General features: G+C 36.8%; 17 protein-coding genes and 1 pseudogene across 25 annotated transcripts; 9 read left to right on the top strand and 9 right to left on the bottom strand.

Moving 5' to 3' along the window:
• Window positions 1-8,837: 8,837 nt before the first annotated feature.
• LOC147296734 (ABC transporter A family member 2-like) lies at window positions 8,838-14,868 on the top strand. Its single transcript, XM_086238194.1, has 16 exons — window positions 8,838-9,482; window positions 10,210-10,441; window positions 10,539-10,708; window positions 10,846-11,031; window positions 11,153-11,248; window positions 11,329-11,529; window positions 11,632-11,791; window positions 11,880-12,106; window positions 12,584-12,701; window positions 12,777-12,853; window positions 13,032-13,121; window positions 13,252-13,395; window positions 13,470-13,775; window positions 13,855-13,935; window positions 14,196-14,372; window positions 14,501-14,868. Exons 1-16 carry the CDS (start codon window positions 9,114-9,116, stop codon window positions 14,765-14,767), a joined length of 2,901 nt encoding a protein of 966 aa, XP_086094320.1. The 5' UTR covers window positions 8,838-9,113; the 3' UTR covers window positions 14,768-14,868.
• Window positions 14,869-16,215: 1,347 nt separating this feature from the next.
• LOC147296733 (tRNA-splicing endonuclease subunit Sen2-1-like) lies at window positions 16,216-17,812 on the top strand. Its single transcript, XM_086251270.1, has 3 exons — window positions 16,216-16,369; window positions 16,636-17,388; window positions 17,714-17,812. The coding sequence occupies exon 2, from the start codon at window positions 16,642-16,644 to the stop codon at window positions 17,374-17,376; it is 735 nt and encodes a 244-aa protein (XP_086107396.1). The 5' UTR covers window positions 16,216-16,369; window positions 16,636-16,641; the 3' UTR covers window positions 17,377-17,388; window positions 17,714-17,812.
• Window positions 17,813-17,825: 13 nt separating this feature from the next.
• LOC147296732 (tetraspanin-3-like) lies at window positions 17,826-21,843 on the bottom strand. The gene is made up of 2 exons (XM_086251258.1): window positions 21,163-21,843; window positions 17,826-18,408 (listed from the first exon to the last, which is right to left on the bottom strand). Exons 1-2 carry the CDS (start codon window positions 21,673-21,675, stop codon window positions 18,064-18,066), a joined length of 858 nt encoding a protein of 285 aa, XP_086107384.1. The 5' UTR covers window positions 21,676-21,843; the 3' UTR covers window positions 17,826-18,063.
• Window positions 21,844-27,275: 5,432 nt separating this feature from the next.
• Window positions 27,276-32,999, top strand: RIP5 (ROP interactive partner 5). Of its 4 annotated transcripts, XM_086252354.1 has the most exons (5): window positions 27,276-27,475; window positions 28,801-28,903; window positions 30,104-30,275; window positions 30,919-32,614; window positions 32,723-32,999. In XM_086252354.1, the coding sequence occupies exons 2-4, from the start codon at window positions 28,884-28,886 to the stop codon at window positions 32,596-32,598; spliced, it is 1,872 nt and encodes a 623-aa protein (XP_086108480.1). In that variant the 5' UTR covers window positions 27,276-27,475; window positions 28,801-28,883; the 3' UTR covers window positions 32,599-32,614; window positions 32,723-32,999. The 4 variants fall into 4 exon arrangements, with proteins under 4 accessions (XP_086108480.1, XP_086108465.1, XP_086108456.1 ...); XM_086252339.1 differs by having other exon boundaries at window positions 27,276-27,470; window positions 30,919-32,999; XM_086252330.1 differs by having other exon boundaries at window positions 30,919-32,999.
• Window positions 33,000-33,896: 897 nt separating this feature from the next.
• LOC147296730 (small ribosomal subunit protein uS12) lies at window positions 33,897-35,765 on the top strand. The gene is made up of 4 exons (XM_086250474.1): window positions 33,897-33,994; window positions 34,960-35,115; window positions 35,222-35,348; window positions 35,437-35,765. Exons 1-4 carry the CDS (start codon window positions 33,990-33,992, stop codon window positions 35,575-35,577), a joined length of 429 nt encoding a protein of 142 aa, XP_086106600.1. The 5' UTR covers window positions 33,897-33,989; the 3' UTR covers window positions 35,578-35,765.
• Window positions 35,766-38,091: 2,326 nt separating this feature from the next.
• LOC147296729 (dof zinc finger protein DOF5.3-like) lies at window positions 38,092-40,360 on the bottom strand. The gene is made up of 2 exons (XM_086240291.1): window positions 40,016-40,360; window positions 38,092-39,216 (listed from the first exon to the last, which is right to left on the bottom strand). Exons 1-2 carry the CDS (start codon window positions 40,040-40,042, stop codon window positions 38,299-38,301), a joined length of 945 nt encoding a protein of 314 aa, XP_086096417.1. The 5' UTR covers window positions 40,043-40,360; the 3' UTR covers window positions 38,092-38,298.
• A 6,797-nt stretch (window positions 40,361-47,157) lies between these two features.
• ADT2 (arogenate dehydratase 2) lies at window positions 47,158-52,113 on the top strand. Of its 3 annotated transcripts, none has more exons than XM_086238566.1 (12): window positions 47,158-47,602; window positions 47,700-47,767; window positions 48,074-48,166; window positions 48,966-49,166; window positions 49,246-49,326; window positions 49,697-49,792; window positions 49,870-49,947; window positions 50,093-50,182; window positions 50,264-50,331; window positions 50,496-50,577; window positions 50,658-50,733; window positions 51,656-52,113. In XM_086238566.1, exons 1-11 carry the CDS (start codon window positions 47,311-47,313, stop codon window positions 50,715-50,717), a joined length of 1,209 nt encoding a protein of 402 aa, XP_086094692.1. In that variant the 5' UTR covers window positions 47,158-47,310; the 3' UTR covers window positions 50,718-50,733; window positions 51,656-52,113. The 3 variants fall into 3 exon arrangements, 2 of the variants coding, with proteins under 2 accessions (XP_086094692.1, XP_086094683.1); XM_086238557.1 differs by having other exon boundaries at window positions 51,607-52,113; XR_015121467.1 differs by lacking the exon at window positions 51,656-52,113 and having other exon boundaries at window positions 50,264-50,340; window positions 50,658-50,711.
• Window positions 52,114-52,976: 863 nt separating this feature from the next.
• LOC147296727 (Cysteine proteinases superfamily protein) lies at window positions 52,977-55,313 on the bottom strand. 2 transcript variants are annotated; one of them, XM_086228373.1, is made up of 2 exons: window positions 55,245-55,313; window positions 52,977-54,046 (listed from the first exon to the last, which is right to left on the bottom strand). In XM_086228373.1, the coding sequence occupies exon 2, from the start codon at window positions 54,008-54,010 to the stop codon at window positions 53,330-53,332; it is 681 nt and encodes a 226-aa protein (XP_086084499.1). In that variant the 5' UTR covers window positions 54,011-54,046; window positions 55,245-55,313; the 3' UTR covers window positions 52,977-53,329. The 2 variants fall into 2 exon arrangements, with proteins under 2 accessions (XP_086084499.1, XP_086084503.1); XM_086228377.1 differs by having other exon boundaries at window positions 52,977-54,033; window positions 55,245-55,303.
• A 3,655-nt stretch (window positions 55,314-58,968) lies between these two features.
• On the top strand, window positions 58,969-67,641 carry VHA-A1 (vacuolar proton ATPase A1). The gene is made up of 18 exons (XM_086252057.1): window positions 58,969-59,403; window positions 60,346-60,390; window positions 60,559-60,681; window positions 60,812-60,919; window positions 61,273-61,386; window positions 61,480-61,653; window positions 61,752-61,889; window positions 62,210-62,317; window positions 62,466-62,573; window positions 62,711-62,859; window positions 63,548-63,701; window positions 64,528-64,688; window positions 65,002-65,208; window positions 65,310-65,493; window positions 65,587-65,670; window positions 65,929-66,125; window positions 66,245-66,304; window positions 66,913-67,641. Exons 1-18 carry the CDS (start codon window positions 59,260-59,262, stop codon window positions 67,115-67,117), a joined length of 2,463 nt encoding a protein of 820 aa, XP_086108183.1. The 5' UTR covers window positions 58,969-59,259; the 3' UTR covers window positions 67,118-67,641.
• Window positions 67,642-68,485: 844 nt separating this feature from the next.
• Window positions 68,486-74,475, top strand: LOC147296725 (uncharacterized). Its single transcript, XM_086229052.1, has 11 exons — window positions 68,486-68,723; window positions 68,950-69,081; window positions 69,188-69,426; window positions 69,532-69,617; window positions 69,711-69,874; window positions 70,104-70,210; window positions 70,340-70,675; window positions 70,801-73,172; window positions 73,341-73,452; window positions 73,741-73,821; window positions 74,343-74,475. The coding sequence occupies exons 1-11, from the start codon at window positions 68,555-68,557 to the stop codon at window positions 74,418-74,420; spliced, it is 3,876 nt and encodes a 1,291-aa protein (XP_086085178.1). The 5' UTR covers window positions 68,486-68,554; the 3' UTR covers window positions 74,421-74,475.
• A 5,734-nt stretch (window positions 74,476-80,209) lies between these two features.
• On the bottom strand, window positions 80,210-83,452 carry LOC147296724 (mitogen-activated protein kinase 13-like; annotated as a pseudogene). Its single transcript, XR_015123390.1, has 6 exons — window positions 83,058-83,452; window positions 82,411-82,535; window positions 82,024-82,161; window positions 81,095-81,426; window positions 80,772-80,955; window positions 80,210-80,673 (listed from the first exon to the last, which is right to left on the bottom strand). The product of XR_015123390.1 is annotated as a mitogen-activated protein kinase 13-like (transcript).
• Window positions 83,453-83,840: 388 nt separating this feature from the next.
• On the top strand, window positions 83,841-86,247 carry LOC147296723 (Transducin/WD40 repeat-like superfamily protein). Its single transcript, XM_086229606.1, is given in 7 exon segments — window positions 83,841-83,939; window positions 84,228-84,479; window positions 84,638-84,781; window positions 84,865-85,533; window positions 85,716-85,756; window positions 86,117-86,165; window positions 86,167-86,247. Coding segments are annotated over 7 exon segments (1,335 nt in total).
• Window positions 86,248-87,832: 1,585 nt separating this feature from the next.
• Window positions 87,833-88,852, top strand: LOC147296722 (uncharacterized). Its single transcript, XM_086229603.1, has 2 exons — window positions 87,833-88,479; window positions 88,600-88,852. Exons 1-2 carry the CDS (start codon window positions 87,833-87,835, stop codon window positions 88,850-88,852), a joined length of 900 nt encoding a protein of 299 aa, XP_086085729.1.
• Window positions 88,853-93,655: 4,803 nt separating this feature from the next.
• On the bottom strand, window positions 93,656-96,663 carry LOC147296721 (protein NRT1/ PTR FAMILY 2.6-like). Its single transcript, XM_086229584.1, has 4 exons — window positions 96,059-96,663; window positions 95,369-95,586; window positions 94,605-95,158; window positions 93,656-94,478 (listed from the first exon to the last, which is right to left on the bottom strand). Exons 1-4 carry the CDS (start codon window positions 96,168-96,170, stop codon window positions 93,656-93,658), a joined length of 1,707 nt encoding a protein of 568 aa, XP_086085710.1. The 5' UTR covers window positions 96,171-96,663.
• Window positions 96,664-97,986: 1,323 nt separating this feature from the next.
• LOC147296720 (protein NRT1/ PTR FAMILY 2.6-like) lies at window positions 97,987-101,350 on the bottom strand. The gene is made up of 4 exons (XM_086254714.1): window positions 101,192-101,350; window positions 100,556-100,773; window positions 99,424-99,971; window positions 97,987-99,069 (listed from the first exon to the last, which is right to left on the bottom strand). Exons 1-4 carry the CDS (start codon window positions 101,289-101,291, stop codon window positions 98,229-98,231), a joined length of 1,707 nt encoding a protein of 568 aa, XP_086110840.1. The 5' UTR covers window positions 101,292-101,350; the 3' UTR covers window positions 97,987-98,228.
• Window positions 101,351-106,510: 5,160 nt separating this feature from the next.
• NAXT1 (nitrate excretion transporter1) lies at window positions 106,511-110,984 on the bottom strand. The gene is given in 6 exon segments (XM_086247791.1): window positions 106,511-107,339; window positions 107,753-107,792; window positions 109,018-109,300; window positions 109,303-109,555; window positions 110,103-110,320; window positions 110,470-110,984. Coding segments are annotated over 6 exon segments (1,662 nt in total). The 5' UTR covers window positions 110,561-110,984; the 3' UTR covers window positions 106,511-106,562.
• Window positions 110,985-112,059: 1,075 nt separating this feature from the next.
• On the bottom strand, window positions 112,060-114,674 carry MPK3 (mitogen-activated protein kinase 3). Its single transcript, XM_086251024.1, has 6 exons — window positions 114,387-114,674; window positions 114,169-114,298; window positions 113,739-113,876; window positions 113,288-113,620; window positions 112,819-113,002; window positions 112,060-112,634 (listed from the first exon to the last, which is right to left on the bottom strand). Exons 1-6 carry the CDS (start codon window positions 114,542-114,544, stop codon window positions 112,465-112,467), a joined length of 1,113 nt encoding a protein of 370 aa, XP_086107150.1. The 5' UTR covers window positions 114,545-114,674; the 3' UTR covers window positions 112,060-112,464.
• A 3,213-nt stretch (window positions 114,675-117,887) lies between these two features.
• On the bottom strand, window positions 117,888-120,314 carry LOC147296717 (L-ascorbate peroxidase, cytosolic). 2 transcript variants are annotated; one of them, XM_086251035.1, is made up of 10 exons: window positions 120,153-120,304; window positions 119,860-119,988; window positions 119,605-119,779; window positions 119,436-119,501; window positions 118,985-119,033; window positions 118,804-118,886; window positions 118,589-118,668; window positions 118,373-118,475; window positions 118,219-118,277; window positions 117,888-118,110 (listed from the first exon to the last, which is right to left on the bottom strand). In XM_086251035.1, exons 2-10 carry the CDS (start codon window positions 119,976-119,978, stop codon window positions 118,095-118,097), a joined length of 750 nt encoding a protein of 249 aa, XP_086107161.1. In that variant the 5' UTR covers window positions 119,979-119,988; window positions 120,153-120,304; the 3' UTR covers window positions 117,888-118,094. The 2 variants fall into 2 exon arrangements, with proteins under 2 accessions (XP_086107161.1, XP_086107171.1); XM_086251045.1 differs by lacking the exon at window positions 117,888-118,110 and having other exon boundaries at window positions 118,215-118,277; window positions 120,153-120,314.
• Window positions 120,315-123,250: the final 2,936 nt, after the last annotated feature.

Below are 123,250 nucleotides of genomic sequence, written 5' to 3'. Positions count from 1 at the left end.
GATCGCGAGTTTGATCACCTGTTGGACTTGGACCATTCTGCTTCCTGGTATTGTTATAACATGCAATTACGAACAAAAAAAATGAAGACGACTATGGCACCAGTCATTTCAAATATATATGACATCGTTAATAGATGCATAAATATGATAATGATAGAGAGAGATCGAGCTAGGAAGAGAGAAAGATAAAAACAAATACTAGCTAGCTAGCTAGCCAGGTCTCTTTCAATATTGATTAATTTTCACTATGCTTAGTATACCTTGTTTTCTTTTCTTTTCTTTTTTTGGAGCCAATATATACAAGAGTTTCAACTAAACCAAATTGGTCTCGGAATTCAGAGGGCTTAAACCCGTCCGAAGAGGGCAAAGACTTTCCTATCAAGAAAATGATTTCCTAAATCAATAACATGATTTTCACTTAATTTGACATACGTACAGTAATATTGCAGCAGTTTGGAAACAAAGAAATTGCAATCAACTAGCTAGGTAGTCACAAGTAGTGGTCAATCCAATATATTATAATACATGTACAATAATTGATATCTAAACACTAGCTTACTACTAGTGATTTTATATGTGGTCTTGCATATGCTGCTATATATGTTTCATGTTCCGCGAATTGATCATTTTCTGATCTTGGTATAGGTGTAAAAATCTGGTTCCTTACTGTACCGTGTTTTCAGGTATACATTTACCACTGTATCTAATTATAATACTACTAAAACGGTAAAACCCTTACTTGAAGATCAAGCTTTAATTTTCTTTTTCTTCAAGCTTTTAGTTGGTTAGTTTCCTAATCCTTCTAAAACCCTTTTAAGTCAATTAGTTTAGAGTCTTTAGACAGACAATACTTCTAAAACCCGGTTTTCTAAGTTCTGTGCCACTTTTGGTATCAGAATATATATATTTTGTCGGTTCCATGCCTTAAATTTTACAGTCTCTGAATTTGTAGAGCACTTAGAAGAAGTATAAGAAGAAGACAAGATGTCTCTGTTAAGTATAAAGGACTTTTGAGGGCAAAGAATTTGATCTTGAGTTGTCCCATTTTGATATTTTGGTTGAGGTTTCTAGTGTTGCTTTCAAGAAATTCAAGCAAGAGAAACTGATGAAGCAGACGAGTAACGTCAAGAACCAGATGGGTACATCCAAGAAAGAACCAAATTTGGAGGCAGCCAGAGTTTGAGGCGGCTGAGGCATACCCAGTTGGCCCATTAATGAAGAAAATAGTACCAACTGGTAGTCCTTACTCACCCACTCAAGCCTTGCCTGAAGAATTCCAAAAAAAAAAATAAAATTGACAGCTTGGGTGGGACTAAGGTGGGGTTGGTCATAGAGAAGTAATTGTTCCCAACGTACAGACCTAAGTCAGTCAGGTAACCGGATGTCAATGCCTGTAAACTAAATCCAATCGAATTTCTTGGAAGATGATGAGATAGAGATGCTTGAGAGTGGAGCAACCTTGACTGTTCCATTGATAGGGCCAAGTCTTGAACAAGGACCAATATGCTTGAGGCAGTGGAACATGGACAAGGCTCAGGGCAAGAAGAGCAGTAAAATGTATGTGTTGAGAACTCAATGGGGTGAGGTTGCTCGGAGAAACGGTCTCGTAAATAGTGATGTAATCCAAGTTTGGTCATTCAGGGCTAATAAGGGAAAGCTTCACTTGGCTCTTGTTTTGGTTAAGAGGGGTGAAAATCAGAATAGTGATGGTAGTGGGTGTAAGAGTAGTGTTGTTGATGGTGAAAATGGTGTGGAAGAGAGGAGAGGTAACAATGGCTTTGAGCCAAGTACAACAAGCCAGAGGAGCAGTAGGAGGTAAGAATTGAAGCTGTGGACATATGAACAACTCTTTAATTTGTCAGTGAGACCGGGAAGAAAATTAAGCATTTTGAGGCTCTTAACTTACTTCTTTTGTTGTTGTAGTTTTTGTTTCTAATTCAATGTTATTAAGCGTTCAAGAAGGTTTTATCTTTAATCTAATTGATTAACTTTATGGAGATGGAGTAATTGCTTTATGATGGTAAACTCTGCAACTAGTGCTTTAATTTGGATTAATAGACTTTATGTATATTTCTTTGATCAATTTGGATCATCTTGGTTATCACGGGACATCTTGATTATCATGGATTAGTCTATTCTTATTTTCACATTGGATGTGTCTTATTTTATGTTTTCCCTTCTGGTGTTCTTAACCTCAATAGTAGGAAATCATAATCTGAAGTTTTTACTTTCTGTTAGTGCAGCATTGAAATTTACTTTCTGTGCATGCAATAAAAGTAAACAAAACAAAAATTGCATATACACTTGTGTCCAAGTAATATGTAACAAACAAAACCTGTAAACTGCCCTGTAATGTAACCAACATAATCTTTATTATTTTTTTCACAGGCTTCTGGCAAGGCTGCAAGGTTTACAATTTATGAGTTATAGCATGGTTGATGTAATTTGTACGTGCAGCTACCGATAAGAAGGTAGGAAGAGTGAATCATGGAGAAAGTTGAAGCTGTTCTGTAAGTCTGTAACTTGGAGATCGATTCTGCATAGGCCCTACATTAGTTTAGAATGCATATTTGTTTGGCAATTCATAGTGTTTGACTGTTTGTGTAGTCCGCGAATTAAAGTTGCTATGACCATAAGTATCATATATGAGATTCATGAGAGACGGTCTTGAAGGTTGGTTGTTGTGATGAGCCCATATATGAAGCATGTTATTGAAGCTTTCATTGATGGTGAAAAGCATATCGAATTCTTTTGTAAGATAATATATGCTCGATCAACTTTTTATCTTTTGTAAGAAAGTCTCCTACGTACTTTGAACATATACACTGCATGGATCTATCATGATCAGTATTCATGAAGATGGTGACTGTCACATGAGTAATCCCCGTTCTTGCCTCGGCCTAAGATTTAGGAACTTCACTGCAAAACATTCCTCAAATCTCTTTTTTGTTAAATTTCCGTTTGCTTCGTTTCTTTCTTTTTCCAACAAATTATACAAAGATCGACTTATTGTCACATTGGTTCCTTGGGATTTATTTATTTATAATTTATTTTTGCTAGTGCCTTCGATCAAATTATGAAATTAATTAACATAATCAGAAAATGGGGCACCTAGCACCTCTAATCTTTTGTTTTGTTCAGATAAGAATAAAAAAATGTTTTGTTTTTTAAGGCATGCATGGCAACCAATTGGTCAGAACTTTACAGGCATGTCAACCCGGCCATTTTGTGCAGAACAGCATATTTGGCTGAAGAGTATGACTGAGAGGCGCGCAGCTGGGTCGAGTTCATTCATTTCTGTTTTGTGTTGGGATTATTAGAGGGTTTTGGAGAGGCTTTGTTATTTTTAAGGGGAAGTTATAATCGGCTTAGTTAACGAAATGCTTAAATGGGTTTGGATTGGCACCCTCTATACTGATCATCACTCAATCAACAAACTCTTATCAGTGTTACAAGTATTTTCTGGTGAAATAAAGTGTCACAAATTAAGGTTTAGTAGTACATTGGCACATTCATAATTTTGTTGACAAATCTTTTTTGAGTCACTTCTAGAAACAGAAAAATTGTAGTGAGGCTTGGAAGGCACCACATTTATGGTTTTGTTTTAGTACCCAAAACTAGGGCCGGCATTTTTGACTGAAAAACAAATTCAGACCGACAACTGATCCGATTCGCACCGACTCATTCCGACTATTTACACAAAATTCAGTTTCGGTGCTATAATCGAACTGTCGAAGGTATACGGTATCAGAACAGTTCTTGAAACCCAGCTTTCGGTATTCCGATAAAAACCGACATATATATATATATATATTGGATCCCATCGCAGGGATTAGCCAGACCTCCTTTTTGATTCATTTCATTTCTCTCAGACTCTCAGTCTCTCTCTCTCTGCGATACTAAGTTCCCAACCACCAGTCACCATTTCCTTTGCGATCCCTACCACCACCATCTCAGACTCCGAACTCCACCACCACCACGAACTCACCATCTCACCATCTCTCTGTCTTGCTCTCTCCACACCAAAAATTAAGCCCATAATAAATTGTATCGGTAGGCACACTAACAACTGAGCCCAACCGCGACCGTACCGATACCGAAAGGTCGGTAACCGACCTCCGATGGAACGGCTTCAGCACTGCAACCTCCTATTCAAACCACAGTTAGACGGTCTTCAGTAATGGCAGATCGGTTCAATAACCGTACCGATACCACCCCTATCCAAAATGATATCCTCATTTGGAAAAAAAATTTCTTAAAATTGAAAGTCGGTGAGTAGTCGTGTCGACTATCCACGATTGTATTAGTTCAATTAGTTGAATATTCATATCTCTATTCGATAGAGAACAAATGTACTTTTTGTTCACTAAGTAATTTATCACTATACATACTAATATCTTGTTTATTAAAATAAAAAAGTTCAAAATAAACTCAAACTTAAATGAATAAAAAACATACTCAATTTTACGGATTCACTCATTCACATTGTAATTTGGTTGAACAAATTTACAATTAAAATTTGAACTACTCAATATTTTCCTTGAGAAAAACAAATTACATGAATTTATGAAAGAATCAAATTATGTCGAACCTAGCAATTGACAAAAAATTGAGCTTTCCCTAAAACCTAACTAATTAATGAACAAGAAAACAAATTAAGCAGCAGCTCTAATACTTAATAGTCTACCCACTCATTCCTTCATCCTCCGATGATTCGAAAGGAAGCTCGTTGAGATCGAAGTCTAATACTTCACGAGCTCCATCATCACTTGCTTCTTCGGGCAATGCCGCCATTAATGGCGATGCTACAACTTCACGAGCTTCTGGAGCCTCCACTGCTCCTTTTTTATAGCTGTGAAACCTCTTGTGGCCGCCAAGAGCCTGCCCGCTTGGGAACTTCTTGTGGCAAATATTGCACTCGAACTGTTTGATGCAATGGCCCACTCGAGCTTCTTCTTCATCTGCTCTGTCAACTTGGGTACTACTTCTGTAGCTACCATTATTAATTCCACGGTACAATAATTTACCCTTTGGGCCATGTTTAGTACTGAACCCAGATTCATGATGATTCATGTTCACACTGACAAATTTTTGGGGTTTTCTTTGAAGCTGCAGCTTGTGATGATCATGAGTTTGGTCAAGTACTAAAGCCAAATTGTCTCTCATGGGTTTTGTGGTTCCTATTTTCAAAATCGTTGGCTTCATGGTCTTCCAAGTCTGGTCTGCTTTGCCAGTACTACTTGTACTAATTTCCTCCATGGTTTTATTAGTCCTACCATCAAACAATTTCAGCTTCTTGGATGAAGGGTGGTTGACTTTGTATGCAAGACTAGTAATAGTACTACTGCTAGTCTCTGCAGTTTGGTTATTAGCAATTAGAGCACTCCTCTTCCTGCCTCTCCTGTCAGTACCATTTGCCAACCTTACTAAGAATTTTGCTACCTCAATATCCGACTTTAAGTCGTTGTCGTCGGAACAACAATTGACTTGGACATGATCAGAATTTGTGTTTTGGTTCCGCACAGGAGCTGGAGGAGGAGGAGGCCTAATGCCCCTCCAGTCTCTTTCGCGGTGCATACTCATGTGGCCGTACAAAGATTTCAATGATGGGTAGCTCTTCTTGCAAACATAGCATGAGATTTTTTTATTGCTATTGCTATTCCTGCTGTTCTTGACTTCTTCATAGTGAACTCTCAAGTGACCTCCCAAAGCTTTCGCACTGTGGAATCTCTTACCACATATTCTACATTCTTCTTGGTTTTGATGGTCAAGTCTTTCATATATTTCTTTGTCACCCTTGTCATCATGATCATGAACTACTACTTGTTCCATCTTATCTTACTTGATCTAGATCTTCTTGGAGATCCCTAGCTAGCTTTTTTGTGTGTTGGGGATTAGGGTTTTGGGGAGGCTTGTTATTTATAAAGGAGAGTAAAACTACGTACGTTAAGGAAAGGGTTTGTATTTGAATTGGCACTCTATTCCCGGTCTTAGTGGGAAAGCTCACAAGGGTGGTACAATTTTAATTAGGATATAAGACCCATCAAGGGTTGAGCTAGCACTATATGGTAGACGTGACCCTAGGACTAGGAGTTTGAGGCGCTCCTCTATTAATTAATTAGTCCAATAACAAATTTTTTTTTTCGCTCAAACTAATAAAAGTAGGTAAGTAAAGATATGATGTAGAGTTTTGTGGAGAAAATCTTGGGTGGCAATTAACACTCTTGAGTCTTGCCATGTCATGCTGTTATATTGGCAAAGAGTCAAAGACAACCCAATAATGAAATGACAGGTGCGTATTTATTGTTGGTAAGATTAAAAAAAAAAATAGGACTCATATGCTAGAGGTTGTCAAAGAAAGAGAGAGATTCGAGAGACTTGTTATTTTGATTTCAAGAGAGTGATCCGATGCACACTCCTATTAGCGAAAACTCTCCAATTAAACATATTTTTGGGATCGGCAAAAGAAGTGGCACCGATCACTGGCACTTTTGAAAATAAAGCGTCGAGCAATCAGTATCGGAAATCTTTAAAAAATGCAGTTAACTGCTCTATAAAATAATTTTATAACCTAATAAATTAAAAACAAATACAATTTTTTTTTTTTTAGTATATAGGAAAATAATGGTGGATAATGGTGAAGCAAGAAGCTAGTTAGTTTGCTTCCCCCTCCTTTCTGTGTAAGCCTTTTGGACCTGGTCGATGACTCTTTGGGCATGTTTAGCCCAAGGTATATTCTGATACAGTTTCTGTTGTTTTGGGCCTTTTGATGTTTTGAGTCAATTACACTAAAGTACATACTTGATACTCCATGAAATGAAAGTGTCCAGAAGAAGATATATATCCTTTAGTTATATATATCAGTCATTTCCTGGAAAAGTGGTTGCCTTAATGTGGCTGCAAAAGCCTTCAAAAGCGTGTAGGCAGTAATTAATTAAGAACTTGAAATTCTAATCAAAATGTACAGATCATAAGCATTTCACAAGTTTTCAAAGCTTTCTGACAATAAGAAGGGTGGTGGGTACCTGTCGAACGAAACCACCGGGTTCGGCATTGGTCCGCCGAACCCGCTGCATTTTTATTTTTTATTTTAATTTGTTTGGCTGTCTGCTGGGTGAGAGGAGAGAGGGAAGGAGAGAGAGAGAGAGAGAGAGAGAGAGAGAGAGAGAGAGAGAGCGCTGCGCGCGGTGGCTGGAGGGCTGGGGTGGTTGGGGCTGGGTTGGGCGCGGGGAGAGTGGTGCAGCAGGGTGGTGGGCGCACGGTGGTGGTGCTGCGCGCGGGGAGGGTGGTGCAGCAGGGTGGTGGGCGCAAGGTGGTGGTGCTGCGCGCGGGGAGGGTAGTGCAGCATGGTGGTGGGCGCGGGGAGGGTGGTGCAGCAGGGTGGTGGGCGCACGGTGGTGGTGCTGCGCGCGGGGAGGGTGGTGCAGCATGGTGGAGAGGTGGGGAGGGGGTGTGTACGGGGGGGGGGGGAGATGGGGATGGGGTGTGTGAGTTTTGGGTGTGTGTGTGTGTTTTTTTTTTCTGTTTAGGGAGGGTGTGCAAAAAGAAAAATGGATGGGGGTGTGCGGGTGAGGGAAGGGCCAAATGGTCTTTTCCCTTGAGTTTTTTTTTTTTTTTTCAAGAAAGGGTGTGCAAAGAGAAATTTAGGGTGTGCAAATAGCAGCACTCAATTTATAATGGATTGAAAGGGTGCTTTTGAATGCAATACAGATATACATCAACATTAGCACAACTCAATCAATAAAATAGAAATCAGATCGGACGGAAACCTGGTCAAATATTATTTATTGTAAGAACATAGAATTATGGTAAAATTATCTCCTATAAAATTATAATATACCTAACCTATGTAATATCATATTAGGGTCTTATTTTGACTATTCATGAAACTCTAAAATTCACTAAAATAAGGAATTAATCACTCTAAAGTCTAAACCTAAATCTGAAAATAATCAACAATCAATAATGCGTTTAATGACAATTTCTCACGACGGTTGAATAGAGCTAACTAAAATTTTAATGGTATCCTCTTTCCTTACAGCACAAGTAACCGAACGCATCTTTTAATTTCTCAATTTCCTAGCAAGTAATATTTTCTGCAATTTTGAATGGCTGCCATAATAATTCATATCGGAATCAATGAATCATGAACCTTTATGACTGTATTTTTAGAATGACAATTCTACCCTTCCAAGTTGTAGACTAAATTGACCAGACTACCCTTCGACTGTGGATTTCTTTCCTTTGGCTCCGGCTACTGAAAGTGACGTGGCACCAAACGAAAATTCCTTTTCCTTTTTAGCCAATGGTGGATAAGGCTACTTTCTTTTTTGGCCAATAAGGCTACTTTCTTAAAATAGTTCAAATGGTGTTAAGTGTTAACGTATGTTTTGACTAAACGCACCATTAATTAAGCAAACCATGTGATTTGTCATCGTGATAATAAACAATTGGTAGTAGGTGTTTACTTGCTACATTTGTTCTTTAAAGATGCTTATCAAATGATTGTGTTGTTTCATACTTTCATGTTGTATTTCCTTAATTAAACGAAAAAAAAAAATTTCAATTCAGAATACCTCATTTTTGTAATTCAAAAATACAATCTTTTAATAAGAAAAAAATTATAAAATTAGAGTTGATGTTATATTTGCTTAACAAAATGAAAGAACATTTTCCAATAATATTTATAATTTGTTTTCTCACATAAGCATTTGATTGCACAAGAGGGTAATGACCCCTCATTAACGTAAAAAAACACAATTCAATCTTAAAAACAAAATTTAGAATTAGTCAAAGCAATACAGAATCTCACCAACAACATTTCTATAAAACCTTTTACCAAGCAATTCTCAGAAAATTTCGGAGCAAATCCCTTTGTTCCCTGAGCATTGCCCATTTGCCCCCCTTCTAAGTTCTAAGTTCTAACACAAGCTTTTGGCCAAAAAAAAAAAGTTCTAACACAAGCTATTCCCAGTGGCAACTCCGTAATTTCCTGCCACCTGCCGAAGCTGAACGTACAAAACCGCTCCTTGGTGGGAAACAGTACACTCAGTCCATCTCACCGAGTACAAAACCAACCAAATTCAAATCCAACAAAAAGAACCGGAGAAATCATGAATTTACAGAGCGGTTTTCCACTGCTGTACCAGCAATTCAAGGCGTTGTTCAAGAAGAACCTCTTGCTTTCATGGCGAAACAAGAGGGCCACCTTCCTGCAGCTCTTCTCGTCCTTCTTCTTCATCTTCCTCATCTTCTGCATCCAGAAGGCCATCGAGGCTCGCTTCGCGTCGTCCACGTCCTACAAAAGCGTCACCGATCCTCAACCTCTGGTTTCGCCGCCGATCCCGCCCTGCGAAGACAAGTACTACATCAAAAAGCCCTGCTTTGATTTCGTCTGGAGCGGAAATGGAAGCGCTAGGATTCGGAGCATTGCCGGTGCTATCATGGCTAATAATCCTGGCAGGCCAATTCCGTCGGACAAGGTACGGAGGAACTCGGATTATTGTGTAATTCGTGTTGTTGTGTAATATGTTTGGTTGGCGAGAAAATGGAGAAAGGTGTTTGCGGCTGTTTTGCTTTTGCTTTTGCGCTGTTTTATTTGTTTTACACTTTTGCTTGTGAAAATGATAAAAAGTGTTCATATTTACTAAGTCACGTGACTCACGTCAGTCGTGTGGCGGAACTTATAATTTGGTCTTGTTGAGAATTTAGAAGAAAGGCATATAATTTGTTTGATATATCAGAAAAAAAAATAGAAAATGAGCAGAAAGTAGAAATTTTTGAGATGAGCGAAAAGTAGTATATAGACTATATAGTCTTATTGGTTTTTTTTTTTTTTGTGAAATATGTGTTTATAGTTTATGTAATGAGTGGAACGGTGGAACCTTTGTTTCCTCAGGTTTTATTTGATACCAAGAAAGTACTCAAAATAATATAAAAATATGAGATTAGAAATTTTTGGATTTGGTTGTTAGTTGTTACCAAGCTGAGGGTATAAAAAGGGGAAAAACAAATTTGAAATGTTAAATTTCATTGTCTTATGCTTCTTGGTTTAATTATGTGTTGTTCTTTTTCATTGTCTGTTACCTAAATAAATCCTGTTTGATATGATTCACATGATAGTGTTAATACGTAATTTCCCTTGTAAGATTTGGTGTGAGAAAGTCAGCATATAAAAATTTGGATTTTCATTGCCATATGTTTGTGCAGGTCAAATCATTTAGAACAACAGCCGAAGTGAATGCATGGCTGTATAGCAAGCCTATGTATTGCCCAGGAGCTTTGCATTTTGCGGAAAGAAACGCCACTTTTATTAGCTATGGCATACAGACTAATTCTACTCCTGTTGCAAAACGAGGGCATTTTGAAGATCCCACATTCAAATTTCAAATTCCTCTTCAGATTGCTGCTGAGCGTGAAATTGCTAGGTCTCTGATTGGAGGTATTAGGTTTTGTTTCTTATAGTCCTGAGTTCTTGCAGAAAGTTCTACTTGCATGATAATCACCTTGACCTTAACACTCATATCATCCTTGTTCAGTTCCAAATTTTAGCTGGGTTGTTGCGCTCAAGGAATTTGCGCACCCTGCACTGGAGATTTTCTCTGCTTTGGATACAGTTGGACCAAGCTTTTTTCTTGCAACTGCCATGTTTGGGTTTGTCTTTCAAATGACTTCTTTGATCACAGAGAAAGAACTAAAGCTTCGACAGGTGATGGCTTTACGAAACTTTAAGTTAATATATGATTCTGTCCAGTTAAATGGGCTTAAGTATTGCTAGCAGTGCTGTCCCATAACCATTTTCATAATCAATTAGTTATTTAGTGTTTTATTTGTTTTGCCCAGCAGGCAATGGCAATGATGGGTCTTTATGACACTGCGTACTGGTTCTCATGGCTCACATGGGAGGGAATTATTACACTTATTTCATCACTTTTCATCGTTCTCTTTGGAATGATGTTTCAGTTTGATTTTTTCCTAAACAACAGTTTTCCGGTCTTATTCCTTGTCTTCTTTCTCTTCCAACTCAATATGGTAAGACTGTTTCTTGCAATTACTTGTTTTAATCGATGCTTATTGTTTCTGAATTCTGTTCTTAAGCAAGCCTCTTTGTATCTTAATAACATCTAATCCATCCTCTAACATTTAATGCCAGATTGGTTTCGCCTTTATGCTGTCAGCCTTCATAAGCAAGTCATCTTCATCAACAACTGTGGGTTTCTCCATATTTATTGTTGGTTTTATGACCCAGGCAAGATTCCTCAGTTCAAGATTAATATATTAGTGTTTTTTGGTTCAATGGTAATAACAGAAACCATTTTGTCATTGCAGCTTGTTACAGCATTTGGTTTTCCCTATGCTGATGGCATCTCTAGGACCTATCGAATCCTCTGGTCATTTTTCCCACCTAATCTTCTTGCAAAAGCTCTACAGTTACTCGCTAATGCAACATCTACTGCTCAAGATATTGGGATTAGCTGGAGTAAAATAGCAAAGTGTGCACCGAATGATGATGAATGTGTTATAACAATTGTACGTATACACGTTGGTCCTCGAACTCAAAACATCAACAATAGTTTATAAGTTTGTTTGATTAGTTTGTAATTATTAATATTGGCATTTAAACTTTGATAGAAGGACATTTATATGTGGTTGGTGGCCACATTCTTCCTCTGGTTTGTATTGGCTATTTACTTCGATAACATCATCCCAAACGTATCTGGTGTGAGAAAATCAGTGTTTTACTTTTTAATGCCTGGATACTGGACAGGGAAAGGTGGAAACAAAGTGGAAGGTAAATATCATTGGAATCCAGTTTGTGCTTGAGTTTTCCTTGTTGGATGGTAATTTTGGCTTGATATAGTTTCCCTCTCTTTTCATAGAGGGTGGCATTTGTAGTTGCATAGGTTCAGCTCCACCACAGGAGCGACTTACTCCAGATGATGAAGATGTCCTTGAAGAGGAGAACATTGTAAAACAACAAACTAGGGAAGGCATAGTTGATCAAAACATTGCTGTTCAGGTACGTGGCCTTGTAAAGACATACCCTGGGACCACAAAACTTGGTTGCTGTAGCTGCAAGACGACTTCACCTTACCATGCTCTCAAGGTAAAGAACCATTTATGCCTAAAAGTTTCAGAGAAAGTTGAGAGATTAGAAGGGCTTACCTCTCTGTTATGTAGGACTAATAGTTTCGTGGTTCAAGCATAAGAGCTCTTGTGAGATAATTTAATTATTTTATTTATTCAACGTATCTTCCTTTGTTTCTTACCTAGTTATGTCATGAATTTTATTTGTGAGAATGTTCTAGTGGAGATGGTAGTCTCACTTAGGTTGACTGCTAGACTATGTGATCCTCTGGTAATGTGAAGGGTCATCCATCAGTTTGCTTCTTAGAGGAATGTCCCTCTGAGCTAAATTTATAGATATTTCATGATCAAGTTTACTACCCTGTTTCTAGATTTTTGTCAGTTGTCATTATAACGCTTGTGAATATGATGCCGACACAGTTATCTGTTTCACTGTTTCAGTTTTTTTTTTTAATTAATAATATAGTAACAATTGGTTTATTTTGAATACCTTCAGGATTTATGGGTGAACTTTTCCAAGGATCAGTTATTTTGTTTACTTGGACCCAATGGAGCTGGGAAAACCACAGCAATGAATTGCTTAACTGGCATCACACCAGTGACTGCCGGAGATGGTAATAGTATCATTATTTTTGAGTTATCAGAATGTTACTGGGATGAATTTAAATTGTTAACTGTCTTGCTAACAGCATTGATATACGGATATTCAGTCCGAAGCTCAGTTGGCATGGCAAAAATTCGAAAGATGATAGGAGTTTGTCCACAGGTGACCTGCTCCCCCTTTCTACACACACACACATACGAATATGAGCATGTATGTATATGCGTGTACATGTGGTAGACTCCAAGTTTTCAAGACTATACAAGTTAGATAGTTTTCACTGTGTTATGTTAACTCATAAAAAAATTAGTCTTAACTTGTCTGTATATTGCTCTGTTCATAGTTTGATATTCTTTGGGATGCATTGTCTGGGCAAGACCATCTCCACCTGTTCAGTAGTATTAAGGGCCTACCCCCAGCTTCAATAAAATTGGTATGTGCTACACTAACTTTAATAGGGTATTTCGCATGCTTTCTTCTTTGCAAATGTTTTAACTCTGAGTATCACAATCTTTCATTACTGTTTGGTTCTGTATAAGATGAATGCTCCTTCTCACATGCAGGTTTCCGAGAAGTCATTGGCAGAGGTAAGACTCACTGAGGCAGCCAAAATGAGAGCTGGGAGTTACAGTGGAGGGATGAAACGTCGCCTGAGTTTTGCAATAGCTCTTATTGGTGATCCAAAGTTAGTCATCTTAGATGAACCGGTATGGAAATTAGAATTTTTCCTTTATAAGTTCATCTACTTGCTCTGTTTATGTAATTTAGTTATTATCTGTAGACAACTGGTATGGATCCAATAACAAGAAGGCATGTATGGGACATCATAGAGGATGCAAAAAAAGGGCGTGCAATTGTCCTAACCACTCACTCAATGGAAGAAGCTGACATTTTAAGTGACCGGATAGGAATAATGGCAAAGGGTAGGCTCCGTTGCATTGGAACTTCAATCAGGTTGAAGTCACGGTTTGGGACAGGTTTCATTGCTAATGTGAGCTTCACTGGGAGCACCAATGGACGAAGCCCTCCAAATAGGGATGCAGTTGCTACGCCTCACCATGAGGCTGTTAAGCAGTTCTTTAAAGATGTATGTTACTTTTGATTATAATTTTCAACTGTTTTACGTATGGAAAGGTTAATTTCTAACTTGGGAAAAGTTTTGACAGCATTTGGATGTTTTACCAAAAGAAGAGAACAAAGCCTTTCTGACTTTTGTCATTCCTCATGATAGAGAGGGGCTTTTGACGGTAATCATTTCACTTTCTACCTTGCTTTTGCGTTTCATAGTATTACAATGGTTCTTGTTGGTGATATAGGCCGTTCACAGGCTGTTAGATTGACTAATAATTTGTTAGCTTGATCCTTGTCTGATAGCATGATTCATTGATTCAAGGCTGATTTCTAGAGCATAATACTGTTCTTAACAAATGAAGTCTCCCTTAGGACCCTTACGAAGTTTGTAATGTTCTACTGTCCTTATTCCTTTGGATTTAATAACCTTCCACAGAAATTTTTTGCGGAGCTTCAAGATAGAGAAACTGAATTTGGGATATCAGACATCCAACTTGGTCTTGCAACTCTTGAAGAAGTTTTCTTGAATATCGCAAGGCAGGCAGAGCTAGAAACTGCCACAGCTGAGGGGAGGTTGGTTACTCTCACTTTAACATCCGGAGCCTCAGTCCAGGTAAGCACAATTTCTTCCTCTTTTTCATTTTAATCTGTAGCAAGATACATCGAAACAAATATAAAATCGAAAGTAAATTTATGTTTTCTTGTTTTACTCTTCTCATTTGCGCCGCAATGATTTTGCAGATACCGGTCGGAGCTAGGTTCGTGGGGATTCCAGGAACAGAATCAGCAGAAAATCCAAGAGGGATTATGGTAGAAGTTTACTGGGAGCAAGATGATTCTGGTGCCCTTTGCATATCTGGCCAGTCACCTGAAACTCCGATACCTCCTAATGTTGAACCATTGCCCTCTTCTGGTGCAATTTCACACAGAACTTCGTTAGGCCGGTCAGGACTAGTTCATGGATTTGTGATACAGCCCGACCAAATCAGTAACACTAATTCTCATTGATGCCGTAGGTTATAAGTTACCAGAGGTACATATTTTTTTGTACATTTAATAAGTACCATATTTGTCATGGCCAAAAAAAATAAGTACCATATTTGGAAACATATAGCCATTTGTAGTGTTTTGGATAATTTATTCAGAAATTTGTTGGGATACCCACTTATCTAATTGGGCCTTTCACCACCAACTTGATTATGGGCTGGAATAATGGGCTTATCACTACCTAAACCCTAAACCCTTAAAATCAAATAGTTCAAATTTGAATTTTGAGGCGACAGAGAAAATTATGAATAGAAGTATAGAACAAAAAATTGAGAGGAAGCTACGCACAATCGATACTTTTAGAGTGCTATTATTTGCACACTTTTTTTTTTTTTCTTTTTGTACACCATTTTCTTCTACACATCTCTTTCACTTTTTTAAAATTTAAAATTTCTCTTTAACACACTCCTCTCATTATCAAAATACTCAAAATTAATCATCTCACCAAATTTCTCATTGCACACCTCCCAATCCATCAAACACATCCCAGCCACCCAACATCCTAGCAAACATACCCCACCCCCGACCCCACCTCCCACCCCGCACCACCACCACATCTCTCTCCTCCCTCCCTTTCTCTCTCTAGCTTATCAACCCAGCCACCCCGCCAAGAAAAGTCGCAAACACAAACGAGCTCCGACACCCAACCACAACACCAATGCTGCCACAGTCCCTGTCATAGGCCGTTTGGCAATGGAGAGAGAAAGGGAGGGTCGGCGCGTGGCTTGGTTGGGCAGGGCGCGGGGCGGGGCTGGGCTGGGAGGGCCGGGTTAGGCGAGCGGCAAGGCTTGGCTGGGAGGGCCGAGGTTGTCGTCACCGGAGAGAAAAGTCAGGGCTGGGCTGGGAGGGCCGAGGTTGTTGTCGCCGAGAGAAAAGCCAGAGAGAGGAGGGGAGGGTCGGCGCAGGGCTGGACTGGGAGGGTCAACGTGGGGTTGGACTAGGTTGGGCGCGTGGCTGGGCTGGGAGGGCCAGGGTTGTTGTCGCCGGAGAGAAAATTGGAGATAGAGGAGGACAGAAAAGAGAAGAGAGATGAGTGTGAAATGAGTTGTTTTTTAGGGTCTTTTTATATTGAGGTTTTAGGATAAATTTACTAATTAAGTGATTGGAGGTGTGCAAAAAAAAAAAAAAGCTGTGAGAATAGCAGCTCTCTACTTTTAACTTTCAAGTAAATCTACAGTGAAAATCTTACTTGTTTTTTTGTTGATTTCCATTTGTTGAAGCAAAACCAAAATCAACGATAATTTCAAACTTCGACTTTTTGTTTTTTTAGGTCGTAATCGTTAGTTAATCGTTAATTGAGTGTATTGGGGGGTTTTTACCCTATCAAACTCTCTTCCGGGAAAAATCGATATTTCCCCGAATTTGGGATGAAATGTCCTCCAATTAAACAATTAAAGCTTGATAATTTCGGCAGTTTTCACCGAGAAATTGGCGGACTGGCAAGTTTGGCGTTTTTGTTTCTCCTTGCCGGGAAAACGAAATATCGGCGATTTTGACCGAAATTCGAATTTACAGAGCTTCAACTCAACCCCAACTAAGCCAACCAACAGCAATCCCTAAGAGGTACTCTGGTTCTTTCTCAGTCTCTCAATCTTTGTTTTTTTTTTTCTTTAATACAAAGAATTTGGCAAGTATTTAGCATGAGTTCAATTAAGAATATAGCATCCCAATACTGACAGAAGAAATAGGTTGAATTGGGGTGATAAGTAACATAAGTTGATTCTTGGGTGCATTCAATGTGCTTCAAGTTTTCCTCAAACATATGTACTCGAGGAAAATAAAGAGGGGCGAAGTTGTTTATATCTTCTAGCTGTTTGATCTTACTGTAGAATTAAATGGGGCCTAGATGGAAAGGAAAGGGTGCACAAGCTAAAGCTCTTGCAGATCCCATGTCAAGGATAGTATCGCAGCTTCAGTCTTCTCTAATCCAATCAGATGCTCAAGGATTCTTGTGTGGGTGCAGTGTACTTCTTGCAGCAGAACCAGAACAAGCTCATCTCCTCAGTCGTGCCGGCTTTGGTGAACCCATCATTAACACTGACAAGGATAAGCAGTGGTTTCAGTTGGGTACGGAAGAGGCATTTTTCCTATACTCTTCTCTGAAATGCCTTAAGATAGTGGGTGAAGATAAATCCCCAAAGGGTGATCAAGAGCTTTGGCAGTGCATGAAATCCAAAAAAGCAATGTTTCCTGAATTTTACAAGGCTTATTCTCATCTTCGAATGAAAAATTGGGTTGTGATGCCCGGAACCAAATATGGTGTGGACTTTGTTGCCTACCGCCACCATCCGGCTTTGGTCCATTCTGAATTTGCTGTGCTTGTGTTATCAGAAGGTGATGGTGATGCAAACCGGCGATTGAGAGTGTGGTCTGATATTCATTGCACCACAAGGCTTTGTGGAGGTGTTGTGAAGACATTGCTAGTTCTTAGTATTAGTAAAAATGGTCATGATGCTGCCTCTTCATTATGTTTGGAAAGATACACAGTTGAAGAGTGCACAATTTCAAGATGGAGTCCAGAACAATGCCGTGGGGATGATACAACAGTTGATGTAGAACCAAGTAGTTGAAAATGGAACCAGGTCAGAGATAGTGCAGAATCTTATTTCTCATTTTACAGTTTTCAACTTTTCATATTGCATTTCCTGATTTCCTTACCTTACTGAATTATGGACCTTGTTATGCACATCTTCCTAGGACCAAGTTGATTGTAGCCTTTTTATTTTTATTTTTATTTTTTTGGCCAAGGATTGTAGCCTTTTTATGATCATATTGTGAAGCGAAGAATGTGCAACCATATGCAGATAAAATGTTAAGATAATGATCCTCAGCAAAGTCTAGGTGAAAATTGCTTGAATAAGCATGAAGTACACTGAAAGATAATCAATTTCCATGTGCATGTTGCAGGTCAAATGGTGGTGGTGCTTAATATCCGGGGAAATGGATCTGGAGTTGATTTTCTGCTTTTTCAATGGCAGTCGTGCAATTTACAAACAAACAATACAAAGAGTAACGTGAGTGATGCATAATTACTCTATTTGTCTTCATATTGAATGACAAGTCTCTCAAGTAAATGATTAAGATAGAGAAAATAAAAAGTACTGATAATTCACATATACAGCCAACTTATCAAAAATCAAGCCAAATTCATGATGTTCACTTGTCTAAGACAGATAAGCCCTATGAGTGCAATTCCGAAACCTTTAAAACACATTTTTCACAAACTTTTCAAGGTATCAGATTCTCTACCACTGCAGTTAAAGTTGGAAAGCACTAGGTTGTGACTTTGTCATCCGAGCCTCCCCATAGGGTTCATCATTGTCAATCCGACGATTGTTTCTGAATGCTGCACAGCCAATCACATAGAAGATTACTAGGATGATTAGTACAACAATGTTGACCACAGAGACCTTCCTCCAGCTCTTCCTAATGCTGGCCAGCACACCAGCTTTGCAAGAGTTACAGGAATAGCACAGTTGCTGTTGATCATTGCTCCACATTGTGCAGTCAGGATTGGTTCCCACCAAGCCTCCTCCTGTGTCCCAACCGGTCTCATTCACATAGGTATAGCCACAGTCTGTAGGGGGCTTGCAGCAGCCAGACTATAGATAAAATGGAAAAAGAAAATTGGTATTTCAATCATTATATAAATACAATTACACACACACACACACTTAAGTAGTGTTACATATATAGTGTCACAGTTAAGTAGTCTATTCATTAAGCAACACTTGAGTTGTGTAACATATTACCATATTTACTCACTTATATTAGGTAGATCTCACATATATAGAAGAATGCAAGTGCAAGTGGGTTTTATGGGGATCTTATCTCTGTGAGAGATTGATCAGAAGTATGGTACAACTAGTTGTGTTTGTATCACTTGGTTTTTGGACATAGACCAACTACCAATTGCATGGGTCGGTGATATTGCCGCTTTGTGGGCAAGTTAAGCCCCCCTTTCACTCGGTCCTGTCATTGCATACAAAACTACAGTAACCTGCTTCCTGATATAAATGCTTTGACATAAATAGTACCCAAGGATCCCAAGCTTTTTAAGCAACAAAGGGACAAGAATGATTTAAAAAAAAAAAGAAAAAAAAAAGAAAAAGAAAAGAAGGGATAACAATGACTAGTGACTACAACTGCCTTGTGCCAGAAAAAGATGCTGACCGAAGCTTGAAAGTTGAAAGTTGAGAAACCAAAATCAAGGTCACTTATTTTAACTTATTCATTAATTACACCCCCTTCTTGTTACATCTATCAATCTATAAAATTAGAGATACTTTTCTTCTCAAGGCTGATCATCACCAACTTAATACAGGCTTCCTATCCCCCCCCTTTTTTTTTTTTATAGATATTTTATTATCTTATATTATAAATATTGTCGTGTGAAATTAAATCTTCAATTATAACCACACCATTATGATTGTGGTGTGGTGTAGTTTTGGCCTACTAATTTACTTCAATTAGTAGAGCCTGGACTTTTGGGGAAATGACATATAATGAGTTAAAAGTTAAAACTACTTCAAAGTGATATTTATTTATTCATACAAAAATTATTTATTTTTTCTCAAGTGATTTTTAAATGGATGGTCAAGCATGTGAAGAAAGTATGGAACATAGCATGGTCTGGCAACATGCATCAGTATCTGGAACATTGTATTCTCTACACCAATAATTTGGACTTTGTGTGTTCTTTCTACACCAATGATGTAGACTTGTGAACTAAAAAACACCCAAAGAAAGTGAAACCCAGAAAAGATGTAGGGAAGGAGGGCCGGAAAACATAGGTGATTCCAAGTTTGTTTAAAGATGTACCATTATTTTCTATCCCTAACCTAGCAACCAGACAAAAGTGAGAAAAGGATATCCCACCTAAAAGAAATTCTGTTAGGATAAAGCACAAAAGGCTATCCCTACTCTCCTAAAGAGAACATTCTTTCTTAAAGATTTTGAGGATCCTGTCCTTCTGTAAAGAGGGACACCAACTACCTACATTTTTTTTTCATGTTGTAAATATCTTGATAATCTGAGATACACAGTGTCACATTGAAATTAAGGTGGATAAGTTTTCGGGTTAGCCCAAAGAATGAAGAGAGTGGAAAAATAAATTAGGATTATAATATATTAAGATTCGATTCAGAATAAGCGAGAAAGACTTGAAAAAAAAAAAAGGGATAAACATTGGCCGAACTCTTGTCGTAAACATGGAAGTCTACTGCTGAAAGTCTGAAACTATAAGCCCGGCTTGTGGGCTTCTCTCTTCATGTTGTGTGTGGGGGTTTAAGACTTTTCAGTGGTGTCTTGTAAACATCACTTCCCAAAATTTAACGCTATTCTATCCACCACATGGATGAGACATAATTATTGGACTGTGTTATTTCTCGAGTAAGGTCACCGCCCCTTGTGGGGGGTCCATACATGATGTCGAAAAAATTTATTTCAATAATGGGTAATGAAAATTTTGTATATTAAAATGATATTTTAAAAATTTAATTGATTGAGAAAAGGGGATTTAAAAATAAAAAAAAAGAATAGAGATACAAAATGTGTTGCACAAAATCACATATATATGAAAACGACAGTGTACAACTGTACAAGTGGGACTCTGTGGGAGTAATGCTTTGTATTGTTGGTAATGGTGGGTCCTCCCTCATCATGAAGAAAAAAATAAGGAAGGCTAACAAGGCAATTTTCCATTGGTGGAGTGCAAGAACCACATATTACCGGCTATATATATTTATTATAATATAATTGAAGGCTCAAGTGCTCAACTCAACCTCAACCCCATGGTTGTCCGATTGGCTGCCCACGTGCCATTACCTCCCTACCAAAGATCTAAATCATAAACCAGATCTACCACTAAACCACTAATTAATCTTCTTCAACCCCAACTCCAAAAACCCAGTTCCCTATTTACCCAAAGAAAGAGGTTAAAAAAGCTTAAGTCACAAAAACATTCGAGTTTATCTGATAAGTTTGGTTTGAGTGATGGTACATATCTGAAATTTTTAATTTTTTATGCTAATAAACATGAATCTGAATTGTAAGCTAAAGAGGGAAAAAAAACAAAAAAACAGTTCTCTTCAAGCAGATTATAGTGGAATAAAATGGGTTAATATTATGATAGGTTAAAGTTGGATTGCTTCCAATGTAACAAAGAAAAGGTTGTGATATGACTATGTTGCTATGAAGCCTATGAAGTGTTCTAAAATCCTATAGTTTTTTGAATACTTAATAGTTCTTTTTGTTCAAAAAATGTTCATGCTGTAAACAAAATATTGGCTAGCTAGCTAGCAAGAATATATAGAAAAAAAAAAAACAAGAAACAAAATAAACAATCACACACATACCTCAATAGGGTTGAGCTTTCTGTTGTAAAACATGTCGGCAGTCTCAGGCACACCATTGACAGTCCTCCCCATCTTGCCACAAACCTTGGAGCCCCTGACACAGGAGCTAATCTTCCTCCAGTAGCTATTATCTGCTACCCTATCCTCCAGCCAACCAGAGTAGTCCTGCAGATAGTATTCCACATAAGCCCTGTTTATGACAGGCCTCCCAGACCCTTTGTCTGTGACCACATAGGCAAAGATGATGAACCCAATCAGAGCTGCAATGATGAAGAACATAACAAAGAGGTAGACCCACATGAGGAAAGTGTTTCTGTAGCAAGCCCCAGCAAAGCCTGCCAGAGACACCACCATGATTGAGACCCCTAAGACTATGAGAGGCCATTGGAGGAACTTGAGGCAGTCTGTGTTGTTGGCTCTGCTGCTCAGCCATATCCCACCTCCAAGGATTGGGATTGACAGCAGGAAGGTGATGAAGTTCAAGGCTCCTATCATGTGGTTGCTTGCCCTCATCTTGATGATTACTCTGTTTTCTCTGCTTTCTCCGTTTTTGGGTTTCTCTTTTGGCTTTGGAAACTTTTGAAGTTTTTGTTTTCTTTCTTCTGCTTCTGCTTCTGCTGCTGCTTTTTTGAAACTTAAAGTTGGGAGGTGATAAAGGGGTTGTTTAAGTGTGAGATGCAAGTGCTCTTTTATAGGGAATTTGAGGGTTTGGATTGCCTTTTTTTGGGGTGAGTAAGAGAAATAGGATATTTTACTCGCCCTGCATTGCAGACATGTATTCATTTGTAATTTTGTATCTGACATCCTGCAAAGTTACCGAAGTACCCATATGTTTAAATTTTGTCTTTGCTGCTTGCGGGAAGATGGTCTTTTGCCCTCAGGGACAAAAAAGGAAAAACATTGAAAAGACTTCAAATTTTTAAAGGCTAGATTACACTTTTTTTTTTGCCTAATTTATTGGGTTTTTCATTTTCGTTTGAAATTTCATTTTTAAAAAAACCCAAAATAAGTTGAAACTTGAAAGCATTGAAAACAATAAAAAACTAAAATACTCTTCACACATGATAGACACGTGTACTAAAATTGACGTGCACAATCAATGTATTTGGCAGTTTAGACCAATTGTTCAAGTGTTTGGACCGTTTGGTAACTATAAGGATAAATTTGAAAAAATAAAAGTGGAAGCTCGAATAAACTATTATAAGGACCAAAGGGTAATTTGGCCAATTGAAGAAACTTGTGAAGGTGGTGCATTTAGTTTTGCTTAGTATAGGAACTACTGTTTGACTATGTGGACAGTGCAGATTCTTTCTTTACTTGTAGCCTTGTAGGTGGCTATGGTGATTGTGTGAAGATATGGATTTGAAATGCATACTTAATGGGGTTCTCTGTAGACAATGACTTTGATAGTTTATTCGGCCAAAAGGCCAAAAGGCCAAAAGAAGAATTTCAAAAGACAGAAATTACAGAATACATAGACTTTTAACTTTATAATCTAAATTGATATAATAATGATATATTAATATAACCCAAGATATTTTAAGTTACAGATTCTGGAACCAAGTATTTGTCGGTCCATGTGAGCCCGGAATTCGTGGAGGGACTAGATTGGGCTTGAGTCCATGGATAATTGGATATTTTTATTCAGGTACCCATGTAACACTGTATAAATTGATGACCATGCCTTAGAAAAAAATTAGAGACACATTGTGTGTAAGGTAACAGTGTAACACACTAATTCTTCAATGGAGCATGTTCTATGAGCCACATATGTGTTTATAGATCTCACCTTAAGAGGATGTCGGCAAATCCCATAAAAAAATCTCTCAAGATACTGTCTCTTTTACTTCATCTAAAGCAAGAGCTCTCTCACTTAATACCTGTATACTTATTTTTCTATTGTGACTATTATTGTTTTAAACCTTAAAATTAAGTGGTCATATGATTAAATACATGTTGCACTTCTATAGTGACGACCAAAACAAAACTCAACCGGATCATACTGGCTTGAAAAACGACACAATTTACACAGCAAGTAAGGCAGTATTTTGAGCAGAAAGAAGTTGGAGTCAGAGTGATGATGACAAGCAACCTAAGTTTTGTGCACATAACGTACACAGCAAGAACAAGTTGATGCCAAATGAAATAAATGAATTAGAGTATTCAGGTTGGAATAGGTAATGGCGGTCCGTCCCCACTTGAAAACCTTTGGAATATGCAAAAGCGAAGCTGCCTAGAAATTATAAAGTAGTAGTCGGTAAGCAAGTTCTTCACACTTTTTGTGGTCAAACTTATCTTTTGGTTGTACAAATGTACAATGGGGGTCAAACACATCACATACGTGCTGAAGAAGGAGATAAAATTATCATACTCTTAAATTTATTATTAAAATTATCTTTCAGTAATAACCTTAAATTTTAATTCTATTATTAAATTTGTTTAAAATTAGAAGATTATGTTTCCTTTTTTATTTTTATTTTAACGGTTGAGTTTTAAAAATCTTATAAAAGTAATATTTGAAGTTAACCTAACCCGTAAGAGTGAGTAGATAATAAAATAAGATGTCTATGGTTTAATTTCCTATGGTTTTTTTTTTTTTTAAAGTTCAAAACGAAAAAAGCCCATCATCAGCTGTAGAGGTGTCAAACGGGCCGGCCCGGCCCGGCCCGACCCGTTTAAGTTGAGTCCATCGTGCTTTCGTGCCGTGCTCGGGCCGGCCCATATAGTTAAGATCTAAGCCCAGCACGGCCCATGGCCCGCGGGCCATTCGTGCTCGTGCCGTGCCTTAAACGGGCCAGCCCACGGACCTATTTTTATTTTTATTTTTTATGGTGATAAAACTAATCTTATGATATTTTTTCTTATTTATAATTAAATATTAACATTATTTTTCATGAAAATTGAATATTTTTGTTGAAAAGTTCTTTAAAAATAGAAAAAATAATGTTAAAATAGTCGTGCCTAATTCGGGCCCATTTCGTGCCCGTGCTCGTGCCGTGCTTGGCCCGTGTCGTGCTCGTGCCGTGCCGTGCCCGATGGGCTAAAAACTTCGGCCCAGCCCGGCCCATTTAATCTTGCCGTGCCGTGCCGTGCCTATTTTAATCGTGCCGTGCCGTGTCGTGCTCGGGCCGGCCCGACCCGTTTGACACCTCTAATCAGCTGGTCCACCTGCAAACACTCACTGATAGGCTAATCCACTTTAATAAGCTGAGCAATCAGTACTATTCACAAAACACTCGACAATTGCAATTGTCAGACAATAACTATTTGAATTGCATAAAATACATGTGTTATACTGTTACTAATTGTCACTGTGCAATAATAACTATTTGAATTTTATAATTGTCACTGTGTGACAGTGGCACAAAGTGACAATTTGCCTAATTAAAAAAAAAAAAACACACCGAGCGCTCGGCACAAAAAACAAAAAAGCAAATATAACATGGGCTTTATTTGTATAAAGTACACCTATTTATCATAGAAACTTTTTGAATGAGTTTATTTATTATTAAGGACTGTATAATATAATTTAGAGTAATTTACTCAAGAATCTATTAAAATACCATTTTGTTGCTTATTTATTTTCTTCTTTCATCCTTTTTGGAAATTCAATTTTATTAAAGAATTAAATAAAACAAGAGTAAATTACAATTTAGTACCTCAATTTTACATGTTGTTTCAACTTAATATCTAAACTTTGAAAACTTGCAAAAAAGTACCTCAATTTTGAAAATTTGCAAAATAATATCTCAACTTTTGTTTTGTATCAAAATAGTATCTCCGTTAGTTTTTCTGTCAAATAAGCCGTTATCTGCTGACGTGACAGAGGTATTTTCATCTTTTTCTTCAGATTTAAAAAATAATAATATTTTTAAAAACTTTTAAATAAAAAATTTCTTAAAAAAATTAAAACTTTCAAAAATTAAAAAAGAAATTAGTGGGAAATGGGCAGGAGGTTCGATTCAGACCTCACCCTCTACCCTCCCCACCCACCAACCCTGACAATCCCACCCCTACCCCACCTCCCCATCTCCGGCCACGGGGCAGCTCCCCCCGTCTGCAAACTTCTACTTCTCCCACTCTCTCCTTCTCTTTCTCTCTCTGCAACTCTTTTTCTCTGTACGTACTGGTTTCACTAGCCTCCCAAACAAAAGTTAGTAATATCAATATAATCAAGGAACCCATGTTTATCTTCCCAAACAATTCGAAATGTTATCTTCTCAAATTATCAAATTGAAGCAGAAATTCAAATAAAAAGTTTTATATAATTCAATGGTTGGATTGAAAATCCAACAAGAAAGCAAGAAAGCATAACATAGGGCTTTATTGATGGGGCCACCAGAGAACGTTAATAGCAACAAGATGGAGAGAGGGAAGGTCATGCAGTGGTCACCTAGTCGGATCTTCCCAAGGAGCTCTGGCCAATGATCGGCGGTTTCGCTGGCCTCCAATCTGGAGGTTGTCAGCACCCCTTGGGTTCGGAGGTACAGAGGTACCACACCAATAAAGAGAAAAAGAGAGTTGCAAAGAGAGAAAGAGAAATGGATGATAAAATGTGGGGGAGTTTCCAGCGCGGGGAAGGACAAGATCGATGGTCGGAAAGGGGAGGGGAGGGGATGGCTGGGGGCCGGCTGGGAGGGAAAGAGAGGGGCTGGGGTTGGGGCTAGGGTGGTTCTGCGTGGGGCGTGGGGCATGACTGGGGAAAGAGAAGGGGGAAAAGTTTTTATTTTAAGAAATTTTTTTATTTAAAAATTTTTAAAAATATTATAATTTTTAAAATTAAAAAAAAAAAAATATATCTCTATCACGTCAGCAGATAATAATTTATTTGAGATAAAAATTAATACAGGTATTATTTTTAACATAAAATGAAAATTAAAGTACTTTTTTACAAATTTTTAAAATTTGAATACTAAATTAAAATAATATATAAATTTAAAATACTAAATTATAATTTGCTCTAAAAACAAAAAGGCGCAAAGCCCGAGTAACAAAACCAGGTGAATAAGCCCCCATTTTGAAAACACAATTTGCACAAGGCTCAAAGGAACCCAACCAAAACCCAACAACAAACAATAAAGCCCAAGACTAGCAAGGCTTCAACCCAACCAACTTTAGTGCTCCATTCTTGCAATACATAATGAGCTACTAATGTATGTTCAGCTAGCTGCCGAAGAGATCAAACCCATTTATCCCCGTTCACAATCAATCTAACCTTTTGCATTAGAGCCAACAATTTTTCATTCGAGCAATTCTGACCATTAGATAGAATTTAGCAATTCCTCTCTCTTTGAATAACCATCACAATTGTCTAATATTAGATCCAGACGAATGCATGTGAGTTCCTAAATCAGTATTTGCCAAATCCATTCCAATAGCTGTAACTTGTAAGGAAATGATTTGTGACCAGAATGATTACCTTAATAGGATGAACTTACCCATAATTCCAATGCTTATGTAATTGTCAACAAAGAAGTAATTCCCAAAAGCTTCTCACTTCTCAGTGCCTCAATGGACTTAACATTGGAGGGAGTGTGTTTTAGAGAGACCAAAACGACAAACTTACTTCAAAAAAAAAAGACAAAACTTAAAAAAAATATATATATATTTTAAATTCTACGATGTTCAAATAGAAATATTCGAATTCAAAACCTCGAGTGTAATATTTTCTTATGTTAAAAAACTGTCTAAACATAAATATAAAACAAACAATAAGGTAATTAGAACTTTAGTTTTTTTTGTTACAAAGATCATTAGTACTTTTGTTGTTGGTTGGAAGAAAAAATTCTAACTCCAAGCATAATATTCAATTTTCACAATTTATTTAAAAAACCTTTCTTTGCAAATCAAAAATCTCGCGGCACTTTAGATTATGTTTGGATCTGAATGAACTTTTTAATTTTTAAAGATTTCAATTAAAAATAATTTTTAACATAATGTCTAATTTTATACATTTTCCTCATTTTCTTCTTCACCTGCCCCAACTTTTTAGAACATAATATATCGAATTCGGACGTAAAACTGCAATTAAATTTAGTTTTATCTTTTTTGCCCATTAAACGACAATTCTGTACTCCTCTGTTGGTCTGCGTTTCGTAAACCCACCTCTTCGCTCCTCAGACACACAACACACTGTCACAGAGTCCACTGCAAAAGTCCGAACAAACAAAACAAAGCAATCCGAGCCTCGGAAACTGCAACAACAAAAGATTAAGATTAGAAGAAGAAGAAGAAGAAGAAGAAGAAGAAGAAGAAGATACCCTCATTTGGTTTTTGCAGTAGTGCATTGTCTCTCCCAAGTTCACCAAGTAAGGTAGACAGTGCATTATTTCCTTATTTTTATTTTATTTCATTTTATTTTGCGAACTTTCCCAAATAATCTCAACTGCTTATCTGCTGCGAAAATGTGGGAAAACTGAGAGAAAAATCGCAATCCCATGCATTTTTCAGCATTTCGTTGCTGATGTCCAGTTATGACTTTCCACCTGATGAAAAACTAGCTCAACCCAAGCTGAGCCCAAATGGGTTTCCCGTTTATTTTCTTTCCCCACATGTTCTTAGCAGCCAAACTGTCTTTGACTGGATTTAAAAACTTTTTTTTTTCAGTCTCAAATGGGTTTCCGTTTCTTTTTCTTTCCCCACATTTTCTAGGCAACCAAACTGGGTTTGTTTGGTTGCTGTTTATCTTCATGTTTTACTGGATTTTTAGAACTTCGTTTGACAGTCTCAGAGCGTAATGATGTTTCTTTTCGACTTCTTTTTGTATGAAATCTGAATATAAAAAGAAGCTCCTCTTCTAAGTGATACAATGTTTCTTGCTGAAGAGCTTCAACACTGCAGGCTTTTTGTCTTTTGCAGACTTCAAAAACAAATCGAATCTCAAAAAGTGCTGTTGAATCTACTTTATTTTATATTTTTCCAAAGAGACCGTTGTTTTAATTTTTCTGTAGCTACAGTAATTGCCTTTTTTTTTTTTTTTTAACCATATTCTGATTCCATGTTTTATTGCTTTTTTCCTTCATTTTTTTTTTGGTTGGGTTGAGATCTGTTTCTGTTTGTTTCGCGGGAAAATAACAATACAGTTCCGAGAAAATAATGTTTTCGATAAAAGCCAAAAAACAAGCTGATTAGTGGTTGATTCAACTCGCCTACACCATCACAAGCCTTTAAGCAGTTTGAGAAAACCATTTTGTGTTCTACAATTTCAAATCAGTGTCTTTATTTCACGGCAGAACTGGAGGAGGGAACTTTTTCTCTCCAATATGAAACTGCGCTCTTTTGAAAACGCAATAAATTACCCATGTTCCATGTGATAAGGGGTATTTATGTAATTTCGGTTGGCTAGCTGTGGCTCCAATGCCGATTACAATGATGGGTCTTGAGCATGGTCAGAACTGTGCAACTATGGTGCCTTGCATTTAATTGGTTTTTGAGATATTCTGTTTTCTTTTATTTTATTTTTGTTTGGAAAAAAATAGTTGTTCTAAATTTATAGTTGGGCATCTTTGCCATAATGACTTTCCTATGTGATGACAAGGAGCACATGTCCTTCATGAAACCCATTTATTTCTTGTGCATTAACATTAAAACATTGGATTCCCTTGTCCCAGCTTGTGATTTTATCTGAACTGTTTGCAGGTCTTGTGGGTCGGAGGGCATTCAAGTAGTGAAGCATAAATCAGTTCCAGCTCAACGTTGTTGCTAGAAAAGGCACCTAAATTATGCAGACCCCAAAAGCAAGGTAACTTCTATTGCTTTTTTATGACTGTTTTCTTCTCCTCCTATAAAGAGGCCTGTTGATGTGTTGCTTGATCAAATGAGGGGTTGCTTTATTTTTTGAGGCAAAAGGTAACCTTATTTATGATGTTGTGTACCTTCCTCTACTGCTATGCATGATCTAATGCAATTGATAATACTAAAGGATGCATTAAGGTCCAATAGTGCTGCAAGAAATTGATGTTGTTGTTAGCCTCCTGGCATATATTGAATTTTTACTGCTGAACCTGATCATAGCAGCCTCTCTTTGTTTTTTCTTTTCTTATAAACTCAACTCTTTACATCTGGTTTTGGGTTTGTCCTATTTCTGTGGAAAGCCATACTTGTATCATGTATTCTATATACCAATATATTTGTTAAACTTCCACTCCTGAGTAACAATTGTGGACCAATTCTGCTGTAGGGGTCTTATTAGCAATATCTATCTATCAGCATCAAAATAAAGAACTTGCAACTTGTTGTCTCCTGCCTTTGAGGTTATGCTGGGGCCTCTTGGCAGCTATTTTGCAGCCTGCAGGACCCACTGGAGCTATCAAAGGAGCATAAAGGGCTCCTCCCTGGACCAATTAAGCGACTTTTGTTGCATAATCTCATGGCCACATTAGATGGGGCTTATTAGATGTGCAATTTGATTATAAGTTATCTTCTTTTTTTTTTTCAGCATGGGAAGGGAATATTATCATTACATGTATCAGTATCATTATCTAAAACTTTCTTAGCTTACAAAAGATAGAAATTATATTGTGACGTCACATTTCTTTGTAATCAATGAGGTTATTGTAGTATAAATTTTTCCTGGTAGTTCAAAGAAATCTTGTAACAAAATTTTATAATGTTTCTTTTAAAAAAAAAAAAAAAAAAACTTCGTAATTTCTGGGTCTTTGTGTGTGTGTGTGTATTGGTGGAGAATTGTTCCTAAATTCTAAACATGTCACAAGGACTGCACAATGGGATAGTCCATTTATCTGCTAGACACTCTAGAATGTAAGTTAAATTTATCGATAGTCTAGGATCATATATTGCAGCATGCATCACCTGTGTTTCTCATTACTTAAAACACAAGTTCACTGCTGCTGAAGCTAAGAATTGGTTTTTTTATTTCCTTTTAATTCCTAGAAGCCTGTTATTGTTGAAGCTGATTGTCATTTTGCTAATTTTCTCTCAGAAGTGGCTCCTCTGAAGTGCCTCAAAGGGTCTCCCCTCGAGTTGTACGCCAACTCAGGCCAACTGCATTGGACACTGATTCTGCATCTACTTCAAGCCAGGCTAGAAGATTATCTAAAGACAGAAGCCCAAAAGTCACTGAGCGGCGGTCCCCCAGAAGTCCATTGTCTGAGGTACCTTTGAACGAGCTCCTCGGATTCATGCTTTATTTGTGCTAGAGGTTTCATAAATGCTTTAATTGGCAGAAAAATTGTTTGGAATGTGAATGCAAAATCTTATCTAGGTTGCTTTCTGGGTGGATTATTTTTTGGTAAAGTTACTTGATGTGCATAACAAATTTCTTAGCATCACAGTTTTCTTTTATAACTTTTTTCTTTCCTTTTTAGAAGTATGGAAGCTGGATAAATTGTGTTTGATTGTTTCATCTTTTGAGTCATGCATGAATATACAACTCTGGTGATACAAAAGAAACATTCAGTATTGGTACTAGGTGGGTAGAGAAGCTTCTTAGTTCTCAAGGAGAGAAATTTTTCTGTCTTAATGTAGGCACATTACCATACCATTTTACACTTCATACATTTCTTCATTTATTCTTATTTTTACATTATGTCTTCATGATTTTAGTTTCACAGTTCATCATCATTAGAAAAGGTCTTCCTTTATCTTGTGGCCCACACATCCTCCTTACTTGAGTACCTATTACCTCATGTGTCACAGCTGTGGATTTTCTAAGTAAAATGTTCGCATCACATGCTTTGTATGCTTCTTACATGATGTAGAGAAAATTCTAAGACTTCATCTTTTTTCTTTACCCAGGCGAAGCGGCCAAGTAGAATATCTGAATTGGAATCTCAGATTTCTCAACTTCAGGAGGATCTGAAAAAAGCGAAAAACCAGCTGCAGTCTTCTGAATCATGCAAGAAGCAAGCTCAGCAAGATGCTGAGGAGTCCAAGAAGCAGTTATTGGCCTTGTCTTCAAAGCTTGAAGAATCCCAGAAGCAGCTTCCAGAGCTTTCTGTTTCCGAGGAGGCTCGTGTTATCAAGCTCCAAAAGATTTCACAAGAAAGGGATCAAGCATGGGAGTCCGAGCTTGAGGCTGCGCAGAAGCAGCACTCAGTTGACTCAGCTGCCTTGGCATCTGCCATTGATGAGATTCAGAGGCTTAAGGTACAACTTGAAATGGTAGCTGTATCTGAAGCTGATCAGACAAAGCATGCACAATTGGCAAATGCAGAGCTCCGAAGCTTGAAAGGAAACTTGGCGGAAACTCTTTCTCTTGTGGAGAACATGAAAGACCAATTAAAGGACTCTAAGGAATCAGAAGCTCAAGCACAAGCACTGGTTAGTGAAACCCTACTGCAGCTGGAATCTGCGAGAGGAGCAGTGGAGGCACTCAGGGTAGATGGCATGAAAGCCATGGAAGCTTACGACTCCATTTCTTCAGAGTTAGATCAGTCAAAGGCACGTGTAAATTTACTTGAAGAACTGGTTAGCAAACTCAAGGCCGACCTGATTAATGGAAGCAGCAACCTTTCTCAAAATCATGCTGGTGACGGTGATCTTGAGCAGGAATTTGGAGAAAAGCAAGAGGCCGTGGATTCCAACCAGATTGAGGCAGAGCTTTACACCTTGAAGTCTGAAGTAAAGCAGCTAAGATCTACTCTTGAAACTGCAGAGACCAAATACCATGAAGAACAAATTCGGAGCACAGTGCAGATAAGTAGTGCCCATGAATTGGTGGAGCAGATAAGATCTGCATCTAGTCAGAAAGAGGGCAAACTGGAGGCAGAACTAAAGAAAACCAAAGCTGCTGTTGAAGAGTTGAAGGCCAACCTGATGGATAAGGAAACTGAATTACAAGGCATTTCAGAGGAAAACGAGGGGCTGAATTCAAAGCTTGAGAAAAGCCTGTCATGCCAGAGAGAATATGAACTTGAAAAGGAATTGAAAGAACTAAAAGAACATGTTGCAGATATGAAGGCTCATTTGATGGATAAGGAAACAGAATTGCAGAGTATCTTAGAAGAGAATGACATGATGAGATTGGAAATCAACACGAGTGAAGTGGACAAGAGCAAAGTGAACGATGATGTAGTGGCAGAAGTAGAGGCAGCAAAGTGCGCAGAACAAGAGGCTCTCATGAAGCTTGGGATTGTGATGGAGGAGGCAGATAAGAGCAACAAGAGGGTTGCAAGGGTGGCTGAACAGCTGGAGGCAGCACAGGCAGCCAATGCAGAAATGGAGGCAGAACTGAGAAGGCTAAAGGTGCAGTCCGACCAGTGGAGGAAGGCTGCTGAAGCAGCTGCAGCCATGCTTTCAGCAGGGAATAATGGCAAGCTCATGGAGAGAACTGGATCATTGGACAGCAGCTATAATCATGTAATAGGGAAGACCGGCTCACCTTACTCTGAAGATATTGATGATGATTTGCTGAAGAAGAAAAATGGGAACATGCTAAAGAAGATTGGGGTCTTTTGGAAAAAGCCACAGAAATAGAAATGCCCCCGGGGAGGTTGAAAGTTGAATTCTTAGTTTGGTGACATCAACTTTATGGTTTTCATCATGCAACTATTGTTGTTGTTCTTTTCTTATAACAACCTTTCTATTTTTCTTCTGACAGATGCATGGTTTGGGGTACAGCAGCATAGTCAGTTTGTTTAAAAGTTGGTATTCTTCTAAAGCTCCTATTAGTATTACTAGTGTAGTAGAGCTGCAATACAGGGATTATTCTGGTTCATTTCCCTTTTGCCCCAATGTCTTGTGATGAATTTTCCTGCTTTTTGCGGATATTGAGCTTCCCCGCCGTATATGTATGTATTAGTTAAGGACAATGCTACTGTTATGTAAGACAGTTCTACGTATTGAACTGAAGTATCTGGGTTAGCCATGCTGTTACTTCCCGTTCTTATTGAGCTGTTGTTTGACTTAGTTCCTTTTCTGTTAATTATTGATTGGAAGTTTCCTCCTTATAATTTACAATTTATATTTTAGCTTGATGTGGCAGAGTATGATAATCCACCAAGGCTACCAAATAGGACAATATTCTAATCATATGGATTTCATAGAAATTTAAGCTCTTCTAATTTGGCCAAATTTTTTCACCAATTTTGCGAAATACTAGTAAAACCTACATTAATCAAATAAGAGAAGCAAAAAAGAACTTCTAATGCCACCAGGATACAAACAATATTATACCAATAGATGAAAAAATATGAACCAAAATTGGCAGTTCCAAAATCTATCATATTTACTACAACAAATTCGCATTTTCAAATTTTTTACCCATTATATTACACAGTTGCACACCATTGGAGAAAATAGAATGATGTTTTGGTCATGGCACATCAGCGGAGATGCTCTCACTTATATAAATGAAAAATACCTTATAACTCACTTTTTTTCTGAACTCTATCATATAGGAATTAGGGTCAATTGGTCAATTACATGATATTGTGACCTTAAAAATATTTAGAAATATGTTTTATAGCATCTTATGCCTTTTCAAATCACTCATGCGTGTGTGTGTGTGATTTTTTTTCTATTTATAAAAGCTCATGTTTATGAATTTAGCTGAAATTGCATATAAGGGCTTATGACTTTATGAGGTAACATAGCGAAATAGAATGGGGCAACCTCCACATTCACAAATAGTGGGCATGGGTGGATATATTCTAGTGGGCCTATTTGGAGCCATTAAGGATAAGCCCATACAACGGCCCATCATCTTGTGTTTTCCTAGTTTTTGTTTTCCAAGCCCAAAAAAAGACCTATATTTAAGCGTATAAGCCCTACTAGGGTTTCTCATTGCTGGTGACCTCTTGCTCTTGCGGCTCCGAAGCTGTCTCTCTGTTTGCTGTCGTTGAGTCTCTTCTTCTCGTCCGGTCACCATGGGGTGAGTTTCCACTACCTACTTCCCATTCAATTCAATCTTCACTCTCTGTTTGTTTAGTCTGAAAACATTTGCTGGATAGAATTTCTTGTATAAAATCTACTTAAATCTCAGCAAAACTAGTTTGATAAAATCATTTTATGGTGAAGAAAAATTCCTTTGCAGCTGGAAATTATTTCAATTCTCTGCTATAGTGAAGTGGAATCTGGGAAAATTTTCTACCATTTTTTTTCAATCTTTTGTTTAATACCCTTATGTTTGGATCCGAGTACCGAGTGGATATATTCGTGGATATGGTTATGTTGCTTTAAATATTTTGCTTTGCTACGAACGAATTTTAATTAATGCATTGGGAGCTCGTTATTTTCTGGATGGTTTTGATTGCTAGAGTTCCTAAGGCTCCGTTTGTTTTGATGGAAAATAGTCCTGCGATAAGTTTTCCTAGTTCGGAAATTTGTATCATATCGATTTTAAAAGTAAAAGTTTTCATATCCCGAGTTTTTATACTCAGGAAATGTTTTCTTAAGAAGATGAATAAATTTTTTTTACCCGCTTGTGTATTTGTGTCCATAACCAAATATAATCAAGAAAATAGTTTCAGACATTATTTTTCCTAAAATCTACTTCACTGAAGTAAACTTTTCTGTTGAAAGTTGAAACAGGCTGAGCCTTATAGTAGATGTTACTCAGAATGTATTACTCAAATAAACGTGACTGACTGCAACCTGACTTAACAAAATAAAAGAACTTATGGAAACCCATGTATTTGATTGGATAGATTTGGTGCCTGGAAATTGCCATGTATTAGTTATTAGATGCAATGGAATGAATCACACAGTATACATAAGTTGTGTGAAGTGCTCTGTTGATTATATTTATACAAGTTTATTACAGTCAATCTTTGTGTCATCGTAGATTCTACATCCTGCTAGAAATAATTGGCTTAACCCTGCTATCAACTTTTACAGGAAGACACGTGGAATGGGAGCTGCTCGCAAGCTGAAGAACCACCGTAGAAGGCAAAGGTGGGCTGACAAGTCTTACAAGAAGTCGCATCTTGGAAACGAGTGGAAGAAACCATTTGCTGGATCTTCCCATGCAAAGGGGATCGTCCTTGAGAAAATGTGGGGAAAATCACTTAGATGCCTTTTCTAATTTTTTTAACCAGTCTTTGAAGTTATAATTCTTAAAACAATAGTTCTAACAAATTTTAGCTGTTAAATTGTACAGTGGTATTGAGGCTAAGCAGCCCAACTCTGCCATTAGAAAATGTGCTAGAGTCCAGCTTATTAAGAATGGAAAGAAGATTGCTGCCTTTGTACCAAACGATGGTTGCTTGAACTATATTGAAGAGAATGTGAGTATAGTGGAGAAAGTATTTCCATAATTAGGCTTTTGTTTTAGTTGTATGTTTTGGTTGAACTGATTATTGTGGTCACCTGCAGGATGAGGTGCTGATTGCTGGATTTGGTCGTAAAGGGCATGCTGTTGGTGATATTCCTGGAGTTCGATTCAAGGTTGTGAAGGTTTCAGGCGTGTCACTCTTGGCCCTCTTCAAAGAGAAAAAGGAGAAGCCAAGATCTTGAGTTTCATATAAAATGCTTTATCTGTTGTGCTACTAAAACATTTTGATTTAGAGACGATTTTGTCTACATTTTATGCCCCTCTTTTTTCCCTTTCTCCTGCCCCCTTTGCACACTATAATCAGATGCTTATGTTTTAGTTTATGGAAATTTCTTTGTGTCTAAATATGATTCTTCGTTTCCTTCCATCATATGTTTTGACTCTTCAATGTTAATCATTTTGCCCTCCAATGAATTTCCTCCTAATAGTAATTCAAAATTTCATACTCTCTTATTGCTTGAAACACGTTTTGTTTGTTGAACCTAGTCGATTTATTATTGTTGGAGCAGTTGATTTGTTAGTTGCTGATCCATCTCTTCTTCTGCAATATCAATTTCTTTAAATAAGCAGGTACTAACCATGTTCATGTCCTATCTCTTTTGCCCAACACCTGCCCCATCTCAACAACAACGTCACCTCAATGCTCCCCGGAAACCTATTAAAAATTCCAAAACAGAGGCACTTTCCATAGACAACCCATCACCATAGGATCTCTCTCTCCACCAGTCGTTCCATATCTGTCACATTTTCACACCTTATGATCATGTTCTTTTGGAGCTTGACGCAAGAGACGTTGAGTGTAAACCATGAGAGCCAAATGGACCCCTTTTTGGAACATAGAGAATGGCCTTAGTGTATTCAAGCTGGTCTTCAACAGAGAATTGCTTAACAACAAGGCCGGTGATCTTAGACATTAGTTTAGCTCTTCCTCCTCATCAACAGAGAATTGCGAATTGTTGTGCCATAATAGGCATTCAATATTTATACACATATATATTTGCATATAGGGCCAGTACTAGGAATTAGGAGGCCTGGACAAAACTAAAATATAAGAGGCTACTATTTTTTTCCTTGCGAGTAGAGATCCATTTTAGAAAACAAGCCTAAATTGATTGTTGTTGTGTGCCATAAGTCAAATTGATTGAAACACTATAAAAGAGTCCTTTTTTTACATTAGACTAGTCGGCTAAAATTCCTGAAAGAGGCAATATATTATGCTGGGTCTGGCCCGCCCACTCTCAGGGCTGGTCTTGTTTACATAGCAATCTGAACCCACTTAAGGGACTGAACATAAGGAACAACTGAAGAAGTGAGGGACAACTCAATTAATGATTGGACTTAACACAATTTTAAAATCAATAATTCATTTAAAATAAATCCAATGTAAATATGTTATAGCTTACTTGTATGTAATAGTTTGTTTAACTTGCATGTAATAGGTGTGTACATTCAATCTCTCACAATTAATTATCACATAACTAACATGTGAAAACATATTATAAATAAATAAGTATATACGCGAGCTACATGTAAATTTTTCTTTATAAGAATAATACAAATAATGTTTTTGGGTTTGAATACAAACATGCATAGATTTCTTCAACGAAAACAAAAAACCTGCATAGATTTTGAGTTGAAATTTCATATAAAAAAAGAAGAAAAAAGAAAGTTTCGTCCTTACGAAAGCAAGGAGACTGCGTTATCCTGATCTACCAATAATAATAGTCGGTATAGCCTCATATAATAAATAAAAGCAATGCGGACAAAATTTTTTGGCATGTTTCATGAATGACGACCCTTTTCATTAACTAGCACTGTCATTTTCAGCAGGCTAGGACATGATATGTCGTCCGTCCAAAAATACCATATCATATAATATTGAAGTTGGAATTCTATGCTTCCCGTCTTCTATCTTACAATTGAACTATTGAAAGAGACCTTCCAGTGTAGATGTTTGAACGATATACAAATTTATATTTTATATTTACAAAAAAATGTCCGTTATATGTAACGGTCAGCGTGTTTAACGTGTCCACACCGTAACGTTAACGCCACTAAAAATCTTTTTCCCACTCAAATTCTGATGTAGTCTGTGAATTTCCTAAATTAATTAAGTAATTAATTAACTGAAATCAATAAAATAAACCCAGAAACACAGCAGCTGCCTTTGGAAATTTCAAACAGATATGCTGCTGAATTCTGACTATTCTCTCACGCCCAAATCTCCTAACTTGGATTTGGTCTGCTGAGAGAAAGAAAACAAGAAAATCCACCACAAAATTGGTGCTCATGCAGTCATGCTTCACTGAAATTTTTGTGCTTAGGGAGAAGAGAACCCTATCAACCAAACCAAACCCCCTTTACAATACAATTATTAATTCCTGTTTAATTTAATAATCCAAATTAATTAAAATATATACTAAGAATCTACCTGAAAATAAGAAGTAATCATAGCAGAATATGTTGAAAACACCACCACATTCGAAAATCCAAAGCCTGCAACAACTTCCTTTTAAAACAGTCAGAGAGTTCAGACAACTGCACAAATCATGAAACATCACTCTCACTCTCTCTCTCTCTAACTCTTTTTCTTTTGTATGGAAATGAATGAATGATTCTTTGGCAACCTCTGCAAGTTTCTTGACTTGGTTATCAAGCAAATCTGGGTTTTTCATTAGTTTATCAACCAATAAAAGGAACCAAAAATAAATAAATAAAGAGAGAAATGAGAATGGGGATGATTCAAGTGAATCATATGACATATTCTTGATACAAAACTTAAAAAGAGGACTAAAACTGACACTTGAGTCTGACAATTAAGTGAAGAAATTAAAACCCTATGCTTTTCTTAATTTGTTTCTTGGGGGGGAGGGTGTGACATTAAAGACTTCAAGGTCTACTAATTAAACTAGTGGGCTATGGAGAAGCCCATGCCATGATGAAGCAAGTCCATTCCAGCTCTCTCTTCCTGCATCACACTCACCACTACCCATGTTTACATCTCCGTTGAGCTGCCATGGAAATCCCCACAAGACTCTGTTAGTCTCACTTTGGTCTCTGGCATTGCACAATTCTTGCTTCATTGTTGTGACTGTCACTGCTGTTGTTGTTGCATTCGTCATTTCTTGATGATCATATGGGTTGTGCAGCCCCATTGGATCTCCACCAACCGCACCACCATCTTCCACCTGATCTCCCAAATTGTTGTTGTTGTTCCCATTTCCAAACCCATAATACAAGTTCTGGAAATTGTTGTTGTGGGTCTCAAGAAACCCAGTCCTGAGTGCATCAAACAACCCAGGTGCTGCGGCAGCAGCTGAAGTGTTTCCAAGAATGTCACTGTGGTTGCTGGTGGGGTTTCCCAAAATAGAAAGGTGGTGGTCATGGTGATCATCAAATCCCAACTGTCCACATGACTGCCTTTGTTGGAGCCTAGCAAATGCAAGAGTGAGGTCATTGGAGTCATATGCCAGGGATGGGAGTAGTGGGTTGTTGTTGGAATTGGAATTGGGTGTGAGTGGTTGGTCTTGTGATCTCTTGGATGATGCAGATGATGATGAGGAGGACCTCTTGTTCTTCCTGCACCCTCCACCCACTGGAACATTCCTCAGTGTACCCCCTTTGGTCCAGTACCTCCTGCATGCCTTGCAGAAGTACCTTGGCTGAGAGAGGCTGTAGTTGTTGTAGTAGCAGAACTTGGTGTTTGTGGAGTCACATCTTGGGCACTTGAGAGCCTGCTCAGGTTGTGGCCTTGGCTTTCTCTGATCTTGCTGTGATTTTGAGCAGACCAGCATGTCCAGTGAATGGGCAGCTGGCATTTCCTGAAGTGAATCAAAAAGATTTTAAATGAAATTAATATTAGAAGACAAAATCAGAGGACTCTAGATTTGCTTATCCACATGTCAGAAAATGAAGGAATATTAGTACCAGAAATATTCTAATCTTTGCTTTCAAGTTACAGTATGTTACAATCACATATATACAGGCAGGCATATATCAATATGATATTGATGAATAAAATTCCCTTAATATATAATTTGAGATACCAGACTGTTAAACATCTTTCTAATTAATAACTGACTAATATATAATTTCATGTTTGCTTGGTTTTTCAGGTTTCTTGACACAAGAAAAAGGAGTAAATTAGAGAAGACAGGGATTAATATATGTGTTGGTGGAAAATTAATATATTAAACCCCACAACCAAACAAAAAAATCTTCTTTTGATCATCGATTAACCGCGAAAATCAGAAACAAATTAACCGTGTATGTTTCATACAATAAGAAAACGTTTTGTACCCATCACGTACTTGAGGACAAAAGAAGAAGAAACATCATTGAAGAATAATGTAAAACAAGACTCAAAAGATCAATTCTTTCTTATGGAACGTTTTAAGCACTGCAAGTCAATACTTCTTCTTGGAGAATTGAACCCAATTAAAACACAGAAACAGTTAGCAACCCATAATTAGGAAGTATATGTAGAAATGGTAAAGATAATTAAAAGAGCAAAGTAAAGTGAAGGAAATTAAGAAATCAAGAAAGAAGAGCATGTTATTATTGGGAACCAAACACAAACTAACAGGTAACAAGCTATTACTTCTCATCATCATCTCCTACCTGGTGTTGCTCACTTGAAGGATCCATTCATGCAATCAAACCCTCCTCAATCTGAAGGAAATGTTTGAGTACCCCACACAAAGAGAGAGAGAGAGAGAGAGAGAGAGAGAGAGAGAGAGAGAGAGAGAGAGAGAGAGAGAGAGAGAGAGATTGGGTTTAGGCAGTGTTCACACTTCACATGCAAAGTGAGGATATTGATAGAGCCCAAACCACCCCTTGTAATATATAAAGCAAAGTAAGGCCAAGAGAGAGAGAGAGAGGAACAGAGATGGTAATGATGGGGGTGCCCGTACGAGATTATGGATTATGAGGTAGCTAGCTAGCTTGCACGCAGAGAAAGTATTAAGAAATGTTTTGTAGTGCCCACCTTCTGAAATCTCTTGTGCAGCAACGGTTTCATATATAATGAGAGCGAGAGAGGCCCAGCCAGGCAGCCACCTCCTCCTAACGAGTCCCCATATTCTTCTTCCTCTTGTGGGTCCCACTCTCGCGTGGATGCAACTATTTGTGGGCCCCACCACTACTGCTCTACTAGTCTACTCTACTCTACGCACCCCACCGCCCAGCGCTCACCCCCAATTCCTCGCCTGATCAAAACCCTTTTCTCAGTTTCTCTCTGTAGCATATGCCACAGCGCAGCACAATCCTCGTGTTCCAAAAACCAAAATTAAAACCATTCAAAACAAAGAAAACAGAGATTTGGTCTAAGCAGGAGGACTAGAAGGTACTGGTAGGTGGTTTTGGCTTCTTCTGAGTGGGGTCCATGTCCATCCTACAAGTGTTTGATTAGTTTTTTTTTTTTTTTTGGCCAGGAAGTGTTTGATTACTTCAAATGTTCAATTACAAATTTTACCCACACAAATAGGAATACACTTATAATTCTTACATTTTAATTAATGGATTTACTTTTTTATTTTAAAACTTAAAATTCCTCGGTTGTTAATGGTTAGAGCTTTTTAAACGTGATGGAAGAGAACATTTACAATACAATTACGTACCTCATGCAATACACATATTAGAGAATGAAAAATTTACCCGCACGCGTAAAGAACATTTTCACACACACCATTTTTATAAGGTAAAGCTTTACATAATTGGATGGGAAATGTATGACATTATAACCGTATTATAAAAGTTCTTATACCTAATAATTAAGATAAAACTGAACTCGTCAATGAAAAATAAAACTGCAAGACATGAAGAAACTGTATTGTATTGTATAATTTTGTGTCATGTAATCTCTTGTATGTGTCGTTGTTGAGGGTCTGATCGATGATGTGGACTGGGTAATGATGGTTGGGACAGGCAGGGGACAATGGTGATTGTGACAGAGGATCTTGATTTTTCTTTGTTCTTTTTCTTTTGTTGATAGACATATCGCTAGCATAGCAGCTTAGTCTGCTTACTGCCTTAGCCAGCCCACTATCAGAAGCTTTAATTTGCATTCTTTGCTTGCTGCTTGCTATTTAGCTTAGCTAGTGGTCCATCTATGAGAACATTTTTTGACTTGTCCTAATCAAACCTCAAAGCATACCACCATAATCAAACACCGCCCATTATTTTGTACCAACTCTACTTGTCTTTACGACCGGTTCGCATGTGCTCACCTATTTTATGTACCAAAACGTACTACTTCTCCAATTTGTCTAATTCTAAACCAAGCAATTTAGTTTCACAACTATGTTTCAATTAACAATCTAACAACATTTTTTTTTTGTTGCAAAATAATATTTTTGTTGTATCGTATATTCTTGTTGGCTTACATTTAGTTAAGCCGCAAAAAGTGCAATATTGAGCCAATATCAACTTAATGCTTCAACCAAATCATATCTTTTTGCTATTGCAAAACTTAAATTATGTATTTAATTACAAATTGCTTTTCTTGAGGAAAGTTCGTGATCTTTGCAACATATCCCTTGTGTTGTGTACTAGTTTGTTCAATTAGATTAATCTCCCACTAACAACAAGATGCTCATAGTAAAGTACAATCTTTCTTTCCTTTCTCCAAGTAAAGAGTGACCTATTTTCTTGAAAGTAATGCATAGAAATCCAATTGATCATATATAATACCAAGATCGAACAAAATAGATCATAAATTCTCTATTCTTTTACTCACTCGCGTATGCATTCTAATTAAGACAATAAAATCTGATTGGATTAACTAGTACGACACCCTACTTTGTTTGCATGAATTGAGGATTCTTTTCACATATATCAAAATCAACATGACTACGGCATGTTTGGATGCATGTCACGTAGAAAATGAAATCAGTTTTGTCGTTTTTTCCAATATCCCATCTCTATTTCAGGGTCTAGCTAGTAGTAATCATTCACACTGCCTTTGTTGTCACTTAGCAGTTTGAAACAGCAGCTTTCTTGCTCTATCATTAAAGTTTATCTATAGAGTCTAGACCCATCATTCTTTAATTAACGAAATTAGCACACTCATTAGCTTATTTAATAAACAAATTAATTAATTAAGAACATCATTATCGATCATTGAGATCAGTCCAAAATATATAAAGCAGAGATTTTTTGTTATCCACATGCAACCCACTTATGATCGATCGATGGATCGATCGATCAGCCAATCAAATGAAGATCCAACGGCTCATATGTAGCCATCTTTACATGTGTTGAATTTTACCATATATGGACCAAGATTCTTGGAGTAGACAGCGGGAAACACAATGTACCAACCTAAATTTTCATGCCTGCATGTTATCATCTGTCAGAGACCAGGAAATAATAAACAAACAATGATTGAGACCACCAAGATATCCTTTGGATCCTATGAAAAATTTGGCCTACAGTCTCCTTAAACCATTTCAAGAAAGAAGAATGATCAACATTATTTTATCAATAAAGAGCAATGCTACAATTAATCTTCATAGATTACATTGTAAATCATTTTCACCTAGAATAATATTAAAGAAAATAGGGGTTTCATGCTGAATTTTTTATATTTTAATTATGTGTATATATTTTAAACTATGTCATTTTCAATTTTCAGTTTCATATATGACGTAGGTAATACACGTGAAAATGTGATACTCTTAAGTGTACTCCATCCCTGATGTAGTATGCAATGTTGATATGGTTCAACTAATTAAATTCACTGATGGATGAATCAAGAAATGGGAAAGTTTGATGATGATCACAATCCACAACAATTGCAGCAGCGCACTTTGGGTACAAGTGAACATTGTGAGGGAGGGCCATGGGCATTGATCAGTCAAGTGAGTTGACTGGTCAAATGGACCAGTCAAAGAAAATACTGAAGGGGTGCAAAAATTGAAAAAAGAAAAGTAAAGTGGGATAGGAAACTGTGCCGGACATATATGATAAAATATGAGTATGCATCTTCTGTGAAGAAAAGAATCTGGCATATATGGCATGCATTCTCACTCTTATAGAATGAAATAGAATCTCTTTGGACTTTGGGGGTTGGGTTGTTAACATCACACATTCACACATAAGATTTTTGTGTGAACATCAACATCTTTGATATGAGTCTAGTTTTATATTGTGTTTTTTTCTTGGTCATCAGAATTTTTTATTGCTGGGGCTTTTAACAACATATGAAGGCAGAGAATGTCGTCTTAGCTAGTGATTTGTGATAAATGAATCAAAATTTGGCCAAAAATATGGTGACAAGTATCAGGAGATGAAAATGAGGAGGTCATATTTTTTGGGTGAAGGTTATGATAGCAGTCATTCAGAGCCAACTTTGAACCACATAAGCTTTTTGTCCATATTTTATAATAAAATATGAAAAAAATAAAATGAATTTCATGCATGGCATCATTAATTTGAGTGGTTAATCGTACCACATCCTGTACATGATATGATGTAGATAAGTTTTCTTTTTTTACTCATGAAAATTTCAAAACCATGTGATTTGTAAATTTCAAGTGTTGATGATGCAAATTGGTGATGGTGGCAATGACGAAAGCAGACGCAACCATGGTGGTTTGAGTTATTTAATTTCCTCAAGATCTCTCTATCTTCAAATTTTGAGAATAACTCTTATTTAAATGAAATTTAGAGTTCAAGTTACTATTTCTATTGTTTACAAAACCAAACAATAGAGTTTTGTCGAAATTCTAAATTTATTTTTTTCATTCAAATACATTATTATATTATTTTTAAAATGTCTAAAAGAAATGACATGTTGTGGTTTCTTTAAAATCTTTAGGTACGTGGCTAAACTTTAATCATTAAAACAAAATGAAAGACATGTATTATAATTCTGTTTGTTTTTTTAAGTCCTAATATTGGATGAATCAAACCCACAACCTATTATATATTAATCATAATTTTTATTCCTACTCTCTCATTTACCACCTGGATTATTCCCAGGAGCTTTGAGTTTAATAAAGGTTTTGGGTTTAATTAGTTTTACGAACAACGCAGGGTTTGAATCGAAGTGGAGAAGTGCGAACAAAGTAGGGTATGTTTGGAGAGTCCAGTCTATCCAGAAGCGGGAGTGTAGAGCCGACTAGCCGAATGGAGCTGAGAAGCAAAGAAACAAGTAGGGACAACTATGGCTGATTTGGTCGGCGTAGAGTGGGATCCAGCGGATGATGCCCCGGCCCCTCTGACCCCAACACGTGGCACCAACAATGCGGCTACCAGACGAATATTTCAGTTTACGAGGAAAGTACCAAACAACAACACCACACCCACAGTCCCTACTCTACTGCCAATCCCTCTCATCTGTCAAATCCATCTTGGGCCGCCTTAGTGGGCTTTCTCCGTGGGCCCCCACACTTCTCCTCCCTCCTCAAGCAAAGGATAATTCTCCCCAATTTTTTTATCATTATAATCGAGACTATGGACTAGAGAGAGAGAGAGAGAGAGAGAGAGATGCGGTTGGTTATTTGACACGTGGGAATAATGATGCGAGGGTCACGCGGGGCACGAGATTGGAACACGTAGACGTCATCATGGGCTGAATGAGATGAGAGTTTGGTAACGGATTGGGTTTTGTCGGACTCTGGGAATGGCAAATGCTACACTCCAACTCCAAGTTATAACTTACAAAGCGTGGTAACGTATACCCTGCATGTATGATATGATGTAACTCAATCGTAGTGATGTATGCATGTTGCTGCTACAGACAGAAGGTCCATTCCCTCTTTCACATAAAAACGAAAGAGTAAACATATATAAGTTTTGAAAAGAACATCATCATAATATGAGTTTCTTCTTTAAGTACTCAATGAAATATTCTATGAAAAATTTAACATATTTCATTTAAAAGTCTCTTAATGTTTCAATAACTTCTAATTAAACTCTTGGAAGGTTACTAAATAATGTCTTTTCCGGTTTAATGTCTATTCATTAAGAAATTCAAATTTGGAATATCTTATAATACCCTAGCATTATTGCTTATAAGATACAAAGTAAAGGTAGAGAGATATAATACTAAAGTATTAGACAGTTAATAATTACTTATAATCTATTCTTGTCTTCTAATAATTTTTAATGAGAAACCAATAGATACAACTCTAAAGCTCCTTAATTCTCAAGAACTCAAGAAGTACGTAGCCGCACTCTACTCTCGCGTGATATCGTATACGAAAATATCAATGCAATTTAATTGGTCTTGTCCAAGTCTCTCAACATATTTATTTTTTATTCATTTTTTATTATTGGAATGATCCTTAAAGTTTAAAGAGATTTGCCGGTGATTGAATATAATTCTTTATACGACTTCATAAGAATAAGGTGAAGACTTAAGCATGCATGTCAAAGAAAATTAATATACTAAAATAAAAAGTGACGTGGATATATACTTATTCCCTCGTTTTGTTGAAATTAATAAATTTTCCTATGCATTTACAAATAGAAAAATAGAAAAGTGAGGGTGGATAAAGCATGATCTGAATTTTATTATAGGTTTTGGTATTTGAAACGACCATTTAAAGGAAGAAAACCAAAATTCCTCCACAAAAAAAAAAAAGGAAGAAAACCAAAAACACGTTTGAGGGGGGTTGTTTAACATTCCCATTGGAGAATATTGAAGATTTCATTAGTTTAATTAATTGAACGATTTGACTAGTAAATATGCCTTGTCCGTTTGAGTTTTTATGCTAATTAAACTGTTGCAACTTGCAAGCATGCCCAAGTGGTGTCCTGCTCAAGATTAATCAAATATTCTCTCTCTATCTCTTTTGACTGAACCATGTGATGCCAAAAAAAAAAAAAACCCATGTGACAGTCTGACAGACACAGACCTAGAGAGGTAGGTCAGACATTTACAGAAGCCCAAAACAAACTTGGGCCTAGCTTACTTATAAGCATAGCCCAGGCCTCAAACAGGCCCTATACAGGCATCATTCAAGCTCAAAATGGGCAAACCCTAGCCCAACTTGCTTATAAACGTCTTTGTAACATTGCTGAGCTAGGCTCCAATAAACTCGAAAAATTTGAAAAATTAACCCAAATTGAAGTCAATTAAAAAATTTAAACTTTTTTTTAAATAAATTTGACCATCAAGTAGTGGTTGACCTTACATCGAGAAGTGTTCAAACATTCTTAAATACTGCCAGAATTCTAAAATTTTTAAAAAGAGTTAAAATTTTTTAATAGAAATCAAAATAGGTTAGTTTTTCAAATTTTTCAATAAACTTGGGGCTCGAATTCAAGTGGCATGAAATGCTCTGATTTAGTATTTATTACTTCTTTTTTTTTTTGCCAAACGACAAGTTTGATCTTTTGTAGTTTCAATCATTTGTCCCTTTTGCTCGGTGGTTTAAATTTTAGCAATTTTGATCATGTATTTTCATAACAATTACAATCCAATTTAAATCATTAACACCGTCTATTTTGAAGACAAAATCCAATGTGGCACGCACGTATTTTAGCTCGTGTATGAGTATTTTGGACATCTTCATCTTGAATAGACGAAGTTAACGTGTGCTATGTGAGATTTTCATCTTCAAAATAAACGGGGTTAACACTTTAAACTTAATTGCAACTGTTATGAAAATTCAGGATCAAAATTGATAAAATTGAAAATACAGGACAAAAGTTAAATTATGAAAGCTACAGTGAACAAAATGTAATTTGACATTTTTATTTTGGGTCAGATGTATTTATTACTTAAAAGACAAAGGATTAGTGATCGTGGCTGCGCAGGCAAATCCGCCGATCCCTACAGTTAAAAACAGATCTCGGAAATTCTCTCCATCTCGGCCATTTTTTTAACAAACATTTGAAACGGCCCCGCCATTAATCTTTTCTTCTTCGTCTTCTCCGGTGCCGTCTTGACCTTCACTCCACGCGCCATGGCGGCGTTTTCCGTTGCACGCTCCGCAATAGCCCCTCGCTCACCACACGTCACATCATCTAATCCCTCGCCGTCCGGTCACTTACCCAAAACGACAACTTTGAAGGTCGGACTCTGTTCGAAACGCCGTCGTAGAGTCCTGGTCGCGGCCTCTCATCGCGGGGCCGACAACAGGAACAACGGCCACGGCAACGGTCTCAGCCACCTGGTTGGGGGTGCGCTCGAATTGGACAGCGCCTTGGAGGACTTCCCATACGACGTCGTATCCAAAGATTTGCACACTCTTCCAAGTACCATCCACTTCCTTACTTGCTCTTGCTTTCAGTGTCTTTGTTCTGTAATTTTATGGAAACTGGATGTCATTTTCGATTTCGTTTGTTGCTTCAGGACCTTTATCTTCGACCCATGTCTCCAATTCGGTCTCTGAAGGATTTCGTCTTCGTGTTGCATATCAGGTAGCTGAATAAATTAGAAATACATTGTGTGTGTGCTTATTTAATTATATGTTTTATATGTATGCATATACGTATGTATATATTGTTTATGTTCTAAGTGTAAATATTACTTTTTGGTTAATGCGTAATGTGTGTAAAATTTCCGTAAGTTCTCATGGGATAATTTTTGGGTGTGTAAATTTGTAATTAATTTGGATAATGTACTTTTTTGGGCTATCTAATTTAATTTTGGGATTGATATTTATGTACTGATTTGAGAAGGGGATTGATTCAATTATTTATAGATGGCTGAATGTTGAATTTCAGGGGGTTCGTGGTGCTTACAGTGAGTCAGCTGCGGAGAAGGCGTATCCAAATTGTGAAGCGGTGCCTTGTGAACAGTTTGATACTGCTTTTGAAGTGAGTACTGACTATTTTTTCATTATCATCATTTTCCTCTTTGTTAGGTTTAGTTGTATTAACTTTTTTTTTGGTAGCATTATATACCATTTATGTATACAATATCATTTAATGAATAATGACCTCTGCATCTGTATTTTGATTCTTCTTTTAGCAACTGATAATTTGATATGAAAGTACAGAATTTTGCAAATTTGTTTCTCCTTCTCTTTAAATTAAAGGAACTTCTTATGCTGATAATTTGGAGGACTTAGAAGTCTTCTATACAATTCAAGCGTTGGGACTTGGGATCTCATGCATAATCAAAATGATGGAGAAATTTGTCTTAATATGTTAAAGTATGGAAGGAGCTTTTACGAAAATAGTTTTCAAAATAATTTTAGGGAAATAGTCTACTCATTGCATGCTCTATATTGTTGGAATTTTGGAATTAAGAAATTGGAGTGAACCTACTTCTAGGCTCTTATGTTATCTGTAACCTTTAGGCTAGGGAGAAGAATCTCGTCATCCTACTCTTACTGCAATGTTGTTTGCTTTAATTTTTGTTCCCTTAAATGCTTGGGTGTTGATAACAGTAGCTTTGATAACTTAAATAGCAATCATGTGTCTTAGAGCCAATTGTATTCCTCCCCTTTCTGTGTTGTTGTTACTTGTGTGTTTTTCTCTTTTTTGATCTTACAAGGAGTATGGTTATTGGTTTAATCACTAATAGAAAAATATCTAAACTGTCTAATAACAGAAACCATGTTCTTAGATTTGGGATAACTATAAGGGTTTTATTTGGTTCAACTCATTGCAGGCTGTTGAACGATGGCTTGTGGACAGAGCAGTTTTACCAATTGAGAATTCATTAGGTGGAAGCATCCACAGAAATTATGACCTTTTACTCCGGCACAGGTTGCATATAGTAGGGGAAGTGAAACTTGCAGTTCGGCATTGCTTACTAGCTAACCCTGGTGTTGAAGTTGAGGACCTGAAAAGGGTTCTTAGTCATCCACAGGTATATTAAGCGGTGTTCCTAGATTCTCTTTGCATATGGTTTTTATCATGATTTCTCCCCATAACTAGTCATATTTCAGGCTCTTGCTCAGTGTGAGCACACATTAACAAAGTGGGGATTGGTCAGAGAAGCAGTGGATGATACTGCTGGTGCAGCAAAGGTAAGCCCTTGATCAGGAATTCAGGCAGCTGATTTTCTACTCCAAGAAGTTCTGGTGTTTGTGTTCAGAGTTTTTCCTTTCTGTTTCTTAAGTTATATTTTGTTGCCTATTTTAAGTCGAACCACTTCCGTTACTGCCACCACAGTGGGCCTGCCTATTTTAAGTGGGACAACTTTCATTTCTCTCACCTCAGGCGACCTTCTGGTCCTATATGGTCATAGTAGGTTGCAAGATAAATTGTGTTATGAGGCCACATTTAAAAACTACAATCTTTAGATTAATTAATATAATTGATTAATTTCACCTAATTGAAAATTTGAAATATAGATTTTATATTGTTGTAACTGACTGTGAATTCTATAAATTGTAGCATGTTGCTTTCCACAAACTAAAAGATGCAGGAGCAGTTGCCAGCTCAGCCTCTGCAGGGATATATGGTCTGCAGATACTTGCACAAGATATTCAGGTTTGTCTCCATGAACATTGGTGCGTTCATGAGTTATATTTCACTCTTTTGGTCACTTATATGCTTGGTTTTTTCAGGATGACTGCGATAATGTTACTCGATTTCTGATACTTGCAAGAGAACCAATTATTCCTGGCACAGATAGGCCATTCAAGGTTAAACCCTTGCAGGATTCACAACTTTTGGCTGTTGAATTGTTGAATGCATTGTAGTCCATTTTACTGTAGAAAGACCCCTCTTTTTTTTTTTTTTTTTATAAAGTGCATTTTTTTGTTAACCATGCGGTTTTTGAATTTATAGACAAGTATAGTTTTCTCACTAGAGGAAGGCCCTGGAGTCCTTTTTAAGGCACTTGCTGTTTTTGCTTTGCGTCAAATCAATCTTACAAAGGTAGGCCCTGGTTTTTTGTATGTCTTCCTATAGTTGCGTTTGCAGGTATCTGTTCATAGCTTAATTTGTTTCTTTGACCAGATTGAAAGCCGTCCCTTGCGGAAGCAGCCCCTGCGAGCATCTGATGATAATAATGGCGGATTTCCAAAGTAAATACAGTAAACATCTCAACTGATTTTTATTTCCATATTAATGAAATATATAATACTCTCATATATTTGGCACCAACTTTTGTAATTGTTCTGCATCCATTAAAGAGTTGTGTAGTTATCTTTCTTTTCCTGATCATGTCATGTCTTGTATTCTCTTACAGATACTTTGACTATCTTTTTTATGTGGATTTTGAAGCATCAATGGCTGATCAGAATGCACAGAATGCCCTTAGGCATCTCAAGGTTTGTCCTTTTCTTTTCTCTTTTTTCTAAGGAAATAAATCTTAATATCAGTGATAAAGAATTGGACATTTCCTTGGCAGGAGTTTGCTACATTCTTGCGGGTGCTAGGGAGTTACCCAATGGATACAAGCATGATATGAATGACCTACAAATGTGGTAAGAATCAAACTTCAGAATGAATATCAACAGGAACGTGTTTGGTTTGCTTCAGTTTGTGTAAGGTTTTGACAGGGGAATGCTTTATTATTCTTAATGCCATCATATATATTATATATAAAGTTGGTCCCCTCAAGCTTTAGTTGCACCACAAAGTGACACATGTTCTTTTAAAGAAATATCAAAACTACACAGTTTTGACCTTCTTTTTTCATATTGATCATTTCGAGGTGGGACCTACAATTATTAAAAATATGCTCCCATTTCAGTACTCTTTTATGAAGTGGTTGGATGAGGATCTACTCACCGGGAAAAAAAGGCCATATATCTTAAAGATTTAAATATAAATAAGAGTAAATTACACAGACCTCTTGTGAGATTTAGTGAAATACAGAAAACCTCCCACTTTTTTTGAGAAAGTCCACCAACCACCCCTGGCTAAGTATAATCTAGAAATTTTTTGAATAATTTTGTCTTGCCATTTTCGTCATAGTTTTTAAATCCCGTAGTTGTGTAACTAAGTTTAAAAAATTGATCATCATATGCATCAACTCTCCGAAAAATGTTATTATCACTATTTTAAAATCTACCATGACAAGAGAGGCTAATGTAATGTTTGAAAATAAAAGGAAGGTTCCTGTAACTTTCCTAAACCTCAATTTTTATCTCGCATGATATTTCTTGACCCCTCTATATTTTTTTATCATATTATTATTAAAACAAAAAAGTATATATAACCTATGTTAAGAGTTCCGTGAATCGTGATAGTGAAATGTATAAGCATGTATTAGGGTGAAAAAATTTTCATTGATGGTTCAAATGTTCAATAGTCTTCTTCTGAGCTTTTCATTTCTGATACCATTGGTCTTGCAGATACAGGGCTTATGAAAATGTCTTTGAAATGGATGATTGCCTTGTGCAGTTTTTGTCTTCCATTATGCTCGAAGTCTAAGAAAAATTGCCAAAATCACCGCACAGGTTATTATAAATTTATAAAGCTCACTTCAGTCGTTGATGTTTTGCGTCCCTGCAAGTACAGAAAGTGGGTAATTATCTTGTTAATAGAAGTTGGTTGTTAGTTTTCTCTTTAGTTAATAGAACCACTTGAGTTGAGGAATTTCTGGAGGTTTCTATTTGCGTAAGCTTCCCCCCTATTTTTGAAAATTCAATCACCACCCCAGCATTCTTGTCATTGTCATTTTCTTCCCAGTTTCTTTATTCCTTGTTTACCAAGTTGAAAAAGATTACTATATAAATGTGATAGGAGAGCCGCATGTAATTTTTACTTATTGAGGTTTTACTTTTACTATTACGACCACTTTTGTAATAAACCATGTTCCAATTGTTTTATTTGCAATTCTTCTATTTGTGTGATGGCAATTTAATCTTTGCGTGGCTGGTGGCTTTACTGTTTGACATCTAGATTGGGAAGAAAATAACTTACCGTGATAGGGGACAGGTGGTAACAGGTGGTATCACAAAAGAGAAAAAAAAAAAAAAGAGAGAAAGAAAGAGAGAGAGAAAGAGAGAGAGGAGAGAGATAGAGAGAGAGAGGGTGGGATGGGGATGCCAGCTGGTGTCATTGGGGTGCAGGCAAGTTCTTCTCGATTGGGAATCCTCGATACCAATGACCCGTTTGGGTGACGGGTAACGGGTCATTATTGGGTTATTACTATAATTTCTTTTCTGATTGGCCGTTCAGAATATGATAAAACTCATTAACCAAATCTCATCAAATCAACCTAACCTTATTTAAAACTGAAAAAAGAAAGTGGTGTCAGCGACTTTGCTAGCCTCTGGATGAGTCGTGTGTGTCCAAATCATACCAAATTTTTTCTCTCTCCCTTCCTCACTGGACCATCGAGGTCGTCGGCCACTACCCCGGTTGTTCGGTGTGGGATGGTGAACCCACCAGTCGTGGTAGAGATTCAATGGATCAGGGCACATTGATTTAAGTGCAAATGCATCAAAGTCCAATACCACTAATTCAACAGAATATGTGAGGGTATTTCATGACGAGCGTTGTGCTGCAAAATTTCACGCAATGTAACATGTCTGGTTAGCCATGGATCTGTTTTATGCTGTGGAATGGATGAATTACTTATCTAATTATATTAACATTTAAAGTAACAAATGACTCGTTATTTCTGCTAGATTATGCAGCCACTGTTGTTCCTTTGGACCTTTGCTGCAGATTATGGAAGCTGAAATAAATGCATAATTCTTATAAACGAAAATGCACAACAAAAAGTATAGATTCATGTATTTCATATCACAAAAGTTTTAGGAAAACCTTCATAGGACAAGTATTACAAAGTAGGAGCAGCACAACTTGTAAACCAACACTTGGATTGCCAATATGGGTTTCAGAAGCTCGAGAAAGCCATCACATGCTTCTACTTGCCAATACATATTTGGAGGAAGAGGACATGTCCTATAAGATTTCTACAAATATGACTGTAGCAAGAAGACCAAACTATATCTATATGTCAAGTTCCAGAGTCAATGAAAGTTAACCTTTTGGGTCTAAAGATCTCCCAACCATGAGTTTCTCTCTCATCCCTTTCACCTAATCGTACTTTGTAGGTGAACCTCACTACATGGGCATGAGACCTCTGATCAGCTCCAGGATCTCGTTTCGCATTCCAGCAACAGAAGATGGGGTGACCTGCTCCTTCAATGCAGAGAACCACATATTATCTCCATCTTTGTCTTGACTTCCATACCAGCTGCATATAACCCTTGCAATGGCCAATACATACACGCCGCAGTCATAACCATTCATTTGTTGTGGTGAATCAGTACACTCTTGATAAGTGGGAACAGCTGTTGAACTGGAGACACTCATAAATTTGGAAACAGCATTATAAAGTTGTTTGGCGTGCCTTTTATTCATCCCTTGATTGCTATCATGATGAACAAACACATTAGCATTTCTCTCAAATGCAAGTAGGCTCCAATGAGACCCACCTTCAGCTTCACTCACATCATCATTGTCATTGACAGGAAAGATTACCAGTTTTTTATCAGGCAAGTGAAGAGGTTCTAGGAACTCTTTTAGGCTGTCACCAACTGGGCAATTCATTATCCAGAATGCAATCGATGGTGGAATGAGTATGATCTCCTTCGATAACTGGCCTGATGAAAGATAACTGAAGTAGAACTCGATGATTCGATCATTGAGAAAATGCCGGCCACTGAGGATATCCAAGTCTGATCGTCTGAGTACAACATCATTGTAGCTGAGAATCTTTTCATCAGGATTGGTTTTCCCCATTTGGTAGATTATGATTATTATTCCTGATCAAACAAACTTCAAAAACCCGAGTTACACCACCATCATTTAGACAGCAAGGATTCTACACTTAGGAAACATAATATTGAATTAATGTAAGAAATCACAAGAATAGGCCATTGAAGTAATAATAATGTAATTAATAGTCAGACAGTTGCTCACACCACCACCATTCTGTGCCAGCTCTAAATTTAGCCCTAATCAACTTTAACATCATAGCAACTATCCTTGGCGTCATTATACACAGGAATACTCAATCTTCCAATTTAAAAACCTCTAATTTATGAAGACAAGGACAAAATAACACACTTCTAAATTCTAATTATTTTCCCAAATGCAGCTTCCTGCACAAGATGCTTTCAACCCACAACCAAAACAGCCAGTGTTCAAATTCATTGCCCTTTGGGTAAGAATGGTATCAAACAAACCAATATACACTTACAAACACAAAAGGAAAATCTAGGACTATCCTCCGTGCCAAATGGTGGCACAACAGTCCCAAATTCTGGTCCTTCTCAGATTGGATTAACATAAACAAAAGCATTCTTTCTTAAGTAAAAGAACCCAATCACCTATCCTGGATTTTGCAACTAATGTTTAGCATCAATATTCTCACATGTTCCTTTTTCACTAAGATTCTCTATTCATAAACAAACCAGCTTAGCAGAAAAACAACAATACACCCAAGCAGTCTGCAATTCATTCCATCAAATCTAAAACCCAGCACAATTCCAGTGTTTACTATACAGTTCTTTGGCTCTCTGGAGTGGAACAAGGTGAAAATCTAGAGTATAACATACAGAATAGAAAGTTGTTTCTGTGAGTGTGCCTGACAATTCTGTAAGGTTATAATATTTTAATGAGAAACAATGAATAATCCAAACAGAGCCCACCACCCCATGAGACCAAGTTCACCCAAAACAAATCCCATCTCAGGTTCTCATTCCATTTAAGTACAACTGTCACTGAAAAGTTCGACGACCAAATAAAATCCAAACCAAACCAAGCACGACCCATTAGATTTTCCCACCTTACTAGCAGCTTGGGTTAAACATGTTATTCCCTGATTTCAAACAAACCAACAGAAATCTAATGGGTCATGCTTGTTTCTAAATTATCTAAATAAATTATAATTCAGGTTGTGATGCCAATTTTGATGCAAAGAACAGAGCAAGCAATTCGTAAAAGAATAAAACGGGATAAGGGAACCACTTACAGAGCGATTAAGAGCGTTCGCTTAAGATTGGGAAGACGAAGCTCTGGCGCTTTCAAACCTTGTAGGGACAACCAAACTATTGCTATTTGCCTATTTATAGGAGGAAGCTATGGAAAAATTATTACAACTCAAATTATAACACTGAGGACTTGGGTGCAATTATTACCATGCGTTAAAAAGTTAAAAGTTTAAAGATTAGGGTTTAGACATTAGTGTTTGTTTAAGGGCCAGTTTGGTATTGCTGTGAGAAAAAACAACTGTGAAGTAAAGTCAGCTGTAAAGTAAAGCAGTTGAGTGTTTGATAAACTATGTTTTCAAAAGTGCTGTGAGTGCAAAAAATAATATCAAAGTGTTTGGTAAATGTTAATGTAAAAGTGTTGTGACTGTGTATAATTACTAAAATGGACATGATGCTAAAAGTGTATTTTACTTATTTTTAAAATTTGTGGCTCCAAATTTTTGTTAGCATTAATTTTTTTTAAGAACAACATTATTAAATAAGTATTCCTATTATTTTTTTAAGTATATTATAATTTTAATCGTACAAATAAAATATCATAATTAATTATCACAATATAAAATATAACTAACAATGAACATATTTTTTAATTTAAAATTAACAAATATAAATTGTAGAAATCAATAAGGGTAGTATGGGTAAAATAAAATATTTATTGTTGTTGTGATTCACTGCAGTTTTCAAAAGCACCTAGAAACCTGCTTTCTGTTTTTGCTGTGAGAAGTTGAGAATTGTGGGAGAAAGCAGTTTTTTATTTTTTTACCAAACACCAAAACTGCTGTAGGTGATTGAGAATTGTCATCCACAGCAGCTTTTGGATCCTTCACCGCAATCCCAAACAGGGTCTAAGTGTAATCATTTTGAGGAATTCGTAACACAAATCAAGATACTATATGGTATTGCCGTCGAACATACAATTTTTCGATCAGATATTCGAACGAGAAAAGAAACTTGTGTGAATCTTTTTTTTTTTGTTACAAAAAATGTCCTGAACTAGTTTTCACGCACCAGATTAATCTCAAATATGTTAAAGCGGTATGACAACTCATAGTCAAAGTTTCTGAATTTTGACTACGTGGCATTTTATTCTTTGAAAAACAAAAATTAAGTTTTCAAACTTATTTTGTTTTTCTTTTTGGCAATAAACTTTGTTTGTTTAGAAATTCAGAATTCAATTTTGTAACTCATTGCTATCAAACATTGGCCTTTATATTATTTCAACTTTCAAAAGTCATTCATAGAAGTAACTTTTCAAAAAATCTTGGTAAGCAGGTGTAAGTTAAGAGGCAGTCTACGTTGTTTGGATTTGACCTCCATATTTGTTTCTTGCTGAATAATTAATGCAATATTGTTGGCTATAGCCTATTATACTCTCGAAATGAAGAAGGTTTTGAAGCTCTGCAGTCCTATATATATTGTTTCTGCACAAGTCTGGCCCTGGTTTTGATGAAATAGTCATCTGGTGCACTTAGAGCTAACTTGTGCAATGATCAAATTAAGGGCACTTGGAGGGGTTATTTACAAGCTACATCTCATCAAAAAGCTAGCTATTTAGACTTTTTAGAGGGACTGAGTGCTCTTTTTGTCTCTACATCACACTTCACTTAAGTAGCTACTAACTCCACTTTGATTTTCTAACACAACACACCCAAAAAAGGCTCAGTATGAATAGAAGTGCTGCATAGCATTCTGAAACAAACAAGCAAAGCCAAAGCCAAAACAGATCAACAACCAACTGCACCAGAAAAAATGAAACCCAAAACTATTACTGCAATTGTCCAAACCAACTTGATAGACAAAAGTTGGACTTGCTCAAGCCTCCATTACGATCCACCATAATTAAATCGAAGAAAACAGCTGACCAAAAAAATAATAAAATATTAAGTATCAACAACAGTAATAATACATATGCAAATACAAATGCACTACTGCTAGCTTAAGATACTTAATTGCATCAAGTAGATATATAATCCAACACCAACTTAATAAAAGTGTAGTTTAATTTATATATATACTTACTATATATAGCTAGTTCCGCCACCATGGGCATGCTGTGCTAGTCTAGGAAGTGGTGTGGGCCACCAACGCTTGCACACTTGGACCCAATTTCCTGCCATAACTTCAAACAGATCTCCTTACCATAACAGAAAACAAATGAATCACTTTTCACTAGAAAAGACTTCAATGCGAATATTGATCTCATAATTTAGTACTTCAGATCGAGCGACTGAATCAAAACTAAATATATTTCTTATCAAACTAATGATCATTATCCCTTTTGAGAGGTTTGCATAAACAGTACTACTAAAAAGTAAAACCTCAAATAACATGAAAAGCAATTTATCACAATGAGAACTCCAACAAATTAACAAAAGCTATACTACATTCAACACATTGCAAGCTTCATTTCATCAAAAACTAAAGAAAGAAAATATAGATATATAGCATCTAAGACAAACTGTTCAAAATCAAACCTAACCAACCTTACACATACTTGTATGCTTAACAAAAAATATTAAAGGGCCACATAAATAAAATAAAAAGTTTTTGTAGAGGGACTGAGTGCTTTTTTTGTCTCGGTGGACACTACTAGAGCCATAAGGTTTCCTTAACTTCACTTAATTAACTAGCTACTAACTCCTCAACTTCACCTTGATTTTCTAAACAATTAAGGCCAAGAAGAAGGGGAAAAAAAGAAGGGAAGTGTATAGCAGAGGGCCAAAACTAGAGACATATATCAATGATCTGATAACACAAAAAGAAAATGGCTGAGAGGGAGTTGACAAAGGATTTCAACCAATAGAATGTGAGGGAGATCATCAACAATTTTGATGATGCTGATGGCTGCTAGGATGAATTTGAGAATCCTTGTGAGCCAAGCATTGTAAACTGGACAACCTGTAATCTATATATGGGCTCATATTTAGAGCTTTGTCTCGAAGTTGGGCCCTTAATCCATACCACGGTGGTCCATACCCTTGATTCATATCTGTATTGGCCCTTTAGCTAATGGCCATATTCGATTGGTGAGGGGCATTATTGTCCTTTCCTCTTTGTTCTTGCTTATGTACTATGCAGTATCATAGGGTAAATCATGGTCCCACAATATACATATCGAATTAATGTCAAACATATAACCTGAGTTTCACACGATAAATCATGTTTATCTATCAAATGTGAAATTGGACATGTTTGCAAAAGTGTGGCAGTACATCTGATGAATAAAGATATATTATAACTTGATAGTTTGCAGTCCTATAATTAATGACATTATTGTTGGCTATATATGCTGATCTAAATGTGCAAGGTTTGGAAGCTCTGCAACATTTTTGGCTTCTGCAGAAGCTTGGCCTTGGTTTTGATGAAATTAATGATCTGATAAACCACAAAAAATAAAAATAAAATAAATTGAATCAAAATGAACTAGATGAACTACATACAGATGATACCAAGATGAGATATGTAGAAAATAGAAAAAAAGAGAGAGAAAATGAGATAAACGTAAAAAAAGTGAAACATGTTAGATAAGAATGAATTAAGTGGATTACTATAACATCCTTAATTTTTTATATTTATTGTGTTGCAAGTAATAAGCAGTATATTCATGAGATGAGATCTAATAAATTGTCAACTAGGAAAGTTCGGTGGGATAAAAATCATAAAACTCATAAAAGTATGGCAGACTATAGGACCGTAGTTTAAGTTAACGACCGCGGCTCCACCATCCTTAAAACGCAAAGCGCTTATAATAATAAAGCCCAACTTCGCATCGTGCATTGAAAATGATGCGAATTCTCCGATCCTAATGGCAGTTGGCAACACAAAATGAAAAGCAAAACCCCGAAAATGAGAACTTCGGAATAACGCACTAAAACACACAAACACACACTCCCATACAAACGCATATAGAGAGAGAGATCGAGCAGTTTCAGATCTGAAAAGAGAGTCTCAGATCCAAAGGCAAGCAAAAGCTGTTGCCGTTTGGTTGCCGAGAAAATGGAGAAGTTTATCGACAACTTGCCGCCCATGGATCTGATGCGCTCCGAGAAGATGACCTTCGTCCAGCTCATCATCCCCGTCGAGTCTGCTCACCGCGCCGTTTCTTATCTCGGCGAACTCGGCCTCCTCCAATTCCGAGACGTAAGTTTTCCAACTCATCAGATCTGACCGACTCGGTCTCTATCGATTAGGAATTATGTTAGATTTGGCATCTCTCTGTCTATAGTGACCAGAAGTGAGAATTTGATTGAAACGCGTGGTATTGGTTTAGGATGAATCAGAATTTTGCATTAGCTTGGATGAATGCGTGTTTTAAGTAGTTGAGTGGATACCGGAGTCAGTAATTGAGGAATTTGCTTCAAGAAGTTATGATTTATTTTATTTTTTTCTAGCAAAATGTCTCACTTTCTAGAAAAGGAATTGTAGAATTTCAATTTTTGGGGCACGATTGTGGATTTAGATTTAGCATGCCATTTTATTATTGTTCGGCTCGTTGACATTATAAATTTAGGAGTACATGTACTCAGTGCACTTGGATCTTTTATTTTTCCTGAGAATATTTTAGATATGGTTATGCTAGTTAAATTCTCAGTTAGGAAGGGTTTGCAAAGAGGTCTATTCTGCTTCATATTAAGAAGAAAAAATTTCCCCTGCAATCCTAACGATATAGATAAAGTATATCGAATAGATTGAGCGATATTCAGTACAATGTGTTAAGTTATAGGTAAAGTGACGCTTCCTAACTACTAAACAATACCAAAAATTTTCTAGTTTAGTTTATGAAATAGTACTCTTGATTAGCTTGAGTGCTGGGGATTCATACTTTCCCGTGTCGGCACCAAAGAACTTCATAGTGTATATAGTGAAGTGTTTCATCACAAGATGTAGTTCCGTTTTTCTGCAATGCTCTGTATTAATATTGAAGAAAGACCTGGACTTTATATTGTATACGATACATGTTAAGAAAGCATTGGAAACTTATGGTTCTTCCTTTGTTGGTCTCTTGAAGGGAATAAGATGTGGTAGTATTTTTAATTTGTATTCAGATATACTCATGGTCGGATGCTTTTCTACTTTTTGCAGTTAAATGCTGATAAAAGTCCTTTCCAGCGAACATTTGTTAATCAGGTATCTACTCGGATCCGATTAGAACTACAACTGCAATCTGTATTTTTGGACTGCAGCATCTATCTTTCTCAAATAATGGTGGAATATTTTTCTAATTCAATATTTCAATGTTTCAATCCTTGTTTTTTTGGTATTTTAGTTGTTTTATCTTTGTGAGTATTTCCGTAGGTAAAGCGATGTGCAGAGATGTCAAGAAAGCTGCGTTTTTTCAGAGATCAAATCAGTAAAGCCGGTCTACTTTCATCTCTACATCCTGTTTTGCAACCAGACATCGAGTTAGAGGAATTAGAGGTCTATTTCTATATTACTGCTCTGCATTTATTCTCTCTCTCTCGCACCAACCAATTGTGCCCTCATGTAGGGAAACTTTTTTCTGTACACTGATAAGTTGAATTGGATGTTGTATATATCTCAACTCCAGATACAACTTGCTGAGCACGAACATGAGCTAATTGAAATGAACTCTAATAGTGAGAGACTTCAGCATTCATATAATGAGCTCCTGGAGTTCAAGATGGTATTGCAAAAGGTAATTGGCCTTTATCTTTTTCTCTCCATTATTGGTAATGTATTAGAAGCCTTCTATCTGCTGCTCCTTTTTAATATATTTTCATGTGTACACATGTGTGACTGAAACTTGGCCTGTGGCCAGGTTATCTGCAACTCCATTTTTTATTGTCTTAGTAATAAATGCAGGTTTATGCTAATTTATTGATATCTATAATTTCTTTATCAATTTTTGTCTATTGCTTTCATGTATCTCTTATATATAGAATTCATCCTTTTTAGAAAAGAATAAATCTAAACCATTACTCCCTAATTCTAGTTTCAAATGCTTTTTTCTTGAGCCTTCTTATATATCTTTATGTGGGCAACTTTCAGGCAAGTGGCTTTCTTGTTTCAAGTAATAGCCATGCGGTTTCAGAGGAGAGAGAATTAGTTGAGAATGTCTACTCAAATAATGACTATGGTGATACAACATCATTACTTGAGCAGGTACTTTTTGATTGCGCCTTACTAACTTTGATGCACTTTTTGGTGAAAACCTTTTTCTATGATTTCATTCATAATTGATTATGCATTTTACAGGATATTAGACCTGGACCATCAGACCAATCTGGTTTGAGTTTTATTAGCGGAATTATTTGTAAATCCAAAGCTCTCAGGTTTGAGAGGATGTTGTTTCGTGCTACAAGGGGCAATATGCTTTTCAACCAGGCAACAGCAGATGAGCAGATCATGGATCCTTTATCTACTGAAATGGTTTTCTTCTGCCTCAGTTTTTTGGTGTGGTTTCATTTTTCTATTTGAAAAATGAGAATGCCTATGCGCTTCTTTACTAATTCCTCAAAGTTTTGCAGGTTGAAAAATCAGTGTTTGTAGTGTTTTTCTCAGGGATGCAGGCAAAAACAAAGATTTTGAAAATTTGTGAGGCCTTTGGTGCAAATTGCTATCCTGTTCCTGAAGATATAACTAAGCAGAGACAAATAACTAGAGAAGTAAGTATTCACTATTCAGTTGAGGACGCTGGTAGTTAATTTGTCCTTAAATTGGAAAGAAGTTTTGAAGCTTAAAGAGAGAATCTTTTTGTTTTTGTTTTTTTAAACTTTCCCATAAAACTTTATCCTGCTTCAATGTTTGTTTAAATCTGATGGGTAGATATTAACATGTGCTTCTTAGCATCATTAGCTTCAATTAAATTCAACTACTCCCTTTTAATTTTTTTCTATTCGCGTTATCACTTATATTTGCATGTCTTGATTAAAGTAACAAAAAATACTTTATTTTATTTGCTGAAAGTTCAGGTTTTGGGTTGCAGGTTTCGTCACGACTTGCTGAATTGGAAGCAACCTTGGATGCAGGGATCCGTCACAGAAATAAGGCCCTTACTTCTGTAGGGTTTCACCTAGCAAAATGGATGAACATGGTAAAATATTGCTGCTGTTTGTCTCTTGTAATTGTTATTGCATTTGCCTGAGCGACATAGAATTTATAACTAACAGTTTGCGCAAATGAGAGTGGTTTTGCTTTATCTTGATACTGACAACTATGTCATGTTTTCTACCCTTTCCCAGGTAAGAAGGGAGAAAGCTGTATACGATACGCTGAACATGTTAAACTTTGATGTTACAAAAAAATGTCTTGTTGGAGAGGGCTGGTGTCCAATATTTGCAAAAACTAAGGTAATTTGCTTCATGAGGGCCCTTTATATTATTTTCTATTTTTATTAGGGGTCTTTTGTTACTTCAGCACTTTTTTATTGTAGATAACTTTTGCAAACTTGTGTTATTTTTAACAAAGTATTTTTATGATTCAACAGATTCAGGAGGCACTGCAGCGTGCAACATTTGATAGCAATTCACAAGTGGGTATAATATTTCACGTGATGGATGCAATAGAATCACCTCCTACATATTTCAGAACCAACTGCTTCACAAATGCATTTCAGGAAATTGTTGATGCATATGGGTTAGTAAAAAATGCTGCTTATGACACCTTAACCTTTATTCTTTGAAAGAAATTGTCTTTAAATTAATGCATAAGTTTCCTTGTAAATTTTTTTACAACTTGTATTAGAAATTATGAGCATTCTGGATTAAGATTTACATTCTGATTGCTCACTGTTAACATATTGGTAGGTGTCTGGTTGACACATTAGGAAGGAAAGGCAATGCATGATGGCACAAGTTATTTACTAACATAGCATCATTATTTTTTCGGTTAACAAGAAAACTAAATATCAGAAATCATGTGCTGTATGTCCAACCTACTTAAGGGTGGAGCTTGGATTGTTTTAGGAGTTTGTTGAGGGATGGGATGTGAGCGTGAGGACAGGGTTCTTTTGCTGCAAGTTAGTAATTTTCAGTTTATAACTAAATATTGAAGAATTTTCTTTCTTTTATTTGCTGTCAAACAAAGAAAATTGAAGAGAAAAAAGAAGAAGAAGAGAGAGGGTCAGTTGCAAATTACATAATGAGGCAGCAATTCTCTTTTTTAGTAGCAATTTTGTTGAAAGCTTTTTTCATAACATAGGGAAAATGGTAAGTGAAACGGTTTAAACTGAATCATCATTCAAAATAAGTTGTTCAGCTGACAAGCTATATGTTTTAACTATGTTCTAGCCATAAAACTGATCTGTGTCTAATGAATTTTGCAGTGTTGCAAGATATCAAGAAGCAAATCCTGCAGTTTACACTGTTATTACCTTTCCATTTCTTTTTGCGGTTATGTTTGGAGACTGGGGTCATGGGATATGCTTGTTGCTGGGAGCATTAATTCTTATAGCACGTGAAAGTAAACTCAGTGGTCAGGTGCGTCCTTTTTCTAATCTAGCATTAAAGTTTAAGAGGAAGTGTACTATCAGAAGGAATTGAAAGTGAATATGAATTGTATTGCTTTGGTTAAGCAAAAACTGCTTCAAGATGTCCCATATCGTATACCAGTTTCCACTTCATAGTCATTGACTCTATCAGCTACTATTAAAAATATCTCTTGCTCTCTCCAGAAGTTTTCAAAAATATCTACCACTCTACCCGTAGCCATTATTGCTAACACTAGTACCACTGACCCTGAATTTTTTCATAACTGCCACTTTGCTGTTTTATCCTATTCAACAAAATTTAATATAACAGCGGCTGCAATTTTTATTCTGTGGGTTAATAATATATGCAACACTGCGGCAATAGCTTTGCTAGCAGCAACATAATTTGTTGAGCTAGATTTTCAAATCACATGTTTTATTTGTGGGAAGAATCAATGTAGATATGAGTCTGACAGTACCAAATTATAATTGTAGTAACAACAATATTAATTATATTCATTCACATTGGAGCAAGAAGGAGGATAAACTTTCATTTATTATTCAATTGAATTTCCGAAACTACTTCTAGCCCTAGTAGCTATTGTTTGAGAGGAATGTCAGACCAGGATTGGAGCAGCTGACCCCGTTAAATGGACAAGAACTTAATGAAAATGTTGTCATCTGGGACATGATTTCTATGTTTCAATTTTCCTTTTAACAAAATATATTAGTGATTTTGGTGTGTCAAATGCAACCACATAACATGCTTTTAACATGTGAGAGAAAATTTTGTTTTGTCCACTTCTAATAATGAATTCCATATTAATTCCTAACAGAAACTTGGGAGCTTTATGGAGATGCTGTTTGGTGGGCGATATATACTTCTTTTGATGTCTATATTTTCAATTTACTGTGGGTTGATTTACAATGAGTTCTTCTCTGTTCCTTTTCACATATTTGGTGGGTCTGCTTACAAATGTAGAGATGCTAGTTGCAGGTACTCTCTCTATTTAAAATGTTCAAGTAAAAGCATTTTTCTCTGCTTTTCCTTTTTTTTTTTTGGGCATCAGTTAATGCTCAAACGTATATTTATCTGATGCATTTATTGGTTGTATGTTGCCGATACCTTTCTTTTTTTCCCCTTTCTAGTGGAGATGTCAATTCAGTATTTCTTTTAATTATTCAACTAATTGTTTTTGGTCTAAAGGTTCACAAGAAGAAAGTTTGGTTTATTATCTTGTTGTTTCACAGAAGAAAACCAACTACTTATCAGTGTCAAGTATCATTAAACTTTGTCTGTATTTGAGCAGTGATGCACACACTGCTGGATTGGTCAAGTACCGAGATCCGTACCCATTTGGTGTGGATCCCAGTTGGCGTGGAAGTCGTTCAGAACTGCCTTTTTTGAATTCTCTCAAAATGAAATTATCTATTCTGTTGGGTGTGGCACAAATGAACTTAGGAATTCTACTAAGTTACTTTGATGCACGGTTTTTCAGCAGCTCGCTTGATATAAGGTGTGTCTCTCCATTTCATATGTTTTTCACTTTTCCCATTGTTGTATTTACTTTCAAATGAAGTTGACAAGGGTTTGACTTATTCTGCATCTTGTTGTTAGATACCAGTTTGTGCCGCAGATAATCTTTCTTAACAGTCTTTTTGGATACCTTTCACTTCTTGTTATCATCAAGTGGTGCACTGGCTCTCAGGCAGACCTCTATCATGTAATGATTTACATGTTTTTAAGTCCGACTGATGATCTTGGTGAAAATCAGTTGTTCTGGGGCCAAAGACCACTTCAGGCACGTCTTCCACTCCTCTTTATTGTTTCTTTGTATACTCAATTTTTTATGTTTTAAATTTATGTTATGGTTAACTGGGCTCTTCTTTTGCAGATCATTTTGTTGCTTTTGGCTCTAATTGCAGTTCCATGGATGCTCTTTCCAAAACCTTTTATTTTGAAGAAGCTTCATACGGAGGTACTGTGGTATAACTTGCCCAACATCTGTTGTTCTGGAGTTTTAAGAAAACCAGCAAAGGAATGAGTTTGCTTTGATGTTTTTGTTCCTTTTAATTATTTTTTACAATTTGAATACTTAGTAATTAGTATCCTCAACTGGTTATGGACTCAGTTGACTTATGTAGGGTATAGTTGTCTTTGACTAAAATCTATTTGAGGGGAGATATAAGGAGCATGGGAAGATTTGATACCTATGTTTTCCTGATGTTATTTTCAGAGGTTTCAAGGTCGTGCCTATGGGATGCTTGGTACCTCAGAGATGGATCTTGAGGTGGAACCTGATTCTGCCAGGCAACATCATCATGAGGAGTTTAATTTCAGTGAGGTATTTGTACACCAGATGATACACTCCATAGAGTTTGTTCTGGGTGCAGTTTCAAATACAGCATCATATCTTCGACTTTGGGCTTTGAGGTATACCTACCTTGTTTGCATATTTGTAGAGTACCTGTATTTTTTTTCTTATTGTGTCATTTTCCTTAATCAATATGGTAAGTGGTAACCTTTTTCTTAATATCTGTTACTGCTTACAGCTTGGCCCACTCAGAATTGTCAACCGTTTTCTACGAGAAGGTCCTCCTCCTTGCCTGGGGGTAAGTTCCAACCTTAAATGCTTTATCATGGCATAAATGTGTTTCTGACTTCTAACTTTTCTTCTCTTTCTCGTTTCTTTTTTCCCCCTCATTTTGTTCATGAAACAAAATCTGGCTCGTAGAATCTGGATCTACTTTTCTCTATTTGAAGTGTCAGCGTGGAGCTGATGATTCAAATTGATTTATTATTCCTTTTTTTCATTTTTTGGGGTGGGGGGGTTCATAAATGTCTAACTTCTGGGGTAATGTCTCATGGTATAAGATATGGTCTAGCCTAGCAGTTGCCTGAATTCAGTCTCACCTTCTTGTAGGTTTACTGAATATCCTTTTTAGTGTGCCAGTGTGGTTTTGTGTGTTAATATGATGCGGTCAACATGTTCAGCATATTACCTTTTGTCTGCACGCTATGGCGTTGAGCCTTTAATAAAAAACTGCTATAGATGTTGAAAATTTAAATGTCGGTTTACACTAAAACTATCTGGCAGAATAACAACATTTTTAAAGTTTTCCCAGCCATTCACTAGTGCGACACATGGACTATTGTTGTTACTTATGATGCTGCCCATTTCTTTCAATCAGTAATTTACTTTTGAAAATAACTATAACAGGTATGACAACATTGTTATCCGGTTAATTGGGTTAGCAGTTTTTGCCTTTGCAACTGCCTTCATACTACTCATGATGGAGACACTCAGTGCTTTTCTTCATGCCCTGCGTCTTCATTGGGTGGAATTTCAAAATAAATTCTACCATGGTGATGGCTACAAGTTCAAACCTTTTTCCTTTGCCTCCATAACTGAGGATGAGGATTAGTATACCCATTTTCTTGGTTTGTGGAAGCAAAGGTACGTAGCACGAAGAAAGAAGTTCTCAAGCTCAAAATGGAATTGATAGAGCACCATTTTGGGTGGCAAAGGAGGAAGATGCTTGATTTTGACCTAGAAATGTAAAGTCCTGGCTCATATTCCTGTATTGGAGTATAAAGAGGGGTTCCACAGAGTCATGGTTAGTTCCCTTCATAGGTGTACTTACTTTATTTGTATTTCATTTATTTCCAATCGAAAAGGGAAATGGGATTGGAGGGGGGATTAGATTTCACTGATTGTAAAGAGGAGCCCGGGAATCATCATACCGTGTAGCTTTTCCGGGATTTTAGTTTATTTAGCTTTACACACACATGCACACTAAGTGCGGATTTTGCAAGGAATTGGTCCTGAGTTGCTTACAATTGTGAGATGTATAAGTTTATGAATCACAGTTCCAAAGAAATTCATTTTGCAAGGATAAATAATTTAGATAGTTCCAAGCTCGAATAAACTTGTTGCAGTTGACTAGCATGATATTCATGCATTCATTGTTCTTTATCTTTGATATGATGGAAACTCTTCTCCGGGAGTCTTAAATTTGATGGAAGTTTCATTGTTCTTTATCGGGTTTTTTGTACCGGCCTTTGTTTATGCTAATCAGTTTTAATTTGGTAAGTACTCGAGAGTGTTTCTTATGTAAGACAATTTTTTCTTCCTATCTATGATGGAGTTTATGGTCTTCATGTTGGTTCCGTATATAGGTTTTCATAATAAGTTACTTGGGCATAGGACCCATCTTCTTCTGGTCCCACCAAATTTGATGACTTTGTCATGCATCAATGGGCCAATTGGCAAAATGTGGGAAAACATTACTTGCGTGGAATCTGTACAAGGCTCATAAGCACCATTGACTACCTCTGAAAAAAAAAAAAAAAGCACCATTAACTATTGCCCGTGCTAAATGTTAGTTGTTACACTGTGGCTTGTGAGCTTTAAACAATAAACAGCCCTGATAATTTTTTTTGGGCTGTTGGGCTTTAACAAACTTAGGAAAGTTTTTGTGGGCTGGGTCAGATTTAAAGCCCGGTCAACCTTTATATCATTTAGCTAGTCGAAGTTGCTAATGATATACTATGATCAATAGTGGAGGTAAATTTACAGTTATGCCTACATCAATCATCAAAGTCAAAACCTATGGTCCGTCAAAAAGCCGTTGAACCCGTTGGCCACAATGACCTCTTTCGTAATTTTCCTCGGTCACGTGATCATTGTCTTTTTGTCTCTATCCCGATCCATCCTTGCCGCTCTCGAATTCTTTCAAAAAATTAACAAACAAACGCCTTGCAGAGCAGACCCAAAGGAACAACCGCAAAAACTTACAACGTTCTTCTTCGAATCCCTTATTCCCATTCGATCTTTCTAGAAACGCTGAGAACAGACAGAGATGGAGTCTGATGTTCCTCTCATCGAAATCGCAGGAGAGGACGACTCGCTACTCCAATCGATTCACGACGACGACTGCAATGTTTCGAGCAGTCACACTCACAAAGCCACCATCGACGACACCAATTTCTTCTGCTCGCCTCTCCAAGCCCTCAGATCCAAGCCAGTAGGTTAGGGTTTTCTCTTACTCTTTTAGGAATCTGTGCTTCACTCTGTTTCTATCTGTCTAGGGTTTGTTGTTTCTTTTAATTTGAATACAGTTGCTCGAATTGACCTCTAATGGTGCTCTGCATTGTACAATTCTTGTACATAACTGACAGTTTATATGTATATGTGCTCTACTAGAACCTACATTACGTGGTGAATGATGGTAAAACTCTTTGAATTGTATTGCAGAGGGTATAATGGTGAATGAGGATTCCCAAAAACTCAACCTCCAGCCGCAGCAAATGAAGAGGAAGAAGAAGGGGGCAGGATACAATTTGCGTAAAAGCCTGGCTTGGGATCGAGCTTTCTTTACTGATGAAGGTTATATTTTTTTGTTTTGTTTTGAATCTGACAAATTTTATGAGCAGAAAAGAAAATTAAAGCTGAGAATTTCTTTTTCTTTTTCCCATTTTGGTTTTTTTCTCAGGTGTATTGAATTCCGAAGAGTTGTCCATGATTAGTGGGGATGCAAATTCTGGTGGGCTGTTGTCAGTTATCCACGAAGAGACAAATTGCACTACTGAATCAGCTGATTTGCAGGCGCTTGAAGAAAAATTATTCAAGGCATTGCCGGAAAGTACTTCATATGAAGATACGATTGTTGGTGGCAATTCAGTACCAAAGCATGATTCATCAGCTAGAGATAATGTAACCCCAGGTTCTGCGGTCAGTTCTCATATCTATGTCTAGGATGGCAAAGTTTTGTTTAAGTTGAAGATTTTTGGATTGAAGTTGTGTGAAATAAAATTTCTGGGTTTTTCAAACTTTCAGGGCAAGCGGAAGGTGCTTTCAGCCCGTGATATCAATAGAAGTGGCTCAAAACGCAGTGGTTGCCCTCGACCTGTGGCCTCTTCTTCATATCCTTTTGATTAAGTTTTCTATATGAATTTTGGTATGTCTTTTGTTATTCATAAGAATTTTTGGGAGAGTTGGCCTTGACTTATGTGAACGCTGAAAAGGCCTGCAAATGTGAATACAATAAATTCGGCAACAAAGGAACTAAAAGTTTCTAAATTACCGGTTCCAAAACCAGTTCCCTGTGGACTCTCTAGAGGCTCCAAGAATGTGACGCTTGGTGCAAATGATTCAAAGCGAAATCAGATGGCTCGCCCTGGTAATTCTGTTTTAGATAATATTTACTCTGGGGACTTTGAAATTTAATTACGATAAATATTTGTTGTTTTCAAATTTCTTAATAAGATCTATTTATTTAATGACCTACTTTTAAAGGGCCTAGTAGTCCAATATATTTCCACTTTCTTAGAGGACAAATAAATAAAAATTTCAAATTTGAATCAGATGGATATTGTTTGTTTATTATGTTGATTACTTCTCTCATACAGCAGTCAATTTGAACAACACCAAAACTAGGCCAAACAATGCAAAAGTTGGTCCTACTGCCAAACCTTCAGCTGCTAAAAGTTCTGTTCGACAAGCCAGAAGAAATGTGGTGAGAACTTAAAGCTTATTGAAGTGATAGTCGTTATAATTGGTTGACATTTTCTTTGTACATCATCAACGATTTGTTGTTGATAAGGATGCATATGCTTCGTGTGATGTAAATTTCCATAATTTGCAGGCCAGCTTGGGAAATTGTTCGCCAGCCAAAATACCAAGTCCACCTGGTGTTGAAGGAAATAATGACTTAGATGTGATCTCAAAACAAGCTCTTCCTTCCGCCAGTCATGCATCACATGGTCGTGATGACAGATCCAGCAAAACGGCAGTTCCAGAGGTGACCTCAAAACAAGCACTTCCTTCTTCTGGTCATGCATTATATGGCCGTGATGTCATTTCCAGAAAAACTGCAGTTCCTCTTCCTCATACTGGTTTGAACTTGCTGCGTAATCAACTCCAAACATCAAAGCCATCAGGCTTGCGGATGCCATCTCCATCACTGGGTTTCTTTCGTCAGGTATTTTCACTTGAATCAAATTCAAATAACTGTTCTATAGCTGCATAAAAGAGATAAGATATTTTCAAACTTCAATATGTCTGATTTTCATATGCTGCATTTTTTTTTTTATAATTTCTTTGCAGTCAAAAGATTCTTCTTTGCCTAGTTCTTATAAGACAAGTTCTCAACCATGCAAAATTCCTAATTTGAGGCAAGTTGGTTCTGTAAATCCAATTCATGAATTGAGGCCACCATCTTCACTTCTAAAGATGCAAAATGCGACAATAATGGAAAATATTAATGCCCAATGCTCAAGTTCAGGTTGCTCCGCTCCGTCTACTGTTAACTCTGCCACAAAGGACAAGGGGATATCAGTCTCGCAAATAACAAATATGCAGAAGCTGGAACCAAAGGTATCATCTAACTCAAATACTTATAAAATGACAGAGAATCAGCGAAAGTTGAATAGCATTCCTGTTCATGAGGACCGAAAATCTATGGGACAAGAAGAACCATATATTACTGAAAAGAGTTCTCACATGGAAGATGTAGTATTGCAGAGGAGATCCTGTGAACAATTGGATAAAGATGATAACAGCATGGAGGTCACCTTTGTACTTACTCCAAAAAGTAAAGATATGGATAAGGCCCATGTTACATCCCATCTTAGTTCTGCAGTGAAATTTACAGGTTTTTCTGGCAAAAATGATAGAACTGACCATCAACTTCTTGAAGAAAAACCATATAATTTGCCACAGAATTGTGGTGTCTTTTTAAAGCCCAAATCTGGAGATGTGAGTTCATCCAGTATGCAGAGTATCTTAGTATCACATGATGATCAGTCAAGTGGCAATCATAATGTCAATGAACAGAATGGGCAACAAGCTGATCTGTTTATGCCTTTGACCTGTGAAGGTAATCAAATTTTTAATGAGAATCCATTGCCATCAGAAAACACTGGTAGTTTGACCAAGGAACGCCAAGCTTCTGAAGAGATCCAGAGCTACAGTTGTGTGAAGGTTGCAGATGTCAGTCTGAAAGTTCAAAATTGTAGTGCATCTGAATTCAAAAGGTCTGATGCCGCATCTGCCTCTAGACTTGAAGATCAAGCAAAAAATGATAGTAGTACATTTGACACTATGAGTAGGAATCCACATGTGGAAGATGCACAAGTGCTGGCTTTAGGTGGAAAATTAACTGATGAAATCAATGATGTTGACCTGGGAACTTCCGCTCCAGATAATTGTCAATTGGTGATGATTGCAAATGGAAATGAAAAACCTGAACATCTAGACCTTCCAAATCCCTGCTATTTTGGAGAACAGGTTTTCCAGGATGATAGATTGCACTTAAATGATTGTGTAATTGATGAAGTTAGTATTTTTCCTGAAGAATCCCAGCAGAAAAATGCTCATCAATGTGTTGAGTCAAAGGAACCAGAAGGAACTACTGCCTGCAGAAGTGAATCAGAAATTTCCAGAGCCATTTCTCTAATTCCACCCGATATGCCAGATTGCTGGTCTAATGAGGTGGAAATGGTGGATTCCCAGAATGCGGACAAAATTGCCTTAGTACCTGAAGACAACAAGCCAGTGGTTGAGAATTACAACCTTGATACAGAGTTCAGGAATGACTTTCAACTTCATGGTCAAGCTTGCTCTTTGGAATTGGACATAATGGATGAAGATCAAATAACAGGTAAAGTGACCACTCACAATATTAATGCCACTTATTCAAAAAGTGGAGGTTTCAAGTCCCAACTAAAGGTGACAATGCAAGTTGAGGGTGGTTCTGTGATAAAAGACATAATTGAGTGCAAAGATTTAGGAACCAAAGATTGCAATTTATCTGTTGAAAGTTGCTGCCATGTCTCTCCGTTACAGCCCGAAGATAACATAAGCTATTGCCAGCAAGATACTTCAATAGAGCAAATTAATTTGATGAGTGATAAAATCAATTTCACCGGTGTGATGAGTGGTAAAATCAATGTCGATGAACACAATGTTGAACAGAGTCAAGAGGCTCAGGGCCTTTCATTTGCAAGCAAGGCTTCCTGTAAGGAATTTGAGGAAACTGTTCATGAGCTTGTTTTAGATCATGATGCTTGTAGAGATATCTCAAAGAGTTCCCATGTTTGTACTGAGGTAGCACCAGAATTGCATGATGTCAGACCTGATTCGGAAGAAAAGGCTGACTACTTACAAATGGAAGTTGCAGTGACCAGCTCTTTCAAGATTGATCCATCACCGGAAAATCTTCGATGTTATACAAATTCCAGGCATGACAATAGGCTAAGCAATCAAGCTGCTTCTGTGGAGTCTGATTCATCGGCAGAAACAGAAGAAAACTCAGAGTCAAATTTGGCATTTAGTTCCTTGGGAGAAGAATTATGGTCATCTGTTATTTCTGATCAGACATCATCAAGTGGAAGTATTCTGCAGGATAATGAAGTTAATGTATTGAGCGGCAAAGCTTTGGCAGAGGAAGCTGAAATTAAGGATGCAACAAAAGAGCTGTATGTACCTAAAAGCCTAGGTCAATTTTACATGCTTATTATTATATATATATATATTGTGTGTGTGTGTACAATTGTCTGTGTGTCCTTTAAGTCATTTTGTTCCACATCTTTTAAGCCATTTTGAAAATCTGTGAGAAACTTCAATTCTCCTGTCTCTGACTGCAGTAAGAAGAGGCCTGGGAGTGATAGGAAGCAAGATGCCCCTGTCATAAAACCTCCACCAGATGCTGTTCCATTCTCGGATGAATGGTTAGCTGCAATTGAAGCAGCTGGAGAGGTAACATTTGTCCTACTAGCCTTTCATGTGCACACTATAAGTTATAACACAAACTGCTTTTTTATCCTATAGCAGCATTTTATAACATGTTATTTGACATACCAAAGTGTTGCATGACTACTACAATTCTTATTCTCAAATATTCGTTTCTTCATTTGTTTTGGATCCTTATATGCACATAATTCTTAATGTCCCACTCCTTTGAAATCAATGAATTGCAATTTAGAGTATTAATTGTGTCTGCTGGGTCAAAGTTGGGCATAATTCTAATACAAAGTCTATTTGCAGGAAATTTTAACCATGAAAAGTGGTGCTGTACAAAATTCACCCCCGCACAAGTCTCAACCGCAACTAGGTCCATGGTCTCCGGTATGGTTTTGCTTCCTAGACAATATTCTATTCATTGTGGATACATGTTTTACTTTTTATTCGAAAAGGCGACATCTGTTTTACATGAATTCAACACTGATGTGGGCCCACACACACAGAGATAGAGAGAGAAACACCATCATATTCTTTGAATTAACTTTCTTATCAAACACTTCCACGACCTCTTTCCATTAAATGATTAAAACATCAGCTTGTATACTTTCCCCTCTTATTGTTCTAGTTTGTCATCATATTTGTTCCAGAGCATTTTGTATCTCCTGCACTACATCCAATGTTTGGCCAAGAATCAAATTTCAGAACCAAAAAAGAAAAGAGACATGCTAAGGGTTTCTCCTATTATTATTGGTTAAAACAAAATGCATTTGTTTAAACATTTGTCCTAGTGGCTTACAAATAGATAAGTAATTTACTTATTTTTTGTTGACCCGGTATGGAATTTTATTTTCACCATTATATATTATTCATTGAGCTCATGTGTTTTCATTGTTCTTGAATTTCAGGTGAAACGGAAAAGTAATCAAGTAATCGGGCCATTTGATTGTACAAAATTTACCAACAATGCCCCTAGTTCTCAATAACTACAACATTTTTTTCCACTCTCCCTTTGCTGTAGTCACTTAGACAATTGCCGCAATTGTCTTGTCTGACATATGCGATATGCAATATCAAGATTTTTTTTTTCTTTGAATTTGGTTTTGCATGTAATTTGAAATGATAAAAGTAATGGGTAAAAAAAGGGTCTAAAGAGAAGATTTCAATATAATGAGGCTTTGCTATTCAAAGTGAAGATTTCACTGTCACTGTAGATGGTGAAAGACTCTTAGAGGCAGATTCAAATGACAATCAAATAAACTACGGAAATTTAATTTGAACTAAGCTATTGCAATCTGTTTCGATCACCTTCAATGATAATTCTACAATGACTATTCTTGGTGACTTATTTAGGATTCTCATATGGTGATGATACCACTTCTGAAGAGTGTTGGGCAGGAAACTGTAACATTAGTTAGGGTTATGTGGCTTGTACAATAAGCAACCCTACTTTGCTTAGTTTGTCTCATTGTCCATATGCATACTATAGGTAACAACAAAGTGAGTGTAAAGTATTTGTCATTGGGATGCCTGCGTGGATATTATCATTGCCTGATTGCCTGCATGTAGTCTTATATCTTAATGTCCCAGTTGTGATCACAGTCAGCACACATTGCAAGTAGATTTGAAAACATTCTAAGACAGTTTACATTTCAAAGACACATTGCAAGTAGATTTGAAAACATTCTAAGACAGTTTACATTTCAAAGACACATTGCAAGTAGATTTGAAGATGTTCTCATGTTCATGTATTTATATATAGTAATTTTAAGAGGGGGTTCGTGTGTCCAAGCATGGCTCCCTAACCAAGATGAAATGTGTATACTATGACCACGTACACTTGCGCTTGAGTGGCTCTACTTTTTGTCTTTTTAAATATAATTAATTAATTAACCTATGGATATGAATCATGATGATCTCAGACCAAAAGAAAATGATCTCATTGGGATTTTTACCACAAATGTCAATGTCATTTCTTATACTACTACTAAAGTCTAAAGAATGTCTACGATTCTTTCAAAGAAAAAAAAAAGTTGTCTACAATCTATGTATGATCCAAATGAAATAATTTATTGCATGAGATGGAAATAAAATGATGCAAATTAACATTCATGTCATAAAGTAAAAGTTTAAAACTAAAACATGCTAGTACATGTTAAAAAAGTTGTACGTGTAGGTGCAATATAGCTTTCTTCTGTAATTAAATGGACCCCCTCCATAGTGTTGACTGACTGAATACACAAATATTAATTAAGTGGAATTAATATTGAAAAGTAAAGAGCAGTACCTTAATTACGTCTAATGTAAGCATGATTATTAATTAATGTAGCTTGATTTTATGCAAATTAAACTACTGATCTCTTTTCAAAAGTACCTCTTATTTACAAAAGGAAATTAAGGCCATGCAGTATCCTCATTCATCAGCTAGCAGTCATACCAACAAATAATGAATAGTTCAAAAAACAACAAATGGCTCAAGCTATTAAAGTGACCTCGATCTATCTATGAAAGGAAATTACAGTTAGTCAAACACTGCCAATCTGGTAAAGTAAATTACATCATCTTCAATTTTCACTACCAAACGTTCTTGAGGCAGTGTAGTTGATGGTCTTAATTATGATTTGGGCTGTGTTGTTCTCACCCCCAAGAAGTTCTTGGACAATGTTTTCTGGAGGAAATTACAGATTTGGTCCACTTATTTTATACCTAGTTCAATTTTAGTCCACGATCTTTTTTAAGTTCTGTTTTGGTCCACTAATTGTTTCATTTGTTCAATAAAAGTCCAGATTTGTGACTTTAAATCTTTTGGGTTATGTTTTCTTCAATTATAATTGAAGTATAAGTTATATTTCATCATTTCTTAGTCATAAAAACAAATTTGGAGTATTATAATCTAAGAGAATTGAGATTTGGTGAAATTTGAAAAATTGGCAGTTTTGGGTACCCTACTTTAGGGTCAATTATCTTGAGTTTTAGAACTCCAATTTGAATGATCTTTATATGGTTGTAAAGAAGAAATGCATAGCTTTAAAACAAGTATATATTTGCTGAATTTGGGTGAGATTTGATAGGGTAAAAAGCAGACCAAATTTGAGAAAACAAATCTGGACCTTTATTGAACAAGTGAAACAATTAATGGACCAAAACAGAACTTGAAAAAAATTGTGGACCAAAATTGAACTAGGTATAAAATAACTGGACTAAATCTGTAATTTCCTCATGTTTTCTGCGTCCAACATAAAACGCGCACAACTCCCTCTGAGGTAGAAACCCACTATACACTTTCCATACTTGCTGAAAATTAAAGAGGCATTTTTTTAGAAAAAAAATCTTGTTAAAGAACTTGAAGAGAGAGAGAGAGAGAGAGAGGAGAGACAGAGACAGAGACAGAGACAGAGCCAGAGACAGATGGAGTTATACCTGCTCAAGAAATCCTGAATGTCATCGACTGACAGAGAAGAGCTGGTGAAGAAGACATTCACTCTTTGATAGGGCATTTCAATCAGAGACATTATACTTCCATGAATTCTGACCCCGCGATCATATGAAGATGGCTCACCCGGACCCGTTACTATCATGTGAACCTTCGTCATTACCAGGGGAAACATTTCTGGATATATGGGGAAATTGCTCTGGTACAGAGCGTCCACATAGCAACGTCCGCCATACTTACTCTCAATGAGATCCTCTATCTCCTCCTTAGTAACTTGATCTCGGTTCTTAAAGAACGAACCCAGCAGTCTTTTTGTAAATCTTGCAGTAACAATTGAAAAGGAGCCTGCATTGGAGCTCGACAAGCTTGGTTTCTTGAATACCAAGACTCTGTTTCTAGTCTTCTTCTGAAAATCTGATTCTGCTTTAGGCTCTTTTTTGATGGCAGAAAGGTACAAGGTCTTAACTGGAGTTATCCCCTCGAAGATGATGCCAGCATCTAAAATAAAATCTTCAGCTCTATCAATAATCAGGTGTCGATTCACTGCTCGCCAGGTCAGGTTCGGCATCGCGATGGCGGTGAGTCTGTCTTCATCTAAAATCTTTTCTGATTCCCAAGACTTCAGGGATTCATTCCAAAATGAAAGACATTGATGAGAGATAAAAGATCAGATTCTCGTAGCTTGAGAATCGCTTCAAGAAAGTTGTCATCTTTAGCCAGATGAGAAATGGAATTCCAAAGGCCAACCAGCTTAAGACAATCTGATTGCTGGAAGAGCATGTTGCACAGCCGAGTGAACATTTGCTTTTCGGTATCATGGAACAATTGTAGAGACTTGAGAGGCTCCATTTTCTTTCTGAGGAAGTGAGGATCGTTTGTACTTGGGTTTCAAAGGCGGGGTCTTTGAGTTTGTATTCAAGTTATATATAGGCTAGCTAGGAGCCTAGGATAGTATGGAGAGTATTTTACAAAAATACCCTCCATTACAAGATATGCCTCTTTTATTTACCATCTCTCTCTCTCTCTCTCTCTCGCTCTCTCTCTGTTTCTGATACTTCAATAGAGCAAATTAATTAGATGGTTATAAATTTCAGTTATCAATTAATGTCGAAGAAAGTTAAATTCCAAGAGGTTTGTGAATAGAAACTTTGGAATGGCTATAAGCCTATAATGCTATAATCAATCTATACTAAGTAGTCAAGGCTTCTCGAGTTTCATTTAGCTTCACTCAGTGGAATGTGAGTTATTGAAATATGATGTTCCACCATATATAAAATTAAGAAATAATTACTCAATACTACATCTTTGCTATGGTTTTTAACTTCTAATATCATTATTATTAATTAGGGGTGGGCATTTTAACCGCACACCACCAAAATCGGCTGAATCGCTCAGCCAAAAAACTGCGTTGACAAAAAAAAGTCAACACTGCCAAAAAAACCAAACCGCACCGGTTCTCTCTGGTTCCGGTTCCGGTTCTACACCTTATTTAACCGCACCGAATCGAACCGCACCGCATATTTGCAAAAAAATATTTTTTTTTATATTTTTATACATATTATACACCATTTTATATATATTTATACCATTATTATATACTTTTTATACACTTTTTGTACACATTTTTATACACTTTAGACCATAAACCCTAAACCCTAATAAAATATTAGAATTAATATTAACGTAGCTATATTTTAGGGTTTAGACCCTAAAATATATTTTATATAACCCTATGACCTCTTTTGTAGATATATAATATAATAATAAATTAATAATGTTTTAGTATATAATTTTAGTTATACCCATTACCCTATATAATAAAATTAGTATATTCTTTATATTATATAAAAAAAAAAATTAGTATATTATTTATAGTTTATACTCTATATACTAAAATTTTTAATTATTTATAGTTCTCGGGTATAATATATAGTTATATACTATATAAGTGTATAGGGTATATGCCATATAAGGTGTGAGTCTTTTTTGTTAAGTTCATTGAATTAACTTGTAAATTTGTTTTTTTGTTGCCAAAACTTGTTAATTAGGATGTGTTTGCATCATTAAATAATTGGGCTTAGGCTTAAAAAAATAAATGTGAGGCCCAAAAGTGCTAATTTGAATAATAGCCCATTAGGTCCAGAACCGCACTGCACCGCAACTTGAATGGTCTGGTTTGGTTTGGTTTTTTTATTTCTTTCACAGTTTTAAGCACCGAACCGCACCGTGTATAAATGTCCGGCGCGGCGCACGGTTCCCGGGGAAAAGTGAGTCGAACCGCACCGCACCCACCCCTATTATTAATATATAACAATCAGGTTAGTTTTATTAACAATAAAGTCACTTTGAGTTGGTACCAATTGGTACAAGCTTTCTATCTTAGCCATCAAAGCAATCCAATAGTTGCTAATTTTTTAATTTTTTCAAAACTCTCTTAAACTCTCTCACGTGTCTCTCTCTCCCTCATTTCTGAAATTTATCTTCTCTTTCATCACTCTATTTCTCTCTCCCCAATCACTCTCTTTGTGTTTTCTCTTGCTCTTTCGCTGCAACTTTCTTCGACGGCGTGTGTGTGCATCCGGCCATGGATAGCGACAAGAGGACCACCCCTGAGTTCCTCTATCTTCCCTCTTCATCCCTGTGAGCTCGGAACACCGAGAAACCCCCATACCCGATCGGAACCCCGATGTTGACTCTGATCCCGGCCTTGTCGCGATGTTGCCGAAGAACAAGCCAAGTTCCTCACTATAACAACGCCTAGAAAGTTATTGGGGAAGCCAAGTTCCACCCTCGTGCCTTCCTTATTAGTGGTAGGTTCTTGATTTTTTTTGTTTAGTTCAATTTCTGGAACTGTAAGTGAACTGAAACTGCAGAAACTGCAGTTTATTGGAGTTGCGGACTTGCAGTTTCAGTTTCCGTTTTTTGGTGATGCGTTGATGCTGGTATTTTGGAAGATATCTGCATGTTATGTTTTTGTTATGTCTATTTTCGAATGGTATTTTGGGATCTAGTGGTGGTGGTGTGGTGTTTGCATGGTATTTTGGGATCTAGTAGTGGTGTGGTGTCCACAAATGAAGAATGAGTTTTGGTAGTTAGTCCGCAAAGAAAGAACGAGGGTTTATGTGGTTTTGGTTAATAAAATTAGATGCCAATACCTATATATTAAAGTACTCTAAAATTAAATGTTAATTTAGTCCCAGGTTGCATAACAGTTCTAATTCAAACAATATGAAGAAGAAAACAAATTCACTGTGCTGTTGTCCCGGTTATATTCTCATTTTTATTTGGTTTTTGAATAAATATTAGATTTACAATTTACAACACATCCAAAACCAAAGAACGCAAGGAGAAAGAACCCTTCTTTTATGCACACCAATCCTCAACTGTCACAAGATTCTCAAATGAATGAATCCAGAAACTTCACAATACCACTCTTGTTATGAAACTGCCACTTCATCCTCTCAAAACTGAGGGAGAACCCATCTCCCTAGTTGATATGCTTATATAGAATCTCCTCACATATGATACATTACTATCCTTTCAAAACCAGAAGCATCCTTCAAACATGATGCTGGTGAGAATGGTGAAACAAACAACAGAAACAGAATAACGGATCGTTGTTGACCAAAATTATTCCAGCATATTATCTGGGTTGAAGTGTAGAGACTCCCTCCATTTGAGCTCCTTCATATCTTCTTCATCCAGGGATGTCTGCTCGAAATCAAAGACGAAAGGAGATGGGCAAATGGGCTCCTCATTGATCTCATGTAGACTTGATAAATATGGGTGATCCAATGCTTCCTCAACTTTGTATACATGGTACAAGGGAAAGATAGATTTTAAGTACCTCAAATATGAATGAGAAAATTGAAGGTCAAGTGTTACCAAATGCTAAGAGACATACCGGTTATACATTTGCTTGGATAAAAAAATAGCATTTTTTCTGCAAGATCAATTGCCACTGGTGAGACATTTGGGAACTTCTGCGCAAAGGGTTGCTTTGGGTAATGGGGGAGCTGCTTAACATACTTCTTAGCATGTTCACTTCTTAAGAAGCCAAGATTTGAATCATCTGGTGAACCTAGTAGCTGTTTTTGAACATTGAAGAACTTGATTCATCAACATCGTCATCATAAAATTAATTGCTTTACCTTTGAAATCTGGTAACTACCTCTGACATCCCTTTTAACTTGAGGAATAGCTAGAGAATTACAGAGAAAATGATACCTCATTTATGAGGCCCAACTGCTGAACATAGTCTTTTCCAGGAAATAGTGGTTCCGTCCTAATAATCTCCATAAAAATGCACCCAACTGACCAAATATCAATTGCTGCAGTGTATTGAACAGTTGAGTAGTAATTCAGGGGCTCGATACCAACAAATTACAACGTATTCTGTCATGAAATCTGTCTCTGATGATGTTCTTGCAAGCCCAAAGTCACAAATCTTAAGGTCACAATTTGTGTTAAGAAGCAGGTTGCTGGGTTTCAGATCGAGGTGCAAAAAAACTTCCAGAGTATATGTACTTCAATCCCCGCAGGAATTGATACAGGAAATACTTCCAAAAACATTTACCTTGCTGATTTAAGTGATCTAAGCTTTGATCTCATCAGAACTGACAAGTTAACAATTCATACTACAAGATGAGCACATTGGTCTATACTATGTAGCCTATACAATAGTCTGCATAGGGGAGAGAGAGAGAGAGAGAGAGAGAGAGAGAGAGAGAGAGAGAGAGAGAGAGAGAGAGAGAGAGAGAGAGAGAGAGAGAGAGAGAGAGGAGGGTGGGAGAACTAAACAGAAGCAAGAAATTTCTAAATTGCAGTAAGCAAAAGCAATTAGTACAAATCAATGTTCATTCTGCCTGCATGTGTCTATGTTTAATATCAACTTGCATATATTGTACAAAGCTAATGGCTCAACGCATTACATAATAGCCTTTAGCACTTTTAAGGAACAACTCACATACATCATGGCCCTGAGGTGGTATTAACCAACCATATCGCATTTCTCTGTAATATTAACCCACACAGTACCCTACAAGCTTGATTGATTACCTCATTCAAAACACCTATAGGTCTCCTGATTAAAAATGTAAAGAATATCAAACATAATTAACAGCAGCTACAAGAGACAAGCAGCTGTTTATGCTTACCTGACAGTGATCACCTGTCAAAGCCTGGCTGGAGTGTATTATCTGATTCAAGTCAGTATCCATTAATTCATATACAATGTAAACATCATTGAACTTTTCCCTATCTGGTGGCCTTATGATGTCCTTAATTTTGATAACCTACAAAATAACAATCCAATTATTTCTTATTCGCAGCAAAATCAGTTAAGAGGCAAGTGTAACTATCCTCAACAACAACAAATTTTCTATTTTTTGTTATGTTATGAACAATATTGATCGGACATTTAAAAAAGCAAGTATTCAGTAGGGTGTAAAGAATCAAATTGTAGCACGCCATAATTGGGTATTTCCAAATTTGCCAAAGGAAGTAAAATTAGAGGATATGTGATTGAATGGAAAAGGTCTTACATTGTCATGATCCATATGGCACAGGAGCTTTATTTCTCGAAGCGTCCTCTTGGCATCGATCCTGTTGTCAGTTTCCAATCTTCTTGACTGCAACCTCATCTTTTGTCTCAGAGTTTGTTGCACAGATGCCATTTGGGAACATTAACCACCTCTATTCACAGAGTAAATATCAAGATACACATTAAGCACATATGCACCAAGAAATCTCCCAGATTTTATTAAATGAGTGGAAGTGAGAATATCTGAAAGAGCTACCAATCTATCCCCACAAATAATTTGAACAGTTTGTGATACTTCATATTTGTATGAGCAAAAAGCCTCATCTATTTACGCCACTGTTATATCATTGACTTCACTATTTCCCAATTCAAATACAACACCCAAAAATAAAAAATATAAATAATGAGTCATTTGATTTTGAATGTCAGATTCCTCATTTGATAGGACCCAAGAAAAACAAACAGGAACCCAATAAGGTAAATCCTACCCAATTCAATTTGAAAAATGAACTTTTCAATTCCATGGTCAAAGTCCAACCTTGCTTTTATCAGAATCCTAACAGTAACAGATACCATTTCTAAGCAAAAAGATCAGATTCTCTTAAAAAAAAACAAATACCAGAGAGAGAGAGAGATATATATATATACCAAACGATGCCGTATGCACCACGACCGACGGGGTTTACAGAAAGGACATACTTGGCGGAGACATGGAAGAGGTTACCCAGAATGTTGTACATCACGTACTTGCCTCCGTACGTTTGAAGACCCTTTTGTCTCATTTCTTTAGCTTCATTCTCGGTCTCCATCTCTGTGTTTTCTATAAGTAAGCTGCTGAGTTTTCTCAGTCTGACACAGAGAGAGATATATATAAATTCCAAAACTTGATGAGCGCCTGAGGCCCTGAGTGGTAAAGGTAGAACAAGAAAGCTATGGAGGGACCATTTAGCACCACAGCATGACCAACACTGCCTCTGCCTTGCTATGCTTTTTGTGTTCTTTTGTTTTCAACTTTCAAGTTTAAGATAAGAATGTGGGATTAGCATAGCTCACTGTTGTTCTTTTGTTTTGTCGTCAGTTTTTCTTCTGTGAAAACAGAATTTTTTTTTGCAGCAACTGCACAGTCGCAGTGTCTTTGGGCTATGCTGGGCCTACTTCTGCGCCTTGGATAGAGCTGGGCTTTGGCTTCAGCTTGGGCTGGGCCTACTTCTCTCATTGTTTTTGTCATTTCCGATGTGAATTAGGAAAGTCAATGGAAAGCCTATAAATATGCGTTAGCAACGAGCCAAATCCAAACTTAAACCTTCTTTCTGATTTTTCTTTAGGTCTGACAACCTTAAACCTTACACATCAAAAGGAAAAACCAACTTTCAGTTTGGTTTGTGACTTTGTGTTTATCAGTGGTCTTGTCCGGCAGTTAAACTCTGTCAAATGGGAATTAAACATAAACATGGGTTCGTGGAGATTTGCAAGAGAGAGACGGGTCTATATAGGCCCACACAATTCGCTCGCCGACTTTCTGCTGATGAGGTTCTAAATATTATTATTAATTTTTTTTTTGGAAAAATATTATTTGGCACAAGATTATGATGTGCCACATCATAAGAAGTATGTATTTATTTGGTTTCCGTGAAAGAACTTATATATTTATAATAAGAACCAAATGAAGAGTCTGAAATACTGGAGCTTCAGTTAATGAATCATCTCTTTACTCTTTGGTGCAACATGTTGGATGAGTTTATAGGGGGAGTGATATGTATGTATCATTACAAAAATATATAGTTTTAATTATTAAAATTTAGTAATTAATTGTTGCAGGGTATTGTAAGCCGATTAGATCTTTATGGGAAGTTAGATGGTTATAACGAGCATGCAAACACAGTAGAATTCAACTCCAGTGGTGACCTCGTTGTGTCAAGTGCTGGTGACAAACAAGTCATATTTTGGAACTGGGAAACTAAAACTAGAAGACTCTCTTATGATTCTGGGCACTTGGACAGGATAATGCAAACCAAAATAATGCCTTCCACTGGTGATCAGAGAATAGCAACTGCTTGTGTGGATGGTCAGGTGAACTACTTGTGCCTTTTTCATTAATGTCTTCTCCTGTTTATGCATGTTTAAGCACAATGCATTTGACAATCCACCAACCTTTCTTAGCAATCTAGCTAGGTTCATTAATTACCTCGCTTATGCCTCTAGTCTTTGTTTCTTTTCCTTCCTTGCAGGTGAGGCTAGGTGAAGTCTTGGAGGATGGTCGAGTAGATACAAAAATGTTGGGGAGCCACAAGGGCTGTGTATACAATCTAGCTGTGGAGCCTGGAAATCCCCACATACTTTACAGCTGTGGCGACGATGCCTTTACTCATCAAGTATGTCAAAGCTTATTTTATGCCACTTGTGGATGCTTAAGCGTTACCTTTTGGTTTAAAAGTTTGAATTTTTCTTTTTGTAGTTTGATCTACGAAGCAGAACTTGTATAAAGCTACTATATTGCTCCAAATTGACTAAAAGAAAGTATGGTAACAACAGAGTAGATTTGTGTGCCATTGTGGTCGACCCAAGGAATCCAAATTACTTGTGCATAGGAGGTGATGAGGAATATGCACGTGTCTATGACTTGAGAAAATTACGGCAGGATGTGTCAAGTAATTTAGATAAACCCGTGGATACATTTTGCCCTAATCACCTGGTTGGGACATACGGTACTCAGATCACAGGATTAGCTTACTCCACCTCAAGTGAACTACTTGTAACGTACCATGAGGAGCTCATTTATCTGTTCCAGAAGAATATGGGGTTGGGTTCCTCACCATCTTCTGCCCAACCCAACAAGCCACAAGTTTTCCAGGGTCGTAGAAATTCATTCATAATCAAAGGAGTCAACTTCTTTGGGCCCAATCATGATTATGTCTTGAGTGGGAGTGACTGTGGCCATATATTTATTTGGAAGAAGAATGGAGCTAAACTTGTGCGTGTTATGATCGGCGATGCAGTTGCTGTAAATCTCATTGAGCCCCATCCACATATTCCTATTCTTGCAACTTGTGGAATAGAAAAATATGTAAAGCTTTGGGCTCCTATGGCAAAGAATGCTCCTGCACTGCCTTACAACATAGAAGAGGTACTTTTTAAAGCTCTCTCTGTCTCTCTCTCCCTCGCACCTTGATTTTCCATATTATGTATAGTTTCAGACTCGACTCTGTATAACTATTTCTTTCATGTTTCCTCATGTTTTTATTCAATGGCGAATTATACAAGGCTTCAAGATTCATGTTTTCCTGACGGTTGCTTATTTAATGACAGATTCTGGAGTCTAATAGTAAAAATAGAGAGGACTACTTAGAGTATGTGATGCTTCACCGCATCCGCCACATTACAACATAGAAGAGGTGTTTTTTTAAAGCTCTCTCTCTCTCTCTCTCTCAGACACACACGCACTCTCAAAAGTAAACTGAACCTGCCTTTAATTCCATATTACCTTTAGTTACAGACTTGACTCCGTATAACGTACTGTTGCTTTCATGTTCCTCATCAATTTTTTATTCAATGACAGATTTGGGAGTCTAATAGACAAGGCGACCAGAAGATTCATGCTTTCGTGATGTTGGCTTATTTAGTTACAGATTATATATGGGACAAGGTGGAGATCGATGATCTCTTTTTCTTTTTCATTTTTTTCTCTGAGTATATTAGTATGGAGGTAGAGATATTGATCAATCAGAGCATATAATCATGCATATCTTGCACCTGCAAGAGGCGGCAAACGTTAGCATTCATTGAAAGGAGATATGAGATAGCTGATATTGTGAGTAATGAAGAAGATGGAGAGGGTTAATTATTTAATTAGGATTCTCAGATGGAGATGCCACTTCGATCTGAAGAGGGTCCGGCAGGAAATCCCAATGACTTTAGAGTTATGTGGTTTGTAAAGTAAACAAATAACTCTATCAATGTATTACGTTTTAGTTAAAGATAAATTATTATCTTATTTCCCGTTCGGCAAGGGGGTGCAAAACAGAAAGAGAAAGGAAGAGAAAGAGAGGATGATATATAATGGGGTTGTGCTGAAATTACTTAAGAGGGCTATTAAATGCACACCATTTTTTCTCTCACTAGTCACTACACACACTTTTCTCTTTTCACAACTTATTTTCTTTTTAATTTTATGAATTTCTCAATTCACACTCTTAAAATGAATCTTAACCTAACTCCCGTTACACAACGAAACCCAGCACAACCCCACCCCACCCTTAGTTAACTAAATAAGAAAAAATGATGTGCATATAGCTTAACCAAATAAGATAACACAAGTGAGAATACCAAATTGTTGTTTCTCCGAACATGTTACGATTAATTTGGTTGGATTACGGTAGCAAGCACAAATCTTTGATCTGCCAAAGAAACATACAGATGTCTGATGTTGTCCAGAATATCATAAAAAATTATTATTTTTATTTTTCTCTCTTGTACGAGTGTCGTCCATCTTTCCAGTTTTACTTCTCCTCTCTTTCTCTTCTGAATACGAAACGCCATCAGCCTTTTAACCACAAATACTATCAAACGGCACAATCCCCAGCCACCCAATTTGGTGCTCCTAAGCCCTAACCATGTTTTTTATATATTGTTTCTCAGTTCTCTGCGCATAAAACATAGGAGGGTTTCTGGAGTTTAAATCAATGGCAATGAAAGGTTTTGGGTTTTAGAGAGCAAGCTAGGAGAAATTGAATTGTAGGAGAGAATATAGGTTATGATGTGATGGACATCATTGTTCGCTTGGGCATTATTCACATACCATTCACTTCCTCGATTTGGTTTGTTTCTTTTTGAATTTCCTCAACTGGGTTTGCTTCCTTTTCAGCTGAATCATCTCCAATGTGTTCAGTCAGTCTATGAAGTCTTTTTCGTTCTCAGAGGCAAATCGTCGAACACCCCCTAATGGCTTCCATAGGGTCTCTGCCTTCATCATAGAGACCAAGACTGCGAGCTCTGTGCTTCTTCACAGCAGGAATAGGCCAAGAACGTCCATTTAAGTAACTGGTATCAGTGGTTCAGCAAGTGGGTATTCAGAAGTCGTAGGATTGTGTAGTGTGGACAGATTAGTTGCTGCACAAAATGTCCAAAACAGAGCATATGGGTTAGTTTGAGAGTGATTTGGTGGGTTTCTGGAGTTGAGATCAATGGCAACCCAAAGGTTTTGGGTTTTGGAGAGCAAGGAGAAGTTGATTTTGGGTTTTGCACAAGCGGGCCCATAACTTGGACAAGGATTGGGATTAGGACGGGTTTAGTTTCCTAGTGGGTTATAACAATCCTACCTTCCGCAGGAGAGAAGGACCCATCCCTATATATAATTCAACCTTTCAAGCTTTCCCAGAGCTTTCAAAAACCTCCCTTAAACCCTTTGAAGAACTGTCACTTAAATCATGGATTCTCGTCCTAGCCTTGAAGAAATTAAACTGTTCCATCGGATCGACCGCGAAGTATATGCTCGACTAATGTCGGGGACAGGTTTTGACCCTAATCTATCCAAGTATGTTGTGGCCTTTTGGTTTACGCTTGAAAGAAGAATCATCTACAATTTTATGGTGAAGATGTTGTCGTTATCTGAGGCATGGTTCAATGCCTTAGGCTACGAAGCGATTGTGTGCTTAAATTATCTGTATGCGGATTCTCCTCCTCCGGCTTCCACAGACGTTGATCATAGGCGCTTCCCGGCTCTGTGTAAACTTGTCAATGTTGAAGATTTTTCACTTGGATTCATGTTTGAGGACAAAGAATACACAAAGCGAAGCATGGAGAGGTTTGTGAAAGATGTGTGTGATATTGCTTTTAGTGATATTCCAGTTCCTCCATATTTGGCTCCTCATGTTGGTGGTTCTCAACCCAACTTATCCAATGGTCGACAATCAGTGGAGATGGCCGATGATCATCAATCTTCGCAGCCCCAACAAGCATCTAATGTGCATCGGAATGATCAACCTAATCCTTCCCACGATGAGAGAACTTTGTTTGTGACTTTCTCAATGGGTCATCCTGTTTCAGAAGAAGAACTCAAACTCCTCTTTAGCAGGTACGTTCTTCCCCTACTCATCTCTTCCCTTTTTCTAACAATATGTATGCTTGAAAATTTATTTGTGATTCTAATTTGTAGCCATTATTTTAATTGGATTTTGTTTAAACTGTATTATAGGAATTTTGGACAATGTGTAGAGGCAATCTATATGATTGAGAGCCGAACATCCGAGCATCCACTTAGTGCTCGTGTTGTTGCTAAGTCTACCTCAGACATGATGAGAATTCTTGGTGATAAGGACGACGCCATGGTCAAATTCTCAATTAACGGAAAAGATGTAAGGGTGAGACGCTGTTTACCACAAAAGCAACCAGTTGATCTCAGGCATGGATCCTCTACCAGATGTTCATATCAACAGAAAATGTTTTGACCAATCCATTTGAATTGTAACAGCTTAGAATTTTAAGGTTTTGTGTAAGGTTTAGGGTTCTATAGTTGTCTAAACAAATCTAACAATCAAAATTTTGCTAGATCAGTAAAGTTTCAATCTACCTATTTTAATTCAAATTTAACTACGCTTTCCGTTTTTCTCTGTTTCTTTTTACTCTCTTTTATTATTGTTTCTATTAAATGCATCACTGACACTGTAGATGTGAAAGGCTCTTAGATGCAGATTCAAATGGCAATCAAATAAACTACAGAAATTTTAGGCCATGCAGTATCATCAGCTAGCAGTCATACTAACAAATAATGAATAGTTCAAAAAACACCAAATGGCTCAAGCTATTAAAGTGACCTCGATCTATCTATGAAAGGAAATTAATTACAACCATGCAGTATCATCACATAGCAGCTAGCTAGCAGTCATATTAACAAATTGATGAAGTTCCAAAAATACAATTAAAATCATTGATCGAGCACCATGACATAGCAGCTAGCTAGCACTTAGCAGTGATATTTACAAATTGATGAAGTTCCAAAAACGCAATTCAAATGACCTAGTAGCTAGCTAGCAGCCTAGCAGTAGCACCAAATGGCTCACTCAATTAAGCTTAGCTAGCATCATATTACATTATGATTTATCAGATAGCAGAAGTCAAATATGCATATATTTACAATTATAATTAGCAAGTACCAAAACACAATTCAAATTCCTAGCATGACCAGTAGCACCAAATTAAACTGTGTTTTTCATCCACTGACTGCACTCGTGGGAAGCATGTCTTCTCATCCAGACCGGCTTGGTATTGATTGAAAATCTTGCTGAATCCACTATACCCCCGATGACTTGCGTGACGTCCGCAGCAGAACCAAGGACCAACTGTGCACACATCGGCGGCCTCAACGGATCATTGGACATCAGTATTGCCTCAACAACTTGTGGCCCATATCTCCTAATTAAAGAATTAATACAAGAAAATTATTTTACAGAACAAAATGATATATATATATATAGCATTTTGACCAATTCATGCATGTACTCCATCACCCGCTGCCGATTCCAGAAAAGGAAGAACAAAGAGAACTCCTTAGAAATCAGACTTCTGGTTGTCATTAAGAAATGTTGGTCTACTTGTTTTGGAATATTGAAGCAAACACTGAGATGTTCAATGCAAGTTCTGGCTTCATCAATCACTTCCTTCATCAATGTCTTCGAGATACGCAGTATGTCTTCAAAAAAGCTGCACCAGATGTAGTTCACAGAGAGGTAAAGCCAGAATGCTAACACCTTCTTGGACTCCGAAGGCTCAAAACCTTGGTTCATCACCCTTGTGAACAATCTTTTAATCAAGACTCCTTCTTGGGGTTGGACAATTGCAATGGGGTTCATTTCTTGGAGAATGAAGAGGAGTTGAAGAGGGTTCTTGGAGGGAGAGAGGTTTTGGAGAGCTTCACAGAGGAGGTCTTGGAGGATTTAATGAATGTGATTCTCTGTTCCTTACGAAATGAACAGAGGCATGCAGATATAGTTAAAAACAAATATACAGTATTTCCCATCTTTTATAACCCACTTAGGAAACTAAATCCGGCCCTATCATTTGGACCATGGCCGACTAGGCCCATTCATGTTTTGGACATAAACTCACAAGCTATGTGTTTTGAACATTTTGTGCACCCGCTAATCTGAATACCCACTTGCTCTGTTCTGAAGCACACTACTCTCAGTCTTGGTCTCTATGATGAAAGGCATAAGGGAGTGTTCGACGGAGATGATTCATCGGAAAAGGAACCAAATGAACCCAGTTGGGAATCCGAGTCGGCGGTTATTCCTGCTGTGAAGAAGCGCAGAGCTGTCAGTCTCTATTAGAAAAGGGCAGAGAGCCTATGGAAGCCATAAGAGCTCTCAGTGTTCGACGATTTGCCTCTGCGAACTAACAAGAGTTCATAGACTGACTCAACACACGGAGATGATTCAGCCGAAAAGGACCCAAACCCAGTTGAGGAAATTCAAAAAGAAGCAACCAAATCCAACAATGACAGTGTTTTGGGTTTCAAAGTTCTCCCATCGCGGGAACGATCATTATGATGCACATTAGATGCTTGTTGGGGTGGCGAAGATTGATGATCATCGGCCAGTTGAGTCTGTGTAGCCTTCCCAATCTTATTAGATTCATGATTGAGGACAAGGAAAACACAAAGCGAAGCAAGTGGGTATTCAGAAGTTGTAGGATTTTGTAGTGTGGACAGATTAGTCGCTGCACAAAATGTCCAAAACAGAGCATATGGATCATTTTATTGGAGTCGAGATCATTGGCAACCAAAAGGTTTTGGGTTTTGGAGAATGGAGAGTAAGGAGAAGTTGATTTCGGGTTTTGCTCAAGCGGGTCCATAATTTGGCCTAATTGACCAAGTTTAATTTGAACCAAGCTATTGCAATCTGTTTCAATCACCTTCAATGATAATTCTACTATGACTATTCTTGGTGACTTTATAGATCAGTCTTCAACTTACCATTATTCTAAGCGTAATAAGTCATCACACATATATTAGATAGAATCATGCTTCTTCTATTTTTCGTTATATCTCAACTAGGGAAATTTGAAGTTAGAACATTTCCAACATTGTAGAAATAAATATCATTATACCACATATATTAGATGGCGAATTATAGTTCTACTCATTACACATATATTAGATAGAATATAAATAGAGGCTTAAATAATTAAAAACTTAAATAATAGAGGCTTTATTCACTAACAACACCGATGGATCAATTATCAGAGCTAGGACTACCATCAACATCCTTTACATTTTCATTTTGATACTCGTACAACTTTGCACACACCAAATAACAACCAAAGTGAAACACACCCACCACAACTAACATCCAATACACATTATCTAGCCTCCCATTGTTTATATTGTCTGGTAACCATATATCCTGTAACCATTTGAACCCATTAATGAAACCTGTGCTTGAAACAGCCATGCAGACCACGTTTAACACGTGGCCTAATCCTATGCATTGGAGGGGTGTTGGGGATCGACCAGTTAGCTTCTGCCACAAGGGACGTAAGAACCTATCAATAAGGATGAGATCGAGAGATGACAGTGGAGATTATAATAAGGACTCCGATAGACCCAGATGGTATTTTGAAATGAGGCCCCAGGTGACGGTCCATGGTTAGAGCCTGCAAGACTGACAAGCTGTTTTGGACTGCGATTGGGGTACTTAAGGATATACTTGTTGACCATAATGGCAAGATTCTTATAAGAATCTTCAAATCTTCCACTTGTTTCACTGTGCATAGGATATACTTATAAGATACTTAAGGATATACTTGTTGACCATGGCTTTGAAACTGAACCATCTGATCTTATGTCTCCTTCAATTGTTTGTGCTGCACGGTTAAGAAACCTGCATATACAAAGAGGGCATCGTTGTATTAGATCAATTTGTGAGAAAACGACTGTGTTCCGCAAGGTATATAAATTATCAGAAAATGAGCCAACAAATACAATGCATATTCACTAAACATAATTAAATTTTAAATTTCTTCGAAGAGATAATGAAATATGATGTTATCTATCATCATCATATTAAACGGAGATAGATAACACCTGTCATCTATCAATCTATCTGTGATATTATAAAACGGAGATTTTATATTTTGTTCAGATTTATTTATTTATTTTTAAATATTATTCATTTTGATTCTAGTGATATTTCTCTTTACAATTTCATAAATATTTAATGTTCAAATTATCCATTCCTCTAGACTCAAAAAAGAAAGAAAGAAAAACAAAAAACATTATTCTTCTTCCTTGTCTTATACACTATCAAACAATTTTGTCATCTAAGACTACTTTTTTTTTCCTTTAAAAAGATACTCACTGCCCATTTAAAATGTTTAATTAACATATTAAGTGACTTAACCACTCACTTAATATGTTAATTAAGTCACTCACTCCAGCTTATAGATTCAAATTTTTCCCTTCCAGTACACCACATACAAATTATCTTGTCACCTCATCCGTATTAATTCTTAATTTTTTTTTCCAATTTTATGTGTGTCCTCTAATTAAAATGAAGGCAATATATGATTCTTTTTCATACAAAAGAGGCAGAGAGGGACATATTAAGGCAGCCTAGGATGTGAGAGTAAATACGTACTCTCTACTAATGGAGCTACGAGCCTCTACTTGCACCAACATAAATCTCAATATGATAAGAAGATGACATAATAATAAGATGCCAATCAAAATTAGCATTCTAAATTCTTTCAACTAACTACCATCAACATGAAGTATCAACTAACTAGCATTCTAAATTCTAAAAGGGTTGGGATTCGCGTAGTAAGTACGTATTTTGTTTCATGAAGCATCAACTAACTAATCATGCAAATTGCTAATAAGTAATAATTAATTAATAAGATATGTCCTACCCAACATAGTAAAGGAAATTAGGCACCACGCACCTACAATAAATTCGACAATTCAACATGAATCTTGTCTTAATCTATCTAAATTTTTAACCACAAATTGTAACATGTCCAATGTTAAGTCTTACCGTTAAACCTAACTACATTCACATTCCCCTTTTTCTTTTACATTTTAGTAAGAACAATGCTTCTGTTTCTTGAAACTTTGATGTCTTTACATCTTCAACCTTTCTTATTAGTCCCTCTGATCAGAAAAAACCTTTATTAGTCCCAATAAAAAAGTTTATACTTCAAACAAACCCACTGAAACACTCAAGATACATAGTGACTTTATCCACTAAGAACATTGATCACTTATCATCGGAGTCAGGACTACCATCCACACCCTTTACATTTTGATACTTGTACGACTTGGCACACACCAAATAATAGCCAAAGTTCAACACTCCCACCACAACTAACATCCAATACACATTATCTAGCCTTCCATTGTTTATATTGTTTGGTAACCATCCTGTGATCTTTTGAACCACATTAATCAAACCTGTGCTTAAATAAAACGAGATCCCGATAATCAACCCAATTATTGCGGTGGACGTGTTTCTCAGAGACACCGGAAATTCTTGGTAGTACAATGCAACTTGTCCTGGAAAATGGAATGCCTCTCCAATGCCTACCAAACCCAACTGTGGGAAGAGCCACAAGGCCAACATGGGGACAATAGCATTAGGCTGGTTTTGGGCCAATTTGAGCCTTTTTGACTCCACCAGTGCAGAAACAGCCATGCCGAGCACGTTCAACACGTGGCCTAATCCTATACGTTGGAGGGGTGTTGGAGACCGACCAGTCAGCTTTTGCCACGCGGGACATAAGAACCTATCAATAAGGGTGAGAGAGATGGCAGTGGAGAATAGAACAACGACTAGAATAGAGCCAGATGGTATTTTGAAATGAGGCCCAAGGTGACGGTCCATTGTGAGGGCCTGCAAGACTGTTAAGCTGGATTGAACTGCTATTGGGGTTCCTAACAATATACCTGTTGACCATAATGGCAAAATTCTTATAAGGGTCTTCAAATCTTCCACTTGTTGCACAGTGGATAGTCTCCATCGTGCAATTGAGCCATCTGATTTGACGTCTCCTTCCATTATATGTGCTGCACGGTTAAGAAACCTGCATACAAAGTGAGCATTATTGTCAACAATATATTTATAAACATAATTAAATTTAAATTTCTTCAAAAAGATAATTTATATATAGACCCTTTTCTTAGAAAAATATAAATAAATAGAAAAAAACCTGAAACTCCTGCTAGGTTTTGCAACCACCATATCTTTGACTCCAACTCCATCATATTCATGGCCATAGTAATAATCCTTGCTTTCATATGAGAGTTGAAGATTCCTCTTCCGAGTAGCAGCAACAACAACACGAGCCAAACCAACAAATGGGCTCCCTTGTGGCTTATCAAAGTGATAGAAACGAGCCCCACATAAGAAAATGACCAGGCCCAGTAGGTTGGCAATGACACATAGCCCAAACCCCCATGTCCAGCCCACATTGTCCTCAACGTAGACAACGACTGTGAGGGCCACAACTAAAGCAGAGTAGAGAGCGAAGTAGTACCAGTTGAAAAAAGTTGCTTGTTTCTTAGGCATGTCAAATTGATTGGCTCCCATTGTGGCCATGGTGTAGCGTGTGCCTCCCAAGCCAATTGTTGCTAGAGCTATACCCATGTACAAGATTGCAAGTTGTAGTTTGGTGGTGGGTTTGCATAACTCGGATCCAATATTCACACATGGTTGAGGCTTCAACAATTTGAACGTAGCAGTTAAGGCTAAAATAATTATGCCCTGCAAGGTATAAGTGATGTTTCATTGTTAGTGTTTCAGCCAACACTACTGGCCGATAAAGTCTCCTAAAGGTTAACTTCATATTCCCTATTGGCCAAGGAAGGCACACATATATATATATAGAAAAGTTTTCTTAAAGGCACAGATAAATTAATCAGAAAATTAAAGAATAAGTATTAGTAGAAATTAATTAACACATTTATTACATACCAGCAAGGAAATGCCGGAAGAAATTGAGATAACAGAGAATGAACCCAAGAAAGAGTCAGCAATGAATGCTCCAATGACTGGGAAAAAGCAAGTAGAACCAGAAACCACGTTTGAAATCTGAGCAGCATCAATACTCTCTACTTTGAATTCTTCAACCAGATACACTATCAAATTTGAGAGCCACCCTCCAGCTGCAACTGTCAATCCTACCAAAGCCCCTGTTCAGCATACAACATGATGTATACATACTAATCAGTGCCACATATACATATATATATATGTATGTACGTATATGTGTATAGACTATAGTTATGTGTACATTTGTTAGACAACTACGTACAAGCTAGCGCCCAAACGCTTAAATTGTTAAGTACTAGGTTAATAACATGGTATATCAACTTATCAAGTTAACACCATCCTTCTCACATCTCACACTGTTGTATGTACGTGAAGATCTTCTAGCTAGAAGGAAAGTGGAGGATGCAAGTTGAATGTTTCAAATTTCGAATCCCCTAGAACCAAAGCTCTGGTAGCTAGCTTGTTACACAGTTATTGAACTTTGAAAGTTTAAGTTAATATTACAAAATGGATAAACGACGTGCATGTGTATATATATATATATATAGAGAGAGAGAGAGAGAGAGAGAGAGAGAGAGAGAGAGAGAGAGAGAGAGAGAAAGAGAGAGAGACCAGTGATGAAGGGGAAAGTGATCCAACCACCGCGTCTGCTACCTGCAGCAGAGTCTGATGACATGGTACGGGCAGCTTCATGATCATTGTGGGAGCTGAGGGAGCCATCCATGACTATTAATTGAAGCGAGTCTCAGACTCAGAGTTAGGCTGCTGTTTTTATATATGCTTGCAGCTAATTTGTACATGCAGTCTGATCAATGAAACAGTTCCGCTGAAACTGCTGCCGTTAAATAGACTCAAAATATGTACTTTTGCTATTGGACATATTCTTCTACATATTAATATATGGAGAAATTATTGTGTATCGGTTGGTGTATTCTATATATTAATATATGGAGAAATTATTGTGTATCGATTGTTACACCAACACTAGCATGATAGCGTGGTGTTATCAATTCACTCAAATTATAACACATATATAATAATTAATTTCTAAAATCCTAAAATCTAGAAGAAAAAAAACTCTAAAATTTAGAAAAAAAAAAATCTTAAAATCGTCCACGTGTTATAATTTTAGTAAATTAGTAATATCATATCATTATGTCACGTGATGTTACAGTCACATACAATAATTTTTTCAATATAAGAACGCGGGTAGGCCTTAGTGCCTTACACGCCTCATTTAACACTTAGTGACATTAATTCTTTAAAAAGGTACTCAATGCTGACAATGCCCACTTTTTTATTACCACCCACTTAATATGTTTAATTAACGTATGAAGTGACTTAACCACTCACTTAATTACCATTCCCTAACAATGGTTATGGGAGAGCTTTCCGAGAGCAGCCAATGAAGTCATTTGAAGATGATGCTCTCACTTTTGACCCAAAAAACAAGCTGATATATGCTCTCACTTAAATAACCATTCCTTTTTAATTCCTTAGCCACTCACTTAATATATTAATAATTAATTCACTCCCTTATAGATTTTTTCAGCCAGTACCCCACACTTTTCTCCTCATCAATATTCTTAATTTATTTTATTTTATATGTGTGCCCTTATTAAAATGAAAGCAAGGATTCTTTTTTATACAAAAGAGGCCAGGCAGAGAGGGAGGGAATGATTAAGGGAGACTTGGATGTGAGGGTAAGTACTCTCTACTAATGGAGCTACAAGCCTCTAAATGCATGCACCAAAATAAATCTCATATTTTTAGATGACATAAAAGACAAGAAGATGTCAATCAAATTAAATTAGCATTCTATATTCCTTCATATTTATTTATATTATTTAGGTTGAGAGCCCTTTTTTGCTCATTCGCGTAATAACTACGCATTTTGTTTTATGAAGTATCAAGTATCAACTAAGCAAATTGCTAATAAATAATAATTAATTAATGAGATGGCCAAAACAAAGTAATTAATTAAGGAAAATGCTAAGGAGGGTGTATTCAATTAGGATTTTAAATGATTTTGATAGAATTAAAAAGTCTAGTGGTATTCAATCAAAATTTTTAAAGAGTTTATGAAAATCTGGTGGTATTCAATCAATACTTTTAAAAAGTCTATAGTATTCAATTAAGACTTTTAGAGAGTATATAAAAGTGACATGGTATTCAAAAAGTCATTTACTTTATTAAATGATAGACTTTACCAAAGTCAATAACTTTTAAAAACTCTACAAAAGTCCATTAAAATCTTAATTAAATACACCCCCTAAGAGTCACAACTTTTATTTCTCACTTTATGTGTCATTACTTTACTGAACAGAGTACTTCTTTTTTTTTTTTTTTTTTTTTTTTTTTTTTTTTTTTTAGTGTCCAATGTAAGAATGTCATGTAAATTAAAAAAGAAAAATTAAAATCCTTAGCACTACTGATTAATTAATAAAGTATGCCCTACCCAACATAGTAAAGGAAATTAGGCACCACCTACAGTTAAATCGAACAATTTGACTTGGATCCTCTCTCAACCTATTTAAACTTTTAACTACAAATTGTGACATATCCGGTATTAAATCATACCACTAAAATTAACTACATTTACATTCACTTTTTCCTTTACATTTTCGAAAGAAGAAAGCTTCTTTTTCTTGAAACTTCGATATCTTTGCATCTTCAACCCCTCTTATTAGTCCCAATTAAAAAGTTTATACTTCAAACTGACCCACTAAAACACCCAAGATACATAGTAACTTTATGTCTTTATCCACTATAACAACATCGATCACTTATCATCAGAGTCAGGACTATCATCCACACCCTTTACATTTTGATACTTGTACGACTTGGCACACACCAAATAATAGCCAAAGTTCAACACTCCCACCACAACTAACATCCAATACACATTATCTAGCCTTCCATTGTTTATATTGTTTGGTAACCATCCTGTAATCTTTTGAATCACATTAATCAAACCTGTGCTTAAATAAAACGAAATCCCGATAATCAACGCAATCATCGCGGTGGACGTGTTTCGCAGAGACACCGGAAATTGTTGGTAGTACAATGCAACTTGTCCTGGAAAATGGAATGCCTCTCCAATGCCTACCAAAACCAACTGTGGGAAGAGCCACAAGGCCAACATGGGGACAATAGCATTAGGCTGGTCTTGGGCTTGGTGGGCTTGGGCTATTTTAAGCCTTTTTGACTCCACCAGTGCTGAAACAGCCATGCTGAGCACGTTCAACACGTGGCCTAACCCTATACGTTGGAGGGGTGTCGGAGATCGACCAGTCAGCTTTTGCCACGCAGGACATAAGAACCTATCAATAAGCGTGAGAGAGATGGCAGTGGAGAGTAGAACAAGGACTCCAATAGAGCCAGATGGTATTTTGAAATGTGGCCCAAGGTGACGGTCCATGGTTAGAGCCTGCAAGACAATCAAGCTGGATTGGACTCCTATTGGGGTACCTAAGAATATACTTGTTGACCATAATGGCAAGATTCTTATAAGGCTCTTCAAATCTTCTACTTGCTGCACTGTGCATAGTCTCCATGGTTTTGCAATTGAGCCATCTGATTTCATGTCTCCTTCCATTTTCTGTGCTGCACGATTAAGGAACCTGCATACAAAGAGAGTACCGTTGTATTTTTATGTTTCTAATTGCACTACATTAATAGATTAATTTAGGGTTTAATTCGTTTACATAGATGAGTTCATTTTTCAATGGGATAATTTTCTATATCTTCCAAGTACCATAAAGGCAAAACGACAAAAAAAAAAATAGAACATTGTTTAGCTCCTTGGGAGATAAAGAATGAATCATAAAAAGAAAAGAATATATGTATGCGTATCAGACTATGATTTATTGGTAAGAAAGAACCGACTCCTTATGCGCAAAGAGACAAGCATTTTTCTAAAAGAAAGAACAATGCCGAATCAAGAAAAAATATTTAGAGCGTGAATAAATTTGTACCTGAAGGTCATGGTAGGTGTTGCAGCCACGACGTGTGTCACTCCTCCCTCATGCCCATAGTAATAGTCCTTGTTTTCAGATGAGACCTGGAGACTCCTCTTCCTTGCAGTAGCAACAGCAACACGAGCCAAACCAACAAATGGGCTCCCTTGTGGCTTATCAAAGTGATAGAAACGTATCCCACATAAGAAAATGGCCAAGCCCAGTAGGTTGGCAATGACACATAGTCCAAACCCCCATTTCCAGCCCACATTGTCTTCAACATAGACAATGGCTGTTAGGGCCACAACTGAAGCGGAGTAGAGAGTGAAGAAGTACCAGTTAAAGAAAGTTGCTTGGTTCTTAGGCTTGTCAAATTGATTAGCTCCCATTGTGGCAAGGGTAAAGCGTGTGCCTCCCAAGCCAATAGTTGCTAGAGTTATACCCATGTACAGTATTGCATATTGATGTTTGGTGGTGGGTTGGCATAACTGATCTGATCCAATATTCACACAAGGTTGAGGCTTTAAGGTATCAAATGTGGCTGTTAAAGCTATAAGAACTATTCCCTGAAAGGCATAAGTGATGTAATTTGATTAGAATGCTGCATGCCCAACGCTGATTTCATTTTTCAATTCAACTATGGAGATAAAAATTTAAAATCACAATATATGTACTTGGTTCAGGCTACATTCACGAGATTCGTTTGAAAATTCACAAAGTACTGCTAATTAAAGATATCATATTTTTTGACCAGATTAATCACATGTGACTGTTGATCGATGTTAATTAACAATTAATCATAATAAATATTGATATAATAAATAAATATTAACAAACATATCATGTCATCCCTCTAGCATTATTCGGGAAATAAGAGAATGAACTATTCATACTATGGCCATGTTTGTTGAAAGGTTATTGTTTTTAAAGGTCGCAAGTGACATTCTTCTCATAATATGTACGTGAGATGCATATACATATTATGTAAGAGACATCACATATAACCGTCATATACAAATTAAACTTCATATCTCTTACAAAAGTGAAACGTGATAACTATATTGCATTAGTATTAAGAACTTTCTTCCATAAGCTTCAAGAAAAGATAATTCCATATCAAAAGTAGTATAAATTATATATGTGCTATTACCAGTAAGGAAATGAAAGAAGAAATTGAGATGACTAAGAATGAGCCAGAGAAAGAGTCAGCAATGATTGCTCCAATGACTGGGAAAAAACTGGCAGAGCCGCTGACCACGTTTGAAATCTGAGCAGCATCAATGCTCTTTACATTGAATTCTTGAATCAGATACACTATTAAATTTGACAACCACCCTCCAGCTGCAAGTGTCAAACATGCTAAAGTCCCTGCTCAATATACAACATGATCACCTTGTTATAATGTGTGGTGTTAGACAATTACTCGAGCTCAAGAAGCTAAGCTATTGGTTAGTGGGTTAGCAATTAACGCATATCAAGCTAATACTCTCCTTCACATACAAATTATGATCCATCGTATGCACGTGAAGAAGCAACAAATTTAGACACTACTAGTGCAATAAATTAATGTGGACACTACATGCAGGTGCTTTATCCTACATATTAACATAATAAGTGTCAGTGAGAGATAGGTCTTGTGTTGAAGGTTTCGAATTCGGGACCTGTGAAACTAAAACTCTAAAAGCGTACATGTTAGGCAACTATTAAACTTTAAAAATTTAAGTCGAAGTTAAAATAGGATGAACAATATGAATCTTAAACTAATATGACAGAGAGAAAAAGAAACCAGTGATGAAGGGGAAAGTGATCCATCCACCCCGTCTGCTACCAGAATCTGAAGACAAACGGGCTTCATGATCATTGTGGGAGCTGAGGGAGCCATCCATGTTGAAGGGTCAACTCAACTATATTAATTAAAGCTTTCTGCTCAAAGTTTGCTGCTGGTTTTATGCTTGCAGCTTGTAGTGTGATTCAACACCACACACACACACACACACACACACACACACACACATATATATATATGAACCTACTCGACTGCATGCTTTAATATAATCTGACAATCCTTCTGCTTTACATTAAGTTCATTGACTCAAATATGTATTCTATTATTCTATACACACGTATCTGTCTGTGCTACTATAAAATGGAGACACGTTTGTTGTCCACTTATATTGTATTATCTTTTTAAACATTATATATTCATCTTGCTTCTGTTACACATTTATATATCCGGCCGGCCCAATATTTCTTTAATTAAGACAATTTTGTCCTTTAACACAACTTTTTTTCCTTTAGAAAATTAAGGTACTTAATTCCCAACCACTTAATAAATCAAGGGAAAATGTTAACAAAATTACTATAACTATACCTCTATTTTCAATTGAGGATTCCGTTTTCACTTTGGTTCAATTAAGGAGTATTATTTTTTAAGTGCTTCAATCAAGAATATTCCGTCAATTCTATCAAAACTTTCGTTAAAATTGATCACGTGAGGGTCACGTGACCAATTTATAAGGGCAAAATAGTCTTTTAATTCTCATAAAAAAATAAAACTAAATAAATTTAAACAAATTTAAAAACAAAACAAAATTCCCTCCATCTCCCACCTTCGCCACCCCCTGCACCATGTCCCTACCCCCTCTTCCCCCTATACCATCGCCATCCCTCCCCCCTCCCCCACCCGTCCCAGCCCTGGCCCCATCCAGCTCCACCACCCCAACCCAGCCCCGGCCCCGTCGCAAAACCCAGTCAAACCAACCCGGAGTAGCGAGTACTCCACACGCCTCCGGTTCCAGGCGCTGGAGCTTTCGGTCGGAGTCTCCCTGGACCGGTTGCCATCCTCCAAGGCCCAGGAGGAGCTGCCGGTCTCCAACTCCCTCATGGCCGCATTCAAGCGGTCGTAGGTGAACTAGCGTAGGCACCCGGAGAGCTTCCACTTGCAGTAGATTTACAACCAGCAACAAACAACGTCACTTTTGAAGGTCGAGCTCAAGAACTTCATTGTGTCGATTTTGGACGACCCGATTGTGAGTCGGGTCTTTGGGGAAGCCGGGTTTCAGAGCCGTGATATAAAGCTCGCGGTTGTTCACCCCCTGGTGACGCAAGCGTCGGCCCGGTTTCCACGGACCCGATGCCCGCCCATTTTCTTGTGCAATTTAACAGATTTGGACCCTGCTTGTCCGGGTTTCAGCTTCCCCTTTTCTAGATTCGAAGATATGGATGAGAATTGTAGACAAATTTGCGACGTTTTGTCCAGAAAGAGTGTTGAAAAATGGATTTCCGAGTTTGTTGTCAATGGTGGGAGTGAAGAGAAGATGGGTATCAAGCTTAAGGATGTGGGTCACATGGCTGAGCATTGCTCTGGAGCTGGTGTTATTGTCAACTTGGGTGAATTGAAGGCTTTTGTGGGTGAGGGTGTGGTGGACAGGGCTGGGTTGGGGTGGTGGAGCTGGATGGGGCCAGGGCTGGGACAGGTGGAGGAGGGGGAGGGATGGCAATGGTATAAGGGGAGGAGAAGGCGGGGACATGGTGCAGTGGGTGGCAAAGGTGGGAGATGGAGGGAATTTTTTTTTTTTTTTAAATTGTTTAAATTTATTTAGTTTTATTTTTTTATGAGAAGAGACTATTTTACCTTTATAAATTGGTCATGTGACCCTCACGTGATCAATTTTAACGGAAGTTTTGACAGAATTGACGGAATATTCTTGATTGAAGCACTTGAAAAATAATAGTCCTTAATTGAAGCAAAGTGAAAACGGGATCCTCAACTGAAAATAAAGATATAGTTATAGTCCTTTTGCTAACATTTTCTCATAGTCATTCCCCCATAGATTAGATCTATCCCAAAACTACCCCACGTACATACAATTATCTCATCTCCTCGTGATCAATATTATTATTTTAAAATTTTAGGGGGGTCACCTATTTGCAATGAAAGCAATGTTTTTTTAATATATATATAGATTTGATCAGGTGCGAATGTACGAATGTGTACACTTACCGTCGAACGCTCGACAATAATTTTTTAAGCAGCACTCGTTGCTGCTTTTACCGTCAAGTTTTGAGAGTAAATCCCAATATAAACGTCATGAAACCAACACCAAGCATCGCACTTTTGCACTTGAATGAGCCTGATATATATATAAGGTCAAAGAAGGAGAGGAATATTTGAATCCTAACATTAGGTGTGATGATAGTTACTATATATCTACTACTATTGGAACTACATACAAGCCGGCCTTTACAAAAGCAATAATTTCTTGTGTGAAAGGTGAGTATATATAAAATATGGAATATTGAATAATACTACATATATATATGCATCAAATAATTTTATTGGTTCAATGTTCATATTTAAACTCACTTTGAATTTTATGGATTTTTTACCATTAAGATATTTTCCTGGACAATTTTTTTCAACTCATGCAAATGAAGTTAGTCCATCATTGGTTCCACCAGTCCATGATTGGCGATTTTGTCAAATTGAATGTAGATATATGGACCAACGGATAATGCTACTGCCTACTGGCAAGCATGCGTTGTACGTCTTGGCGTAATCCGTAGGAATTGTGATGGCTTAGTGCATGTTAGTGGCTCTGCTTCTTTGGGTGTGGGAGGGACCGTTCTCATCGCTTGCACTGGAACTTGAGGCTGCTATATATCATGGCTCTCCAAACTCCATTACAGGTGGAGGGTAGAAAGGTAATCTTGGAGATGGAATGCTCAGGTACTTTGTTGTGGCAGTGATGACTGATTCGTCGGACTGTTGGTTGGTGGAAGCCGCCCTAATCTTGTCCTATTTTTTTATCATGATAGGATTTGGTTTCTTCATTTCTTTATTTGTTTTATTTTTGCTTGTTTCCATGTTGAATGGCCCTCGGGATTGTAATCATACAACACATGTCCTAACAAATATATTTTTGTGTCGAGGATACGTGATTGGTGCATCCTTTAATAATATACTAACATGTTTATATATTTTAAGTAAAATTTATAATTTTTTAAATAAACAATATATATAGCGTCCTAGTATTGAGTAATCATATCATAAATGTAGTCAGCAGTCATTTTTAGGAATTTCTCCTTAATTTGTATTTCTTGATATTACTGTTGAGAATGAGCTTGTGATATTTCCTATCTATAAATAAAGTTTCCCATCTAATTTGTTCATTACCCTTCAATTTGTTTCCACCTTCTTCCTTAATTTTCACTGTAATCTTGATTAGTATTACATATTTAGAGTAGTATTATTGTAAAATATTTGCATGCTAATTGTCCGCCAACTCCTAATGCAATTATATTTGCATGCTCATCAATACTTTTATTTAATCTTTTAATTTCGCGTGCCTAATTTCATAAGAGCAATAATGCCTTGTATAGAGGATTGGTATAAAATATTTCCATGTTGATGTTCCTCAACACAACTACTTAATCAATACTACTAGATATTTGCCATAAAGTTTAAATTTCTGTATCCCTAGATATTTGCCATAAAGTTTGAACTTCTATCCCAAGCCGTCATATGCGACCACCATATATATAACAGTCCAGACAACAACAAAAAAATGTTCCTCCTATCCCAAGCCGTCATATGCGACCACCATATAACAGCTGACAAAAAAAAACACCATATAAAACAATAATAGTGGGTCTCATATACATGTAAATGCATGTTGTTGAGAAGAAAGTTACATATGAACAACTCCTATAATCTTTTTAAAATAATAGACAGGATGGGAGGTTTTTTCTTTTTAACTCGGAAGATGAGGAATTGAGTTTAAGATCTATCACAACAATAATGCTATTATCAGTGTTTTAATTATTGAAATCTAAATAATCTTTAAAGTAAGATATATATAAATCAATGAAATACTAAGATATTATTTGATATTTAAATTTAGAATATAAATTTGAGATTTCTAGCGCTATGCTGCTCGTTTCACAATCATCACTATTAAAGGTGGGGGGAATATGGCACAATATATGCTTTATATTGTTTTTAATTTGGCCATCATATCTGCTTCATGTTATAATCGACTACGGCAACAACCCACTCCTTATTTTCGAAAAATAGAAAAAAGAAAAAAATAAGGGAGAGAAGAAGAATAGAAGATGTCGATCCAAATTAGTATAGTATATTTTACAAGATCTTTTTCTTTTTTGGGTTGAGAACATTTTTTGCTTATTCTTGTATTAATTAAGTACGCTTTTTTGTCTTTTTGATTGAAGTATTAAGCACGAATATTGCTAATTTTGTTTTTTTATATCTCGCATATTGCTAATTAATTAACAACTGATGCTCTGCCTATCACCAATAAAATGAGCCTCAGCTCGACACAGCGCTAGAGCAGTAGACCTTCAACCCCCAAATTGGTTATATTTGGTATATACACTTTTGAAAATGTATATACATTATATGTGAAAATGGGATATGTGAATATGTAATACGGGATACCGACTATGAAACTAATAAGCCTCAATGGTTTGCTATTCCCATTTTATGGGAATCTATTTATTGTTGGTTTTTATGGCTAAATTACTCTTATCATAAATTGAAAATATCATTTATGTCATGCATCTGTTACATCAAGTCTATAGTTCCACATGCCCATGGCAAAAATTTGAAGACATTTTTGCAATGAATAATGGTCGTGTTAGTGGTGATATGTGCATAATGCACTCAAGCCTCTTGCTTTTGATAAAGGAGGCCACAGAGGAAGGAGTGGGAGATTCGTGATAGAATTAGAGTATCCAACCCAAAACCAATTGGCAATTGGTGGAGAGGCCCAAGACTTATAAGCACATATGCTAAACTCTAGTTTTCCGATGTGGGACATTGCTCCACATTACTCTCAACACGCCCCGCACGTGTGGCGATATTTTGAGCCTTACACGTGAACAAATTGTATTGGGTGACGTGGGAGCACGTGTGGCCGTTGAGCCTTACACGCGGATAACCAAGCTCTGATACCATGATAGAATTAGAGCATCCAACCCAAAACCAATTGGCAATGGGTGGAGAGGCCCAAGACTTATAAGCACATATGCTAAGCCTTAGTTTTCCGATGTGGGACATTGCTCCACATTACTCTCAACAATTCGAACTCTAACTTTAAATACGAAGATAATGTTCTTTGTCACTAAAGTTACAAGTCTCATCCAGAGTTTGAACTACCTTCGACTCCCTTATTAACATTCTGATACTTGTACAACTTTGCGCATAATAAATAATAACCAAAATTCAGCACACCCATCAAAACCACAATCCAGTACACATTGTCAAGCCTCCCGTCGTTTATATTATCCGGCAACCATCCTGTAACCCTCAGGAAAAGATCGATCAAAGTTGTGCTCAAGTAAAAGGCAGTGCCTATGATCACTGCAACCATTGCAGTTGCAGTGCTTCGAAGTGACACTGGAAACTCTTGATAGCACAGTTGAAGTTGCCCCGGAACATGAAATGCCTCTCCAATGCCAACCAAGACCAGCTGTGGGAATAACCACAAGGCCAACATAGGCACCATGGAATAATTGTGGGCTATTTTGAGACGCTTTGACTCCACCAATGCTGAGACAACCATGCTGGTGATGTTTAGGACATGGCCTAGTCCTAGTCTTTGGAGGGGAGTTGGAGATTGATGGGTCAGTTTTTGCCAAATGGGTAATAGGAATCGATCAATTAGTAGGAGAGAGATGCAAGAGGTTATTGGAACTAAGACTAGCATAGACCCAACTGGGATTTTGAAATGTGAACCAATGTGACGGTCCATGGTTAGAGCTTGGAGGATTGTTAAGCTGCCTTGAATTGCTATTGGGGTACTTAGAAATAAACTGGATGACCACAAGGGGAAAATTCTAATGACAGTTTTGAGATCTTCTACTTGTTGGAGTGTGCATAGCCTCCATGGCTTTGCAATTGAACCGTCAGGTTTCTGATAGAATTAGAGCATCCAACCCAAAACCAATTGGCAATGGGTGGAGAGACCCAAGACTTATAAGCACATATGCTAAGCCTTAGTTTTCCGATGTGGGACATTGCTCCACATTACTCTACATTACTCTCAACACGCCCCCGCACGTGTGGCGATATTTTGAGCCTTACACGTGAACAAATTGTATTGGGTGACGTGGGAGCACGTGTGGCCGTTGGGCCTTACACGCGGATAACCAAGCTCTGATACCATGATAGAATTAGAGCATCCAACCCAAAACCAATTGGCAATTGGTGGAGAGGCCCAAGACTTATAAGCACATATACGAAGCTCTAGTTTTCCGATGTAGGACAGCACATATGCTAAGCCTTAGTTTTCCGATGTGGGACATTGCTCCACATTACTCTCAACACCAAGTCTCTTTCAGTTTTCAGTGCTGCACCATTGAGAAAGCTGCAACAAAAGAGCACAATTAAACAACTTGAATTAACCTTTTTTACTACCAAAAAAAAAAAAAAAAGATTGTCATTATTGATTGGATTGTGAAACTTCTGTGAATGGTAAGTGAATGAATAAACTACTTTCATCATTGTGCATGACTGTATGGCATTGTGTTTTCTAAATGTACACCGTCTGTCATATGCCAAACTCAACAGGATTTCTAAATTTTTTTCCCGGCGGGCTGGTGTGCCTCATGCTCAATGATAGGGCTATTATGGTGCTTTCATGATTTGTGGTGGCCATGGCTGCCATATCATTTATAGTCAAGAAAAAAAAAAAAAAAAAAAAAGGAGTTCAGATTTATGATACTAGGGATCTTGTGAGTAATGTAACTTTTCTTTTCCTAAACTTTTTGTGGTAGGTGGGATTGAACAGGGAATAGAACCACTCTATTTTAGGTCGCATTGTCAAGTAAGGGACTCAAAGGATGGAGGACCGACCACTAAACTATCATGATGATAATATATAGAAGATCACATGGAGGTGAAGCTTTAAAAAGGCATGAACATGATCTCCAAAATCATGCGATCCAAACATCCCAAAAGGCAGGTTCAGGAACCTTTGTGGACTAAGTGGCCAACCAACCCAGCAATAGTCCCAGTACATGTGGAACCGTCCCATCAAATTAAATGAGTCCTCAACAACAACAGATAAGTGAAAATTGTGTCTTCAAGAATTTCTATCTTCAATCTTTATTATTATTATTTTTTTTAATCATACAAAAAGTTAGAGCACCAACAGAATGTGATTTCATAGTGCATCATCTCCAATGCACAATGCAAGGTATGCTAGAAAGCTTTTTAGGTCAAAGCTTGCGATGGGTTGACTTTGGGATAAATGTCTGTTTAACAGAAGAATTTGGAAGGATAATATTCTGGTTGCTTCCCCAGGTTCAAACCATGGATTTCTACTGAAAGTTTTACAAAGTTTTGTCACCTGTGGATATATGCAGAAAGTTGCACAGACACAACACAAAGGTCTTATGAAAAAATTTCTTCTCTTTCCTATATTTTCAAAAAATAATAATAATAATGATGTATTATCAGCATCTGTAGCACAATATTTTCTAATTAACTTCTTAACATTATTTTCTCAACATCCTCACAGTTCAAAAAGATGAGGCATGCATTTGGGTGCATTTGGGGAAAAAAAATTACAGGTTATATCAAATTCGCACCTGAAGCTCTTTTTGGTTGTTGCAGGCACCATCTTTGCCTCTCCATCATTGTTGTAGTGGTAATCCTCTACCCTGGATGAGAGCATAACCTTCCTTTTCCGGATACTAGCAACAATTACACGAGCTAAATTCACGAATGGGCTACCTCGTGGCTTATCATGACGATAGAAATGGTTTCCCAACAAGAAAATGACTAAACCAATGATATTAGCAAGAGAACATAGGCCAAATCCCAATCCCCAACTGACACTGTCCTCAATGTAGACAATGGCTGTAGCACTTAAACAGAACTTGTGTACATGCTAAAGAAAAACCAGTTAAAGAAAATCCCTTGCTCTTCTGGTTTATCAAATTGGTTTGCACCCATTGTTGCTATAGTAAAGCGAGTACCTCCCACTCCAATTGATACCATAGCTATACTGGCATAGAGGACTGCAAACTGAATTTTTGATGGTGTTCCACACAAGCTTGATCCATTCTCACATGATGGAGGCCTCAAGGAGTCAATCATTGCAGTCAAAGCTAATAGGACTATTCCCTGCAAGGGTAAACGGTGACGAATTTAAAAGAGCAACTTGATGTATAATTGATGGTTTTCAGAGAAGAACATTGTTCAACATGAAGATTGCATGTCTCTGTGTTGTATTGGCCTCCATATAAGCTCTACAGGTTGCTGAGGACCAGCTGGATATGAGAAGAGAAGATGCAATCCTACCACCATCTCTCTAGCACCAACCTATTTTACGAATTGTTCCATTAGATCTCCCATCTCTTCTAGGCAATTAAGCATAACGTTGAAATATAATTGAGAAAGATGTAATACTGTGCAACTTCTTACTGCTATGTGAAGTCACTACTAAAGTTATGAACTAATATTTAACCTACTTTCAGTATTTTCCAATGAGTGAAGACTTAATTCTTTCCTTAAAACCCCAATATTTTGTTGCAAATTGCAGGTGTATTATAAAAGCTTCACCTGGCAGTGAATGCAGAGCACCTAAACCAACCATCTGTCCAGGAAAAAAAACAGCCGACAGAATTATCATAGCTACTGTGTGTGTTAGAGAAGGAACAGAGAGCATTACCAGCAAAGAGATACAAGAACAGATCAAGATAACAGGGAAACAGCCTAAGAAAGAGTCTGCAATAATTGCTCCAATGACAGGAAATACAGAAGTGCAACCATTGACCACATTTGAAATCTGAGCAGCATCTATGCTCTTCACATTAAATTCCCGAATCAGATATACAATCAAATTTGCTTGCCATCCTCCAGAAGCAAGTGTCAAGCACATTAAAGTCCCTCAAACAAAAAAGAAAAAACATATGTTTTGCTAAGAGGTTTTCTTTTTCTCTTCCTTTGTGGTCAAAGTGAACAATAGAAGTGTCATGCATGAAGAAACATATAGCGCATAAATACAGGGAGAGAGATAGAGATAGAGAGAGAGAGACCTATGATGAATACAAAGATGATCCAACCACCTCGTTTACCACCAGAATCCAAAATTGCTGTTTCTCTGTCACCAGAGAGTGATGTATCCATGTTAATTAACCCACCTGCTGTAAGTCTGTGGCTGCCTTTTTTCCTCTTGTTGAAATGTTGTTCATAAGCACCCAGCCCTTATAATGAGTTCTGTAGATGCAAAAAGATTGAAAGGAAACTCCTGTAGACGCCACACTAATTGTGGTCTAGCTTTCCCTTCTGGTACCATCTAAGGACCCAGCTCGAGCTTGATATCAATAAGCACCAACTTTCAGGTTTCACCTAGTGATAGTCCTGTAGATGCCACACTAATGGTAGTCCTGTAGATGCCACTACTTTCAACGAGAAAAACTTACATGTAACAAGTGTATACATCCTCACTCCCACAATAAGTGGTCACATGACCAGCATATGAGAAGATATTGTGAGAGTGTGGGTGTATACATCCGTTACATAGAAGTCTTTCTCACTTTCAACTAGTTTAGTTTCCAAGCACCAAGTCAGTCTTGAAGGAAACTTCTAGCAACAGGTTTCACTCAAGTAACCAAGTTCATAATGTCAGTTCCATTTTGATAAATTCAACTGGTAACCTTTCTTGGATGTTGGGCATCATTTCGTGATATATTCGGAAACAGAAATTAACACAATGTAGAATTGCCATCAAGCTACACAACAGTCCAGTGAAATCCTTGTATTACTACCGCCCCAGTTTATTTGTCACCAAGATGATTGGAATTGTCAATCAATGCTGATGAATTGTTTTCACTATGAGCAGTGTAAATCATGACAGCAGGGGGCTTTGAAGCAGGCGCTTTTCACATAGAAAATGAGTACCAATCAACAGACATTATAGTAGAAAGATCAGTGTTGAGTCTTAATAGTCCCATACTAAAAAATGGGCTTGTTTTCTTTTTGCTGAAAGCATTGCTGAAGCTGTTATAACATAAATGCTGTAAATGGAAATGCAATGACAACAAGAGCAATTAAGCCAGCCAGGAAGATCGGGACAGCAAAATATCAAAAAGAATATTTTATACGAAACTCATTAGAGCAGTTGGATTCATGATCCCCCCTCAAACTCTATGAGAACAAAACTTGGGTTAAAAAACTAATCTCAATCTGCCAAATCATCGATGGATATGCGGGATTAACAACTATATCAGGGGATTCATTTACTAATAGATTGCAGTTTGCCATCTAAAATTTTTGAACTTTTGCTTTGTCCATCTTTGCCACTGCCAATCAAGTTACACATAGACAAATCTACATTTCAGGTCGAGTTTTCAGACACATAATGCTAGTTATAGAATGTATTTAAACCCTGTTCTATGAAATTTATTGATAGTTATCTATCATTTAAGGGTTAATAACCCATTATTGACAAATCTTGTAGAATATGATGAGGCAAACTATGCTTTTGGTGAACAATAAACTATAGGAGAAAACTGATTGGTAGAACAATAGCACAACAATAAATTGGTCCATTAAACAAAAGGCAGAGAAAATAAGTACAAGCTTCACAACTTGTGAAAACGAAACTACCAAATTAGCCCCACAAGGAATAAATAAAAAGTATTTATTGAATCTCAGTTAGGTTCGTCAACTCAATCTTGCTATACATGGTACAAGTTTAGTACAGCAAAAAACAAAAAAATTAAGATACAAACAAGATAAATAGAATACAAGTTCAACTGCCAAAAAAAGAGGAACTGACCTCAAAAATAATATAATGACCTAGTAAAACCGATGGGCGGTCATTGCGGAAAAACAGCAGACCCATCTGAGTAATGATGTAGATGAAACAGGACTATCCTGGATCAGCAGCCTACTAAATTGTTTAACACAATGCACACGGATGAGTGCAATATTTTGATCACAATAACCTTTTTAATCAAAGAGCACTGGAAGTGCAAATTTGTCTAATTTATAAATATAGACACTGAGCATGAATGCTGCTTTTCATATCAGGCATACTCCGGATTCAGTGTTATAGCCTCTCTGTAAATCATGTCTTTCATCTGCTCTTCTCCCAAGGGATGTTGCTCAAAATCAAAGGAGAACGGATTATGGCAGATTGGTTCATCGGCTATGTCATGCAGTCTTTCCAGGTAAGGATGAGCTAATGCTTCTTCAACTGCGGAAGCACAAGTTACACGATTAAAACATGTACAGGCAAGTTTCACTCATAATGAAGAACTCACTGTTGCATAAGCTTTCATCACCAGAGTAAATGCTCAAATTGTAAACACCAATACCATGTAATTCACAAGTTATACTGTCCAAAAAGCACAAAAGACTGACATGGGATAGGAAATTACCAGTTATCCTTTTAGTAGGATCAAATGTCAGCATTCTATCAACGAGATCAACGGCCAACGGATTAACATGTGGGAAAAGCCTCACCAATGGCTGACGAGGATGTGGGGGGAGCTGCCGAATATATCTTCTAGCATCCTCATTCCGAACAAACCCTAGATCAGACTCAGTTGGTGTCCCAAGAAGCTATAATAAGACATAAAAAGCATGTATAAGTATTTATCCAACGGATATTGCTTTCCAAAAATAGCAACATAGTTTGGGTTTTATGTATTGTCCATTTGTTATGTACTTGATGCATGTGCAGCAGCCACTTTAGTTCAAACACGAAACCATATGACAGATTTTGTAGAATTGAGTATTTGAAATGGCATTTCCTTCCTTCTAAAATGTGATTCTTAAATTCTAAATTCAAAAGTCATGTCATATCAAATTCAGGTTTTTTTTCAACTCGTCTATTATTCATCTTACCTCTGTCAATAGGCGCATCTGATGCACATGATCTTTTCCTGGAAATAAAGGCTTTCTATTCATAAGCTCCATAAAGATACAACCTACAGACCACACATCTATTGCAGCAGTGTAATCTGAAGAGTTCAACAGTAGCTCAGGTGCCCTGTACCATCTGGTGACAACATATTCTGTCAATAACTCATTCTCTGCAGTCGGACGAGCGAGGCCAAAATCACATATCTTAAGATCACAATTAGCGTTCAACAAGAGGTTGCTGGGCTTCAAGTCTCTATGAATAACATTCGCCGAGTGTATATATTTCATTCCTCGAAGAATCTGATACAAGAAGTACTGCAAAGCATTCCAATATACATTGATCAGTCCTCAAATAATAAAATAAAACCCTGTACTCACAAAAAAAACTAACAATGGGAGTTGGTTGAAGAAATTAAAAAGCAAAGACTAGTACCTGACAATGCTCCTCAGATAAACCTTGATTCGAGCGAATAATTTGGTGCAGATCAGTATCCATGAGTTCTGTTGCAATGTATACATCCGAAAATTCTCTCCGTAAAGGTGGAGGAATCACATCTCTGATAGCTACGACCTGTTTGAAAATCATAAAATTCTACTTTTAACAATCGGCCTTCTAACCAAATCATTCCAAATCTAAAAGAGTATATACTTCAACTTCCCATCTAACAGTTTCTATCCCAAAATCCTTGAATCTTCCCAAAAGCTTCTACTTCAGCTAATTAACTAAATTAGTAATATTCTTTTTTCGTGTTCAAAGGTATGACCATAAATAGAAACTACCTAAAGAAGTCAACTCTGTCAAACATATTGAAACAATTAGCAATCAATATAAGCACTTGATCAAGAAAAGCAGCAAAACTCACGTTTTCATGATCCAAATGGCGAAGCAGCTTAATCTCACGGAGCGTGCGCTTGGCGTCCATGTGATTGTCAAAGGCGTTGGCGATTTTCTTGATCGCCACCATCTCCTTCGTCTCTGAATTGAACACCGAGCTGCAAAACCAAGCAATCCAAATAAACAAACCAAAACAGACGACGAAAAAAAATCGAAAAAGACTAACAATTTTGAGCAACGACGTACCAAACGATGCCGTACGCGCCGCGACCGATTGGAGTGATCGGATGCCTGTACTTGTTCGTGATCTCGAACAGGTTGCCGAAGATGTTGTACTGAATATACTGACCGCCGTGCGAAGGAACCGCCGGGAAGTCTCCGTTGCCGGGAGCGAGGTCAGCCATTTCCGTACAGTGAGTGACTTGACTTTCTCTCTCTAGAAGTGTGTGAGTTTCTTGCTCTAGAAAGCTCTGTTGCTGTTTGTTGGTGTTGTTGACGATTGACGAAGAATAAGACGAAGGGAGAGGCTTTAAATGTGAGGGTAAGAAGACGATGTTAGTGTTCGGAAAGCGCGCCAGAGACAATATAGCGACGCGTTTGGGGGAGGATTGGAGAGCTCAGATTTCAGCCGCCTCTGATGGACGGCTGGGATTCGTTCAAACTTTTCAACGGCCATCATTCTGCATTTTCTATACGACTGCTCTTAAATTTAAGTATTTTAAGGGGTGGTGTTTGCGTGCGAGAAGTGTCAGTGAGACTTGGGAGCACCTCACCTAGTCACCTGTGGATGAGTATGGACCGTTGACTTTCTATATTTTATTTTTTTTGTTTGGATACAGATGAAAACATGTTACTCTTTTTAAATTACTAAAGAGAAGTTGGAGAACGATTGATTATTTCACAAGTAAATCAGAAAATCACAAGTTATGTATAATATTTCCTATGGGGAAACAAATGTGATTTGAGGAGAATGAATAATTAAAAATTAATTAATTATTAGTACAAAACAACCAAAATAATTATATTAGAAAAATAATTAAATAAAAAGTCTGACATTATGTAACTACATATAAGGAGAGAAAATATGAGATTGAGTAGATAGATATCAGCTCAAGTATGAGAGAGAGTTCTTTAAGTACGAGATATTTAGCATGTAAGATCCCAATTCACTCAAAATTGATAAAAGAAAATACGTGAAATTTAATTTAGAAGAAAATCCAAACTAAATAAGAAAATGAGCAATTTTTTTTTTCACTATTTTTAGCTTCCTGCCTCAATCAAATAGTACCAATAATAGTTTAAGTGTAATGTTATTGAGACCTTCTCAATTGACCATATGCACTAACCATATGAGATATCAGTCGATTTGTTAATCTCAATTACAGTGTTAATGAAGATGGCATGTACAGATTAATTAACATTTCATATGGTGTAGCCTATATGGTTAATTGGGAAGGTCTCAACAACATTACTCATAGCTTAAAGGATTTGAAATAGAATTGTCCTATGATTATGAATTAATAATTGTTAGTGCTCATTGTGTGAGTGAAGTATATTAATAAGTGGAGTAATTGGAAAGATAAACAAAGCACCTTGTAGGTTGGATAAGAGGGGTTTTGTATTGAGCCACTTGAAATTAGGACAAGATTGGAAGGGTGAGGATGTGAGGAGGGCAGAGTGCTCTATTATTGGTATTATTTAAGTACGCGTCCCATACTTTGTACACAACGAAAGATTTTAAAGTCAGTATTTTTTATCAAGTTATCAACACACGTTTTTATTTTTCAGCCAATTATTGGGAACGTCCCTGCGACTATAATACTGACTTTTTTCATTGGGTGAAAACTTTTGGAACGTGGGTGCGTGCTGATTCTTCATTCAAGGAAGTTGCTCGTGTGTGTTTCAAAAAAGTATAAATGGTTATTCTACAAGGGAGTTGCTATTCACACTTCCAAACTATATTCCTGCACTTCTTTCATATTTTAAATTCATTTAATTATATTTTTATTAATTTATTTTCCAAAACTACTCTCAATCGCTTCACTGTAACAATCTTGTTCGTATATTAGGCTTCTTTTGAATCTTTTATATATAAACAAACGTATTTAGTCAAAAGTTTTAGGCTTCTTTTATATATATTATATGGTCCAAAAAGGAAAGGAAAGAAGAAGAGGGTTTTCTCTTCCTCACAAAGTTGATATAAATCAATGACCAGCTTCATGCTTTGTCATTCTTTTTTGACCAGATCATGCAGCTTCATGCTTCGTCATTCTTTTTTGACCAGATCATGCAGCTTCATGCCTTGTCATTCTTTTTTGGCCAGATCATGCAGCTTCATGCCAAAACTGATGAAGAGCAATCCACTTTAGAATTTTTGAAAAATATTTAGGCCACACAAATAGTAGGTATTAGGTAAGGCCTTGGGCCTTGGCCCTTTTCTAAGAAAAACAAAGGTCCCACTATATTAAAAAAAAAGAGCAAAATGCACGTTGGTCCATTTATTTTAACCATTTTCTCAAGTTGGCCCAAAATTGACGGAATAAATGATTCATTGGGACATGTCAATTAGATACTGGGCTATAGTGGGACAAAAAAAAGATCGTGAACTAATTTAAAAAAATAGTTAAAGTAAGTGGACCAATAGTGCATTTTACTCTAAAAAAGAAGTTAACTCTCTTTCTAAACCCATTTTTTCGAAAACAAAAGGCAAAATATAAAATCTCCAAAATAAAAAATATTTAGTACTAAGATTTAGTACTAAGAAATCGAAGAATTTTGTAAAACTTGATTTTTTTTTTTTTGTTGAAAATAAAACTTGATTTCAATTTAGAGAGGTAAGTGGAAATAGGATGGTGATTTTTTTTTTTTTGTTGAAAATAAAACTTGATTTCAATTTAGAGAGGTAAGTGGAAATAGGATGGATGACCCATGTAGACATCTTGACATATGTAAAATTATCTAAAAGGGGATGAAATTTCCAATTCCAAATGTAGAACCCACGTAAAATCAACAATCTTGTTACAGATGAGAGTTTCCAATTTACACCTATGCAAATTAGTGCAACTTTCTTGACCCCATCTCATATGGAATGAAGAGAATTGACCAGTTTTATAAATTAGATCGACCTCCCTTCGCAACATTCTCCATTTCTCTGAAAATGGAAATAATTCGTGATTTTAGAATGCCCTCTCCACCTCCACAAATTGACCCAAAGCTTTTGAAAGGTGTGAACAAAACCAATAAGCTATTAGAAGATTGGAAGGGAGTGGAAGGTCAGTCATTACTCATTAGAAACTTGGGACTAATAGAATGATTATGTGGAATTCTTTGTGCGCACTTGTTTTCAATGAATACTTGTTTATTAGACTTTTGATTGAGCTCGGAGACTTGAACGCGTGATATCAGGTTCGGGCCTATGAAATTTTCTTAGTCAAAGAAGAAACATAGCGTGGTAAGTGGAAAACTGGATTTGACACATCTCATGCTTAAGAAATTTAAAGGTCAAGCCACAAGGTACCACTTAATAGCTATGCTAAACATAGTCTTTGAGCCATGAATTGAGATGGGCCACCAAACCATAACATTCACATTAATCCAATAAGATCCCCATTCCAAAATATCGTGACAAATTAAAACGCACAAGTTTTAGACAAACTTGTTTTTGTTTTTTGGGCCTCAAGTTCTTTAATCAAACTTGAAAGAGAAAATAAGTGCACAAAAGATAATATCCAAAAAGGCCATATTCGAAAGTGAACAATTTGTATTATTTAATCTGAAGGATGATTACCATGACATTCTATCCAATTTAACACGTTCATCAAACCAAAATAGAAATCCAACTTTCCTACAGGGAAAAAGAAAAAGATACCGACTGCCTAAAACCCCTAAAGCTAAGAGGTATCCGAAAAACACAAGCAAGGCATTGGCATCATCATCCTTTTAAGTCCCAACTGCTCAAGCCTCAGCAAACCTACAAAGTAGAGCAAAGTAATCAACATTAAGGCCAATTCTTGGTTAGATAAAGCATTAAATGAAACCAAAATTAATACAAGCAAAGTATTAAAAATTGACAAATTACCCAAGCTCAGAGAGCTTCATATGGGCTTCAGCATAATCAGCAAAGAAAGCATCTTCATCCTGAAAGGAAGTTTATCAATCAGAACATAAACAAATTGTGCCTAACAATATTTAAGCGCACATATGAAAATTTTCAATATTCAGAAAATACGCACCGCAGCATATTTGTCAACAAGAGGGCGGAAGACAGGATCTGTCAAGAGGGCCTTATCAGTTGGAAGCTGTAGGAGGCCTTCCTTCTCTCCACTCAAGAGCACCCTAAAAGAATTCAAGAACATTATACAGAACAGTACAGCACAGCTCAATGCAAATATAGACATAACCCAGAAAGCAATAATTAATAAAAACTTCAGCATGGAAACAAAACTCACGTGAAATAAGAGTTGTCGAAGATAAGGGGGTTGGGAGTCCAGGGTCCCTCAAATCCAGATCGCTCCTTGTGTGCCCTTCCCTGAAATATACCATCATCACCCCATATACAGAAATCAGCATCACACATTGACAAGATAACAACCATTTGATGATCACCTTCAATATTTTAGCACAATTAACACTAGAAATCAGGACCATAAGACTTTTAACGTACCAAGGTGTGACCACCAGAGAGAGCAACAATATCCTTGTCACTGAGGCCCATGGTGCCAAACACAGCCCTCAAATGGTCAGAACCTGCAGCATTTTAAGAGTATAGATAAATTCAATCAATTCCGTGCACAAGTACAAATAAACTCAAAACAATGACATAAGATCATTCCAAAAATACCAACCCTTGGAGGCATCAGGAAGACGGCCTTCTGGAGGTGGCTCAGGCTTGTCCTGGAACAACCGGAGGAATATCAAAAACAAATAGAAATCAAAACATCACTACAATATATACTTTGACCTTAAATTAATATAATCCAGAAGTACAGAATCGGAAAGTAAGTGCATTGTCCTTAGATTGAAACCGTAATTTAAACAAACATGATTAAGAAAACTGCAAACACAATCTAATTCGCCAACTCAAACAGATTCGAGAGTTTCACCAGAAACACATACATAAGATACATCCAATTAAAAGCCATCAAAGACAAAGCAAAGCAAGGTTTCACACTGATCAATAGTAAAACAAGCCTTCAGTTAAACATCACAATTTCAATTACTAACTCATCTCTCCATGGCAGAGGTTCCAAGATCAATAACAGTACATAAAAGAATAAAAAACCAAAGCTTACTGACCTCTCTTCCTGGGTGGAAGGGGACGTCAGGCCCACCAGTAATCTCAACTGCAACAACCCCAGCCAACTATATAACAAATTAAACCCAAAATTAAATAATAATCCCATCAAAAACTAATCACCAAAAAATTTATATATATAAATATACTCTGTAATTTTTTTTATATTACCTGGTAGAAGTCAGCGTAAGAGAGAATAGGGAACTGCTCCTTGATGGGCTCCAAGAGCCTGACAGCAATATCGAGACCACTGTTGGCCGCGTGAGCGAGCTCAGCTGGGTTCTTCATGGTTCCGAATGGACCTCCGGTCTTTGTTTTCACATCGAAGGTCCCAGCAGAATGCCATCTGCAACCGACCACACACAATCAATACGCACAAACATACAACAAAAATATAGAGGTATTTTACAGAGACACGAGACGTACGCTATGCGGAGCATCAGAGGAGCGCATTTCTTCTCGGCGATGAGACCTCTGAGCTTCCTCTTGGCCTTGTCCACGGCCTTCTTGTAGTCCTCGCTCACGTTTGGGTAGCACTTCCCCATGGTCGCGGTTCTGCAACAGTCACAAAAATCTCAGATCAAAATCAAACCCACAGAAACCGAATTCAAAATTCAAAATTCAACTTTGGAGATCCGATTTCCAGATGATCGGCATTCGAAGCACGACCGAATCGGGATAAAGTAACGAGGTCGTTTCGATCTGTGTTGGGCACGTACCTTAGAAGCAGACTGATTTTGGAGTGAGAGAAATAAGAGGTGAAACCCTAATAAGCGTTGGGACTGGCACGGGTAGAGCACAAGCTCAAGCTCGGAGGGGAAGATATAGGGGGGTGTGAGGAAAAGAAGGTTCTAGTGTTTTTCTCTCAGCCGTCCGATTTTAAAGATCTCGTGGCTGGCTTTGGTTGTGTTTTTTGACGGTCAGGATTTGTTTGGACAGATCGGCGGTTTTGGTTATGGGGTTGGTGGCTGATTTATGGAAACTCTACAGTCAAGGCTTGTGATTGGGGGCAAAAGTTCGGATTTTGTGGGATGACAAAAAGATAGGTGAACCCACAAGAAAAAAAGGTAATTACTGAGGAATATGGATCAATTTATCATTTGAGTTGACTAAAATACCCCCCGTGCATTTTACCATTCAATGTGATTTGCTCGTACTAATAGGGATTAATGGTGATTTTTAATGAGCTTTACTAAGAATTACTCATCTCACTAACTATTAGTCTATTACCAAAAAGAATTTTGATAAAGCAGAATAAAAGATAAGAATACCACGTGTATGATGATTGCCTCATTCACATTTTCAATCTTGTTTGATAAAATGTTTTTTTTTAATATATCAAAGTTTCCACCTAAATTTCATTGTAGCATTTTCTAAAAATAAGTCTGGATAAATTGAGCAAACATAAAAATAATTTGACCTAAATTAAATACTGGACAAACACAATAAAGAGGTTTCAAAAAACTAATGTATACAACATTTATAACATTGTCAAGATCAATATTGAGATACTTTTAACATTGTAAATAATTATACCACCAAATGAATAATTAGTTGGTATATTTTCGAATGAAAGGAAGACAATTAATTTACCAAAAAAATAAAGAAGCATTTCTAAAGCAAAGAGTTGTAAATACTAAACTCTCATGCGAAGGACATTTAGGTCATTTGATATCTCCAAACGGGTTAAGAATTTTCCCGAGCAGAAAAAGTTTCTTTATCTGCAAGTGTGAACACTCTCTTCTTCAGAAGATTCCATTTGCAATATGATTAAACCACCAAGCACAACAAAAGTGCCTATATCACCCCTCTAATCTGATTGGTCAACCAACAAACAGTGCACGTCCGCTCCTGTTATTCTTCCTCTCCTTTTTTTATTTCTGCCAAGCTGTAATACCATTGGCCGGCGTGCTTTCCGATACCCAATCGCAAAGCGCCACTTTGATCAAATTGATAGTTGGATGAAAAACCTCCTCAGTCATCAATGGAGAGTGGAGACTGAATGATGTCACATTTTTTATGTTCTCCTTTATTTTAATTTCAGATATTAATATATTATTATAAAGTCCATTTTGGACCTACTTACTTTACATATATCTTAAAAAAACCCATTTAATTAGTTTTAAACTCATCTTCTAAAAAATCTGGTGGTTCTGTCTCTCTCTTTTTCTCTTTTATCTCCTCCTTTGATGGCCTCTATCTCTAATCTATTTTTTGATCTCTTCTCTGATTCGTGTCTTTGTTTGCTCTCATTGTTTTCTCTCTCTCCCAACATCTGTAATCTATATTACTCTCTAACTATTTCTCTTTCTCCCCTTCACCCATCGGAGCCTTGAAGGAGGTCGGCAACCTCCGAATCGGAGTTTGTCGACTTCCGATATGAGAATGGTGGACATGATCTAAAAGTGTTATACACGATTTGGAAGTGCTAAGCGATTGCAATGTCTAATAATATATATATGAGATAATAGTTATTGTTAGACAATGACAATTATTTATTACCGTTAAAAACTACGAATTTTTACTCCAGCATTTGAATTTTTGTGCTTTCTGTTGGTTTTATGCATTTTTTACATGTTTATACATAAAAAAATACAGAAGATTTATATAAGCTGCATTGTTTTTGGTACTATTGCACAGTTAGAATTGCCATTGTCCCCTGAATTCCATTTTTCTAGGTGGACAGTGGCAATTCTAACGAGTACCATGCCCAGCGCATTTTCCTAGGTGATTTCATTAAAATGAACTGCATTTAAACTTGTTTTTTTGATAGTTAACCTTAAAAAAACTTATTTTCTACAATACTTAAAAAAAAAAAAACTTTTAATTTTTAAAATAATACTTTGGAATGCATTAAGGTTATTAATACCATGAATTCCAACTATCTTATCTCTTATTATTCTTATTCACAATATTTTTTCATGATTGAAATATTTTAAATTTTATATCACCCTCGCAAAAAAAATCAACCAATTGTAAATAAACCAATCAATGAATATTGTTACCAATAATTGTATGTTCATTTAATAATAGCTACATAATTAGATTTTGTTAAATTTTTGCAAATATGATATTTAAAGTGTGATCTAAATAATAAACGATTATGATCATAAAACTACATTGTAGAATGAATATGATACGAGATCAAGTATAAATGAGAAGGAAACTATAATTTTCTACTAATATTATGACAATTGTTAACTTTTGTCTAAGGACTTGTTAATTTATTATGTCCTTTAGGTGGGTTTAAGTATGGTACATTTTGACAAAAAGAAAAAAGTATGGTACATTTTTTTTATTAATCAACTATTTATAAGATTTGAATTTAAGACCTCCTCCAACAAAATGAAGGCTTGATGCCATTCCCTAATTTGGAAAGAAAAATTTTGAATTTGAAATCTCTTTCAACATTAAAAAGATAATTATGATTGAACTAATAGTTAGTTGGTACGTTGTGGGTTTAAAGTCATTTTACTTTATCTTTTGTCATTCTAAGAGCATGTACAATAACTTTTTGCTATATGCTATATTTAGTATGATTTTTAGTATTTAGCAATAACTTTTGTGTTTTTTACTTTAATGGCACAAAAGCTATAGCTATATGTTAATATGTTTATATTTTTAATATATTCTTATATATCCTTATAAATTAAATTTAATATATTAAATTATTTTAATAATTATATCATTGTAATTTTAATGAAATATTTAATATGGGCCCAATATTAAATATATTTAAATATTATTAGTTTAATACCCAAATTAATATTTTAGTATTTTTCATGTCAAAGTCAAATTTAGAAATTGTAAAATTTGA

This window comes from Dryas octopetala, chromosome 1, assembly GCF_963921425.1.
Source record: "Dryas octopetala chromosome 1, drDryOcto1.1, whole genome shotgun sequence".
Lineage (NCBI taxonomy): Eukaryota > Viridiplantae > Streptophyta > Magnoliopsida > Rosales > Rosaceae > Dryas > Dryas octopetala.
The sequence above is the reverse complement of the archived record's forward strand: the minus strand, read 5'-3'. Positions and strand labels throughout refer to the sequence as shown.

Bases quoted from the DNA above. Each gene is read 5' to 3' on its own strand.
- LOC147296732 (XM_086251258.1), bottom strand. From the start codon at position 21,675: ATGAGGGCAAGCAACCACATGATAGGAGCCTTGAACTTCATCACCTTC. The intron at 18,409-21,162 runs GTATGTGTGTGA...TTTTATCTATAG, and splicing joins GAAAGCTCAACCCTATTGAG to TCTGGCTGCTGCAAGCCCCC.
- LOC147296722 (XM_086229603.1), top strand. From the start codon at position 87,833: ATGGATTCTCGTCCTAGCCTTGAAGAAATTAAACTGTTCCATCGGATC. The intron at 88,480-88,599 runs GTACGTTCTTCC...ACTGTATTATAG, and splicing joins CTCAAACTCCTCTTTAGCAG to GAATTTTGGACAATGTGTAG.
- VHA-A1 (XM_086252057.1), top strand. From the start codon at position 59,260: ATGGAGAAGTTTATCGACAACTTGCCGCCCATGGATCTGATGCGCTCC. The intron at 60,391-60,558 runs GTATCTACTCGG...GTATTTCCGTAG, and splicing joins AGCGAACATTTGTTAATCAG to GTAAAGCGATGTGCAGAGAT. The intron at 62,860-63,547 runs GTTAGTAAAAAA...TGAATTTTGCAG, and splicing joins GAAATTGTTGATGCATATGG to TGTTGCAAGATATCAAGAAG.
- LOC147296720 (XM_086254714.1), bottom strand. From the start codon at position 101,291: ATGGATGGCTCCCTCAGCTCCCACAATGATCATGAAGCCCGTTTGTCT. The intron at 100,774-101,191 runs GTTTCTTTTTCT...TATATTGAGCAG, and splicing joins CACTTTCCCCTTCATCACTG to GGACTTTAGCATGTTTGACA. The intron at 99,070-99,423 runs GTACAAATTTAT...CTTTGTATGCAG, and splicing joins ACACCTACCATGACCTTCAG to GTTCCTTAATCGTGCAGCAC.
- LOC147296734 (XM_086238194.1), top strand. From the start codon at position 9,114: ATGAATTTACAGAGCGGTTTTCCACTGCTGTACCAGCAATTCAAGGCG. The intron at 11,249-11,328 runs GCAAGATTCCTC...TTGTCATTGCAG, and splicing joins TTGTTGGTTTTATGACCCAG to CTTGTTACAGCATTTGGTTT. The intron at 11,530-11,631 runs GTACGTATACAC...AAACTTTGATAG, and splicing joins ATGAATGTGTTATAACAATT to AAGGACATTTATATGTGGTT.
- LOC147296727 (XM_086228373.1), bottom strand. From the start codon at position 54,010: ATGGGGAAAACCAATCCTGATGAAAAGATTCTCAGCTACAATGATGTT.
- LOC147296730 (XM_086250474.1), top strand. The intron at 35,116-35,221 runs GTGGGGAAAATC...TAAATTGTACAG, and splicing joins GGGATCGTCCTTGAGAAAAT to TGGTATTGAGGCTAAGCAGC. The intron at 35,349-35,436 runs GTGAGTATAGTG...GGTCACCTGCAG, and splicing joins TGAACTATATTGAAGAGAAT to GATGAGGTGCTGATTGCTGG.
- RIP5 (XM_086252339.1), top strand. From the start codon at position 28,884: ATGCAGACCCCAAAAGCAAG. The intron at 28,904-30,103 runs GTAACTTCTATT...ATTTTCTCTCAG, and splicing joins ATGCAGACCCCAAAAGCAAG to AAGTGGCTCCTCTGAAGTGC. The intron at 30,276-30,918 runs GTACCTTTGAAC...TTCTTTACCCAG, and splicing joins CCAGAAGTCCATTGTCTGAG to GCGAAGCGGCCAAGTAGAAT.
- ADT2 (XM_086238566.1), top strand. From the start codon at position 47,311: ATGGCGGCGTTTTCCGTTGCACGCTCCGCAATAGCCCCTCGCTCACCA. The intron at 47,603-47,699 runs GTACCATCCACT...TTGTTGCTTCAG, and splicing joins AGATTTGCACACTCTTCCAA to GACCTTTATCTTCGACCCAT. The intron at 49,167-49,245 runs GTATATTAAGCG...GTCATATTTCAG, and splicing joins GGGTTCTTAGTCATCCACAG to GCTCTTGCTCAGTGTGAGCA.
- LOC147296725 (XM_086229052.1), top strand. From the start codon at position 68,555: ATGGAGTCTGATGTTCCTCTCATCGAAATCGCAGGAGAGGACGACTCG. The intron at 68,724-68,949 runs GTTAGGGTTTTC...ATTGTATTGCAG, and splicing joins CCTCAGATCCAAGCCAGTAG to AGGGTATAATGGTGAATGAG. The intron at 73,822-74,342 runs GTATGGTTTTGC...CTTGAATTTCAG, and splicing joins AACTAGGTCCATGGTCTCCG to GTGAAACGGAAAAGTAATCA.
- LOC147296717 (XM_086251035.1), bottom strand. From the start codon at position 119,978: ATGGGGAAGTGCTACCCAAACGTGAGCGAGGACTACAAGAAGGCCGTG. The intron at 119,780-119,859 runs GTACGTCTCGTG...GGTCGGTTGCAG, and splicing joins CCTCTGATGCTCCGCATAGC to ATGGCATTCTGCTGGGACCT. The intron at 118,669-118,803 runs GTACGTTAAAAG...GGTATATTTCAG, and splicing joins TCTCTGGTGGTCACACCTTG to GGAAGGGCACACAAGGAGCG.
- LOC147296729 (XM_086240291.1), bottom strand. From the start codon at position 40,042: ATGGATCCTTCAAGTGAGCAACACCAG. The intron at 39,217-40,015 runs GTAGGAGATGAT...GATTCACTTCAG, and splicing joins CTTCAAGTGAGCAACACCAG to GAAATGCCAGCTGCCCATTC.
- LOC147296733 (XM_086251270.1), top strand. From the start codon at position 16,642: ATGGGGCCTAGATGGAAAGGAAAGGGTGCACAAGCTAAAGCTCTTGCA.
- LOC147296721 (XM_086229584.1), bottom strand. From the start codon at position 96,170: ATGGATGGCTCCCTCAGCTCCCACAATGATCATGAAGCTGCCCGTACC. The intron at 95,587-96,058 runs GTCTCTCTCTCT...TATGCTGAACAG, and splicing joins CACTTTCCCCTTCATCACTG to GGGCTTTGGTAGGATTGACA. The intron at 94,479-94,604 runs GTTTTTTTCTAT...CTTTGTATGCAG, and splicing joins AAACCTAGCAGGAGTTTCAG to GTTTCTTAACCGTGCAGCAC.
- MPK3 (XM_086251024.1), bottom strand. From the start codon at position 114,544: ATGGCTGACCTCGCTCCCGGCAACGGAGACTTCCCGGCGGTTCCTTCG. The intron at 113,621-113,738 runs GTACTAGTCTTT...AATGCTTTGCAG, and splicing joins TATCTGAGGAGCATTGTCAG to TACTTCTTGTATCAGATTCT. The intron at 112,635-112,818 runs GTAATTTCCTAT...GTGCTTCCGCAG, and splicing joins TCCTACTAAAAGGATAACTG to TTGAAGAAGCATTAGCTCAT.